Source organism: Eretmochelys imbricata, chromosome 11, assembly GCF_965152235.1.
Source record: "Eretmochelys imbricata isolate rEreImb1 chromosome 11, rEreImb1.hap1, whole genome shotgun sequence".
Classification (NCBI taxonomy): domain Eukaryota; kingdom Metazoa; phylum Chordata; order Testudines; family Cheloniidae; genus Eretmochelys; species Eretmochelys imbricata.
The window spans coordinates 631,589-773,097 of NC_135582.1; the positions used below are offsets into that span (position 1 = coordinate 631,589).

The 141,509-nt window shown below is 63.9% G+C and overlaps 1 protein-coding gene across 1 annotated transcript; it reads right to left on the reverse strand.

Moving 5' to 3' along the window:
- Window positions 1-34,785: 34,785 nt before the first annotated feature.
- On the reverse strand, window positions 34,786-108,806 carry ASIC4 (acid sensing ion channel subunit family member 4). Its single transcript, XM_077829983.1, is given in 12 exon segments — window positions 34,786-34,899; window positions 37,301-37,405; window positions 38,720-38,799; window positions 40,966-41,057; window positions 44,598-44,645; window positions 45,301-45,349; window positions 45,352-45,391; window positions 45,782-45,837; window positions 47,676-47,835; window positions 48,709-48,836; window positions 48,963-49,107; window positions 108,231-108,806. Coding segments are annotated over 12 exon segments (1,593 nt in total).
- Between the last annotated feature and the right edge of the window lie 32,703 nt (window positions 108,807-141,509).

Sequence of the window (141,509 nt, forward strand, 5' to 3'; positions counted from 1 at the left end):
AGAATCCTGACAATGGTAGTGGTGCATTACTAGATAGAACGGGCAAGTAAATAAAGGGCAAAAGTGTTCAATCAATATTTCTGTTCTGTATTTGGGGAAAAAAACAGATGATGTAGTCTCATCATACGGATCACTTGTAAGCTGGGCGCAAGCAAGCAATCTGAGTTTTAATATGGCTAAATCTAGGAACAGGGAATGCAGGCTATACTTACAGGATGGGGGACTCTCTCCTGGGAGGCAGTGACTCCGAGGAAGACTTGGGAGTTGGGTTGCATAATCATTTGAACATGAGCTCCCAGTGTGATGCTCTGGCCAAAAGAGCTAATGTCATCCTGGGATGCATAAACACAGGAACCTTCAGTAGGAGTACGGAGGCTACCTCTGTATTTGGTACTGGGGCAACTGCTGCTGGAATACAGTGTCCAGTTCTGGTGTCCACAGTTCAAGAAGGATGTTGATAAATTGGAAATGAGTTCAGAGAAGAGCCACAAGAACGATTAGAGGATTGGAAAAACCTGCCACATGGTGATAGATTCAGGGAGCTCAATCTATTTAGCTTAACAAAGAGAAGGAGGTTCAGGGGTGACTTGATCACAGTCTATAAGTACCTACATGGGGAACAAATATTTGACAATGGGCTCGTCAATCTAGCAGAGGAAGGTGGGAAATGATCCTATAGCTGGAAGTTGAAGCTAGACAGATGTTTAATGGTGAGAGTAATTAACCCTTGGAACAATTTACCCAGGGGCATGGCGGAGTTTTGGATCCAAGAGATTAGATTTTTTTTTTAAAGCTCTGCTCTAGGAATGATTCTGGGGCAGGTCTCTGGCCTGTGCTACGCTGGAGGTCAGACTAGATGATCACAGTGGGCCCTTCTGGGCTTGGAATCGCTGACTAAGCCAGACTCTTATGAAGCAGAAGTAGAAGGAGAGAGGAGACACAAAACCATTTATTTCCATCACTCTCTCTTGATTCCAGTAGAATCTCCATCATTTCTTAAATAAACCTTCTTCTGTTGTATTACAAGCACTGTGTGGTTTACAGGAGCAGGAGTTTCAGGTAAAACTGGGGCACGTGGCTCCTTTGGGGGCAGGGACTCTGGGGTTTCTGTGAGTATCCAGTGTCAGGGATTGGGGATCACAGGGGAGCAACTCAAGGGGGCTCAGGGAGTGAGGCGAACGTCCTGCTAGCCTGCAATGTGAGGAGAGGGCTGGCATAGCTCAGAGAAGAGCGTTGAGCAGCTAACGAACTGGTGGTGTTAGCGAGTTAACAGCCAGCGCCCACAGGCCAGGCTCCCTCTCGCTAGGGGCAGGGGTTCACCAGGTGATTCGGTTGTGAGTGCCCTGGGAACCGTTACAGAGGCCTTGGGATTATTGCACTGAGGCAAGTTCCCAGGGAATGTGACAGCGGAAGGCAGCGCCGTGCTGACAGTGGGTCCCTGGGGAAATCTGACCCAGATCTCGCTCTGCCCTGAGCTGACAGAAAGGTTTCGCCTGTTTTGGCTTTGAATCCTGTCCCCAGGGGACCAGGAATCCTGGCTGGGAGGAGAGAGCTTTTCCGGTGGTTGCTCACCCAGCAAGGGGCTTCAGGACCAGCCAGGGCTCCGCTTGCTTCTAGCACAGCTGGCTCCTCTGAGAGGGTTCGACTCCGACACTCACCCAGGTAGGGGAGCACAAACAACCCCTTAAAAATTAACTTAAAAAAAAGAAACCAGACATTCAGATTTGTGGGGCCCAGGCCTGATCATCTCACACCTCAACCCCTGTCCTCTCATCTCCGGCCTCACAGCCAGCCACCTTGCCCCTCAGGTTCATTCAAAACCCTCCTGCTGAGATGAGCTTCCTGGCTCCCTGCTCCAACCACATCACCCCCGTTGTGTCACTCCCCTGGCTCCCTCTCCTCTCCCATGTCAAACCCCAGCTCCTGGTCTGTGCAGGGTGGACCCTTCCCTGTTCAGCCCCCTGCCCCCCCGAGTCAGTTACAGTTTTTATCACAACGCTGACCCCAGCCTTCCCTCTACCCATTACTTCATCCCTTACTGCCTGCAAGTCTTTCATCCACAAGCACCTTCATACCTTCTCCTAAACGCCCACCTCGTCCTCTTCAATCCCTCCTTCAGATTTACCCCTGCCATGGTGCCCAGTCAAACAATGGCTGTCGACTGGCAGCGGCTGGCCTGAGGAAGGCTGAGATGTGTGAGCCATGACGTGGAGCTGTGAGCAGACCCTCGGCTAATGTAACTGGCAGAGCGCCGTTTACTGCTCTGGAGCCAGGCTGGGCTACGTCAGCTGAGGGTCTGGCGCATGGTGTTCATTTTACTGTGACGGTCTCCTCTCCCCCCTGCCCAGCTTGTCTATTTCTACCACCTCCTGGTACCTTATAATCCTGGATTGCGAGCGCCCTGGGGCAAGGGCTGTCTCTCCATGACGAGTACAGCCCTGGCACCATGGGGACGCAATCCCTGCCTGGGGCCTCTAGGCACCACTGCCATACAGTTAATAGGGAGGGAACCACACAAAACATGCACTGCCCACGGGAAAGGAGAGTTGCTTCCCTGTCCCTGAAATTGCAGGCAAGAAACTCCTCAGGCACAGCGCTCTGACAAACTGAGTTCTCGGCTTTTTCCCCACAGCAGGAGTATCGTCCATTCTCGTATCTTCCTTTGTGATTTAGGGTAATTTCAAATTCATACTTGATGTTGTTAGCATTTAATACTGCTTTTGCAAGGGGTTTCAGATCTGGGGCACTGGGGTCTGATTTGCTTTTTACCAACTTCCCTCTGCAGGCAACATAGATACTCTCGTTGGAATAGGTGGTATCATGTGTCCCCAGGAAGTGAGACGCTTCATGGATAAGAGTCCCTGGCTGAGACTTTTCTCTAAGATCTGTAGAAAGCTCCCAGAATGGCTTGCACAAATACACTGTTTTGTCTCCAGTCATTGGATAAACATATGCAACCCATTTTTCATTGGTTCGATCCTCCATAAACTTCACAACTTCCAGCTCTGAGATGAGGCCTCGAACTAACTCTTCTGTCAGTATCGCATGGCGTTCCATCCAGAATTTGGGATGTCTGCTATCACCGAAAACCAGATCCTGGGGCTCCTGCAACAGCACTCGGTCCTTCTTCTTCAGGGCATCCCTCAGAATCTCCGTTGCTTTCTGCTTTGCTGCTTCTGCAGTTTCTCTCTTTTCTCCAGTTAGGGGTGTGTGGTTACTGGAAAAGTAACTTGCTTTAACAATATAGCACGTTATTCCTGTTGGTGTCATGCTGCTCGCGAATATTTCCTGGCAACTCATCTTTGCGCCTATGGAGCACGTTCACTTCAGCCAAGAGTAATTCTCCAGGTGAGCTCTCTCTGCTAAAACACAAGATTTGGCTTTGATTACGTTGCCTTTCGAGGTAAAGTGTCCGACACATTTTGATTCACTCTAATGGGAACACAGGAAACACCCGACCAGATCAGACCAGGTGTCCATCTAGCCCCCTCTTCTCTCTCTGAAACTGGCTGGTACCAGCTGCTTCAGGGGAAGGGGAAAGAAACCCCCCCTAATAGACAAGTACAGAACAATTCACCCTTAGAGAGAATTTCTTCCTAACTCCAGATAGTTAGTGCCTGGGTGACTTGTGCCCTGAGGGGGAGGGTTTAGATCCCTTCCAAACGTTGGAGACTTGGTTTTGTGTTTTCAGTCTCTCTCGTGTCACTGTGGAGGTGCTGGCCGTCTATCTGATTCTCCAATTCTCCTCCGAGTCCCACACATGACAGCCTTTGGCCATGAGCTCTACAGCCCAGTTACGTGGGTGTCCGTGTGTCAGTTTTACCTTTTCTTCCCTCCGCTTCATCGCGTGTCCCGTTGTTCTTGCATTAGGAGAGGGGGTAAAGAGAAGCCCTGACTGACCTGCTCTCTGCCATTCGTTAGTTTGCACATTTATCGTTGTCTCTCTAAACTAAAGAGCCCCCTCGCTTTACTCTCTCCTCACACAGTGGGTTTCCCAGACCCAAGTGATTTTGTTACTCATCTGAGCCTCCTTTATGTCTGCTCTATCCTTGGTGAACGGAACTGGGGACAGAACTGAACTGAGGCCTGGTCTATACGCCAGAGGCAGGCGACATCAGCCAACTTGCATCAACCTGGTTACACATTTATCGACACTGACATTTGCCTCCTGCTGACGAGAGCTCCCGGTTACAGAGCTGCAGTCATACTGCTTCCCGAACGGCGAAACGCCACGGTCGCCTCCTTAGGTCGCCGCCGCGCGAGGGCAGACGCTGCACTACTCGTGTCCCCCAGCCACTGCCCCACAATGCCCCGGGCCCCGCGCCAATGGCCCTTCTGAACCCCACTGCCTGGGGCCAGACCCTGGAAGCCTGTCCCCACCTTTCAGAACCCCCGGGTGTGTTTGAAATGCTTTTCCTGATGGCCCACCTTGGCGAGCACACTTCCCTGCTACCTTCGTGTGCGTCCAGCCCTGCCGGCTTCACACCCACAGAGCTGCTCTGTGGGCCGCTGGCGGGAACAGGGAAGAAGCCTTGGATCTATTCTGCCTGGGGGGAAAAGGGACTCTGCAAGCTCAGTCACGGAACAGCCATACCGGACCGACTCTACTTGCAAGATGCAGAGGGAGTCACAGAGCCTGGGTTAGGTTCCCAGGCTTCCTAGACGAGGAATGGGCTTCCCAAAAGCCAGCACCTTGGGTGGGGAGCCAATGAGCTAGCCAATGGCAGATGCTGAGGAAAGGGGGGTCCTCAGCCCTGCTTCTCGCCTGGCGTTTGTCACCCAAGTCCGGGCTGCAGGGAGGCGCCTCCCTCTGGGTGGGATTCACAGCTGGGAGCCCGGGCCTGGGGTCAGGCCCCTAAGCTGCTGGTTGCAAGGACTGTGCCAGGAGTACACACCGTTAACCCAGGAGTTAGCGCACTCACCCAGCGGGGGGGAGGTCGGTTCAGTCCCCCGACCCCCGCTTGATGGGGCGATGGGATTTGACTCTGGATCTTCCCCCTCACAGGAGAGAGCTCTCACCCCTGGGCCCCAGAACAGGCTGATGTGGGGCTCTCCTGTTCCACTGCATAGAAACGTTCAAAGAGTCACTGAGCCGGTGACCATGACGCTATAGCCCTGGGGATGGGACACTATCTGGGAGGGTCAAGTTCAAGTGCCCCTGCTCCAACGAGTCATTAATTACTTACGCCCGTCGCCCAGTTGGAACAGCTTCCAAAGGAGAGAGTGAGGGAGATCCCCATCAGAATCCCCCCAGCCCAGTGATTCGGGCCCCCACATCCTGTTGTGAATCTCACCTGAAATGTTTTCTCTGATTTTGATTTTATATCATTTAATATCAAATACAAGTAAAAATGAAACGTTGTGTGTATCAAACAAACATTTCTGTCCCAGAACTGCATTTTTCAAAACTTTCAGACTTTTGTGAGCAATTCTGCTATTTCATAGAATCATAGAATCATAGAATATCAGGGTTGGAAGGGACCTCAGGAGGTCATCTAGTCCAACCCCCTGCTCAAAGCAGGACCAATCCCCAATTAAATCATCCCAGCCAGGGCTTTGTTAAGCCTGACCTTAAAAACTTCTAAGGAAGGAGATTCCACCACCTCCCTAGGTAACGCATTCCAGTGTTTCACCACCCTCCTAGTGAAAAAGTTTTTCCTAATATCCAACCTAAACCTCCCTCACTGCAACTTGAGACCATTACTCCTTGTCCTGTCCTCTTCTACCACTGAGAATAGTCTAGAACCATCCTCTCTGGAACCACCTCTCAGGTAGTTGAAAGCAGCTATCAAATCCCCCCTCATTCTTCTCTTCTGCAGGCTAAACAATCCCAGTTCCCTCAGCCTCTCCTCATAAGTCATGTGTTCCAGACCCCTAATCCTTTTTGTTGCCCTTCACTGGACTCTCTCCAATTTATCCACATCCTTCTTGTAGTGTGGGGCCCAAAACTGGACACAGTACTCCAGATGAGGCCTCACCAATGTCGAATAGAGGGGAACGATCACGTCCCTCGATCTGCTGGCAATGCCCCTACTTATACATCCCAAAATGCCATTGGCCTTCTTGGCAACAAGGGCACACTGCTGACTCATATCCAGCTTCTCGTCCACTGTCACCCCTAGGTCCTTTTCCGCAGAACTGCTGCCTAGCCATTCGGCCCCTAGTCTGTAGCTGTGCATTGGGTTCTTCCGTCCTAAGTGCAGGACCTTGCACTTATCCTTATTGAACCTCATCAGATTTCTTTTGGCCCAATCCTCCAATTTGTCTAGGTCCTTCTGTATCCTATCCCTGCCCTCCAGCGTATCTACCACTCCTCCCAGTTTAGTATCATCCGCAAATTTGCTGAGAGTGCAATCCACACCATCCTCCAGATCATTTATGAAGATATTGAACAAAACCGGCCCCAAGACCGACTCCTGGGGCACTCCACTTGACACCGGCTGCCAACGACACATGGAGCCATTGATCACTACCCGTTGAGCCCGACAATCTAGCCAACTTTCTGCCCACTTTATAGTGCATTCATCCAGTCCGTACTTCTTTAACTTGCTGACAAGAATACTGTGGGAGACCGTGTCAAAAGCTTTGCTAAAGTCAAGAAACAATACATCCACTGCTTTCCCTTCATCCACAGAACCAGTAATCTCATCATAGAAGGCGATTAGATTAGTCAGGCATGACCTTCCCTTGGTGAATCCATGCTGACTGTTCCTGATCACTTTCCTCTCATGTAAGTGCTTCAGGATTGATTCCTTGAGGACCTGCTCCATGATTTTTCCAGGGACTGAGGTGAGGCTGACTGGCCTGTAGTTCCCAGGATCCTTCTTCTTCCCTTTTTTAAAGATTGGCACTACATTAGCCTTTTTCCAGTCATCCGGGACTTCCCCGGTTCGCCACGAGTTTTCAAAGATAATGGCCAATGGCTCTGCAATCACAGCCGCCAATTCCTTTAGCACTCTCGGGCGCAACTCGTCCGGCCCCATGGATTTGTGCACGTCCAGCTTTTCTAAATAGTCCCTAACCACCTCTATTTCCACAGAGGGCTGGCCATCTACTCCCCATGTTGTGATGCCCAGCGCAGCAGTCTGGGAGCTGACCTTGTTAGTGAAGACAGAGGCAAAAAAAGCATTGAGCACATTAGCTTTTTCCACATCCTCTGTCACTAGGTTGCCTCCCTCATTCAGTAAGGGGCCCACACTTTCCTTGGCTTTCTTCTTGTTGCCAACATACCTGAAGAAACCCTTCTTGTTACGCTTGACATCTCTTGCTAGCTGCAGCTCCAGGTGCGATTTGGCCCTCCTGATTTCATTCCTACATGCCCGAGCAATATTTTTATACTCTTCCCTGGTCATATGTCCAATCTTCCACTTCTTGTGAGCTTCTTTTTTATGTTTAAGATCCGCTAGGATTTCACCATTAAGCCAAGCTGGTCGCCTGCCATATTTACTATTCTTTCGACTCATTGGGATGGTTTGTCCCTGTAACCTCAACAGGGATTCCTTGAAATACAGCCAGCTCTCCTGGACTCCTTTCCCCTTCATGTTAGTCCTCCAGGGGATCCTACCCATCCGTTCCCTGAGGGAGTCGAAGTCTGCTTTCCTGAAGTCCAGGGTCCATATCCTGCTGCTTACCTTTCTTCCCTGCGTCAGGATCCTGAACTCAACCAACTCATGGTCACTGCCTCCCAGATTCCCAAACACTTTTGCTTCCCCCACTAATTCTACCCGGTTTGTGAGCAGCAGGTCAAGAAAAGCTCCCCCCCAGTTGGCTCCTCTAGCACTTGCACCAGGAAATTGTCCCCTACGCTTTCCAAAAACTTCCTGGATTGTCTATGCACCGCTGTATTGCTCTCCCAGCAGATATCAGGAAGATTAAAGTCACCCATGAGAACCAGGGCGTGCGATCTAGTAGCTTCCGCGAGCTGCTGGAAGAAAGCCTCATCTACCTCATCCCCCTGGTCCGGTGGTCTATAGCAGACTCCCACCACGACATCACTCTTGTTGCTCACACTTCTAAACTTAATCCAGAGACTCTCAGGTTTTTCTGCAGTTTCATACTTGAGCTCTGAGCAGTCATACTGCTCCCTTACATACAATGCAACTTCCCCACCTTTTCTGCCCTGCCTGTCATAGAATCATAGAATCATAGAATCATAGAATATCAGGGTTGGAAGGGACCCCTGAAGGTCATCTAGTCCAACCCCCTGCTCGAAGCAGGACCAATTCCCAGTTAAATCATCCCAGCCAAGGCTTTGTCAAGCCTGACCTTAAAAACCTCTAAGGAAGGAGATTCTACCACCTCCCTAGGTAACGCATTCCAGTGTTTCACCACCTTCTTAGTGAAAAAGTTTTTCCTAATATCCAATCTAAACCTCCCCCACTGCAACTTGAGACCATTACTCCTCGTTCTGTCATCTGCTACCATTGAGAACAGTCTAGAGCCATCCTCTTTGGAACCCCCTTTCAGGTAGTTGAAAGCAGCTATCAAATACCCCCTCATTCTTCTCTTCTGCAGGCTAAACAATCCCAGCTCCCTCAGCCTCTCCTCATAAGTCATGTGTTCTAGACCCCTAATCATTTTTGTTGCCCTTCGCTGGACTCTCTCCAATTTATCCACATCCTTCTTGTAGTGTGGGGCCCAAAACTGGACACAGTACTCCAGATGAGGCCTCACCAATGTCAAATAGAGGGGAACAATCACGTCCCTCGATCTGCTCGCTATGCCCCTACTTATACATCCCAAAATGCCATTGGCCTTCTTGGCAACAAGGGCACACTGCTGACTCATATCCAGCTTCTCGTCCACTGTCACCCCTAGGTCCTTTTCCGCAGAACTGCTGCCTAGCTATTCGGTCCCTAGTCTGTAGCGGTGCATTGGATTCTTCCATCCTCAGTGCAGGACCCTGCACTTATCCTTTTTGAACCTCATCAGATTTCTTTTGGCCCAATCCTCCAATTTGTCTAGGTCCTTCTGTATCCTATCCCTGCCCTCCAGCGTATCTACCACTCCTCCCAGTTTAGTATCATCCGCAAATTTGCTGAGAGTGCAATCCACACCATCCTCCAGATCATTTATGAAGATATTGAACAAAACCGGCCCCAGGACCGACCCTTGGGGCACTCCACTTGATACCGTCTGCCAACTAGACATGGAGCCATTGATCACTACCCGTTGAGCCCGACAATCTAGCCAGCTTTCTACCCACCTTATAGTGCATTCATCCAGCCCATACTTCCTTAACTTGCTGACAAGAATACTGTGGGAGACCGTGTCAAAAGCTTTGCTAAAGTCAAGAAACAATACATCCACTGCTTTCCCTTCATCCACAGAACCAGTAATCTCATCATAGAAGGCGATTAGATTAGTCAGGCATGACCTTCCCTTGGTGAATCCATGCTGGCTGTTCCTGATCACTTTCCTCTCATGCAAGTGCTTCAGGATTGATTCTTTGAGGACCTGCTCCATGATTTTTCCAGGGACTGAGGTGAGGCTGACTGGCCTGTAGTTCCCAGGATCCTCCTTCTTCCCTTTTTTAAAGATTGGCACTACATTAGCCTTTTTCCAGTCATCCGGGACTTCCCCCGTTCGCCACGAGTTTTCAAAGATAATGGCCAATGGCTCTGCAATCACAGCCGCCAATTCCTTCAGCACTCTCAGATGCAACTCGTCCGGCCCCATGGACTTGTGCACGTCCAGCTTTTCTAAATAGTCCCTAACCACCTCTATCTCCACAGAGGGCTGGCCATCTCTTCCCCATTTTGTGATGCCCAGCGCAGCAGTCTGGGAGCTGACCTTGTTAGTGAAAACAGAGGCAAAAAAAGCATTGAGTACATTAGCTTTTTCCACATCCTCTGTCACTAGGTTGCCTCCCTCATTCAGTAAGGGGCCCACACTTTCCTTGGCTTTCTTCTTGTTGCCAACATACCTGAAAAAACCCTTCTTGTTACTCTTGACATCTCTCGCTAGCTGCAGCTCCAGGTGCGATTTGGCCCTCCTGATTTCATTCCTACATGCCCGAGCAATATTTTTATACTCTTCCCTGGTCATATGTCCAACCTGTCCTTCCTGAACAGTTTATATCCATCCATGACAGTACTCCAGTCATGTGAGTTATCCCACCAAGTCTCTGTTATTCCAATCACGTCATAATTCCTTGACATCACCAGGACCTCCAGTTCTCCCTGCTTGTTTCCAAGGCTTTGTGCATTCGTATATAAGCACTTGAGATAACCTGCTGATCGCCCCTCATTCTCAGTATGAGGCAGGAGCCCTCCCCTCCCAGACCTTCCTGCCTGTGCTTCCTCCCGGTATCCCGCTTTCCCACTTACCTCAGTCCCTCTATGGTCCCTACCCAGGCCTTCTCCTTCCACAGGGAGGATGGACGAGAACACCACTTGCGCCTCAAACTCCTTTATCCTTCTTCCCAGAGCCACGTAGTCTGCAGTGAGCCGCTCAAGGTCATTCTTGGCAGTATCATTGGTGCCCACGTGGAGAAGCAGGAAGGGGTAGCGATCCGAGGGCTTGATGAGTCTCAGCAGTCTCTCCGTCACATCGCGAATCTTAGCCCCCGGCAAGCAGCAGACTTCTCGGTTTTCCCGGTCAGGGCGGCAGATAGATGACTCAGTCCCCCGGAGGAGAGAGTCCCCGACCACCACCACCCGCCTCCTTCTCTTGGGAGTGGTGGTCATGGAACCCCCCATCTCAGGACAGTGCATCTCATGCCTTCCAACCAGCGGAGTCTCCTTCTGCTTTCTCCCCCCAGACATATCATCTGGTCCACTCTCTGCAAAGGTACCTGTGGAGAGAACATGAAAACGGTTAGTTACCTGTGACCGCGTTGCTGGAACCTGGACATTCCCCCTTCTTCTTCTGGAGGTCACATGTTGCCAAGCTTCTTCACTGGCCTCTTGGCTCCGCTGTGCAACCTGCTCTAAATCTTTAGAGCTTTGTGCCCGTAGAAGCATATCCTGACTTTTGTCCAGAAAATCCTCAGTTTCTCGTATGCAACGCAGGGTCGTTATCTGTTGCTCCAGACCTTCAATCTTCTCTTCCAGTATGGAGACCAGCTTGCACTTCGTACAGACAAAGTCGCTTCTGTCCTGTGGAAGAAAGACAAACATGGCACATCCAGTGCAGGTCACAACAGCTGAACCCCCCCTGCCATATCACCTTTCTACTATGAGCTTCCTCAGAGAAGTTGGCAAGATGTAAGCCTCACTGGGCTCATTCCAGGCGAACTCCTGCTGTGTGCTGCTCTGCTGTTCCCTGCTGCTCAGCTGGTTTTGGCTTCTTCTTCTGGTTCTGAATGAAAACAACTTTGGAACTCTCAGAATTTCGGGTTTCCACCAGCTCCAGGCTCGTGGGATGATGCTGGTGAGTAGATACAGGGCACCAAACTAAGGGTGACAGGAACCTTAGTTCCAGCACTTCCTAAGTTCTGAGTGCTTGGCTTTGTGACTTTACTAATGTTCTTATAATGCACTTTGTATGGCTGCAATATGGGATAAATACCCTCCTGCTTCAGACCATGAGTTGAACATTAACTGATCGGGCCGGTGGGGGGAGGGAGTTAGGAAGGACCCACGTGTCTGAGCAAGTTATTCCGTAATTATTCCTCTGAAGCAGCTGGTACTGGCCACTGCCAGAGATGGGGCACTGAGCGGGAGCATGGATCTGGTCCAGCAATGTGCGTGTTTCTCCTTAGAGTCTTTTCTCTCTCTCTCCCCTGCTTCCTCTGGTGAGGCCCCTTGGTCTCAACCCCACTCTCACAGATGACACTAAGCTGGGAGGAGAGGTAGATACGCTGGAGGGTAGGGATAGGATCCAGAGGGACCTAGACAAATTGGAGGATTGGGACAAAAGAAATCTGATGAAGTTCAACAAGGACAAGTGCAGAGTCCTGCACTTAGGACAGAAGAATCCCATGCACCGCTACAGACTAGGGACCGAATGGGTCGGCAGCAGTTCTGCAGAAAAGGACCTAGGGGTTACAGTGGATGAGAAGCTGGATATGAGTCAGCAGTGGGCCCTTGTTGCCAAGAAGGCTAACGGCACATTGGGCTGCATTAGTAGGAGCGTTGCCAGCAGATCGAGGGCAGGGATTATTCCCTTCTATTCAGCACTGGTGAGGCCACACCTGGAGTATTGCGTCCAGTTTTGGGCCCCTGACTACAGAAAGGATGTGGACAAATTGGAAACAGTCCAGCGGAGGGCAATGAAAATGATCAGGGGACTGGGGCACAGGACTTACGAGGAGAGACTGAGGGAACTCGGCTTGTTTAGTCTGCAGAAAAGAAGAATGAGTTTGGATTTGATAGCAGCCTTCAACTGCCTGAAGGGGGTTCCAAAGAGGATGGAGCTTGGCTGTTCTCAGTGGTGGCAGATGAGAGAACAAGGATCAGTGGTCTCAAGTTGCAGTGTGGGAGGTCTAGGTTGGATATTAGGAAACACTATTTCACGAGGACGGTGGTGAAGCATTGGAATGGGTTCCCTAGGGAGGTAGTGGAATCTCCATTCTTAGAGGTTTTTAAGGCCAGGCTTGTGTTACCAAGCAGCTCTGTGATCTTGGGGAACCAGGGCGCAGTACCCAGCCTGTCAGACTCATGAAAGACCCTCCCTCCAGCCTCTGCTTGAACCAAAGCCAATCAGAAGAAAGACTTACAAAAAGCAATGAAAAGGCCGTGGGAGATCAACCCCTGGAACAAGGGTGACAATTAAGGAAACTCCCCTAGCCTCATTTGCATGGAAGATGGGACAGGGAGGCATCTCCATTAGCAGACAGAATGGAGAACAAAGATTCCAAGGCACGACCCGCAGGGAACTGCACGCCACGAGGGGGGATCTCTGCTCCAGATGTCAATGAACCCAGCCCGCACCCACCCAGCTCAGCCGTTATCAGACCAATTCTAGTCATAAATCCTTGATTGGGATCCTGTCATGCAGTGTGGGGGAGTCCGGGGCCTGCACCCCTCTTCCTGGGATTCACTGTGACTCTCAGCCAGCCAGTAAAATGGAAGGTTTATTGGACAATAGGAACACAGTCTAAAACAGAGCTTGTGGGTACAACCAGGACCCCCAGTCAAGTCCTTCTGGGGGGCAGGGAACTTAGACCCCAGCCCTGGGGTTCCCTGTGTTCCACCACCCAGCCCAAAACTGAAACCAACACCCCCCCTCCAGCAGGCTCTCTCCTCCAGCCTTTGTCCAGTTTCACGGACAGAGGTGTTACCCTCCCCCTCCCCATCCTGGCTCAGGTGACAGGCTCTCAGGTATCCCATCCCCAGTGAAACTCCCCTGCCACATTCCCAGTTCAACACTCCCCGTCCCTGCTGCGTCCCATCTCCCCCCCCTTTGAGACTGAACTGAGCGGGGTCACTCTGACCAGTGACCTGGGGAAGTTCGGGGCCCCCTCTCCGGGACAGCGCATCCGCTATCAGGTTGGCACTTCCCTTCACGTGGACCACGTCCATGTCGTAATCCTGCAGGAGCAGGCTCCACCTCAGGAGTTTGGCGTTGGCTCCTTTCATCTGGTGCAGCCAGGTCAGGGGAGAGTGGTCGGTGTAGATGGTGAAGTGTCGCCCAAAGAGATAGGGCTCTAGTTTCTTGAGGGGAGCATCTTATCGACGGGTGCGACCCTGTCTGCACCCGGTGGACAGTCAGATTAGGGCGTCCAGGCTGGTTGGAAAACAGCTGTCGGTACGGATGCAGCACCCCCCTGACCTCAGCTTGCTGGGCAGGGGTTAGCTGATCCGAGAGGGGAATTGTTTCCAGGGGGGAACCAGCTCTGGTCCCAGGGAATAGATCTACTAAAGGGTCATCTCCCTGCTCCTCCCACTGTCCACACACGGCCAACACCACATTCCCCCTGGCATAATATGGCTTCATCACATTCACATGGTACACCCGGCGGTGGTGCGCCCGGTTCGACAGCTCCACCACATAGTTTACCTCATTGAGCTGCTTGACAACCTTGAAAGGGCCCTCCCGGGCGGTCTGCAGTTTGTTCTTTCTCACGGGGATGAGAACCATCACCTGATCCCCGGTGGCGTAGGCCTGGGCCCGCGCCGTGCGGTCATACCAGACCTTCTGCTTCCTCTGGGCTCTGGCCAGATTCTCCCTGGCCAGGCCCATGAGTTCAGCCAGTCTCTCTCGGAAGATCAGGACATACTCCACCACTGACTCTCCATCGGGAGTGGCCTTCCCCTCCCACTCGTCTCTCATCAGGTCCAGGGGGCCCCTCACCCTCCTTCCATATAACAGTTCGAAAGGCGAAAATCCGGTCGACTCCTGGGGCACCTCCCTGTACGTGAAAAGCAGGTGAGGTAAGTACTTGTCCCAATCCTGCGGGTGCTGGTTCATAAAGGTTTTCAGCATCACCTTTATCGTCCCATTGAACCTCTCCACCAGCCCATTGGACTGGGGGTGATAAGCTGAGGCCCAGTCATGCCGGACCCCACATTTCTCCCACAAGCACCGGAGCAGGGCCGACATGAAGTTGGACCCTTGGTCTGTCAAGACTTCTTGGGGAACCCCACTCGGCTGAAAATGGTCAGGAGCGCATCGGCCACGGTGTCTGCTTCAATGGAAGCTAAGGGCACTGCCTCGGGGTAGCGGGTGGCAAAATCTACCACCACCAGAATGTATTTCTTCCCCGACCGGGTTGTCTTGCTGAGAGGCCCCACGATGTCCATGGCCACCTTCTGGAAAAGCTCCTCTATGATGGGCAAAGGTCTCAAAGCCGCTTTCCCCTTGTCCCGGGCCTTCCCCACCCTCTGACAGGGGTCACAGGATCGGCAATACTGCCGGACCGTGGTAAAGACCCCGGGCCAGTAAAAGTTCTGTAGCAACCTCTGCCGGGTACGCCGGATTCCCTGGTGCCCTGCGAGGGGGATGTCATGGGCCAGGTACAGGAGCTTGCGGCGATATTTCTGGGGGACCACCAGCTGCCTCCTGGTCCCACAGGACTCTACTTCCCTTGTGGGAGCCCATTCTCAGTACAGGAACCCCTTCTCCCACAGGAACCTCTCCTGGCAGCCTCTCCTTCTGGTCCGTCCCATACCGAGGTCGGCCAGGTCCCTGAGCTTCCGCAAGGAGGGGTCTTTCCTCAACTCGGCCTGGAACTCAGCGGCTGGGGAAGGGATGGGGCCCGGTTCCCTCTCGCTGGCCGGGTCTGAGGCCTCAGCCTCTCTGAGCCGTGCCCCTCGGCGCTCCCTCCCCACCAGGGTAGGGTCCTGCGCCTCCGGTGCGGTACCCTCCCCGAGGTCAGGGTGCAGTGCCCCTCGCTGGCTCTGGCTACGGGTCACAACCAGGGCGGTCTGGGGCTTGCTTGGCCAGTCCTCTAGGTCTCCCCCCATCAAAACCTGAGTGGGCAAATGGTGGTGTACCCCCACATCCTTGGGGCCCTCCTTGGCCCCCCCATTTCAGGTTACCCTTGCCACGGGCACCTTAAATGGGGTCCCGCCCACCCCTGTCAGGGTCAGGTAGGTGTTGGGCACTACCCGATCTGGGGTCCCACCTCGGGCCGGGCCAGCGTCACCTCCGCGCCCGTACCCCAGTATCCATTGACCTTCCTCCCATCCACCTCCAGGGGAACAAGGCACTCTCTCCGGAGGGACAGCCCCGCGCCCACCCTGTAAACCGAGCACCCTGAGTCCAGAGCCTCCAGAGGCCTGGGGTATTCTTCCCTCCGGAGCAGGTGGTAAGCTGGCAGCCCCCCTTGCTTGGGCTGTCTGCCCCTCGTCCATCTGGGTCCCTACCCAGTTAACCCTGGGTAGGTTGGGTCTGCTCAGTCTGTCCCTGAGCCCGGGGCACTGGGTCCGTACGTGGCCTCTCTGGCCACAGTGATAGCAGCTCAGGTCACGTTGGTCCCCTCGAGCGGGTCGGAGGGGCCCGACGCCAGGCGCTCCCCTTTGGAGGGGGTTCTCCCTATTTCCCCGCTGGGAGGCCCCCTGGTGACTCTCTCTCTGCATCGGGGGGGGCCTGTTCTTTTGGGACTCCTCCCTGCTACCCCCTGACCGACTGTTCACAAACTCGTCGGCCAGCTGCCCTGCGTGCTGGGGGTTCTCGAGCTTTTTGTCCACCAACCACAGCCTCAGGTCGGAAGGGCACTGTTCATACAGTTGCTCCAGTACGATTAGGTCAAGCAGGTCCTCTTTAGCTTGGGCCCCAGCTGTCCACTTGCGGGCATATCCCTGCATCCGGTTGGCCAGTTGTAGGTAGGTGACCTCAGGCGTTTTATGCTGACTCCAGAACCTTCTCCGGTACATCTCGGGGGTCAGCCCAAACTCACAGAGCAGGGCCTGTTTGAACAGTTCATAGTCCCCTGCCTCCGGCCCTTTCATTTGGTTGTACACCTCCACGGCTTTGGGGTCCAGTAAGGGGGTGAGAAACTGGAGCCTGTCGGCAGGGTCAACCCTGTGCATCTCGCAGGCATTCTCAAAGGCCATCAGGAAGCTATCTATGTCCTCCCCCTCCTTCCGCTGGGCCAGGAAGCACTTATCAAAGCTCCTTGCAGTCTTGGGTCCCCCCACACTCACCACAGCCGGGGCCCCACTGCTCCTCAGCCTGGCCAGTTCCAGTTCATGCTGCCTCTGTTTCTCCTTCTCCTCCTGCTCATGCTGACATTGCTTTTCATGATCCTCCAGCTCCATCATTTTCATCTCCCTCTCCCATTCCAGCCGCCTCCGCTCCAGGGATGGGGAGCTCTGCCGGGAGGATCCCCTGCTGGCTGTTGGGGTCAGGGTGCCCTCGGTATTCAATGGGCTTCCCCAACCCCTCCCCCAGGCATAGGTAGGAAGGGTCTCGGGATGTCCTCGGCAGCAGTCTGACCCCTCCCAGCCCAGTCAGGCCCCTGGGCCCGCGCTGCGTCCGCTGGGCGGCTTCCCTCAGGGACAGGGATCACTTGGATGACCCGGATAGATGGACAATCAGCTTTTCCTTGGTGGACCTCCCAGTGCGCAGCCCCACTCTGCCTGCACAGCTCCACCAGGTCGCTCTTAAGGCGTTTAGCGTACATCTCCCTGCTGGCCACTCGCAGGCCGGGCAGCTTTCTATGGTTTCCAGGAAAAGCCCTTAGTGTGCCAGTCCTTCTTGAGGTCACCACCTCTTTGCCAGGGTTGAGCTGCAGACTCCTCCGCCCCGGGACCGCTCGCTGCGATCCCCCGGGGGACCCTGTTACTGCAAAAGTCCTTCTCTCTGGTCACACACTCCCAGGGGTTAACCGCCCCCTGAAACCGTCTCTCTCTGAATCTTCAGCACGCCTGGTCCCCATCAATTCCCCTTTGTTTTACTGCTCCCCAGTCACTTACTGCAGGAAGCACCGTCCACGGGGAGCAGTACATCCCACCTCTGCCACCAGTTGTCGCGGAGTGTGGGGGAGTCCGGGGTCTGCACCCCTCTTCCTGGGATTCACTGAGACTCTCAGCCAGCCAGTAAAACAGAAGGTTTATTGGACAACAGGAACACAGTCCAAAACAGAGCTTGTGGGTACCCCCAGGACCCCTGAGTCAAGTCCTTCTGGGGGAGCAGGGAGCTTAGACCCCAGCCCTGGGGTTCCCTGTGTTCCTCCACCCAGCACCAAACTGAAACTAACCCCTCACCCCCTACCCTCCCTCCCCCCCCCCCCCCCCCCCCGCAGGCGCCCTCCTGCAGCCTCTGTCCAGTTTCTCTGGCAGAGGTGTCACCTGGCCCCAACCCCCTCCTGGCTCAGGTGACAGGCTCTCAGGTCTCCCATCCCCAGTGAAACTCCCCTGCCACATTCCCAGGTCAACACTGCCCCCTCCTTGCTGCATCACAGATCCAAAATAGTGAAGTTACCTAATTGCATTGTGAGCTCCCTCCAAGGAACACCGCCCAAAGCCAGGGATGATCAGCTCCCATGTCTAGCCTGAACAAACCAACCCTGGTATCTTCCCTTGTTTACACATCAACAAATGTAGTGCTCTCCCTCAAACCATTGTTGTTTCTCTACAAAAATCCCTACCTATGCTCCAGTCAGTGCTCTGATGCCTGGATCCAAACTCTGCATCAGTCCCATGGGGACTCCATCTTCCCCTGACGGATCGTGCTGGGGGCTCTGCCTGACTCCAGCACTCCGGACCCTCAGCTACCACCACCAGCCGGGACCCCCGATTGATTCCAGCTTCACGGGGGGGTGAGAACCCAGCTCCCTCTCTCTCTAGGTGCAGCCTTTGGACCCTGACTGGTGGGATCAGATATAGTTTTGTAAACCTGACTTCTATAATCAAGTTTATGTTAGATATAATATTATCCCTGGCTGGGATGATTTAGTTGGGGATTGGTCCTGCTTTGAGCAGGGGGTTGGACTAGATGCCTCCTGAGGTCCCTTCCAACTCTGATATTCTATGATTCTATGATATAACAGGTTTGTTTGTTTGTTTGGCTCCCCTATGGATATTACCTGGCACTACATAACTTTCATGATTAAGCTGGTTGCCTCTCTCTCTCCCCCCACCTCTTGTGGGTGTTTTTTGGTTTCCGCATTCACTCTGCAGCAACGCTCCTCGTACCTAAGCTAAAAGGTCCCTGCAGCGCCCAAAAATCCTGTGGGGTTTGCTCATCAAGGGGGTTACGACCAGAACAATTGTAACGGGAACGTGGGGTAGAGATGTGCTTAACCTAGGACATATGAGGGTGGCAGCTTGGAAGTGCTGCTCGACCCGGCCTGCTGAGCCCAGGGACATATAAGGGGTCAGCTTGGGAGTGCTGATTAACCCGGTCCCCTCAGACACACTCTGTCAGTGTGTGTGTGTGTGTGTGTGTGTGTGTGTACGCGTGCATTCGTGTTCATGTTCATGTTCGTCTGATGCTGGGGCTGGAAGAACCCAGCCCTGGGGAACCTAGGTCCTGCAGGAGGGAACTTGCAGCCGGGAGAAGCAGAGCCCCGTATGAGAACTCCCCCCCCCGAAGAGTTACCCTAATAAATGAGCGTACCCCAAAGTAACGGGCAAAGCTGGTAACACTTGACCAAGCCCTGGCTGGGAGGATTTAGTTGGGGTGGGTCCTGCTTTGAGCAGGGGGTTGGACTAGATACCCTCCTGAGGTCTCTTCCAACCCTGATCTTCTATGATTCTCTGCCCTGCTGTCCCAGTTCTGTGCTCTGCATACAGCCATAGATTCATAGTGTTTGGGACTAACAGGGACGATCAGATCATCTAGTCTGACCTCCTGTACAGCCCAGGCCAGAATATTTTGCCCAGTTACTCTTGCGCTGACCGCCAGGACTTTGTGTTTGACTAAAGCCTCCCGCAGAGAGGCCCCAGGCTGGACGTGAAGCCACCAGGAGCTGGAGAATCCAACTCTTCCCTTGGGGGCTTGTTCCAAATTGGTGCCTTATTTCTGATTTCGGTTTGTTGGGCTGCAGCTTCCAGCCGTTGGCTCTGGTTCTTCCTGTCTCCGCTAGATGAGAGAGCCAGAGCTCGTACCTGCTGGTATCTGCCTGGGGAGGGGCTTCCACACTAATCAGGTCACCTCTCACTCTGCCTCCTGGTCAGCTGGAGAGACTCAGCTCGTTGAGGCTCACACTGTACAGCCATTTTTGCAGCCCTCGAATAATTTCTGTGGCTCTTTTCTGGACCCGTCCAAATTTTCCAATGTTTTTTTTTTAAATGTGGAGCCCAGAACTGGATGCAGGATTCCACTGCCATATTCCAGGTAAAATCACCTTCCTGCTCCTACTCGCTTCTCCCCTGTGTATCCAGCGCAGGCGGGCACTGGCTCTTTGTACCACTGCCTTGCACAGGGAGCTTATGGTCAGATGCTTCTTCACTCTGACCCCTACGTGTTTGTCAGCGTCTCTGCTTTCCAGGATACAGTCCCCCAGTCTGTAGGTCTGGCCTTTGACCCTTGATCCTAGATATATGACCTTGTACTTGGCTGTATTAAAACATATTTTGTTTGAATGGACTCAGCTTACCAAACAATCCGTACAGCAACCACAGGGATCTGCCAGTACCCCTGCACCATGACCTACAGCACCTCCTGCTATGCACGTCTGTGACCCACAGACCTCTCGGTGCCAGCTGGCAGAGGGTACAGGGCACATAGGGGTATAGGGATCCCCTGGGTTCACCGTCGGGGTCATGTAATGTCTGCCTGAAAGTCTGTGTCACACCGGCCATCACAGTCATTGTGAGATGTAAGTGCGGCGAATATGTGGGGACGTTTGTATATCTGCTGGAAATTGTGCTCTAGCCTTGTGGGAAAGGCAGGTCACTCAAAGGGAGCATGCGGTGAGACAAGCTGCTCCTGACAGCAGGTGGGAGACACTCATCTCCCCGGTGGGCCGTTGGGTTTTTAGTCTCACAATAGAAGTCTGTTAAAGTACCGAGCCAAATGCTAACAAAGAGCCGATGGAGGCCGTGGAAGGCAATGAACAGGAAGAGGTAAACAGCAGCGGTTGTGGGCGACGACCCTGTTTTCAAATGAAGATTGAAGGTTTGGTCTGATATATCTGGAGGGTGCAGAGAGACGCCCTGCCGGTCCTTCAGTCCGTGAGGACAAGCTGCCAGCAGGCTTGATCTTATGGGAGGGGGCCTCTGCCAACGTGCCAGAGCACTGGGCAAAGGGCTTGGGGAGCTGTCCTGGAGAAGACGGGGGAAGGTCCTGTGAGTTAGGGGTAGGCTCTAGAAAGTGGGTTATGGTTTTGTTTCATATGAAACCATTTGTGTCCAATATTCTTACTCACTGTCACGTGAATCTCTGTTCTTTGAGAACAGATTTATTCCTGTTTTCACAGTATGGAGCTATCTATAGCCATAGCCAAATGCTGTGTTACGCGGAGCAGTGATCCCGAGTTGAATCTTCTAAGCTGGTGTGTGCTGCTCCTTCGGGAACAGAGGGTCTGAGGCCAGGTCTACAACACAGACTTATATCAGTGTAACTACGTCACTCAGGGGAGCGCCCTCCTCCCCCCTCCTTCAATGAACCACCCAAATCCAAGAACAGGGTTTAATTTCCCTTTTCCAAGAGAGCAAAGGAGGGAGTTTTTAAAAAAGTAACTTGTGTGTTTTGAACTAAGGAGCTGCCAACTGGCTCTGCCAATTCCCTGCCCTCACACCCGGTCAGTCGGGAGAGGAGCGAGGCATCGCTGAGCTGGGCTCTGTACTCACCAGATGCTGCTGAGTTTCTACCACGTCTGGTCTCTCATTTCAGGGGCTGCAGCGAAGGCTGTTCCACGTCCACTGAACAATCTGATGCACCTTGGGTTAAATGCTGGGTTGCAGAATGAGAGAGGCCCAGTGGGGCACGGTGCTGTTTGCTGATCGCTTGTCCCAAAAGTGATGTGGGATCTTCCCTACGGTCTCATCCCTATATAGAGCTTAGTCCTTTCGCCCCCACAACAGCAGGAAATCCCTGTGATGTCACACCTTTCGCTTTTGGTTTCTTGCTGCTGGAAAGTCCCGTGTGCGGCCAGTTGTGGTAAGGTCACAGGAATTGCTTTATATTGTATTACAGGAATTATGTTTTGTGTGAGTGGAAAAGCCTGTCCCCTCTAGATAGGATTCATGGGCACAGGTCATTTGAAACGATTCAGCTATCAAACGGGAGCAGCCAGAACTTTCTGGGCTTTTCTTCAACACAGAGTTAACGCCAGAGTTAGGCAAAAAGCTTTTCACACACGACTTTTTTTTTTTTCGGCAAAGAATGGAGATTCAGTGACACCAAAATGTTTTGTGACTTTGTGTTCATTTTGCTGAATTGTTCACTTTTGAACAAAAAAATTAAATGTCAAAATGGCCAGTTTTGATATTTTCAAAATGAACTGTTCAATGTTTTGGTTTGAAATGAATTCTCATTTAGAAAACTCCTTTAATTTTATTTTATTTTATTTTCAAAAAGCTTGAAATCAAAATGAAACTCATCAAAAATATTTCTGGTTGAAACAAATTTTGCTTAGTTTTTGATTTGCTGAAAACTTTGAAATTTTTCAATTTCTGTCCAGTTCAGATTGAATTTTCTTTTTATATTTCAAAATTTCCAACAAATTGATAAATCTGTTTGGGTTTTTATTGCCCAGTTCTCGTGAACTCACGTTATAGCTCAAGTGGTTGCTCTTACGTCAGATCCGATCCACACACAACAATTCCCTGTTCACGCGCAGTGCTGCTATTAACTCAAGATGGCTGGTCCATCGGGGGTATAGACTAAAGCTTGAGTGAGCACAATTCATTAGCTGCTAACTTGGCCACGGTGTAATGTGGATGCAATTTTAAGAGGAACCCCTAGATACTGATCCCGGCTCTTCTTGCTGCTAGCACAACCTGGCAGCAGGGTTACAAATGCAAGACAACTGTCTCCTCTTGTTTATTTCTACTGTGTTCATGTAAACAGGGCGAAGATAAGAACGGCCAGACTAGGTCAGACCCATGGGCCATGCAGTCTAGTATCCTGTCTTCAGACAGTAGCCGGTGCCAGATGCTTCTAAGGGAATGAACAGAACAGGGCAATTGAGTGATCCATCCCCTGTAACCCCGTCCTAGCTTCTGGAGAGAAGGATGATCAAATGGTGTCTAAGACCCTTAAGCAGTACCCACACCCCCAAGGTACAAACTCCCATCCCCACATTCTCTCATCGCCACTGGGCTTTGGCACCCCTGCCTAGCGAGTGCAGTTCAGGGGAGGGTGAGTCCCTCGATCAGAACAGCTCTGCTGCCTGTTATTCACTCACTCAGGGTAACAACACGTTATTACCCCTGACCCCAATAACAAAGTGACTTGTGATCCAGCACCAGCCACAAGTGATCATTTGGGCAAAGCAGCCCCATCATGCGGTGCACCTAGGCCAAGAGGGTGTGTCTATGCAAACAAGGTCAGTTCCTGAAGTCCCCTCCCCAGCTCATGGCTAGATGTCAGAGGAGAGCTCATTCAGACCCTGCTTACACCAACCCCCTCTGTTTTTTCCTCCTCCCCCCATTATCAGTTCATTGTGGGGGACACTCTGCACAGAGTTTCCCAAACAGCACCCCCCTTACACACTGGCCCTTAGTGTCTGGACACCCTTCACTTCAGAGCCCTCCCCTTTTAAGGGTTTGCAATTCTTTTTCCTTTCTCTCAGAGGAAGGTGATTCCTGGTTACACAGAGCAGGGGCACCTCCCTCCTTTCTTAGATTTCCAAGACTGGGGTTTTCTTCTCAGTTTCAAGATCTTTCCATTAACTTCCAGGGCTCCCCAGTTGCCTCTTCCTGATGGGACAATGGATGGGAACTTGAAGGTAGTTTTGTGTAAATAACTAGCCTGAGGGGAGCCTCTCCCTGCTGGGAGGTGCACCTGGAATGGTGGCACAGGTGATAGAATCATAGAAGATTAGGGGTGGAAGAGACCTCAGGAGGGCATCTAGTCCAACCCCCTGCTCAAAGCAGGACCAATCCAATAAATTTTAGTTTAGTTAATAAGGATTGGCTGTAAGTGTGTATTTGGATAAGATCTAAAATATTCCTTAACCTGGGAGGTAATGTGTCCGATTCTTTGGGATTGGTAGAACTTTTTTATATGATGAATAAGATTTTCAGTATCCTCCTCATATTTTACTGGGTTGTCTGGGTGGAAGCCCAAAGGTTGGGTTGCTTTTAAGGGACCTGTGTTTTGGCTTCTGTGTAACCGGTAAGGTATTGTGGAAGCTGTTCTGGTGTTAGCTGGTTAGATCTCAGTATTAGAATAACCACCAGCTCTGGGGACTGTCTGCCCCATTCTTTGCAGTTTGCCTAAATTGGGTAACTTCAGTGTGGTCCTCCTGGCGCACCAGTCACAGGGTCTAAAGGAAAAGGGCGCAAAGGAAGAGAGTTCGTTCCAGTTAGTTCCATAGCTACATGGACCAACTGAATCATAGAACCGTAGGTCGTCTTGAGAGGTCGTCTAGTCCAGTGCTGTGACAAAGTGGGACTGTTCTTAATGTTTCCTCGGAATACTGTAGGGTGCCTCAGTTTCCCCTATGCATTTCTTAAGTCTGTAGGTGGTGGGATAAGGGGGTGTAATTGTTGCAGAGCAAAGGGCCAGTGTACCTATGTCATGGAGTGTGGGGGAGTCCAGGCCCTGCACCCCTCTTCCTGGGATTCACTGAGACTCTCAGCCAGCCAGTAAAACAAAAGGTTTATTGAACAACAGGGACACAGTCTCAAGCAGAGCTTGTGGGTACACCCAGGACCCCTCAGTCAAGCCCTTCTGGGGGGCAGGGAGCTTAGACCCCAGCCCTGGGGTCCCCTGCGTTCCACCACCCAGCACCAAACTGAAACTAACCCCCCTCCCCCCCCCAAGCAGGCTCCCTTCTGCAGCCTGTCTTCACATTACTGGGCAGAGGTGTCACTTCCCCCTCCCCCTCCTGGCTCAGGTTCAGGCTCTCAGGTCTCCCATCCCCAGGGCACATTCCCAGGTCAACCCTCCCCCAGCCCTGCTGCCTCACAACCTAAATGGCCGACACTCTGTCTTCTGGCCACTGATGCCCTGGGCCCTTCCCCCCTGCAAGGTGAGAGCTAAAGGGTTGGAGAACAAAGGAATCCGGTGACCTCCTGGCCCGGGAAAGAGACAAAGCCCAAAGGAGGAGGGGCTGGAGGGAGTTTCAGTTTGGGGCTGGCTGGGACATGGAGTGAAGGGCAGACAGGGTTGTCTGGCTCACGGCCCCCCAAAATGGACCCAGCTGAGGGGTTCTGTTCTCTGCATCTACAAGCTCTGGTTTAGACCATGTTCCTGTTGTCTAATTAACCTCTGTTTTACTGGCTGGCTGAGAGTCCCGTCTGACTGCGGAGTTGGGGGGCAGGACCCTCTGGCTTCCCCAGGACCCCGCCTGGGCTGTGGGAAGCGCCCGGAGGGACAGAGGAGGCTGAAGGCTCCGAGGTCAGACCCAGGAAGGTGGAAGCCGGGTGAGCTGTGTGTCCTGCAGACAGGCTGCTCCCCAAGAGGAGACTTCCCCAGAGTCCTGCCTGGCTTCATGGGGAGCAGTTCCAGAGCGTCGCCTGGGGACTCCATGACAACGGAGTAACCTGAATCTTTTGTGATCTTTGGTGCATGGCACCCGGCGATCCCGAAGTCAGCTTGCTGGTGGCCGGCTGGACGGAGAGCCCACGGGGACTGTCTGTGACGCTGGTCAGACTGTTGCAGGGCTTCGGCTGTTCACACCTGTTACTGGGCAGGTGAAATCTGTGATGGGACACCTAGTTTGGGGCGTCTGCCCTGCTTCTTGACGCTCTGCTCTGCGGCTGCCACTCACGGTCCGGCGCCACTCCAGACAGGTGACAGTGGGCTCCCCCCGCCGCCCGTCCAGTGCCTCCTGGGTGTGTGTGGGGGTGGGGTGGGGCAGAATTGTGATCAGGGGTGTCGGGGCTGCCCCTCATCAGGGCTGGGTGCGTGCAGTGTGTGTATGTGCATGACGGCAGTGTGTTCACGTGGCGGGAGGGCAGTGGGGCGCGCTCCTCCCTGCACGCACTCGGGGCCCACACTGAGCTCAGCACAAGAAGGGGCCCTGGCAGCTTCCCCCCCCCACATTCCTTTGTCCAGGCAAACCTGGCCTGGCAGCCTGGGGTCCACTGGGGCACCACCCAGGAGCCTGGCACCCACCCACATGCCCCAGGCTGGGCAAGGGTTGCTCTCCCGGTGCGGGGGGGCTCTCTCTCCCACACAGCTGGAGCCGGCTGCCCAGGGGTGGAGCGTGGGACGGGGAACAGACAGGGAGCTGCTGGCTCTGGGTGGGAGTGGCTGCAGCAGCAGGTGGCTGGCACATGGGCTAAGGCGCTGATGGGCGCTGGGGCATCGGTCTCCCCCTCGCCCCATGCTCTGTGGGCACCTGGATCACACCCCGGTGCCATCAGGGCGCGGCCCAGCTCCGCGGCAGGACACCACGCAGCACGCCTGGCTCGGGGTCTATTTGTGCCTCTTTATTACGGAGCCATTTGTACATTTATAAAACGGGGACTCACGTCTCTCACATTCAGCAGAACAATGGGGTGACTGCGCCCCTCCCCCAGGACATCGCCCTTCACAGGCTCCAGGGTTGTGTGCGTCTGTCTGTCTGTCCATCTCCCCCAGTGACAGCATGGCCGTGTGCATCTGTCTGTCCATCCCCACGGACTGCGTGACTCTATGTGTGTGTCTGTCTGTCCATCTGCCCCAGGGACTGCATGGCTGTGTATGTCTGTCTGTCCATCCCCCACGGTCCAAAAGGCCGCATACTTCTGTCTGTCCACCCGCCCCCCCAGGGATTGCATGCATCTTTCTGTCTGTTTGTCCCCCAGGGGGTGCATGCCTGTTGGCATCTGTCTGTCCATCCCCAAGGACTGCGTGGCCATGTGCGTCTGTCTGTCCATCCCCAGGGACCACGTGGCTGTGGTGTTTAGATGCCGCTTGTAATGATTAGAATTGGGAGCACTGGCCGTTGGGAGTCTGAAAGGACAGGAAACAGGAAGGAGCGGGGAGGAGTTGAGAGGCTGGGAGAGAGCTACAGAGGGTGCAGCAGCAGTTTGGTAAAGAGGTTTCCACTTTTTAAAATAAAGTCCTGTTGAAGCTTGTTCGTACCTTGCCTGGTTGATACAACATTTTGGCAATGAGGATGGATCTTCTGCCTCTGAACCCACCTGCACCCTTTCTGCAAAGCCCAGGTGAGCCTCCAATTGTTTTGACTACCTGGATCCATCTGTCTGAGAATTATCTGCTTGCAATCAGTGCTACACAGATTTCTGAAGTAAGAAAGCGTGCTCTCCTAATCCACTGCCTTGGAGCAGAAGGGCAGCGTATATTTTATACTTTTCCCCTTGCAGATGATAAATATGAGACTGCACTCACTGCATTAAAGAATTTTTTGGTGCCAAAAGTAAATGTAGTAGCTAATCGCTACAGATTTCCCCAGCGTGAGCAGCAACCAGGGGAAACCATAATGTAGTATATTGCTTCCCTGAGGAGTCTGATTGTAACTTGTGACTTTGGGAACATGGCAGATGAGATGATTGGAGACCAGCTCATTGAGAAAACAACCATGCTTCATGTAAGAGAACGCTTACTTCTAGAACCACAACTTACACTAGAAAAAGCAATAACCATTGCTCCTCAGATTGAGTCTGCTACAGCTGAAGCCAAAATAATGAGCATGGATACAGGAGGCACAGTCCAGGCTGTGACTCCTTTGCAGAAAAGTTCACTACCACTGCAGACGCACAATTGCAAGAGGAAAACTAATGAAAAACCACCGAATCAGCAAATTCAAAATACAGTAAAAGCATGTTTTCGCTGTGGATCCCCACAACACCTTGCAAGCTACTCAGGATGTCCGGCAAAAGTAGCTCAGTGTAATCATTGCAAAAAGATTAGACATTTTGCTAAAGTATGTCACAACAGCCAGTTCAATCAACAGGTGCATGCAATTACAATACCAGATGTTACTGTGCTGAGCGTGGACAGAATCACTACTGCACGTTCCAGAACAATTAAAGTGCACGGTAAACGTTTCCGCCATACCCTCAGGCAAATCACACTCTATTCAGCTAATGTTGGACACTAGCTCAGCAGTATCTATATACTACCTGATTCCCGCTATCTGCATTACTTTAAAGATGTGCCTCTTACTGAACCCAAACTTCACTTGGTGTGCTATTTGAAAAACCATATTCCAGTACATGGCTGCCTGCCAGTAATAGTTACTTTTGGTGATTGCTGTGTAACTGCAGAGTTCTACATTGTCCACAAAGGCACTGCTGTCCTTGGCAGAGATTTATTGGCTGCTTTAAATCTCAGGGTAGTTAATGGATGAATTGATCTTCCTCAGCAAAGCACTCTTGCTGAACACACACCAGTTTCAGCTGGGACCCAACACCAGGTTGAGGAGAAACTCGGCTGTGCTTATGGGTTTCTGCAAAAAGTTAAAATGCGGAGTAATGTGATGCCTGTACGACAGAAGTTGTGGCGCTTACCATTTTCAGTCAGGGAAGCTGTTTCAGAGGAACTGAGAAAACTTGTTCAAAAGGAGATTATTGAGGAGATTGACTCCTCGGAATGAGTTTCACCTGTAGTAGTGACACAGAAGAAGGGTGGAGGCATTTGCCTTTGTGTGGATTTAAGGGAATCAAATAAAGCCATTGTGATTGACAGTCATCCTCTTCCTCACCTGGAAGAAGTATTTGCAGAACTCCGTGGAGCAAAGATGTTTTCTACTCTTGATTTGCAGAGCGCATACTACCAGGTTATGTTGCATGAAGATAGCAGAGACCTCACAGCATTTATTACACGAGGGACTATTTCATTTTAAACGTGTTTCATACGGTCTCGTTCAAGTGCCTTCCAAAAAATGCTGTCATTGATTCTGAAGAATCAACATGGAGTTCAGTGATATCTGGATGATGTTATCGTGTTTGGAAATACTTCTGAGGAGCATGACAATAACCTGCCGTTTGTACTAAACTGCATCAGCACAGCAGGCCTCCAGCTCAGTCGGTCCAAATGCAAATTTAGACAAACTGAACTCTCCTTTCTGGGGCATACAATTTCACAGACTGGACGAAAACCTGATCCAGATCATATCCTGACAATTTCAAATGCTCCTCCTCCAAGAGATTTGCAAACCTTACTTTCCCTCTTGGGTTTTACCTCCTGGTGTGCAAAATTCATTCCCAATTATGCTTCTGTCATTGAACCATTACAGGAATTACTAAGGAGAAGTTCAACCTTAGCGTGGACAATGGAGGCTCAAGCTAGTTTCGAAATGGTGAAAGACTTGATTGTACATAGTCCATCCTGCATTGCCCACAATTGTCTGATGCTTCTGATTATGGACTTGGGGCTGTTCGCACACAACTGCGTGAGGACAACACAGAGAGGACGGTTGCGTTTGCTTCAAGGACACTAAGTAATGCTGGGAGGAAATATTCTACAGTTGAAAAAGAAGCACTTGCTTGTGTCTGGGCTACTGAAAAATGGAGAACTTACCCGTGGGGCCGCATGTTCAAGTTGCGCACAGACCGCAGCCCTTGGACGACGTTGCTCACCACAAAAGGACTGGGAAGAGCAGGATACCGTATTGCTCAACGGTCTGCAAGACTACTCTCTTTCAATTATGAATGGGAATATAAGCCTGGAACCAAAACGTGGTCATTGATTGCCTTTCTTGCCTGCCTTTGCCTTCACCAGAGGGTCCACCAGAGGATGAGGATGTCGTGGTTGCACTTATTACAAGCACTCTCGCTGCAGTTACAAGAGAACAATTTCAAGCTGCTTGTTCAGCTTGTCCAATTCAACAAAAACTACGGGGAATTTCTGACAAAGAGATGGCCCGGTCACCTAAAAACCTTGACCCAGTTTTGCTGCCTTATTTTAGAGTTCCAGATAAACTTTCTTTGATGGCTGTGTGCGACGAGGTACACACCGGCTCCTTGGGCCAGAAGAATTACAGTCAAAACTCATACACCTGGCACACGATACTCATCAAGGAATTGTCCGAACCAAACACCGACTATGGGATCTGTATTGGTGGCCAGGGATGGACTCTCAAACTGAAGCACTCATAAAATCCTGTGTCACTGCCAAATGCATGATAAGACAGCAGTGACATGTACCCCTCCATTACAGCCTGTTCCTCTTCCTGAAGCTGCATGGGAAAAAGTGGTGATTGACATTGTAGGACCCTTTGATACTGCTCCAAGTGACTGTTATTATGCCATCACTTTAATAGACTGTTTCAGTAAATGGCCGGAGGTAGTGTTTACATCGCAAATCTCTTCTGCTACAGTAATTAAGTTCCTCTCTTCAGTTTTTGGCAGGGAAGGTAACCCCAAAAACTGGTTTCAGATAATGGTAGTCAATTTATTTCCCTGGAGCTTGAAACTTTTCTAGCAGAGAGGAACATTTTACACAGAAGATCATCCCTATACTACCCGCAAGCCAATGGGGAAATCGAACGGTTTAACAGAAGTTTGAAAGAGAGTTTGCAAACGGCTAAACTGGAAGGGCGATTGTGGATTCCCTTCACTACTGATGTTTTGCAAGCATACCGGGCTACACAACATGCCACAACGCAAAGATCGCCCGCAGAGTTACTGCATGGGAAACAGACGAATACTAAACTGAACATTGCTGGATTGTTAAAGGCACGACCTGATGTCCCAACCGAGGATGATGTGAGAAAAACAGTTGAACAGAACCAAGCAAAGTCTAAGGCTTTCACAGACAAGCAGGGGGTGCTAAGGAACCAAAGGTTGAGTGTGGTTCCTTTGTTAGAATACGAAAACCCGGAATTTTACATAAAGGGGACTATAAATTCACAGCTCCTCTTAAAATCATAGAGAAGAAGGGACCTTACACCTATCGACTTTCTGATGGGCGGGTATGGAATGCTTCTTATCTTGCATCTGCCTTTGCACCAAGAGGAGCTTATGCCAACACCCAGTCTGCATTGGATGACTTCACCGTCGTATCCACAGAACAAGACATTGCCCTGGAACCGGGGCTTGAGAGACAGCCTGTCAGACCCAGACGACCACCTGTCTGGACTATGTGGTATCTACAGTGTTTTCAGTGTAATATTTCTGCCAACAGTATAGTGTCTTGCATCATATTTGTTCCTGTGGTTAGAACAATAATGTTTATTGTAATTGGGAGAGTTTCTTAAGAGAGGAGGGAATGTGGTGTTTAGATGCTGCTTGTAATGATTAGAATTGGGCGCACTGGCCGTTGGGAGTGTGAAAGGACAGGAAACAGGAAGGAGCGGGGAGGAGTTGAGAGGCTGGGAGAGAGCTACAGAGGGTGCAGCAGCGGCTTGGGAAAGGGGTTTCCACTTTGAAAACAAAGTGCTGTTGAAGCTTGTTAGTACCTTGCCTGGTTGATTCAACAGCGGCCGTGTGCGTCTGTCTGTCCATCCCCAGGGACCGCGTGGCTGTGTGTGTGGTGGGGGACATGTGGCTGTGCACAGACCGGGGCTGTGGCATGGGGGCGTTGGGATGCTCCCGGGTGCTCAGCCTCCTGCCCCGCTTGCAGGCCTGTTGTTCCCACGCGGGGGGTCTTTCCCCCTGTATCCAGACACCCCCTTGCCAGGCCTGTGCTGGCAGCTCAGCTCCGACACAGCCAAATGTGTGAGCCCTGGGGGCAGCCAGGCGCACAGCACGGGCAGCCTGTGGCTGCAGGGCCCTGGGGCGTGGGCCGGCCAGGTGCCCACGTGGGCGCGTGGCTGTGTCTGAGTGCGCACCCCTTTGTGGGCGCTCCTGTGAGGCTGTTCCCAGGGGTGCCCCGGGGCACATTCCCCGAGCCCCGGGACTGCGCCATGCGTGGGTTCATGGCACCGTGGGCCCACGAATCCAGGCCTCATGCAGGTCTGTCAGCATGGCCCTGCACACAGCCGGGTGCACAGAGCTCTGTGTGTGCATCCCGGGGCGCCTGTCGCCCTGTGTCTGTCTGTCCAGCCCCCCAGGGAGCACATGGCCATGTGTCTGTCTATCCAGCCCTCCAGGGAGCACATGGCCATGTGTCTGTCTATCCAGCCCTCCAGGGAGCATGTGGCTCCTTGTCCGTCTGTCCAGCCCCCCAGGGAGCACGTGGCCATGTGTCTGTCTATCCAGCCCTCCAGGGAGCACGTGGCCATGTGTCTGTCTATCCAGCCCTCCAGGGAGCATGTGGCTCCTTGTCCGTCTGTCCAGCCCCCCAGGGAGCACATGGCCATGTGTCTGTCTATCCAGCCCTCCAGGGAGCATGTGGCTCCTTGTCCGTCTGTCCAGCCCTCCAGGGAGCACATGGCCATGTGTCTGTCTATCCAGCCCTCCAGGGAGCACATGGCCATGTGTCTGTCTATCCAGCCCTCCAGGGAGCATGTGGCTCCTTGTCCGTCTGTCCAGCCCCCCAGGGAGCACATGGCCATGTGTCTGTCTATCCAGCCCTCCAGGGAGCATGTGGCTCCTTGTCCGTCTGTCCAGCCCCCCAGGGAGCACATGGCCATGTGTCTGTCTATCCAGCCCTCCAGGGAGCATGTGGCTCCTTGTCCGTCTGTCCAGCCCCCCAGGGAGCACATGGCCATGTGTCTGTCTATCCAGCCCTCCAGGGAGCATGTGGCTCCTTGTCCGTCTGTCCAGCCCCCCAGGGAGCACGTGGCCATGTGTCTGTCTATCCAGCCCTCCAGGGAGCATGTGGCTCCTTGTCCGTCTGTCCAGCCCCCCAGGGAGCGCGTGGCCGTGTGTGTCTGTCTATCCAGCCCCCCAGGGAGGACGTGGCTCCTTGTCTGTCTGTCCAGCCCTCCAGGGAGCACATGGCCATGTGTCTGTCTATCCAGCCCTCCAGGGAGCATGTGGCTCCTTGTCTGTCTGTCCAGCCCCCCAGGGAGCGTGTGGCCGTGTGTGTCTGTCTGTCCAGGCCCCCGGGACCACATGGCCCCTTGTCTGTCTGTGAGCCCCCCAGGGAGTGCCTGGCCCTGTCTGTCTGTCTGTCCAGCCCTGCAGGGAGCGCGTGGCCCTGTGTGTCTGTCTGTCCAGCCCCGCAGGGAGCGCGTGGCCGTGGATATGCCGGGACGGCGGCCTGAGGTTGTCGGGATGCTCCCAGGAGCTCAGTCTGTGCCCAGCCTGTGGGCTGCTCTGAGCCACGGGGGCGCGGGGGGGAGGAGGCGTCTACTCAAGGGGGGACCCTTCCCCCACCACACCCCTCCCCTCCCCACTCCCTGCAGCTGGGGGTGGGGAAGGGAGCACAGGGCACCAAGCCCAACGGCTGGGCCTGGGGCTGAAAGCGAAGGGGCTGGAGGGCTAAGAGCCCCTGCAGGGGTAGGAAGGGGGTGTCCCTCCCTTGCCCAATGCTCACACGGTGACACCCCCGCCCCCCTCCCCTGCAGCCACGTCCTGGTGCCGGCCTGTTACCCCGGGAGCAGAGTCTGTAACTACAGTGCAAGGTGCTGCACCCCGGGCCAGGACCCTGCTGCCGCGGTGACCCCTCGGGGCTGGGCTCTGCCCCTCACACACACCTGGTGCTCCCGAGGGGCTGTGCCCTGCCTCACCCCACCCACCCAGCAGCACCCCAGGGCCCAGTTGGCGCAGGGCAGTGGGAGCTCTGGGGTGGGGGTTTTGTCGGATGACACAGGCAGTGCGGAGACCTGAGCACTGGGAGGGGCAAGCGGGGCAGGGCTCGGGGCACAAACACCCAGGGATGGGGTGGGGGGGTGGGCTGGTGGGGCTGGGAGGGGCGCAGGGCTCGGGGCAGGGCGCAGGGCTCGGGGCACAAACACCCAGGGATGGGGGGGGGAATGGGCTGCGAGGGGCGCAGGGCTCGGGGCACAGACACCCAGGGATGGGGTGGGGGGCGGATGGGCTGGAAGGGGCGCAGGGCTCAGGGCAGGGCGCAGGGCTCAGGGAACAAACACCCAGGAATGGGGTGGGGGGGATGGGCTGGAAGGGGTGCAGGGCTCGGGGCAGGGCCCAGGTCTTGGGCCACAAACACCCAGGGATGGGGTGTGGGGGGATGGGCTGTGAGGGGTGCAGGGCTCGGGGCACAAACACACAGGGATGGGGTGGGGGGAGATGGGCTGTGAGGGGTGCAGGGCTCAGGGCACAAACACCCAGGGATGGGGTGCAGGGGGATGGGCTGCGAGGGGCGCAGGGCTCGGGGCACAAACACACAGTCGGGGGGGGACAGCGGGCGCTCAGCACCCAGGGATGGGGGGGGAGATGGGCCGGGAGGGGCTGTGGGGAGCTCTGGGGGGGCTGTGCCCACAGTCGGTGGCAGTGCCCAGGGAAGGGAAAAGGGGAAGTAGATCAGGCTGTGCCCTGCCCACCCCCCCACTATGGGCACTGGACCAGGGCCCGAGACCCAGCTTGCCCCCTCCCAGGGCTCAAGGTGTTTTGGGCCCCCTTCCCAGACAGCGTCAGAGCCTCTGACGGGGACCGGCCCGTGACTCCCCCGCACCCCGGTGGGCACGGCAGGAGCCAGGCGGCCCGTGGTGGCCACAGGCCCAGGAGACATGTGTTACGGGCAGCAGTGGTAGGGGGCAGGTGTAGAGGGGCTCGGCGGGACGCACCGATCCCCGGGGGGGGGGGAGGGCTACGTGGGGCACAGGAAGGAATAGAGATGGGGGGGCAGCAATGCTGGGGGGGGACAGAAGTGGGTCTGTGCGTGGACTGGGCTGCATTGGGGTGGGGGTGTGGGGAGCTCGGGGGGGTGCACTGGGATGGGGGTGCAGGACGGGGCATGCGTGGGGGTAGTTGGCATGGGGGGGGTCATGCAGCCAGCTGGTGCAGCCACAGGGGGCGCTTGCTGGGCGGGAGGCTCTAGGGCGGCCCAAGGCTGTTCTGAGCGAGGCCCCTTCCCCGTGGGTGGGAGCTAGTGGGCTGCAGCCCCCCACCCCGGGGTGTGTGTGGGGGAGGTGTTCATCCACACTGGGGGCGGGGTTTCACCTCCACAGCCAAATGCAGCATTTACACATGGTCCCTGCCCCCCCTGCACGTCCCCCGGTCCCCGTGCTGGGCCCGATCCTCGGGCCGGGCTGTTTTCCGGCCGGTGCCACGTCTGTCCAGGCCGGCTGCTCCCTGGGGCAGGGCTGCGCGGCTCTGTTCTGCGCTGGGTGCTTCGTGCTGGGCCAACCCCGGCGCTGGCTGGGCGTGGGGCTGCCGTGCTGGGCCGGTCCTGGGGCCGGGCGGGAGGGGAGCGGGCAGGGGTGAGGGTCCAAAGCATCTACGGCCTCTCCGGGAGGCGCCAGGTGTGGCTGACGGGCTGGGGCGGGGGGCCGGCTGGGGAGGGGATGGGCCCGGTGCCCACCGTGCCAGGCGCTGGTGCCGTTCTCCGTGCAGCCCGTGGGGCTGGGGGGCCCTTCGCGCCCGCAGTGCTGAGCCCGGCCTAGCAGGCGAAGTCCTCGAAGACGCCCTGGTGGGCGTCGCGGTGGCGGTGGTTGGGCAGGATGCTGGTGCTGTAGGTGCCCTCGGCGTGTCGGCCCAGCGTCCCGCAGGGGCTCTGCAGGGGAAGGCACTGTCAGCACCGCAGCCGGGGTCCCCCTGCCCCCCAGGGAGCTAGGCCTGGTGCCCCGCCCCGCGAGACCCCTCCCGGCCTGCGAGGCCCGTGGGCCGGCTCTGCTGGGCCGTATGTTCCCCCTCCCCCAGCCGACACCCTCCCCCAGGTGTTTCTGCACCTCCTGCTGGCGAGGCCCTGCCCGTCCCTGAGAGCCCAGGGCAGGGCGAGGAGCCCGGTGCCATCCAGCTGCGGTACAGGCCCCAGGGGCTGTCTCCGGCCCTGCCTTCGCCGCACCGGCCACGTGCGTGTGGGGACGTGGTTACAGCCCAGGGCAGGGCGAGGAGCCCGGTGCCATCCAGCCGCGGTACAGGCCCCAGGGGCTGTCTCCGGCCCTGCCTTCGCCGCACCGGCCACGTGCGTGTGGGGACGTGGTTACAGCCCAGGGCAGGGCGAGGAGCCCGGTGCCATCCAGCCGCGGTACAGGCCCCAGGGGCTGTCTCCGGCCCTGCCTTCGCCGCACCGGCCACGTGCGTGTGGGGACGTGGTTACAGCCCAGGGCAGGGCGAGGAGCCCGGTGCCATCCAGCCGCGGTACAGGCCCCAGGGGCTGTCTCCGGCCCTGCCTTCGCCGCACCGGCCACGTGCGTGTGGGGACGTGGTTACAGCCCAGGGCAGGGCGAGGAGCCCGGTGCCATCCAGCCGCGGTACAGGCCCCAGGGGCTGTCTCCGGCCCTGCCTTCGCCGCACCGGCCACGTGCGTGTGGGGACGTGGTTACAGCCCAGGGCAGGGTCCAACCAGGCCCCATCAATGAGCCAGGCCCCATCCATGCAGGGGACAAACACCCCTCGCCTTTAGCCTGGGCCTGGCTCCCCCCTCACTCCACCAGCTGGAGATTAAACGACCCCCCAGGGTCCCTGGCTGCAGCCGGGCACCGGGGCACTGGACACACCAGCCCCATACAGAGCGACTCCGCTGGGTTGTTTGTCTCAGCCATTTGCACCCAGGGCCGGGAGCCCTCCCCCCAGCCCCCAGGGCCGGGAGCCCTCCCCCCAGCCCCCTCCATCTCCGCCTGTCCCAGAGCAATCGCAGCGGGATCACGATGCGGGCATGACAAGGGCACCTGCCGGACACCGGCCCTACCTGCCCAGCAGGGGGCAGCGCGGCCTGGCCACCGTGCTCCTGCGGTGACGGGGCAGCCACGGGCATCCCCCAGGGACAGTCAGCACCGGGCCCGGCACGTGCCGCTCACTAGGGGCTGGGTTCTGGTCTCCCCCACTCTCTGGGACCTGGCGTCACACCACGGCCGCGCACAGAGCTACCCCTGACTGACCCCAGAGCGAGAGCACTGTCAGCCCCAGACCCGCCTGTCGCTCGGGCTGGGGGGCGCCGGACGAGTCGATCGCCAGCTACGGCCACCAGCCCCTGCAGCCAGCAGAGCCCCAGGCCCCCGGGCAGGCAGCCGGCCCCTGGGCTGGTTTCCCTGGGGCCTGGGAGGGGTCCCTGGTCCCTGCTGCTGGTCGCACAGACGCGAGCAATGAGCCTTTCCAAGGAGTTTTAATGACTTTGATTTTTGCACTAGGAGGAAATTAAACTAAATCCAGCCGGTGCTGACGGCCACAGCGGCCGAGTTTGTGACACTGGGCGAGCGATTACCAGCATCATTGCACAGTGGGTCACTCCGCGCCCATGGCACAGCCCCGGGGCCTGGGCTCCAGCCTAGCTCCGCTAATGCACCCCAAATACAGAGGCGGGGGCTGACGCCGTGGGCCAGTCTCAGGGCCGCAGGGCCCCCTTGTAACAAGCAGAGACCTCGGCCAGCACTAGCGGGCACCTGCCCAGACAGCCGGGGCAACGGGCCGCAGCAAAGGGCAGCCGGTGGAGCCCCCGACCCGGGAGGGTCTTAGGAACGGGTGGGCCAAGGCCCTGGCGGGGACAGACTGGGGTTACTTGGTCTCGGCCCAGCGCGGGGGCAGGACTAGCTGGGGCTTTCCAGCCTGAAATCCCCATGGTCTGAGACGGCGTAAAACCCAGCGTGTCTGGGGAGCGGGACGTGCTGAACGACCTGCCATGCCCAGCCCGACGGGGCCCCGGGGGGCTGGGGAGCGGGGGGTGCCCAGCCTGATGGTGGGTCTGGGGCTGTGCCCAGCCTGGCAGGGAGCCGCCTCCGTGCAGGGACCCAGCAGCGTTGATCTCAGCCCCGCGGCGCGGGGACAAGGGGTGAGAACCGTCAGTGCCGCACTTACAAAATCCCCCCCTTTGTGCTTAGACTCCCCCCACCCTGCCCCGGGCGCCTCACTGTCCAGGCCCCTTTCCTCCCACCCAAAAAGCCCCCCCCGCCTCACCCACCCTCCTCCCGCCCGGTGTCGCTGGCTGGGCCCGTTCACCACGCCCGGGGGCCACGTACCTGATCGTTGTGCTCCTCCAGCCCCAGCGTGGCGATGCTGCCCGCTGGCTTCCTCAGGGGCGGCTTGGAGCGGCCCAGAGCCCGGCTCACCTTGTCCCGGATCACCTGGGCGGGCGAGAGCGTGGGGGGGGGCTGCTCAGCGCACATGTGTACAGGCTGCCCAGACACACGTGTAGAGACACGCCCAGAGACACGTGTACAGAGACGCCCAGAGACACGTGTACAGACCACCCAGACACACGAGTACAGCCCAGACACACATGTACAGACCACCCGTACACATGCCCAGACACGTGTACAGCCCAGACACGCGTGTACAGACATGCCCAGACACATGTGTACACAAGACCAGACACACACATTCACACATACTCCATCAGGGTGGCGGGTTAGGCCCTCCTTTGTCCATCTCGGCGCTCCCCCGCCCTCCGGCCACCTGCTCCTTTGCCGGGCGTCATGGAGCAGGGGGGATATGAGCCATGGGGAGATCAGTCCCCCCACCCCAGCTCAAAGAACACTAGGGGCTTGCAGGGGGCTGTGACGAAGCGGGACTGTTCTTAATGTTTCCTCTGAATAGTGTGTGGGTGCCTCAGTTTCCCCTAGGTAGTTCTTAAGTATCTAGGGGGTGGGGTAAGGGTGTATGATCATTGCAGAGCCCTAGAGGGCAGGTGTGTGCAGGGGTCTGGACACAGAGAATGGCCGACACCCTGTTTCCTGGCCACTGATGGCCTGGGCCCTTCCCCCCTGCAAGGTGAGAGCTAAAGGGATGGAGAACAAAGGAATCTGGTGACCTCCTGGCCCGGGAAAGGGACAAAGCCCAGAGGAGGGGGGAGTGGAGAGAGGGGGAGTCAGTTGGGGGCTGGCTGGGGACGAGGAGTGAAGGGCAGACATGGTTGTCTGGCTCATGGCCCCCCAGAACGGACCCAGCTGAGGGGTCCTGTTCTCTGCACCTGCAAGCTCTGTGTTAGACCATGTCCCTGTCGTCTAATAAACCTTCTGTTTTACTGGCTGGCTGAGAGTCCCGTCTGACTGCGGAGTTGGGGGGCAGGACGCTCTGGCCCCCCCAGGACCCCGCCTGTGCGGACTGGCTGTGGGAAGCGCACGGAGGGGCAGAGGATGCTGAATGCTCCGAGGTCAGACCCAGGAAGGTGGAGCCGGGTGAGCTGTGTGTCCTGCAGACAGGCTGCTCCCCGAGAGGAGACTCCCCCAGAGTCCTGCCTGGCTTCGTGGGGAGCAGATCCAGAGCATGGCCCGGGGACGCCATGACGGGGCGGTGTGGAGCCGACACCCCGGGCGGAGCCGTCCGGCCCCACCAGTGCCCAGGGCGGGCACTCAGCCCCGAGCCGCAATGGGGGGCGAGAGATGGGTGCTCTGCTGTGCCTCCCGCGGCCCCGCACCCAGGCCCGCGCTGGTGCTCACCTCATAGACGTAGTCCAGGATCTCCAGGATGGTCAGGACGCTGGCGCCGATGAACAGCCCCATCTGCCCCCCGATGTCCCCTGGCAGCAGAGAGGGAGCTGGTCACGGGGGATTGGGGGGCACGGGGGGAAGGGCTGCCAGAGCCAGCCCGGCTCAGCCCTGCGGCCGGGACAGGACCCGGGGGGACGGGCACTGCCAGGGCGGGCACCTGACTGACTCCCCAGAGCCACTGGTGCCGGGGGGAGGAGGGGAGAGGCGTGGGGGGGGCTACTGAGAGTGGGAGGGGGCAGGAGGAGGGGGCAGCGGGAGGGTGTTGGGGAGGAGTGTGGGGGGATGAGGGGGGAGCTGTGGGGAGGGGTTGTGAGAGTGGGAGGGGGCAGGAGGAGGGGGCAGTGGGAGGGTGTTGGCGGGCAGTGGGGGGGAGGAGGGGGGAGCTGTGGGGGGCTAGTGAGAGTGGGAGGGGGCCGGAGGAGGGGGCAGTGGGAGGGTGTTGGCGGGCAGTGGGGGGGAGGATGGGACGGGGGGGCGTGGGAGTGGAGTGGGGTGGGGGGTTATTACAGCCAGTCGAATGCTGCCCCATGGCCCTGCCAGGCATCTGCCCCACGCAGGGCACCCCAGGGCCAAGCGCCCCCATCCCTCCGTTACCGGCCGTGGGGACCCGCTGTGGCTGGGGGCTGCGGGCGTGTGAGGGGAACGGGACCCATCAGCGCCCGCCCCGGGGGGAGGTGAGAGGTTCCCTCGGGCTGTGTCCTGGGGCGGCCGGGGGTAGGGGCGAGGGGATGGGGAGAGGGCACCACAGACTGGGCGGGATGGCGCAGGGGTGCCCGGGGATGGGGACGCATGGGGTGGGGGGATGGGGCAGGGTGGCGCAGGGGGTGCCCAGGGACAGGGGCACAGGGGGTGGGGGGATGGGCGGGGTGGTGCGGGGGTGTCCAGGGACAGGGGTGCGAGGGGTGGGAGGATGGGGTGGGGGCAACCTGGGTGGGCAGGGTGGCATGGGTGCCCAGGGATGGGGGCGCAGGGGGTGGAGGGATGGGGCGGGGTAGGGGGTGCCCAGGGATGGGGTGCTGGGGATGGGGGGAAGGGGTGGGGTGGCACAGGGGGTGCCCAGGGACGGGGGTGCGAGGGATGGGATGGGGGCACCCCGGATGGGCAGGGTGGCACAGGGGGTGCCCAGGGACAGGGGCGCGAGGGATGGGATGGGGGCACCCCGGATGGGCAGGGTGGCGTAGGGGGTGCCCGGGGATGGGGGCACAGGGGGTGGAGGGATGGGGTGGGGGCACCCCGGATGGGCAGGGTGGCGTAGGGGGTGCCCGGGGATGGGGGCACAGGGGGTGGAGGGATGGGGTGCTGGGGATGGGGGGAAGGGGCAGGGTGGCGCAGGGGGTGCCCGGGGATGGGGGCACAGGGGGTGGAGGGATGGGGCGGGGTAGGGGGTGCCCAGGGATGGGGTGCTGGGGATGGGGGGAAGGGGTGGGGTGGCACAGGGGGTGCCCAGGGACAGGGGCACGAGGGATGGGATGGGGGCACCCCGGATGGGCAGGGTGGCGCAGGGGGTGCCCGGGGATGGGGGCACAGGGGGTGGGGGGATGGGGCGGGGCAGCGCGGGGGGTGCTCGGGGACGGGGGGGCGAGGGATGGGATGGGGGCACCCCGGGTGGGCCGGGGGGCATGGGGGGTGCCCGGGACGGGGGCGCAGGGGGAGGGGGGATGGGGCGGGGCAGCGCGGGGGGTGCTCGGGGACGGGGGGGCGAGGGATGGGATGGGGGCACCCCGGGTGGGCCGGGGGGCATGGGGGGTGCCCGGGACGGGGGCGCGAGGGGTGGGGGGATGGGGCGGGGCAGCAGGGGGGTGCTCGGGGACGGGGGGGCGAGGGATGGGATGGGGGCACCCCGGGTGGGCCGGGAGGCATGGGGGGTGCCCGGGACGGGGGCGCAGGGGGAGGGGGGATGGGGCGGGGCAGCGCGGGGGGTGCTCGGGGACGGGGGGGCGAGGGATGGGATGGGGGCACCCCGGGTGGGCAGGGTGGCGCAGGGGGTGCCCGGGGATGGGGGCACGAGGGGAGGGGGGATGGGGCGGGGCAGCAGGGGGGTGCTCGGGGACGGGGGGGCGAGGGATGGGATGGGGGCACCCCGGGTGGGCCGGGGGGCATGGGGGGTGCCCGGGACGGGGGCGCGAGGGGAGGGGGGATGGGGCGGGGCAGCAGGGGGGTGCCCGGGGCCGGGCGCGGGGGCTCCAGCGACTCACCCAGCAGCCCCGCCAGCTCGTAGGCCTTCTTCTGCTCGATGGCCTCGTAGTTCAGCGCCTCGAAGAAAATGTCCAGCACCAGGAAGTTCTCTCTGCGGGCGGGACAAACGGGAACAGGGGCTCGGCGCGGGCACAGCCGGGGGGGTCGCTGCGGGCGCAGCTGGGGGGGGCTCGGCGTGGGCACAGTGGGTGCTGTGGGGACAGGAGGGGCACTGGGGGGCAGGGTCAAGTGGGCACTGGGGGCAGTGGGAACTGGGGGGCTGCGGCAGGGGGGCGGTGTGGGTCAGGGGGCGCTGTGGGGTAGGGGACAGGGGGCGCTGTGGGGCAGGGGACAGGGGGCGCTGTGGGGCAGGGGGTGCTGTGGGGCAGGGGGCAGGGGACGCTCACCGGATGTAGGTCTCGTTGCGGTGGTACTTGCGGGCGAGGTAGCGGGGGGCTGGGGCAGGGGGGTGCTGTGGGGCAGGGGGTGCTGTGGGGCAGGGGCAGGGGGCGCTGTGGGGCAGGGGGCGCTGTGGGGCAGGGGGCAGGGGGCGCTCACCGGATGTAGGTCTCGTTGCGGTGGTACTTGCGGGCGAGGTAGCGGGGGCTGGGGCAGGGGGCGCTGTGGGGCAGGGGGCGCTGTGGGGCAGGGGGCAGGGGGCGCTGTGGGGCAGGGGGTAGGGGGCGCTCACCGGATGTAGGTCTCGTTGCGGTGGTACTTGCGGGCGAGGTAGCGGGGGCTGGGGCAGGGGGCGCTGTGGGGCAGGGGGTGCTGTGGGGCAGGGGCAGGGGGCGCTGTGGGGCAGGGGGCGCTGTGGGGCAGGGGGCAGGGGACGCTCACCGGATGTAGGTCTCGTTGCGGTGGTACTTGCGGGCGAGGTAGCGGGGGGCTGGGGCAGGGGGTGCTGTGGGGCAGGGGGTGCTGTGGGGCAGGGGCCAGGGGGCAGGGGGCGCTCACCGGATGTAGGTCTCGTTGCGGTGGTACTTGCGGGCGAGGTAGCGGGGGGCTGGGGCAGGGGGTGCTGTGGGGCAGGGGGTGCTGTGGGGCAGGGGGCAGGGGGCGTTCACCGGATGTAGGTCTCGTTGCGGTGGTACTTGCGGGCGAGGTAGCGGGGGGCTGGGGCAGGGGGGTGCTGTGGGGCAGGGGGTGCTGTGGGGCAGGGGCAGGGGGCGCTGTGGGGCAGGGGGCAGGGGGCGCTCACCGGATGTAGGTCTCGTTGCGGTGGTACTTGCGGGCGAGGTAGCGGGGGGCTGGAGCAGGGGGGTGCTGTGGGGCAGGGGGTGCTGTGGGGCAGGGGCAGGGGGCGCTGTGGGGCAGGGGGCGCTGTGGGGCAGGGGGCAGGGGCGCTCACCGGATGTAGGTCTCGTTGCGGTGGTACTTGTGGGCGAGGTAGCGGGGGCTGGGGCAGGGGGCGCTGTGGGGCAGGGGGTGCTGTGGGGCAGGGGGCAGGGGGCGCAGTGGGGCAGGGGGCAGGGGGCGCTGTGGGGCAGGGGGCGCTCACCGGATGTAGGTCTCGTTGCGGTGGTACTTGCGGGCGAGGTAGCGGGGGACTGGGGCAGGGGGGTGCTGTGGGGCAGGGGGTGCTGTGGGCAGGGGCAGGGGGCGCTGTGGGGCAGGGGGCGCTGTGGGGCAGGGGGCAGGGGGCGCTCACCGGATGTAGGTCTCGTTGCGGTGGTACTTGCGGGCGAGGTAGCGGGGGGCTGGGGCAGGGGGGTGCTGTGGGGCAGGGGGTGCTGTGGGGCAGGGGCAGGGGGCGCTGTGGGGCAGGGGGCAGGGGGCAGGGGGCGCTCACCGGATGTAGGTCTCGTTGCGGTGGTACTTGCGGGCGAGGTAGCGGGGGGCTGGGGCAGGGGGGTGCTGTGGGGCAGGGGGTGCTGTGGGGCAGGGACAGGGGGCGCTGTGGGGCAGGGGGCGCTGTGGGGCAGGGGGCAGGGGGCGCTCACCGGATGTAGGTCTCGTTGCGGTGGTACTTGCGGGCGAGGTAGCGGGGGGCTGGGGCAGGGGGGTGCTGTGGGGCAGGGGGTGCTGTGGGGCAGGGGCAGGGGGCGCTGTGGGGCAGGGGGCAGGGGGCAGGGGGCGCTCACCGGATGTAGGTCTCGTTGCGGTGGTACTTGCGGGCGAGGTAGCGGGGGGCTGGGGCAGGGGGGTGCTGTGGGGCAGGGGGTGCTGTGGGGCAGGGACAGGGGGCGCTGTGGGGCAGGGGGCAGGGGCGCTCACCGGATGTAGGTCTCGTTGCGGTGGTACTTGCGGGCGAGGTAGCGGGGGGCTGGGGCAGGGGGTGCTGTGGGGCAGGGGGTGCTGTGGGGCAGGGGCAGGGGGCGCTGTGGGGCAGGGGGCGCTGTGGGGCAGGGGGCAGGGGCGCTCACCGGATGTAGGTCTCGTTGCGGTGGTACTTGCGGGCGAGGTAGCGGGGGCTGGGGCAGGGGTGCTGTGGGCAGGGGGTGCTGTGGGGCAGGGCAGGGGCGCTGTGGGGCAGGGGCGCTGTGGGGCAGGGGGCAGGGGCGCTCACCGGATGTAGGTCTCGTTGCGGTGGTACTTGCGGGCGAGGTAGCGGGGGCTGGGGCAGGGGGTGCTGTGGGGCAGGGGGTGCTGTGGGGCAGGGGCAGGGGGCGCTGTGGGGCAGGGGGCGCTGTGGGGCAGGGGGCAGGGGCGCTCACCGGATGTAGGTCTCGTTGCGGTGGTACTTGCGGGCGAGGTAGCGGGGGGCTGGGGCAGGGGGGTGCTGTGGGGCAGGGGGCGCTGTGGGGCAGGGGCGCTGTGGGGCAGGGGGCAGGGGCGCTCACCGGATGTAGGTCTCGTTGCGGTGGTACTTGCGGGCGAGGTAGCGGGGGGCTGGGGCAGGGGGTGCTGTGGGGCAGGGGGTGCTGTGGGCAGGGGCAGGGGGCGCAGTGGGGCAGGGGGCGCTGTGGGGCAGGGGGCAGGGGCGCTCACCGGATGTAGGTCTCGTTGCGGTGGTACTTGCGGGCGAGGTAGCGGGGGGCTGGGGCAGGGGGCGCTGTGGGGCAGGGGGCGCTGTGGGCAGGGGCGCTGTGGGGCAGGGGCGCTGTGGGGCAGGGGGCAGGGGGGCGCTCACCGGATGTGGTCTCGTTGCGGTGGTAACTTGCGGGCGAGGTAGCGGGGGGCTGGGGCAGGGGGGGTGCTGTGGGGCAGGGGCAGGGGGCGCTGTGGGGCAGGGGGCCGCTGTGGGGCAGGGGGCGCTGTGGGGCAGGGGCAGGGGCGCTCACCGGATGTAGGTCTCGTTGCGGTGGTACTTGCGGGCGAGGTAGCGGGGGCTGGGGCAGGGGGGGTGCTGTGGGGCAGGGACGGGGGGCGCTGTGGGCAGGGGCGCTGTGGGGCAGGGGGCAGGGGGCGCTCACCGGATGTAGGTCTCGTTGCGGTGGTACTTGCGGGCGAGGTAGCGGGGGGCTGGGCAGGGGGCGCTGTGGGGCAGGGGGTGCTGTGGGCAGGGGCAGGGGCGCTGTGGGGCAGGGGGCGCTGTGGGGCAGGGGGCAGGGGCGCTCACCGGATGTAGGTCTCGTTGCGGTGGTACTTGCGGGCGAGGTAGCGGGGGCTGGGGCAGGGGGCGCTGTGGGCAGGGGGGGTGCTGTGGGGCAGGGGGCAGGGGGCGCTGTGGGGCAGGGGGCGCTGTGGGGCAGGGGGCAGGGGCGCTCACCGGATGTAGGTCTCGTTGCGGTGGTACTTGCGGGCGAGGTAGCGGGGGCTGGGGCAGGGGGGTGCTGTGGGGCAGGGGTGCTGTGGGGGCAGGGGCAGGGGGCGCTGTGGGCAGGGGGTGCTGTGGGGCAGGGGCAGGGGGCGCTGTGGGGCAGGGGGCGCTGTGGGGCAGGGGGCAGGGGCGCTCACCGGATGTAGGTCTCGTTGCGGTGGTACTTGCGGGCGAGGTAGCGGGGGGCTGGGGCAGGGGGCGCTGTGGGGCAGGGGGTGCTGTTGGGGCAGGGGGTGCTGTGGGGCAGGGGGCGCTGTGGGGCAGGGGCGCTGTGGGCAGGGGCAGGGGGCACTCACCGGATGTAGGTCTCGTTGCGGTGGTACTTGCGGGCGAGGTAGCGGGGGGCTGGGGCAGGGGGTGCTGTGGAGCAGGGGGTGCTGTGGGGCAGGGGGTGCTGTGGGGCAGGGGGCAGGGGCGCTGTGGGGCAGGGGGTGCTGTGGGGCAGGGGGCAGGGGGGCGCTCACCGGATGTAGGTCTCGTTGCGGTGGTACTTGCGGGCGAGGTAGCGGGGGGCTGGGCAGGGGGGTGCTGTGGGGCAGGGGGGTGCTGTGGGGCAGGGGCAGGGGGCGCTGTGGGGCAGGGGGCGCTGTGGGCAGGGGCGCTCACCGGATGTAGGTCTCGTTGCGGTGGTACTTGCGGGCGAGGTAGCGGCCGAGCCCTTGTGGGGATGCGCACCATGGAGATCTCCTTGCCGTAGCGGTCAGGTTGCAGGGCGTGGGGCAGCTGCAGCGCTCCTGGGGGTCCTCCAGCGCCGCGTCTGCCCGCACACGGCAGGGCATGGGCATCGGGCCCCACGCCCCGCCCGGCCGCGCCCCCAAAGCCCCAGCACGCTGGGCAGGGTGGGCCCCACAGCCCACGCGCGGGGTGTTCTCCCCCCCGCCCCTCCTTGCCCCTCCCCGGAGCCCTGGGTGCCAGCTGCCCCTCCCCCTCTCTGCAGTGCCAGCTGCCCCTCCCCCTTCCTGCACTGCCAGCTGCCCCTCCCCACCCACGGTGCCAGCCCCTCCCTCCCCCCCGCCCACAATGCTTGCTGCCCCTCCCCCTCCCCGTGGTGCCAGCTGCCCCCCGCCGCGCGCCCGCGTTCCCTGCTGACCCTGGGGGTCCCTGGGGGAGGCGCGATGCCAGGCGGCACCTACGAGCGTCTGGTCGGCGCATTCGATGTAGACGTTGGGCGAGCAGATGGACTCGTTCCCTGGAGAAGGAACCCGGTTAGCGATGCCCGCGGATCCCTGCCAGCCCCGGCCTGTCCCAGAGCCGCTGCAACCTTGGGTGCCAGGCTGCCTCCCGACAGGGCACCCTCCTGGGCCCCCCAGGGCATCCGTTGGCCCCCCAGCATCCCCTCCCCCCAGGGTGCCTCCCTTGATCCCATGGTGCTCCCTCCCCCTGGGGTGCCCTGCTCAGCCTTGGGGGTCCCCGTCCCTCGGATGCCCCCCCTCAGCCCTGCAGCTCCTCCTCCTGACAGAGCAAAAACCCCTCTTCCCCCAGCACCCTCCACAGGCTCCCTTCCACGGGACATGGCTGTCACGGACCCGCAGGATGGGGGTCATGCCCCAGCTGGGGACAGGCTCTGGGAGGCCCGTCAGTGGGTCAGGCCCCCGCGGGGTCTCACTCCTGGGGGGAAGCCCCGTGGAGAGTGGACCCCCAGGGACCGCACGGAGCTGAGAGAGAGCGTGAGTCCCGTGAGTCCCTGACACTCATTGCGCAGCTGCAGGAGGGTGGCCAGGCCAAGAGGCAGGTTCCAGGCCCAAGCGAAGCTCCAAGTTTGTCCGAGAGTTACGGGGGCAGCAGCAGGGCTGTGACGACGTGGGAATGTTCTTCATGTCTTCTCTGAATATGGTGTGTGCCTCAGTTTTCCCCCATGTGCTACTCAAGTATCTAAGTGATGGGTGTGACGAAGTGGGACTGTTCTTAACGTTTCCTCTGAATAGTGTGGGGGTGCTCAGTTTCCCCTAGGCAGTTCTTAAGTATCTAGGGGGTGGGGTAAGGGTGTATGATCATTGCAGAGCCCTAGAGGGCAGGTGTGTGCAGGGGTCTGGACACAGAGAATGGCCGACACCCTGTCTCCTGGCCACTGATGGCCTGGCCCTTCCTCCTGCAAGGTGAGAGCTAAAGGGTTGGAGAACAAAGGAATCCGGTGACCTCCTGGCCCGGGGAAAGGGACAAAGCCCAGAGGAGGAGGGGCTGGAGGGAGTTCAGTTTGGGGCTGGCTGGAGACCATGGAGTGAAGGGCAGACGTGGTTGTCTGGCTCACGGCCCCCCCAGAACGGACCCAGCTGAGGGGTCCTGTTCTCTGTACCTACAAGCTCTGTGTTAGACCATGTTCCTGTCGTCTAATAAACCTTCTGTTTCCCCGGCTGCTGAGAGTCCCGTCTGACTGCGGAGTTGGGGGGCAGGACCCTCTGGCTTTCCCCGGGACCCCGCCTGGGCGGACTCGCTGTGGGAAGCGCACGGAGGGGCAGAGGAGGCTGAATGCTCCGAGGTCAGACCCAGGAAGGTGGAGCCGGGGGAGCTGTGTGTCCTGCAGACAGGCTGCTCCCGAGAGGAGACTTCCCCAGAGTCCTGCCTGGCTTCGTGGGGAGCAGTTCCAGAGCATCGCCCGGGGACTCCATGACAGGGTCTCACCTGGCACAGGACAGGGACGGGTGGGGGGGCCTCACCTGGCACAGGGCGGGGGGGCGGGGTGGTGGGGGTCTCACCTGGCACAGGACGGACAGGGGCAGGGGGGGGTCTCACCTGGCACAGGGCGGGGTGGGGAGGTCCCACCTGGCACAGGGCGGAGTGGGGAGGGTCTCACCTGGCACAGGGCAGGGGGCGGGGTGGTGGGGTCTCACCTGGCACAGGACAGGGGCAGGGGGGGTCTCACCTGGCACAGGGCGGGGTGGGGAGGTCCCACCTGGCACAGGGCGGAGTGGGGGGGTCTCACCTGGCACAGGACGGGGGGGCAGGGTGGGGGGGTCTCACCTGGCACAGGGCGGGGGCAGGGGGGTCTCACCTGGAACAGAGCGGGGGGGCGGGGTGGGGGGGTCTCACCTGGCATGTGCACCATGCGGCATTGGCAGCTGCTCACCACGGCCTCCTTCTCGCACTGCAGGCGGCAGGCCGCGATGCTGTAGCCCTCGTAGCCCGGCAGGATCTGCTCCCCGGGCACGCTGGCCCGGCAGCTCCCCCAGGGCTGGGGCAGGTAGGTGAGCTGCGGGCCGGAGGGGGCGGTGAGGGCGGGGGCAGCGCAGCCGGCAGCCCCCCCGGGAGAGACCCGCCCGGGGCCGGGCGCAGGGAGGCTCCTGGGGCCGCGCTGGCTGGAGGGACCAGGGCCCATCGCCGGACTCGTGCCAGGAGCACCAGAGCCGCAGGGGGAGGGTGCAGCCCGCCCCGGGGAGGGGAGCCGCCCGCCAGCTTGGCCCCCCACAGCCTCGTAGCTACCCGGGCCCCCCCTCAGCCCCACTCAGCCAGCTCTGCCCATTGCCCCCCAGCCCCCCAGCCAGCTCCCCCCTCAGAGCCCCGCCCGGCCAGCTCCGCCCCCTCAGCCCCACTCAGCCAGCTCTGCCCACTGCCCCACAGACCCCCCAGCCAGCTCCCCCCTCAGCCCCTCCCAGCCAGCTCTGCCCATTGCCCCACAGCTCCCCGGGCCAGCTCCCCCCTCAGCTCCGCCCGGCCAGCTCCGCCCACTGCCCCACAGCCCCCCCGGCCAGCTCCCCCCATAGCCCCCCCAGCCAGCTCTGCCCCCTCTCGGCCTCACCCAGCCAGCTCTGCCCAGTGCCCCACATAACCCCACCCGCCAGCTCTGTCTCCCTCAGTTCCCCCACCCCCCCAGCCAGCTTCACCCACTGTCCCACAGCCCCCACAACCCCTCTCGACCACCGGCCAGCTCTGCCCCCCTCCCTCCAGCCCATCTGACCAACTCTGTCCCCCTCAGCCCCACCTGGCCAGCTCTGCCCCCAGAGCCTCACGTAGCTCTGCCCTCCTCTGACCCCCCCAGCCAACTCTGACCCCCCACCCCAGCCTGCCCTGCCGAGCGCCCCGACACCCTCGCTAACGGTGAGCTCAGGGACCGGCCCAGCCTCACCCTCTGCTCCTGGCAGGACACGAAGGTCTGGAAGCCGGGGGAGACCCCGAAGCCCAGCTGGTGGATGTAGGGCGGCTCCTCCTGGCTGTGGATCTGCACCCGGATCCCGGCCTCGAACGACGTCTCATCTGCGGGAGGCAGGGAAAGGCCGGCGGGTCGGTGCTGCAGACGGCAGCCCCGGCTCCTCGCCCCCAGCCTGGGACAGGCCCCCCGGGCCGCTGTCCGGCCCCCCCAGCTCCCGCCCCCGGGCTCACTGGTCTCTCTCCAGATGGGCAGGTACTCTTCCTGCTGGACGTCCAGCATCAGCTCCAGCCCGTTGCCCCGGCCGCCCTGGCGGGCCGCGCGTGGGCGCCTCCCGTCGGCGTTGAAGGTGTAGCACTTGCCATAGCGGGTGTAGACCTAGGGAGGAGGGAGAGGGGGGCGGGGTTAGTGCCACCCGGGGGAGCTCAGCCAGCGGCCCTGGGGCGGGGCTCTGACCACGGCCCCACGCTCGGGACCAGGGAGACGTGGGGCTTTACAGCCACTTGGCGCTCCCCTGTCTGAGGCCGTGCCCGGCCCTGCCCGACCCAGTGTCTGCTAGAGCAGCCTCAGCACTGCACTGAGCTACGCTCTGCCCCAGGGGCCCTGACCTGTCCCCCTGTGGGCCCTGGGAGACAGAACAGCCACAGCGTGGAGCACCCGGGCCCTGCCCCTGAACTGCTCCCATCCGCCCCTCAGAACTCCTGCCCTCCAACCTGCAGCCCCCGGCCCTGGGCTCCGCCCGACACACAGCTCTGCCGGGGCCCTTCGATCCTGACCCGGATACACCCTGTGACGTTACTGACATAATCTGGGACCGTATAGATCATTGTTGCAACCAGGGTCCTGTACTGGCATCAAATCCTGTACAAAGGGGGTCAAATGAGGTGTCTCAGATAAGGTGATGGTTGGCTGGTTAGGGTGATGCTGTCTGTGTGTGCGTGTACCATTTTGTAGTTAAAGTTATGAATATTGGCTCTGTACTGTCTGTTTCAAACTTGTGCTCTGCTTCTGGGGAACACCCCAGACAAGTTGGTGTCAGCCTAGCTGTCACGGAGTCCCTGGGCGATGCTCTGGATCTGCTCCCCATGAAGCCAGGCAGGACTCTAGGGAAGTCTCCTCTCTGTGAGCAGCCTGTCTGCAGGACACACAGCTCACCCGGCTTCCACCTTCCTGGGTCTGACCTCAGAGCATTCAGCCTCCTCTGCCCCTCCGTGCACTTCCCCCCAGCGAGTCCGCCCAGGCGGGGTCCTGGGGGGGCCAGAGGGTCCTGCCCCCCAACTCCGCAGTCAGACGGGACTCTCAGCCAGCCAGTAAAACAGAGGTTTATTAGACGACAGGAACATGGTCTAAAACAGAGCTTGTGGGTGCAGAGAACAGGACCCCTCAGCTGGGTCCATTTGGGGGGCAGTGAGCCAGACAACCACGTCTGCCCTTCACTCCATGTCCCCAGCCAGCCCCAAACTGAAACTCTCTCCAGCCCCTCCTCCTCTGGGCTTTGTCCCTTTCCCAGGCCAGGAGGGCACCGGATTCCTTTGTTCTCCAACCCTTTAGCTCTCACCTTGCAGGGCGGAAGGGCCCAGGCCATCAGTGGCCAGGAAACCGGGTGTCGGCCAGTCCCTGTGTCCAGACCCCTGCACACCCCTGCCCTCTAGGGCTCTGCAATGATCATACACCCTTATCCCACCACCTAGAGATTTAAGAACTGCCTAGGGGAAACTGAGGTCCCCCCACACTATTCAGAGGAAACATTAAGAACAGTCCCACTTTGTCACATTAGCCTGCTGAGTGGCCCATCAAGGACCATCAGCGACACAACTGACCCACTGAGAGAAGGCAGATACGCCTGGGGACTCAGCCAGGTGTGCAGGGACCTGCCTAGGGACAGGACTCAGAGGTGTTCCCAGGCCATGGGATGGGCAGCTTGTCCTTGGGACACAGAAAGCAGAGACCACATGGCAAGAGACTATACAAAGCTGCTGCAGCTCCTCCATCTTGTCTTCAGTCCTGCTTCCGACCTCTGGAGGGACTTGGCTACACACTGAAGCTTTGAACCAAGGACCGAAGGACCCATCCCAGCTGGGGATGTTCTCCAGAGACTGGATTTGAACCTGCCGTTTATTCGATCCCTGCTACAAGCCTGAACCAAGAGCTTTGCCGTTACTGTATGTCACTGAGTCCATTTCACCAATGCTGGCTCTCATAGAATCCTAGAATATCAGGGTTGGAAGGGACCTCAGAAGTTCATCTCGTCCAACCCCCTGCTCAAAGCAGGACCAATCCCAACTAAATCATCTCTATCTTTTTCCTTTTATGAAGAAACCTTTAGATTTTAGATTCTAAAGGATTGGTGTGATTTGTGGGTAAGATCTGATTTGTACATTGACCTGGGTCTGGGTCCTTTGGGATCGAGAGAACCTTTGTTCTTTTACTGGGGTATTCGTTTTCGTAACCATTCGTCCCCATAACGAGTGGCCCTGGTGGGGATACTGGGAAACTTGAGTGTCTAAGGGAATTGCTTGTGTGACTTGTGGTTACCCAGTGGGGTAAAACCAAAGTCCTCCCTGTCTGGCTGGTTGGGTTTGCCGTAGAGGTGGAAAAACCCCAGCCTGGGGCTGTGACTGCCCTGCGTGAAGCAGTTGGTCCTGAATTGGCCCCTCTCCGTGGGGTCCCGCCAGAACCCGCCTCGTTACACCCCCCAAAGCACCAGGCTGCAGCCAGGATCCTGCCTCCAGCTGCTACTGCAGGGAACGGGGAGTCCGGCACCAGGTGCCCAGCCAGCCAGCGGCATGTCAGCCCCACACGCCTCCAGTGCGGAGCCGGAGCTCACGGACCCCTGGGCTGGAGCACGGGAGCCTTGGGGGGTCTGAGCCTGGTGCCCCCATGGAGTGCGCCCCCTGCTGCCAGCTGGCCAGGGGCTCGCACCCAGGTCCAGGGGGCCATGCTGGGCTGTGTCCCCAGGCACCTGCTGGACCCTCAAGGGGGTACGGGAGGGTCTCCGGGACCCATTGGGGAGCGGATCCGCCCTGATCCTGTCGCTTCTGTCTGCCCTGCACCAGGCAGGTTGGTTAAGGTCCAGCCCCCCACCTCCCTGCATCACAGCCCCCGCCTCCCGTGACCCTGCACCCAGCCACATGGCCCCTCCTCCACCTCCCAGCCTTCACCCCACGCCCCCCCAGTCCACCCTCCCACCTCCCTGCATCACAGCCCCCCACGTGAGCCTGCCCTCAGCCACAAGGCCCCCTCCCCAACCCCCCCCAGCCACACGGCCCCTCCCCGGCTCACCTCACTCCCCCACCCCACTGGCAAAGTAACACAAGGCACCTCCCTGGCATTTGGGTATGGTGGGCATCTCTGAGATGGCAGGGGGGGTGGGGAGAGACTCCAAGGCCCAAGATCCCATGGGTCCCATCTGCTGTGGGGCAGAGCGGGGCGGGGATCTGGGAGGGGGCTCCTGTCCCTCCCGTTCTCTCCAGCCCCCATCGCTGCCATGTGTCAGCCACTCAAACGCCCGCAGCGTCACCCCCGCATCCCAACACGCAGAGCCAGTGACCTGGCTAGGGCCATGGCCAGCCGCCCCCCCGAACCCCCCAGCCCCGTCTGCGCCTGCCCCGCCCCCCAACACGCAGCACCATCGACCTGCCTCAGACTGCGGCCAGCCGCCCCCCCGAGCCCCCCAGCCCCATCTGTACCCATCCCGCCCCCCAACACGCAGAGCCAGAGACCTGCCTTGGGCCATGGCCAGCCGCCCCCCCGACCCCCCCAGCCCCACCCCGCCCCACCCCAACACGCAGAGCCAGCGACCTGACTCGGACCATGGCCAGCCGCCTCCCCCCAACACGCAGCCAGCGACCTGCCTCGGGCCATGGCCAGCCGCCCCCGAACCCCCCCTGCCCCCCCCAACACGCAGAGCCAGCAACCTGCCTCGGGCCATGGCCAGCCACCCACTCCGAGCCCCCCAGCCCCACCCCGCCTCCCCCCAACACGCAGCCAGCGACCTGCCTTGGGCCATGGCCAGCCGCCCCCCCGAACCCCCCAGCCCCGTCTGCGCCTGCCCCGCCCCCCAACACGCAGCACCATCGACCTGCCTCGGACTGCGGCCAGCCGCCCCCCCGAGCCCCCCAGCCCCATCTGTACCCATCCCGCCCCCCAACACGCAGAGCCAGAGACCTGCCTTGGGCCATGGCCAGCCGCCCCCCCGAAACCCCCCAGCCCCGTCTGCGCCTGCCCCGCCCCCCCCAACGCGCAGAGCCAGCGCCCTGCCTTGAACCATGGCCAGCCGCCCCCCCGAGCCCCCCAGCCCCACCTGTACCCATCCCGCCCCCCAACACGCAGAGCCAGCAGCCTGCCTCGGACCATGGCCAGCCGCCCCCCCGAGACCCCCAGCCCCACCCCGCCCCCACCAACACGCAGAGCCAGCAGCCTGCCTCGGACCATGGCCAGCCGCCCCCCGCCGACACGCAGCCAGCGACCTGCCTCGGGCCATGGCCAGCCGCCCCCGAACCCCCCCTGCCCCCCCCAACACGCAGAGCCAGCGACCTGCCTCGGGCCATGGCCAGCCGACCCCGAACCCCCCCTGCCCCCACCAACACGCAGAGCCAGCGACCTACCTCGGGCCATGGCCAGCCGCCCCCCCGAGGCCCCAAGCCCCCCCGCCCCACCCCAACACGCAGAGCCAGCGACCTACCTCGGGCCATTGCCAGCCACCCCCCCGAGCCCCCCAGCCCCCCCCGCCTCCCCCAACACGCAGAGCCAGCAGCCTGCCTCAGGCCATTGCCAGCCACCCCCCCGAGCCCCCCCGCCCCACCCGCCCCATCCCAACACGCAGAGCCAGCAGCCTGCCTCGGACCATGGCCAGCCGCCCCCCGCCGACACGCAGCCAGCGACATGCCTCGGGCCATGGCCAGCCGCCCCCGAACCCCCCCTGGCCCCCCCCCCAACACGCAGAGCCAGCGACCTGCCTCGGGCCATGGCCAGCCGCCCCCGAACCCCCCCCCGCCCCCACCAACACGCAGAGCCAGCGACCTGCCTCGGGCCATGGCCAGCCGCCCCCGAACCCCCCCTGCCCCCACCAACACGCAGAGCCAGCGACCTGCCTCGGGCCATGGCCAGCCGCCCCCGAACCCCCCCCACCCCCCCCAACACGCAGAGCCAGCGACCTGCCTCGGGCCATGGCCAGCCGCCCCCGAACCCCCCCTGCCCCCACCAACACGCAGAGCCAGCGACCTGCCTCGGGCCATGGCCAGCCGCCCCCCCGAGGCCCCCAGCCCCCCCGCCCCACCCCAACACGCAGAGCCAGCGACCTGCCTCGGGCCATTGCCAGCCACCCCCCCGAGCCCCCCAGCCCCCCCGCCCCACCCCAACACGCAGAGCCGGCGACTTGCCTCAGGCCATCGCCAGCCGCCCCCCTGAGATCCCCAGCCCCACCCCGCCCCACCCCAACACACAGAGCCAGCGACCTGCCTCGGGCCATTGCCAGCCGCCCCCCCGAGACCCCCAGCCCCACCCCGCCCCACCCCAACACGCAGAGCCAGCGACCTGACTCGGACCATGGCCAGCCGCCTCCCCCCAACACGCAGCCAGCGACCTGCCTCGGGCCATGGCCAGCCGCCCCCAAACCCCCCCCGCCCCCCCCAACACGCAGAGCCAGCAACCTGCCTCGGGCCATGGCCAGCCGCCCACTCCGAGCCCCCCAGCCCCCCCCGCCCCCCCCCAACACGCAGAGCCAGCAACCTGCCTCGGGCCATTGCCAGCCACCCCCCTGAGCCCCCCAGCCCCCCCCGCCCCACCCCAAAACGAAGAGCCAGCAACCTGCCTCGGACCATGGCCAGCCGCCTCCCCCCAACACGCAGCCAGCGACCTGCCTCGGGCCATGGCCAGCCGCCCCCGAACCCCCCCTGCCCCCCCCCAACACGCAGAGCCAGCAACCTGCCTCGGGCTATGGCCAGCCGCCCCCCTGAGCCCCCCAGCCCCACCCCGCCCCCCCCAACACGCAGAGCCAGCAACCTGCCTCGGGCTATGGCCAGCCGCCCACCCCGAGCCCTCAGCCCCCCCCGCCCCCCTCAACACGCAGAGCCAGCGACTTGCCTCGGGCCATCGCCAGCCGCCTCCCCGAGCCCCCCAGCCCCCCCCGCCCCACCCCAACACGCAGAGCCAGCGACCTGCCTCGGGCCATGGCCAGCCGCCCCCCCGAGACCCCCAGCCCCACCCCGCCCCACCCCAACACGCAGAGCCAGCGACCTGACTCGGACCATGGCCAGCCGCCTCCCCCCAACACGCAGCCAGCGACCTGCCTCGGGCCATGGCCAGCCGCCCCCAAACCCCCCCTGCCCCCCCCAACACGCAGAGCCAGCAACCTGCCTCGGGCCATGGCCAGCCGCCCACTCCGAGCCCCCCAGCCCCCCCCAACACGCAGAGCCAGCAACCTGCCTCGGGCCATTGCCAGCCACCCCCCTGAGCCCCCCAGCCCCCCCCCGCCCCACCCCAAAACGCAGAGCCAGCGACCTGCCTCGGACCATGGCCAGCCGCCCCCCCGAGACCCCCAGCCCCACCCCGCCCCACCCCAACACGCAGAGCCAGCGACCTGCCTCGGGCCATGGCCAGCCGCCCCCTGGCCCCGCCTGCCCCCGCCCCCCCGGGGCACTCACGGGGGTGAAGTGCTGGGGGCCGCAGGGCTCCCCCCGGAAGCGGCAGGCCAGCAGCATGTCCTCGATCTGGTGGCCCAGGCGGTGGAAGAGGCTGGGCATGGTGCCCTCGGAGGGGCGCGGCGGCAGGAAGCGCGAGTAGTTGGCCAGGCGGCTTAGCCAGCGGCGCTGGGCGTGGGGCAGCCCCTCCAGCAGCCCAGGCAGCAGGGCGCGGTTCTCCCCGGCCAGGCCCAGCCACTGCCCCGCCGAGTAGAGGTCGGGCTTGGTGAGCCGCGGGAAGCGCACGGGGTTGTGGTTGCAGAGGGTGACGGCCGGGAAGCGCAGACCTGCTGCCCGCTCCATGCGCACCCGGCTCTGCACCGGGCAGGACAGCAGGTAGCCCACCCGGTTGCTGGACCAGGTGCCCAGGAGGCCGAGCGAGAGCAGGAAGGCCAGGCCCCAGAGCAGGCACCGTGGGCGCGACTGCCGGTGTGAGCCCATGTGGTGCAGGCCGTGGATCTTGGTGACGCGCAGGAACCGGGCGGTGATCTGGCTGAAGGAGCCGCCCGGGGCTGGGGCCAGGGGCGCCCCCCTGGGGCAGCAGGAATGGGGCCGGGGCATCGCCACCGGCTGGGCCTGAGGTCCTCAGGCTTCAGCCAGGGGTCGGTTTGCCCTGGGAGGCGCCCGGCCCCACAGCCTGCCCCGGATCTGCCCTGGAGACACCCGGCCCTGCAGCCTGCCCTGGATCTGCCCCGGATCTGCCCTAGAGGCACCCAGCCCTGCAGCCCAGCCTGGCTCTGCCCCTGAGGCGCCCGGCCCTGCGGCCTGCCCTGGATCTGCCCCGGATCTGCCCTAGAGGCACCCAGCCCTGCAGCCCAGCCTGGCTCTGCCCCTGAGGTGCCCGGCCCTGCGGCCTGCCCTGGATCTGCCCCGGATCTGCCCTAGAGGCGCCAGCCCTGCAGCCCAGCCTGGCTCTGCCCCGGAGGTGCCCGGCCCTGCGGCCTGCCCTAGTTTCCCTCCAGGGAGGTTCCTCGCTCCGGAGCCTGTCGTGCAGCTCCCGGTATCCAGCGCCCTGCGCGAGCTGAGCACGGCAGGCGTCTCTGGAGCTGCTCCAGTCACGGGCGAGGCGAGGGGCGGGGGCTGGTGCAGACAGACGCCCTCCCCACAAGCTCCAGGCAGGAACGGAAAATTCCTGGAGCTCCCCTGGCACCGGGCTGGGTGGGTGGCATCGTGCTGGCCCCGGCACCAGGGCGAGGGAGGCCTGGCAGGACCTGGGTGCCCAGCGGGGCAGCGACCCCAGGGGGTCCGTGTCCCAAACCTCACAAAGCCTGCAGCAGCTGGTGGCTCTGGTGCATGTCCCGGCAGGGCTGTGTGGTCACATCCGCCGGGAGCTGTGCCCCGGGAACCCTGGCTTCTGCCCGTCCTCGGCCCCGTCACCCCAGTCCCCAGACGCAGGGTCCTGCCCGCTGCTCCTCTGAGGGGCCCCGGAGCATCTGTGACCCTCAGACAGTACCTGGTCCTGCTGCCTGGGCCTTGCCTCCAGTCGGGGGGCTCCCTCGGGGGGTTCCCAGCGCGGGGAGCGACAGGAGGGGCAGAGCTGGGGCAGGGGCTGCCAGGATGCGGGAGGCTCCCCCACCCAGACTGAGCCATTCACAGGCAGCAGCAGCCCATTGCTCTCAATGCTGCGGGAACCATCATGGCATTGCCCCCCCAACTCCTGGCCCCCAACCCCAGGCCCCGACCTCACCCCTGCCCCGGCAGCCGGGGTCCCGCCCCGCCAGGGGCTGGGCCGGGAGCGCCTGAGCCTGGCATGCTGACGTGGGTGCCGGTCGGCTCTTTGAAGCCTCGGGCGAGACGGTGATCAGAGCGCGGGGCCCAGTGCCGCGGGCGGGGGAGGGGGGGGCTGCGCTCCCCCCATCGGCTGCTCAAAGGGAGACGCTGTCAGCACGGCTCCGACATGCAGACAGCTCGTCAGGGCGGCTTCAAAGCTGCGTCTCCGCGTTCTCGGTGCCGCCTGGCAGCCTCTGATCAGCCCCGGCCCCATGCGCGGTGAGACAGCTGGCAGCAGAGCGGCACCCTGGCGGGAGAAGTGCCCAGGCTGCAGACCCCGCGATGCCCACTTGAAACAGGCCCTGGCACGGCGCCCGGCTGTGCAGCTCCCGCAGGGCGGCATCGGGGGCTGGGGTCTGGCGTCTCCATGGGCCGCCCCTTCCTAAGAGCAGAGGGGCTGCGACGGCCACCATCTGAACGGTCGGTGCCCCTCCAGCCACGGCCAAGCGCCCGCTGCCACCCGGGGGCAGGGCATGTGCAGCCCTGGGCACACCCCAGCCCTCAGAAGAAGCTGCCAGCAGCCAAATTCCCAGGAGCCTGGGAACCCAAGATGGGGTGACGAGGGGGTGTCCACAGTGCTGGGGGCCCCGCTGGCACCCAGCACCCACCTCTGTACCTGCCTCCGACGGGGCAGCGCAAAGCCTGACTGTCTCCTCTCCCTCCACCCCGCAGCATCCTCGCACCCTGTACACCCCCCCGTCCCTGTACCTGCCCCATGCACCGCAGCCCTGGCCCCCCGTGCACCACAACCCCCACCCGGGCACCCCCACCCCTGTGCACCCCCATGCACCGCATCCCCTGCCCCCTATGCACCCCCAATCCCCTGTGCCCTCCCGCACCGTCTGTACTTCCCCAAGGAGTCCTGTGCTCTGTTCTGCCCCACTCCCCCTAGCACAGCACCGGGCTCCCCCCAGCTCCCCCTGCGGAGATTGGGCAGCAGGGAGGGTGCCTGCTCCTTCCTTGTCCCTGTGTGGGGCAGCAGGGAGAGGGGATGTTGACCTGGGACTGTGGCAGGGGAGTTTCACGGGGAGGGGAGACCTGAGAGCCTGTCCCCTGAGCCAGGAGGGGGTTGGGGCCAGGTGACACCTCTGCCCGGGAATGTGAACAGAGGCTGCAGGAGGAAGCCTGCTGGGGGGTGGGGGTGGGGGTTTAGTTTCAGTTTGGTGCTGGGGGGTGGAACGCAGGGAACCCCAGGGCTGGGGTCTAAGCTCCCTGCTCCCCCAGAAGGACTTGACTGAGGGGTCCTGGGGGTACCCACAAGCTCTGTTTCAGACTGTGTTCCTCTTGCCCAATAAAGCCTCCCGTTTTACCAGCTGGCTGAGACTCACGGTGAATCCCAGGAAAAGGGGTGTAGGGCCCAGACTCCCCCACACTCCGTGACACCCTGAGCCAGCGGGACAGACCAGGCTGCCTGGGGGCAGGCCAGCCAGCTCCGAGCGCTTGGTGTCACGGAGTGTGGGGGAGTCCAGGCCCTGCACCCCTCTTCCTGGGATTCACCGAGACTCTCAGCCAGCCAGTAAAACAGAAGGTTTATTGGACAACAGGAACACAGTCTAAAACAGAGCTTGTGGGTACAACCAGGACCCCTCAGTCAAGTCCTTCTGGGGGAGCAGGGAGCTCAGACCCCAGCCCTGGGGTTCCCTGTGTTCCTCCCCCCAGCCCCAAACTGAAACTAAACCCCCCCAGCAGGTTCCCTCCTGCAGCCTCGTTCACATTCCCAGGCAGAGGTGTCACCTCCCCCTCCCCCTCCCGGCTCAGGTGACAGGCTCTCAGGTCTCCCCTCCCCAGGGCACATTCCCAGGTCAACACTCCCCCCTCCCTGCTGCGTCACATCCTCACACCTGGCACGGGGTGGGGAGAGGTGCCTTGCACAGCTGTGGCCCCCCAGACCCAGTGCAGCCCTTCCCCACCCCCACGCCACCACCTGCCAGGGTGGGATGGCCCCAGGGTGCACACAGGTCCATCGGGGTCCCACACCTGTCTGCATGGTGCGTGTTCACGCACTGTGTGTGTGTGTGTGTGTGTGTGTGTGTGTGTGTGTGTGTGTGTACCCCGTGCCAGTGTCTGCATGACGTGTGCATGCACTGGGTGTGTGTCTGTTTGTGTATCTGAGCACTGTGTATTGTGTGGCCGAGCCTGTGTGTGTACAGGGTGTCATGGCGTCCCCGGGCCATGCTCTGGGACTGCTCCCCATGAAGCCGGGCAGGACTCTGGGGCAGTCTCCTCTCTGTCAGCAGCCTGTCTGCAGGACACACAGCTCCCCCGGCTCCACCTTCCTGGGTCCGACCTCGGAGCATTCAGCCTCCTCTGCCCCTCCCTGCGCTTCCCACAGCCAGTCCGCCCAGGCGGGGTCCTGGGGGGGCCAGAGGGTCCTGCCCCCCAACTCCGCAGTCAGACGTGACTCTCAGCCAGCCAGTAAAACAGAGGTTTATTAGACGACAGGAACATGGTCTAAAACAGAGCTTGTAGGTACAGAGAACAGGACCTCTCAGCTGGGTCCATTTTAGGGGGCAGTGAGCCAGACAACCCCGTCTGCCCTTCACTCCTCATCCCCAGCCAGCCCCAAACTGAAACTCCCTCCAGCCCCTCCTCCTCTGGGCTTTGTCCCTGTCCCCGGGCCAGGAGGGCACCGGCTTCCTTTGTTCTCCAACCCTTTAGCTCTCACCTTGCGGGGGGAAGGGCCCAGGCCATCAGGTGCCAGGAGACAGAGTGTCGGCCATTTATGTACCCTGGCCCTTTGCTCTGCAACAATGACACCCCCTTATCCCACCACCTAGAGACTTAAGAAATGCATAGGGGAAACTGAGGCACCCCTACAGTATTCAGAGGAAACATTAAGAACAGTCCCACTTCATCACATGGTGAGGTGCATTAGTGCCTAAAGAATGGTCAAGTCTCCCTCAGGGTCTGTCGTCGTGGGTCTCGCTGCCCAGAGCTCACAAGGTCCAGACTAAGGGAGCCTGGCCCACTGAAGGGGCCTCCCCAGAGACCATTCCAAAGGTGGGGTCATGGCCCCGATCCTGTAGCTCTGTGTCACCCCCATTTCATCCAGTTCCTTAACAACACTATTCATCCTACCCAGACAGGGCAGCGAGCCACTCACCTTTCTCCTGAGCAAACGTACCCTTCCCCCACAGTGGGCAGCCGTGCAACGTACCGGGGCCCTGGGGTGCACGCAGGGTTCCTAAGCATCCTATAGAAAGTTCCCACATCATCCCAATCGGCGCCTGCCTTTCCCGTCCGCACGAGAGAGCTGGCACAACCCCTGTTCTTACAGCTGCAGCTTCACAGCCCGCTGATCTCATGCTGTGCCCACAGAACCGCTGGAGTGCCCCCAACATGGGGGCAGCTACTGCTTCCCTCCCCCCCTCCCCCACCTTCCCAGCGTTGTCGGGCACGGCCATGTCACCAGCCACCCGTGTGACAGCTGCCCCGCTGGCTCTCTCCTCCGGACGAGGGCAATCGAGCAGCCTGGGACTTTGTTTTATCCCAGTTAACAACCAGACCAATATGCCCGCTTCCCACCAACCTGCCTGAAACGTGCCCGCTTCCCGCCGACCCGCCCGTGACGTGCTCGCTTCCCACCAACCTGCCCGAAACATGCCCGCTTCCTGCCGACCCGCCCGCGACGTGCTCGCTTCCCACCAACCTGCCTGAAACGTGCCCGCTTCCCGCCGACCCGCCCGTGACGTGCTCGCTTCCCACCAACCTGCCCGAAACATGCCCGCTTCCTGCCGACCCGCCCGCGACGTGCCCGCTTCCTGCCGACCTGCCAGCGACGTGCCTGCTTCCCGCCGACCCGCCCGCGACGTGCCCGCTTCCCGCCGACCCGCCCGTCACGTGCCCGCTTCCCGCCGACCCGCCCGTGACGTGCTCGCTTCCCACCAACCTGCCCGAAACATGCCCGCTTCCCACCAACCTGCCTGAAACGTGCCTGCTTCCTGCCGACCCGCCCGTGACGTGCTCGCTTCCCACCAACCTGCCCGAAACATGCCCGCTTCCCGCCGACCCGCCCGTGACGTGCCCGCTTCCCGCCGACCCGCCCGCGACGTGCCCGCTTCCCGCCGACCCGCCCGCGACGTGCCCGCTTCCCGCCGACCCGCCTGTGACGTGCTCGCTTCCCACCAACCTGCCCGAAACATGCCCGCTTCCCACCAACCCGCCCGCGACGTGCCCGCTTCCTGCCGACCCGCCCGTGACGTGCTCGCTTCCCACCAACCTGCCCGAAACATGCCCGCTTCCCCCCAACCTGCCAGCGACGTGCCCGCTTCCCGCCGACCCGCCCGCGACGTGCCCGCTTCCCGCCGACCCGCCCGTGACGTGCTCGCTTCCCACCAACCTGCCCGAAACATGCCCGCTTCCCGCCAACCTGCCCGAAACATGCCCGCTTCCTGCCGACCCGCCCGCGACGTGCCCGCTTCCCGCCGACCCGCCCGCGACGTGCCCGCTTCCCGCCGACCTGCCCGAAACATGCCCGCTTCCCGCCGACCCGCCCGTGACGTGCTCGCTTCCCACCAACCTGCCTGAAACGTGCCTGCTTCCTGCCGACCCGCCCGTGACGTGCTCGCTTCCCACCAACCTGCCGGAAACATGCCCGCTTCCCACCAACCTGCCAGCGACGTGCCCGCTTCCCGCCGACCCGCCCGCGACGTGCCCGCTTCCCGCCGACCCGCCCGTGACATGCTCGCTTCCCACCAACCTGCCCGAAACATGCCCGCTTCCCGCCGACCTGCCAGCGACGTGCCCGCTTCCCGCCGACCCGCCCGCGACGTGCCCGCTTCCTGCCGACCTGCCCAAAACATGCCCGCTTCCTGCCGACCTGACAGCGACGTGCCCGCTTCCCGCCGACCTGCCCGTGACATGCTCGCTTCCCACCAACCTGCCCGAAACATGCCCGCTTCCCGCCGACCCACCCGAAACATGCCTGCTTCCTGCCGACCTGCCAGCGACGTGCCTGCTTCCCGCCGACCCGCCCGAAACATGCCCGCTTCCCACCAACCTGCCCGAAACGTGCCCGCTTCCTGCCGACCTGCCAGCGACGTGCCCGCTTCCCGCCGACCTGCCCGTGACATGCTCGCTTCCCACCAACCTGCCCGAAACATGCCCGCTTCCCGCCGACCCACCCGAAACATGCCTGCTTCCTGCCGACCTGCCAGCGACGTGCCTGCTTCCCGCCGACCCGCCCGAAACATGCCCGCTTCCCGCCGACCTGCCAGCGACGTGCCTGCTTCCCGCCGACCCGCCCGAAACGTGCCCGCTTCCTGCCGACCTGCCACCGACGTGCCTGCTTCCCGCTGACCCGCCCGTGACGTGCCCGCTTCCCACCAACCTGCCTGAAACGTGCCCGCTTCCTGCCGACCTGCCCGCGACGTGCTCGCTTCCCACCAACCTGCCCGAAACATGCCCGCTTCCTGCCGACCCGCCCGCGACATGCCCGCTTCCCGCCGACCTGCCAGAAACATGCCCGCTTCCCGCCGACCCGCCCACGACGTGCCCGCTTCCTGCCGACCTGCCAGCGACATGCCCGCTTCCCGCCGACCCGCCCGTGACATGCCCGCATCCCGCCGACCTGCCTGAAACATGCCCGCTTCCCGCTAACCTGTCCGCGACGTGCCCGCTTCCCGCCGACCCGCCCGTGACCTGCCCGCTTCCCGCCGACCCGCCTGAAACATGCCCGCTTCCCGCCGACCCGCCCGTGACCTGCCCGCTTCCTGCCGACCTGCCCGAAACATGCCCGCTTCCTGCCGACCCGCCCGAAACATGCCCGCTTCCCGCCGACTTGCCTGTGATGTGCCCGCTTCCTGCCGACCCACCCACGACGTGCCCGCTTCCCGCCGACCTGCCAGCGACGTGCCCGCTTCCCGCCGACCCACCCACGACGTGCCCGCTTCCTGCCAACCCGCCCGAAACATGCCCGCTTCCCGCCGACCCACCCACGACGTGCCCGCTTCACGACTACCCGCCAGCGACGTGCCCGCTTCCCACCGACCCACCCACGACGTGCCCGCTTCCTGCCAACCCGCCCGAAACATGCCTGCTTCCCGCCGACCCGCCCGCGACGTGCCCGCTTCCCGCCGACCCGCCTGCGATGTGCTCGCTTCCCGCCAACCCGCCCGCGACGTGCCCGCTTCCCGCCGACCCGCCCGCGACGTGCCCTGCATCCTGCAGACCTGCCAGCGACGTGCCCGCTTCCCGCCGACCTGCCCGCAAAATGCTCGCTTCACGCCGACCCGCCCACGACGTGCCCGCTTCCCGCCGACCCGCCTGCAATGTGCCCGCTTCCTGCCAACCCGCCCGCGAAGTGCCCGCTTCCCACCAACCTGCCCGAAACATGCCCACTTCCCGCCGACCCGCCTGCAATGTGCCCGCTTCCTGCCAACCCGCCCGCGACGTGCCTGCTTCCTGCCAACTTGCCCGAAACATGCCTGCTTCCTGCTGACCTGCCAGCGACGTGCCCGCTTCCCGCCGACCTGCCCGAAACATGCCCGCTTCCTGCCGACCCGCCCGAAACATGCCTGCTTCCTGCTGACCCACCCACGACGTGCCCGCTTCCTGCCAACTTGCCCGAAACATGCCTGCTTCCCGCCGACCTGCCCGAAACATGCCCGCTTCCTGCCGACCTGCCCGAAACATGCCTGCTTCCTGCTGACCTGCCAGCGACGTGCCTGCTTCCCGCCGACCTGCCCGAAACATGCCCGCTTCCCGCCGACCTGCCCGAAACATGCCTGCTTCCTGCTGACCCACCCACGACGTGCCCGCTTCACGACTACCCGCCAGCGACGTGCCCGCTTCCCACCGACCCACCCACGACGTGCCCGCTTCACACCAACCTGCCCGAAACATGCCCGCTTCCCACCAACCCACCCACGACGTGCCCGCTTCCTGCCAACCCGCCTGAAACATGCCTGCTTCCCGCCGACCCACCCGCGACGTGCCCGCTTCCCGCCGACCCGCCCGCGACGTGCCCTGCATCCTGCAGACCTGCCAGCGACGTGCCCGCTTCCCGCCGACCTGCCCGCGAAATGCTCGCTTCACGCCGACCCGCCCACGACGTGCCCGCTTCCTGCCAACCCACCCGCGAAGTGCCCGCTTCCCACCAACCTGCCCGAAACATGCCCACTTCCTGCCGACCTGCCCGAAACATGCCCGCTTCCTGCTGACCTGCCCGAAACATGCCCACTTCCCGCCGACCCGTCCGCGAAATGCTCGCTTCACGCCGATCCGCCCACGACGTGCCCGCTTCCTGCCAACTTGCCCGAAACATGCCTGCTTCCCGCCGAACCGCCCGTGACGTGCCCGCTTCCCGCTGACCTGCCCGAAACATGCCCGCTTCCCACCAACCTGCCTGAAACGTGCCCGCTTCCCGCCGACCTGCCCGCGACGTGCCCGCTTCCAGCCGACCTGCCCGCGACGTGCCCGCTTCCTGCCGACCTGCCCGCGACGTGCCCGCTTCCCGCCGACCTGCCCGCGACGTGCTTGCTTCCCACCAACCTGCCCGAAACATGCCCGCTTCCCGCCGACCTGCCCGCGACGTGCCCGCTTCCCGCCGACCCGCCCGCGAAGTGCTCGCTTCCCACCAACCTGCCCGAAACATGCCCGCTTCCTGCCGACCTGCCAGCGACATGCCCGCTTCCCGCCGACCTGCCCGCGACGTGCCCGCTTCCCGCCGACCTGCCCGCGACGTGCTCGCTTCCCACCAACCTGCCCGAAACATGCCCGCTTCCTGCCCACCCGCCCGTGACGTGCCCGCTTCCTGCCGACCTGCCAGAAACATGCCCGCTTCCCGCCGACCCACCCACGACGTGCCCGCTTCCTGCCAACCCGCCTGAAACATGCCTGCTTCCCGCCGACCCGCCCACGACGTGCCTGCTTCCCGCCGACCCGCCCGCGACGTGCCCGCTTCCCGCCGACCCGCCCGTGACGTGCTCGCTTCCCACCAACCTGCCCGAAACATGCCCGCTTCCTGCCGACCCGCCCGTGATGTGCCCGCTTCCTGCCGACCTGCCAGAAACATGCCCGCTTCCCGCCGACCCGCCCGTGACGTGCTCGCTTCCCACCAACCTGCCCGAAACATGCCCGCTTCCTGCCAACCTGCCAGCGACATGCCCGCTTCCCGCCAACCCGCCCGTGACATGCCCGCATCCCGCCGACCTGCCTGAAACATGCCCGCTTCCCGCTAACCCGTCCGCGACGTGCCCGCTTCCCGCTGACCCGCCCGTGACCTGCCCGCTTCCCGCTAACCCGTCCGCGACGTGCCTGCTTCCTGCCGACCTGCCCGAAACATGCCTGCTTCCTGCTGACCCGCCCGAAACATGCCCGCTTCCCGCCGACTTGCCTGTGATGTGCCCGCTTCCCGCCGACCCACCCACGACGTGCCTGCTTCCTGCCAACCTGCCCAAAACATGCCCGCTTCCCGCCGACCCACCCACGACGTGCCCGCTTCCTGCCAACCCGCCCGAAACATGCCCGCTTCCCGCCGACCCACCCACGACGTGCCCGCTTCACGACTACCCGCCAGCGACGTGCCCGCTTCCCACCGACCCACCCACGACGTGCCCGCTTCACACCAACCTGCCCGAAACATGCCTGCTTCCGCCGACCTGCCCGCGACGTGCCCGCTTCCCACCAACCCACCCACGACGTGCCCGCTTCCTGCCAACCCGCCCGAAACATGCCTGCTTCCCACCAACCCACCCACGACGTGCCCGCTTCCTGCCAACCCGCCCGAAACATGCCTGCTTCCCGCCGACCCGCCCGCGACGTGCCCGCTTCCCGCCGACCTGCCCGCAAAATGCTCGCTTCCCGCCGACCCGCCCACGACGTGCCTGCTTCCCGCCGACCCGCCTGCAATGTGCCCGCTTCCTGCCAACCCGCCCGCGAAGTGCCCGCTTCCCACCAACCTGCCCAAAACATGCCTGCTTCCTGCTGACCTGCCCGAAACATGCCCACTTCCCGCCGACCCGTCCGCGAAATGCTCGCTTCCTGCCAACCCGCCCGCGACGTGCCCGCTTCCTGCCAACCCACCCACGATGTGCCCGCTTCCCGCTAACCCGCCCACGACGTGCCCGCTTCCCGCTAACCCGCCCACGACATACCCGCTTCCCGCCGACCCGCTCGCGACGTGCCCGCTTCCCGTCGTCCTGCCAACGACGTGCCCGCTTCCTGCCGACACCAACATATGTGACTCTGCTGTTGGTCCCAAGGAAAGGCTTCACGTCTGCGTTAAAGCAGGACACTCAGGGCAGCTTCGAGCGGGTCAGTCCACTGTCGCCCGGGGCTTTAGCTTGAGACGCTTTAGGAGACGATGGCTGAACGCAATGAGCCGTGCGCGGCACTTTCCCTACATGGCCTCAGGCCTGTGAGTCGCAGCACGCGAGTTTGGGGCTCTGATGAGGTGTCTCGGCGTCCCTCGATGACGGCGTCAGGCACGGACGAGCTCAGTAATGGCCCAGACGCTCTTACGATGCACAGCCCCATTTCCATCAGCGCGGGAATGAGGGGCACAGCACCCCCAGGCTTCACTGTGAGAAGTTGGCTGGTGCTGTTAGAATGAAGCAGCATATTTCACGATTCCGGTGAAGCCCGGAGCTGTGCAGGGCCACGTGGTGTGAGCGGGAATCGCCCCTTTTCACAGGGCGTTGTGTTAGCTGGCTTTCAGCCCCCTGTAGCGAGTCCCAGCCCCACTGCCGGTCTCCGACCCGCACAGGAGGGTGGCAGAGCTGGGCCCGGGCCCTGTGGCCCTCACTGGCTGCTGCTAAGTGGCTGTGGGCAGCATAGCGGGAACGTCCTGCTTCCAGCTGACGCTGGCTTCTTGGCTGAGGCTGGCACCTCACGGGCGAGTCAGGGGGGAAGTGGGCACTGTGACAAAGCGAGACTGTCCTTAATGTTTCCTCTGAATAGTGTGCGGGGGCCTCAGTTTCCCCTAGGCAGTTCTTAAGTCTCTAGGGGGTGGGGTAAGGGTGTATAATCACTGCAGAGCCCTAGAGAGCATGTGTGTGCAGGGGTCTGGACACAGAGAATGGCCGACACCCTGTTTCCTGGACACTGATGCCCTGGGCCCGTCCCCCCTGCAAGGTGAGAGCTAAAGGGTTGGAGAACAAAGGAATCAGGTGACCTCCTGGCCTGGGAAAGGGACAAAGCCCAGGGGAGGGCGGGCTGGAGAGAGTTTCAGTTTGGGGCTGGCTGGGGACAAGGAGTGAAGGGCAGATGTGGTTGTCTGGCTCATGGCCCCCCAAAATGGACCCGGCTGAGGGGTCCTGTTCTCTGCACCTACAAGCTCTGGTTTAGATCATGTTCCGGTTGTCTAATAAACCTTTGGTTTTACTGGCTGGCTGAGAATCCCGTCTGACTGTGGAGTTGGGGGGCAGGACCCTCTGGCCCTCCCAGGACCCCGCCTGGGCGGACTGGTTGTGGGAAGCGCACGGAGGGGCAGAGGATGCTGAATGCTCCGAGGTCAGACCCAGGAAGGTGGAAGCTGTGTGAGCTGTGTGTCCTGCAGATAGGCTGCTCCCCGAGAGGAGACTTCCCCAGAGTCCTGACTGGCTTCGTAGGGAGCAGTCCCAGAGCATCGCCCGGGGACCCCTGGACAACGGGTCTCTGCTGGGGCTCCCAGCCGATCCCCCTGCGCAGGGGGTCCAGCCCAGGCTAGCCAGACCCCCAGTGCCAGGAGCATCTCACCCAGCAATGCTCTGTCTCCCCGGCAGGTGGCAGCCAACACACACAGATTGGCTTCGGCGGGCGCTGAGCCTGGACCCCAACCGCATCCGATCCATTGCCCAGCTCGGTGCAGCCTGGGGTCGCCCCACAGCCGTCCTAGGATCACCGGACACAGGCCCTGGGGTCATCCCCCCCCCGCGCACCTGCTGTTACCAGACACACGCACCTCCTAGGGTTATGCCCCCCACATCTGTCCTAGGGTTACCCCCCAACACACACGCACACACCGACCCTCAGGTTACCAGACACATGCCCTGGGGAGACCGGACGGACACGCAGGCATTTGACCAGCCTGGCTGGGTTTCATGGATTTGCCAGTTACCAGAAAAATAACGCAACCGGCCGGGTTGTTTTATGGGGCTCGAACGATTTGCATCAAACGTTTCTGTGCCCAGCTCCAGATGCTGCCGTGTCCCCGCCGCAGGCTCGGGCCGGCGCCCAGGTTCTCAGGCTTAGGGCTCCGTGCTCGGACGCGGTGCGTGGTTGCGGGGGAGGAGGCTGTGGAGTTGCCTTGGGGTGAGGGCGGGGAGGGGTCAGTTTTTTGCATTTCAGAGGTGGTGACCCTAGTGCGGCCAGACCCAGAGCCCCACACATCAGCTGCAGCCGCCCCATGCAGGGCCCAGCCACTCAAAGTCGTAGCCCCCTGCACAGCCCCATTGCATGGCCTGGTCGCAGCATCCCCACCCCCACCCCCAGGGCAGTAACTGGAGTGGGGGCAGGGCCCATCCAGCAGGCAGGGCCCCAGGGCAGCTTTCAGGGCTGTACGCTCAGGGCCCAGCAGTCCCTGGGTGCTCAGTGGCCTGGTTTCCACAGGTGCAGGCCCCCCAGGGGAGGTGGATGGGGGGAGGGATGCACGGTGCCCCCCAGGGGAGGTGGATGGGGGGAGGGATGCACGGTGCCCCCCAGGGGAGGTGGATGGGGGGAGGGATGCACGGTGCCCCGCGGGGGAGGTGGATGCAGGGAGGGATGCACGGTGCCCCCCAGGGGAGGTGGATGGGGGGAGGGATGCATGGTGCCCTCCGGGGGAGGTGGATGGGGGGGATGCCCCATGCCCCATGGGACCGGCCTGGAGCTGCCCGCGCTCTCAGTCCATGGCTCTGCTGGGAGCCCATTGGTCACTGGTGCCGATTCGCCCGGCCCCTGGGCCCGTTTCCAGCTGCAGGGGAGTTTGGTGTCCCACTTCGCAGCCTGTGATGGGTCACCTAAGTCACATAGGCTTGCTCCTGCACCCTGATTGGACGGCAGAAGGGTATTTAAAAGGACAGCGTCTAGGGCGCCCCCAGCTGGGGCTGGCTGGGGACGTGGCACAGGGCAGAGAGCCTCGGCGGCGTGGGCGAGCCCTGGGGAGACCCCTTCCTGCCAGGGCCCCCAGCTCTGGGGCTGCCCCCATGGCCTTGGCAGTCCCCCCCCCCCGCCCCCTGGGCCGAGCAGAGCCCCAGGTGACCCCGTGGGGCTGGCTCCCTTTCCCGCTGGCACAGGGCAGAGGGCTCGTGCGCTGGTGACGCGGCTGGGCAAGGCCTGCAGCCCTGCAGAGGCAGGTGCTAGGGAGGCCAAATTTCTGATTGCGGAAAACCAAACACCCCTGCCCCACCTCTTCCACAAGGCCCCGCCCCTGGCCCGCCCCTTCTCCGAGGCCCCCCACTCACTCCATCCCCCTTCCCTTGCTCTCCCCCACCCTCGCTCACTTGCTCATTTTCACTGGGCTGGGGCAGGGGGTGGGGTGTGGGGGTGTGGTGAGGGCTCCAGCTGGGGCTGCAGGCTCTGGGGTGGGGCTGGAGATGAGGGGTTTGGGGTGCAGAAGGGGGCTCAGGGCTGGGGCAGGGGATTGGGCTGTGGGAGGGGTTGCAGGAGGGGATGCAGGCTCAGGGCGGGAGTTTGGGTGTGGGAGGGGGCTCAGGGCTGGGGCAGGGGCTTGGGGAGCAGGAGGAGGTTTGGGATGTGGGCTTCAGGAGGGAGTTTGGGTGTGGGAGGGGGCTCAGGGCTGGGGCAGGGGCTTGGGGAGCAGGAGGAGGTTTGGGATGTGGGCTCCAGGAGGGAGTTTGGGTGCGGGACGGGGCTCAGGGCTGGGGTGCGGGATGCAGGCTCCAGGCAGCACTTACCTCAGCATCCGGCCCCTAGGCTCAGGGACGGCCAGGGGGCTCTGTGCACTGCCCCTGCCTGCGGGCACCACCCCCACAGCTCCCACTGGCTGCGGTTCCCAGCCAATGGGAGCTGCAGAGCCGGCGCTCAGGGTGGGGCAGCGTGTGGCATCCCCTGGCTGCCGAGGGACGTGCTGGCTGCTTCCTGCCTTAGTCTGGCTGTGCCACCAACCAGACTTTTAACAGCCTGGTTCGCGGTGCTGACCGGAGCCGCCAGGGTCCCTTTTCGACTGGGCGTTTTGGTCGAAAACCGGACGCCTGGCATCCCGAGCAGCTGCTGGCTTGTACAGTTCCTGCAATGGGCTAGCGGCACAGGGCTGCCTGTTGCCCCTACACACCCCACGCCCTCCACCCCGTACCTGTGCCGGTGTGAACCAGACATAGGTGGGATAGCAGGGGCTGGGCCAGGAGGGATGGGGGTGACCCGCCAGGTTTGGCCCAGCAGCAGCCAGAAGCCCCCCCTGAATGGCACAGCCCCCACACGGCCCTGGTGCCCCCGCATGGCCCTGGTGCCCCCCTTGACCACGTGTGCCCTGCAGTAGCAATGGTTGCCAGCCCAGCGGTGTGCACCCTGCTAGCATTGGCCTGTCCCTCTCAGGCCGGGTCACCCTGCGAGCGCCAGGCCCGCGTGACAGCCACGGGCTGGACCCTTGGCAGTCGTGGGCGCTGCAGCCCCTCACTGGAGCGGGGGGGCTCCGAGCCGCTGCTTGCGAGGTCCGCTGCAGTGCTGAGCGCCGGCAGCCTGATAGCATCAGCCCCTTTCACACAAGGGCAGCTTTCGATTAGTTTCCTTTCCGCAGCGGCTGAGTTTCCCGGGCTGCCGGGCGAACGGAGATGGCATTTCAGAAATCGCAGGGCAGTGCTGACAGCAATCGGCTGGGGAGGGGGGCCAGGCCAGGGCCCCCCAGGGCCAGCCACAATGGGGGCTGTGGGGGGGAGACCACACAGACCTGGGTCACATGTAACCCCTCCCCCCCAGCTAGGCACCCGCACCCTGGGAACCCAGGGCCCAGGCTGGCAGAGCGGGGGCTGGCGAGGGCAACCCCCAATGAGAACGGCTGGGCTGCGCGGCCACCAGGAGATGGGGCCGGGCTGAGGCCTGCTCCAGGGGCTGCCAGGCATGGGGCGGGGGGACGCTGCCCTGTCCTGGAATCGGGGCAGGGTGAGCGCTGAGACCGGGGGGCTGCATGTCACACGCACCGGCAGCGACCAGGCTCCGGCGTGGACTGACCCCGCTGGGACGAGTCTCCCACCCAGGGCTTGGCGCCGGGGGGCTGGAGGGTGGGTGGGGGCTGCCCGGGGGCTGCGCAGGGTTTCTAACGAGCCCAGGACAGGGGCTGTAGCCCACGGCAGGGCTCTGGCACTGCAGGCCGCAGCTCCAAGACGGCCTGGGCAGCGCGGGTCCCGGAGCCCTGCCCTGGCGCCGGGAGGGGAGCCAATGGGGGCTCCGCTGTCCCGGGACAGGGCCCAGCTCCACGGGACGCGGGGAGACGATCGCTTGCTGTGACCTCGGTTACGGTGTCAGGATCCCCAAGGGGCCGGGCAGCATGGGTCAGTGTGGGAGGGGGCTGCCACAGACATCCCAAGGGGGAGCGCGGGCTGGGCGGGGGAGCCGAATGGGGAGTGTGAAATGTGGGGAGACGACCCATGGGGAGGGGACTGTGGGCGGAGGGCTGCGCCCAGGCCTGGCTCCTGGGCCATGCAGGGACTTTGCCAGTGCCATGTCCAGTTGGCAGCCGGCATCAAGTGGATTCTCTGGGGGGGGGCAGTGTTGGGGGGCAGCGCTGACCGGGAGGCAGTGACGGGCTGATGGGGCCCAGGGGGCAGTGACGGGTGGGGGGCAGTGGGTTGCCTGCGTGCTCCTGTCCCATCCCACGACACCCCTCCCTCAGCGCATGGGGTCCCTGAGCCCTTCCCCTTGGAGCTGACAGGACGGAGCCAAGAGACCTGGCGCAGAGGGGAGCTGGCCAAGGGCTTGGGAGAGGCGCAGAGGGGAGGAGGCCGAAGGGTCCGGCGGGCGGCGCGGAGGGGAGCCGGCTGAGGGACCCCAGGGTGGGGGGCGGAGGGAAGCCGGCTGAGGGCCTGGGAGGGGGGAGTGGAGGGGAGCCGGCCGGACCCGGCGCGGAGGGGAGCCGGTTGAGGGACCCGGGGGGCGGTGCGGAGGGGAGCTGGCCAAGGGCCCGGGGGGGGGCGGAGAGGAGCCAGCCGGACCCGGCGCAGAGGGGAGCCGGCCGAGGGTCCGGGGACTGCACAGAGGGGAGCCGGCCGAGGGCCCCCGGGGGGGGCGGAGAGGAGCCAGCCGGACCCGGCGCAGAGGGGAGCCGGCCGAGGGTCCGGACCCGGCGCAGAGGGGAGCCGGCCGAGGGCCCCCGGCGGGGGTGGAGAGGAGCCGGCCGGACCCGGCGCAGAGGGGAGCCGGCCGAGGGTCCGGGGACGGCACAGAGGGGAGCCGGCCGAGGGCCCCCGGCGGGGGTGGAGAGGAACCGGCCGGACCCGGCGCAGCCCTGATGGACCGGGAAGCCCGGCTGGCTAGCGGAGCACAGACCCGTCCGGAAGGGCTCTGCCTTTCCAGCCCGCCAAACCCGATTCGCGACGGGCGGCACCGTGGGGGGCAGCGGCGGGAGAGGCTGCCTGTGCCGGGAACGCGACTTTCTCCCAGCCGTTGACCCAGAAATGCGCCTGGCAGGGCCGGGCCCAGCTCCTGGCCCCAGCTCCTGGCCCCAGCTCCCGTCTGTCCCGTCAGACGCGATCGTGCAGGGGGGAGAGAGCAGGGCCTGGGGGGGCAGGCGCCATGTGGGCGCAGCCCGGCCCCCTGTTCTGCCCTCGCTTCCCCTCACCCGCCCACAGGACCCTGGAGCTTTGGGGAACCAGGAGCCCCCTTGCAGGAGCCGAGATCCCCGTCGCGCCGCCTGCCCGCGCCTGGCGCTCGGTGCCCAGCGCTCTGGCTCCGGCGCTGCCCGCGGCTGGGAGCTCGGCGCTGCAGGGTAATTCCCCGCCGCGGAGCCGCTCCGACCTCGGCAGGGGCCGCTGCTCGCGCGTCTCGCCGCTCGTCTCGCTTTGCCTCGGCAGCATCGGGGCCTCGCTCCTGCCGCGCCGGGGGAGGGCACCAGGCCCCAGCGCTGCGGCCCCGGGGCTCGGGCGACAGACTGGGGATGCTGGGCCCCCCGCTCCGGGCCCTGTGGGTTGGCGCTCGTCCGGCCCCAGGTGAGCGGGCTGGGGGGATGCCCGGGGAGGAGGCCGGCTGCCCTTTGTTCCTCAGCCCGGCTCCATCGCCTCCTGGGGCGGGGGGCACCCGGCCCAACCCCCACGCTCCCAGAAAGGCCCTGGAGGGCCACAGAGCCCAGCCCGTGAGGCCTCTGCGCCCCCCCCGCCCCCGCCGGTGCCAGGAACACCGGGTCCCCACAGCCTCACGCCAGCGCCCAGCCCCTCCCCGCCAGCATCAGCCCTGGACAGGTGGGGAGGAGTCTGGGGCCCTTCCCCAGCTCTCCATCTCGGGGTCACCCCTTTCCGACCCTGCCTGAACTCCCCGCCCCCGGCCCTGAGCTGCGGAGGGGGGGGGTATTTCTCTGACCCCCCCCCAGGAATGCTTGTCCTCCTCCCAGCCTGGGAGACGGGGCTCGGGATCCTGCGGGACCAGCCCAGGTTGAATTGTCAGTGCTGAGCCGGGCTCCCCTTGGCTCCCCGCACCTCCGGGGCAGTAGCTCTCAACCAGGGATGCACGTACCCCGGGGGTGCAACTATTCAGCGGAAACATTAAGACATCCCGTTTCATCACGTCACACGTACCCCAGGGGTTCACAGGGGTCTTCCAGGGGGACATCAACTCCGCTGGAGATCCGCCGAGTTTCACAGCAGGCTCCTACGAAGCCAGGAAGGACTCTGGGGCAGTCTCCTCTCGGGGAGCAGCCTGTCTGCAGGACACACAGCTCCCCCGGCTCCACCTTCCTGGGTCTGACCTCGGAGCCTTCAGCCTCCTCTACCCCTCCGTGCGCTTCCCACAGCCAGTCCGCCCAGGTGAGGTCCTGGGGGGGCCAGAGGGTCCTGCCCCCAACTCCGCAGTCAGACGGGACTCTCAGCCAGCCAGGAAAACAGAAGGTTTATTAGACGACAGGAACATGGTCCAACACAGCGCTTGCAGGTGCAGAGAACAGGACCCCTCAGCTGGGTCCATTTTGGGGGGCCATGAGCCAGACAACCACGTCTGCCCTTCACTCCATGTCCCCAGCCAGCCCCAAACTGAAACTCCCCCCAGCCCCTCCTCCTCTGGGCATTGTCCTTTCCCGGGCCAGGAGGGCACCAGATTCCTTTGTTCTCCAACCCTTTAGCTCTCACCTTGCAGGGGGGAAGGGCCCAGGCCATCAGTGGCCAGGAAACAGGGTGTTGCCCATTCTCTGTGTCCAGACCCCTGCACACACCTGCCCTCTAGGGCTCTGCAATGATCATACACCCTTATCCCACCCCCTAGATACTTAAGAACTGCCTAGGGGAAACTGAGGCACCCCCACACTATTCAGAGGAAACATTAAGAACAGTCCCACTTCGTCACAGCCTGGCACCCAGGAGAACAGACTATCTGCTGGAGGTGAGGGGGGAAGCTAGGCAGGGCACATCAGCCAATCAGAGGGGTTTTCCCCCCCAGACTGCACCCCACAGGGACCCTTCTCTAGCCTGGAGACCCCAGCTGAGAGCCAGGGCTGCTGATGTGGGAAGGACCCTCCAGCCCACCTGAGCCACCTCCACTCCCCACCAGCTCTGCTGGTGCCCCTCACTCCCGACCCGCAGCCCCCATTATCCCAAAGCGCAGTCACTGACATTCACCGCCCGGGATATTAGATCCGTTTGGATTCAGCAGTTTCGACTCATTTCAAGCCTGATTCCGCAGTAATTTTCTGACCCAGTGGCACGTTTTTGCTTCTGACACTACGCCCCGCCCCTTCCCCTCCAGCTCTGGAGTCACCCCCCAGGCAGGAGCCGTGGCCACTCCGGCACCTCAGCTTGGCCTGGGGGCTTAGCTCCTGCTTGGACACCAGCTGCCACCTGCACCTGCAAACCAGCGTGCAGCCCCCACCCACACCGGCCCTCGCACGACAGCCCCACCGTCCGCATGAGCCCCGGCAGAGGAGAGCGAGCAGCTGCCGCCCGCAGGGGCGAGCCGGGGGCCGCGAGGCCGTTCCCCGTGGCGGGTGCTGCAGAAGAGAAGGTTCGCGCCAAGCAGGGCTGCCCCTCAGTACGGACGGAGCCGCTGCAGGGCACGTCTGCGTTTCTGGGAAGAGCCGAACTCTGCCGTGAGGCCAGTGACCAAACCTGACGTGGAGGTGAAGTGAGAGCCGGCCCCGCAGCCGGCCCTGCCAGCCCCCTGCGCTGGGCGCTGGCGCCAGGGACGGTCAGGGTAGCTGGGCCCCGCACGGCTTGAGTGCTGCACCCAGGCCAGCTCACGCCGCTCTGCAGTCCCGGCCGGAGGCCCTGGGAGACGGGTCCCGCTGTCCATCCCACCTGCACCACCTGCTCACTCAGGTCCCAGACGGGAGCTGGGGGCAGGATTTCCTGGGGCGGGAGTCAATAGGGATCCCGCTCCTCGGGTCAGTGCAACTCTCTGCCACAAAAGCAGCTCATCTGGGTGGGAGACGCAGCCTCCTTGGAAGGACAAACTCCCCCAGGGCCTAGGGACCATCCCAGCCCCCCTCCCCATGCCAGGCACCCGGCTCCACCCAGCTCCTCGGACACAACCAAAGCCTTGCACATGCGTCTCCCCTGGGGAGAGGCCGACCCACGGGGGCAGGGATTAGCCGTGGCGCTTAGTGGCTGACTGGGCAGTGCCCGGGGCTCCAGTGAGGAGCGTGGGAAAGGAACCTCGACAGAACAGAGGAGAATGGAGGGGCCCCGCAGGATGCCCCCGGAGGGGACAGAGCCATGGGGACACTGCAGGAAGTGACGCTGGTACCTAGGAAAGACTCCTGTCCTCCCCGGTCCCAGCTGGGCCATGGGGACAGAGGGGGTGGAGGGCTCCCCCGTCCCGGCTGTGTCAGGCTCCCCCATCCTGCCGGCCCCAGCGGCTGCTCTTGGTGGGACCAGCCTGCTGTGTTTCCAGTGCGTCCAGTGGGTCTGCCCATCACAACAGGGAGGGGAGGGGCTGGGTGTGGGGGGAGCATGAGCCAAGGACGCCCCAGACGTGGTCACGTCCCAGAGGCACGTCACCCAGCAGGCGCTGGGCACATCCGTGGGCTTGGCAGCGTTGAGGCTGCGGCACGGCTCTCCTGCCGGATACACTAACGGCAAATCACAGCTTGCCGCCCACCGGGCTCACCCTTAGGAGACACGGAGCCAGCGCCGGCCGCCCAGGGACAATCGCGGGGACGTGCTGACATGGAAAGCCGCTGGAGTTCCCATCAGGGCTGTGATGAAGCAGGACTCTTCTTAATGTTTCCTCTGAATATTGTGGGGGTGCCTCAGTTTCCCCTGTGCAGTTCTTAAGTATCTAGGGGGTGGGATAAGGGTGTATGATCATTGCAGAGCCCTAGAGGGCAGGTGTGTGCAGGGGTCTGGACACAGAGAATGGCCAACACCCTGTTTCCTGGCCACTGATGGCCTGGCCCTTCCCCCCTGCAAGGTGAGAGCAAAAGGGTTGGAGAACAAAGGAATCGGGTGATGTCCTGGCCCGGGAAAGGGACAAAGCCCAGAGGAGGAGGGGCTGGGGGGAGTTTCAGTTTGGGGCTGGCTGGGGACATGGAGTGAAGGGCAGACGGGGTTGTCTGGCTCACTGCCCCCGAAAATGGACCCAGCTGAGGGGTCCGGTTCTCTGCATCTACAAGCTCTGTGTTAGACCATGTTCCTGTCATCTAATAAACCTTCTGTTTTACTGGCTGGCTGAGAGTCCCGTCTGACTGCGAAGTTGGGGGGCAGGACCCTCTGGCCCCCCCAGGACCCCACCTGGGCGGACTCGCTGTGGGAAGTGCATGGAGGGGCAGAGGAGGCTGAATGCTCCGAGGTCAGACCCAGGAAGGTGGAGCCGGGGGAGCTGTGTGTCCTGCAGACAGGCTGCTCCCCGAGAGGAGACTCCCCCAGAGTCCTGCCTGGCTTCATGGGGAGCAGATCCAGAGCATCGCCCGGGGACTCCGTGACAATCGTCACCCAGCATCCCCTGCGAACGGCTGGAGAGGCGGCCGCGACGCTTGGGAGGTAGCAGAAACCCGCCCCGCCCCGCCCCGGCGATGCAGGACACGCACCCTGGTGAGCCAAGGCAGAGACAGTGCCCCCTGCAGTCCGGACGTGCCCAGCGAGGGCTGAGCCCCGTGGGGCTGAGCGGGGGTGACCGGCGGAGACTCATGGCCCAGATCTTTCGGGGGTTGCTAGGGCTGGCATCGAACACAGAGCAAAAACCTGCTACCAGAACCCAGCGACCCCGACGGCCGCCCCGGTCCAGCCCAGCGGGCACCAAGACGCCTTCTCCCAGCAGGGATGGGAACGCAGACCGGCCTGGGGTGACAAGAATGTGGGGAAATTCACTTCCGCTCCTCTGTGAGCAGCACACCCCTCCGGGGAGCGGCTCGGAACGGCGCTGCGGGGCCCGGGGGAGAAACCGACAGGCCACCGAGCCGCGAAGCCACCGCACGCCTCATGAAACCTTCCAGCCAAGCGGAGCCGGCTGCCGCAGGCGCATCGTGGGCGGGCTGCGCCCCAGGCAGGACACGCAGGCTGCAGCCACCGCATGGAGGGTCCCAAACAGGGCGGAAATGCACTGCCCAGCCTGGAAAGCAGCCACTGGCCACAGAACCCAGCCACCTTCTGTCCCACCAGGGCTCCGCCGGCAACCCCACCGCTACATCCAAGGAAAACCACCTTGGCTGCACAGTCAAACAGTCGAGAGTTGGGAAATGCCAGGTGGGGAAACTGAGTCACAGATTTGCCTGAGGTTACACAGAGACTCAGAGGTCAAGGCAGAGTGAAAACTCTGGACTCCTGACTCCCAGCCCCCTGCTCGTCCATGCGCGCGGGAGGGGCTGGGGCCGGTGCCCTGGGAAGGGCTCGGCAGAGCCCAGCTCCCAGCAGGCCCATTAACACATGGCTGCTGCTCGCTGGGGGCACACTGGGAGCTGAGCAACTGACTCTGGGGTTTGGGGGCCTGGGGCAAAATCTGAACCCAAGTCCCCCCCTTCCAAACAATGACCCTGGAGATGAAAGAGTTTGGGGGGCCCTTACCTGTGGGGTGCCTCTTCGTGGGGGGCTTTGCCTCCCGCCCTTCTGGTGGCCACTTCAGCTGCAACGGCCAGTCCCAGCCAGCCCCTTCTCCAGTCGGCCCCCCCTCCGCACAGCCAGGCCTCTTCTGGGGCCAGCGCCCAGCAAAACAGGCCTTCACCCCTCCTGGGCTTCTTCCCAGCCAGGCCCCCAGACCCTGGCTCGGGGCTCCCCCACTCTCGGGGCCCCACCAGCGTCAAGCCTGCTCCTGCAGCTCTGCACCCTGGCCACACACAGCCCCCAAGCCCTGCCCAGCCAGACGGGCCTGGACCCAGCCCTGCCCCCTGGCCAGAGCCCCCCAGGTCCCCAGGCCTCCCCGCAGCCCTGCCCAGCCAGACGGGCCTGGACCCAGCCCTGCCCCCTGGCCAGAGCCCCCCAGGTCCCCAGGCCTCCCCGCAGCCCTGCCCAGCTGGACCCAGTTCTGCCTTCCTGGCCCAAGGCAATAAATCAATCGCCTCCCAGGTGCGGATCTAATTAGCTGCTTTCCCTCAGCTCCCAGGGGCCGTGGGCCTGTGGGCTCCCTGCCCTCCCAGTGCGGGGCTGTGCCGTGTGTGCGGCTGCGGGGGCTGTTCTGGGTCCCCCTCTCCCTGCGCTGTGGCCCCATGGCCAGTGGGAGCGGCACCCCGACCCCGCTGAGCCGGCGGGTCGCCTCGGGCCCGGTGAGCGGCTTCCCGCACTGACAATGCTGACGTCAGGCCTGAGCAGAAATGCAACCCTACGTGCCTGGGCACAACCCTCCTCCCCAAAACCGGCCTGGCTGCCCCTCCATCATCCGGGGGACCCTGGACAAACTGCCCCACCACGGCCCTGTCCAGAGCCCCTGCAGCCATCGACCTCTGCAGCCGGGGGTGCACCCAACAGTCCCGCCTGGGCCCCCGTGTGGGGCTCGCAGACAGTGGCAGCTTTGCCATGCCCAGCGTCACACGGGAGCTGAGCTCTCCTGGGCGGCAATCGTCTGCCTCCCCCCAGGACCAGCCTCCCCCCACATCCCCGCAGCCCCTGCCTCATTCACCGCAGCCTGCCAATATCTAGCGCACGGGGGGCAGGGGTCCTACAGAGCCTCCGCCCCAGAGCTTGAGGTGCCCCCGAGCCCTGTGCCCCCCGAGGCAGCCTGTCCTGTAGTAGCGCAGGTACCCGTGGGGCAGAGGCAGGGCTGCATGTCCAGGGCTTGGCTTTGCTCCCGGAACGTTCTTCGGGCGTTGTCTGGCCTCTCCCCCCAGCACCCCATTCCTGACCCCAGAGCCGTCCCCTGCCGAGCAGCGGGGGAGGCCAGCGCTTGGCCCGTCGGCTCCCCCGGGAGCAGAGATAAGGGAGGTGGAGCGTGGGGCCGTTCGGGGCCTGACACACGCACCCAGTCCCGGAACAGAGGTGATCGCAAACGGCGCAGCCGCCCCAGCCCCACCCCGCGGGGAAAGGAGGGTGACGGAGTTGGTGGCTCCTGGCCCACTGACCTGAGCCCTGTTTGCCAGCTGCCACAGACCTGTGCCCCACACGCTCCTGCCCAGGTCTCCGGCCTGCCCTCAGGGTACCACAGGGACGTGCTGGGAGACAGCTGGCTGTGCCAAGGGCTCGAGATCCCACTACACAGATTCCCCTCGTCTCTCGTTCCTCTGGCCCTAGGAGCCGCCTGCCAGGCCCCCGCGTCCGTCGTGCGTGTTACGTGATCGCGACATGCCTGAGCCAGCCGCATGCCCCCGCCCGGCGCTGCTCTGCCCCATCGATTCAGCATCTCAGCACGCGAGCCGGGAACAGGCCGTCGCAGCCAGCGTGGGCCTGGGCTCTCCAAGCCGCCCGCCCGCCGAGGGTCAGAAGTCCCTGGGGCCAAGTTCTCCCTGGATCCAGCACCGGCGTGGGCAGAGGGCAGGGCCAACGGGGCAGGTTTCCTCCCAGCCCGGGGTGCTGCGGGGCCCCCGGGCTCTGGGCAGGGCAGGCGGGTGTCAATATATATTAACGGAGGGGGGTGGAGGGCCCAAGCAGGCGGGGAGGACGGGGACTCCAGCCAGGCATGTGAGGTCTGGGGCCTTTTCCTTTAGTAGCAGCTCTAAGAAACCGAGAGTTGCACCCTCACGTTCCCTCCAAATGACTCCGAGCAGTGTAAAGCCGGCTGTTATGGAGGCTCCTGTCCTGACAGCCCCCCGGCCCCACTGCCACCCCCACCGCCAGAGAGGGAAACGGAGCTGAAGAGGGTTACAGAAATCGCTGATGATTGCGTCTGGCAAGGAACCACTTAGCACCAGTGTGATGTGAAATCTCCACTGGGATTGTTCTGCCTTTACCGTCCCCACTTCTCTGTGGGTCTCGGGGGCCCCGGCTGGTTCGTTGATTGTTTCTGTCTGTTGCATAATTAATTTTACAAGATTTAAATCAATGACGGTGCTGGGCTGTGATTGGGTGAAGACTTGTTTCACCCGCGATTCCGACGGGTCGAAGAATTGTTCGGTAAGACTCTGGGGAAATGCCTGGCTCCGGTGCAGCGAAGCAGGACCCTCGTTTCACTGGATAAACTGGGGTCCACGAGGAAGTTCTTGGGAACCAGCTCCAGGACACAGCCCGAGATCAGCGCTGCCGGACCTCAAGCCCTGCCAGCGACACCGGGCAGAAACTGGAGCCCCGGACGACCTGATCCTGACGGGCCAGCAGGGAAAGTCCGTCTGCCGTATTGGGAGCGGTGGGCACTGTATGCTCAGCGTGTGTTAATAACTAGAGGTTAAGGATTTACTGTGTAAGGCCCTTCACTGGCAAAAGACCCACAAACCTGCCGAAGGTTACGCCTGGAGCCGTAGGAACTGGGTAAGGGGGAGGTTCCCAGATTAACCAGGTTACACCTTGAGCCCATGGAAGGGTGAAGGTGGGTGCCCCGGCTGCGCTCGCCTAGAGGAGGCGAACGAGGGGCTCTGCTCTTGGCTAGCTCCCCCGCAGCACACAGCCTCTGGAACTCACTGCCACAAGATTTCATTATCCCAAGGGCTCGATGGGACTCACAGGGGGCTGAGGTGTTCCCATGGCCAACGAGGCTGTCCCCGATTGTGTCAAAGGCTGTTTCGGCTCGGGGGTGGGTACAGAGCCAGTCACCTCAAGGGCAGTGTCTGGCAGTGACGGGACGTTATTCCCATCGGACGCTGCTGGTGAAAGGGGCCGGTGTCCCTCGTGCCAGCCCCGCCCTCCTGGGCCCCGCCGTGGGGAATGGGGGCCACTGCCGGCAGCTTTGCAGGGGCGGGGGGCGGCACGGCCAGGGCACTGCTGCGAGGCAGTTTGCAGCGTCGCGATCCCTGGGACGGCCCTGGCTGGCCGGCGCGGGGGCGGCTGTCGGGGCAGAGCTGCCCCCGCACCCAGAGGGCCTGAGTCACCGTTCCTGGCAGGCCGCGGCCCGGGGAGGGCTCTGGCGCCCGGCCCGGAGGAGCCTGCACTCGCCCCCAAAGGGTTAACAAGCAATTTCCTCTGCTGACAGCCCTGAGCGGGTCCTGCCGGGGATGGAGGGGGAAGCGGGGAGATAAAAAGGCAGCAGAGTTGGCACCGGCTGCCTAATCCCAGCCTTTAATCTGCCGGGCGCGGGCGCCTTATCTCCCCGGCCTTCTGCCGCATGCAGCTCATCCCCGCTCCCGGCAGCCCTGGGCCGGCTCCCCCTCGCCGCCTGCACGCGCGTGCACACACGCACACACACACATGCACACACACACTCACACACCCGCGCACACGCAAACACACGCACGCACACGCACACACACCCGCGCACACACACACACAAACACACTCTCTCACACACACCCGCGCACACACACACTCACATACGCGCACGCACACACACACATGCACACACACACTCACACACCCGCGCACACGCAAACACACGCAAACACACGCACGCACACGCACACACACCCGCGCACACACACACATGCACACGCACACACACACGCACACGCATGCACACATGCACACGCACACACACCCATGCACACACACACTCACACACCCGCGCACGCACACACACACATGCACACGCACACACACCCACGCACACATGCACACACACGCACGCACACGCATGCACACACGCACACGCACACACACCCATGCACACATGCACACACACACACACACCCGTGCACACACACACATGCACATGCACACACACGCGCACACGCAAACACACACGCACACACACTCACGTGCACGCACGCACACACGCACACACGCACACACGCACGCACGCACGCGCACGCACACGCACTCACCCCCCCGCGCACACGCACACACTCACGTGCACGCACGCACACGCACACACACCCCCGCGTGCACGCACGCACACGCACACACACCCCCGCGCACACGCACACACACTCACACACACGCACACGCACACACGCACACACACACGCACACATGCACACACACGCAGGGCTCGGCCCCTCCGGCAGGGGGCAATGCACACCCATGCACACACGCGTGCACACACACACACACACACACACAGAGCAGGTGGCAGCAGGCGGGGCGGGGGCGGGGGGGCAGCGTGGGGGGTGTGGGGCAGCGGGCAGGAAGTGCTCCCTGGCACCGGGAGCAGCCGCGCCCGTGGCCCTGGCAGCCCCTCTGGGCCGTGGGCGCAGCGGCTGGTGGCGGCTCCCATCTGCGCGGGGAGAGATTCGCTGACAGCGCCTTGGCAGCTCGGCTCCCGTCACAGCCTGGCGGGTTTATGGGGCGCCCTGCGGGGAGGGGGCCTGCGCGGAGAGCGGCTCCATGCCAGGACTGGGGGGAGGGCATCCCAGTGCCCCGGGGGGCCGTGGCGGGTAGCTCAGTCTAGGGCCCCCTGCCCTGCCCCTTTCCTGCTGGGACACAGGGGCAGGGGGTGACCCCACAGCCCCAGAGACGTCAGCGTGGGGCAGCCGGGAGTAGAGCCAGGCCCCCGTCTGAGGGCGGGATGGGGGCAGGGCTCCCCTGGGGGGCAGGAGCCGGGGAGGGGCAACGTGCTACCAGCACCGGGGATCGACCGAGGGGCCCCCCAGACTAATCGCCCCCACGGAGGAGCCACCACCCCAGCAGACCCGGGCAATGCGACGGAGGAGACTCCCGTGGCAGGGCCCCGTGAGACCCACTCGAGCCAGGCACCCCAATGCCACGGGGACGGGTGTGGCCCAGGAACCTGCGACTGACCCCGGGGTGGGGGGGGCTCCCCACTGCACTGGGACTCCTGGGGGCAGGGGGAGGTGGAGACACCAGAGGAGGCAGGTGTGAACCCCAAACAGTGGCCTGTGGCCCTGCCTGGGAGCCTGGGCCGGGGGGTCACCAACACGTCGCCTGGCTGCTACAGAAGGGTTCATCGCGGGTCAGGCCAGACCCCAGCACCCTGCAGCCTGCCCCGGGCGCCCCTTGAAAGTCCCCCAGCACCCCCCTGACACCAGGTCAGCTCCAGCGGGGGCTGCCGGTCAGGAGTGAGGGGCACTGGGCAGATCGGGGGGGCTGGGCGAGCAGGGGGCTGCGGGTTGGGAGTGAGGGGCACCGGGCAGATCGGGGGGGGCTGGGCGAGCAGGGGGCTGCGGGTCGGGAGTGAGGGGCACCGGGCAGATCGGGGGGGGGCTAGGCGAGCAGGGGGCTGCGGGTCGGGAGTGAGGGGCACCGGGCAGATCGGGGGGGGGCTAGGCGAGCAGGGGGCTGCGGGTCGGGAGTGAGGGGCACCATGCAGATCGGGGGGGGGCTGGGCCTCTGGCTCCTGCACACTGAGCATTCAGGGTTTGCCGTTTCCACTGAGAATTTGATCCCAACGGGTGAGAGCCGAGGGAACAAACAGCCCCCACCCGCCCCCCCCGCACACACAGAGCAGGTGCTCGGTGCCAGGGGGCAGCATGGGCCCGCGGGGGATGGCAGTGAAGTGGCTCTCCCACTTGGCCGAGAGGCAGAACCGGGAAGGGGCTCGTTAATAACTGGGCTGTTAGCGAGCCGCGCCGTGGATCTCTGATTGCCCCTGTGCATGCCGAAGGGCTGGGCCGGGGGCTCTCTGACGGCGAACGGGTTTGTGCCCAGTGCCGGGCGTACGGCGCCGGAACCAGGGAAAGACACGAGGGGCTGGAGTCCCCAGGCCTCTGCCCCCACGGGCGGCTCGGGGCACCGGCCCCAGGGGTGGGCGAGGGGCAGAGGCAGCTCGAGGGAGGGAGCCACTTGCTGCACAGCCATGGGCGGGGGCTGGGAATCCAGGACTCCTGGGTTCTCTGCACCAGCTGCCCCGTGTGACCTGGCTGGTGTCACCTTCTGAGGAGGGTCCTGACTTGCTCCCGGGGCATGGGGCTGACCCCAAGGAGTCTGCTGGCTACAGCCGGGGGGGAGGGGGGAAAGCTGCCTGGAACCCGCAGTGACCTCCCCCCCCCGACCCCAGGAGTCTGGGGTTGGCGTGTGGTGGGACCCCGAGTCCCCCACACCGTGACACACGGACCGGCCAGCACGCTGTCTGCGTCACCTGGAGTGCCCTGCGGGAGGGGCCTGGTGTGCACACGCGCGGCTCGCACACACAGGCGTGCACACACCACGCACACTGTGCGCACACACGCACGGCACGCACACATATACACACTCACACTTCGCACACACACCCCCCATGCCTGTGCGCCGGGTCCCTGCTCCTCCTCAGACCAGACCTGTCTCCAACCCGACTGTAGCGTGTGGCGGGAGGGGGCTTCCCTGCCCGGGGGCGCTGGCTGAGGGGCCCTGGCATTTCCCAGCCCCCCCGATATTCTCAGGGGCTGCCAGTGGGGCTCTGCCAGACCAGACCAGCAGCACCTTGGGGCCCAGCCCCACCGCGGCTCTGTGTGGGGAGGGGGCCAGGCAGCCACAGCCAGCCCCACTGGCCCGTGGATCTTCTCCCCACAGCCAATATCTCCCAGGCACAGGAGCTGGGGAGGCTGCGAGGGGGAGGCTGTGCGGGGAGGGGCAGCTGGCTTTTCCCCTGCCCCGGCTGGGGGACTTGGGGGGCGGGGGGCTCCCTGCATGGGCAGAGGCGGGTCCCAAGCTTGACCGAGAGGCGGAACCGGGCCAGGGGAGCCCGTCTCACTCAGCCCAGCCCCCCGCATCCAGGGTGTCTCTGACCAGACCCTGCCCCATGGCCACGGCGCTGCCCGCGCTGGAGACTTGCCTGGGTCCCTGCTCGTGAACATGCCCCGCAGCAGGACGCCCCCCCCCGAGGGGAAAACAAATCCCCCAGGCTTCCCGCCAGGGCTGCGAGATCTCCCCTCCACGGGCAGAGAGCCCCCGAGCAGGGGGCATGGCCAGGGCCGTGTGGTGAGCGCTCAGGCCAGCGGAAACCGGCGCTGCCAGGGGGCAGCCGGACGCAGGCCCTGTGAGACGGGATCCCCCATGAACTGACCAGCACATGCGTGTCCGCTCACACCCACACGGACACGCCCAGCCAGCACACGTGTGGCTGCCTGTCACCTGCACACAAGCAGACACAATCGCACACCAATACCCCCGCCTCCCCCAGCGACAACACCCCCCCACCACATGGCCAGCAACGTCCCTCCCCCCGCATCCAGCCCCATCTGCCCTGTGCACGTCCCCCCACGGCTGGGCTGGGGCAGGTGAAGCCCTTCCCTCACTGCGCTCTTCCATCTAGCCCCACACGTCTGGGGCAGAACAGCCCCCCACGCTGGCCCCTGTTGTGGGTACTGCCCCTGGAGAAACACCCCCGGCTGTCGGTACCGCCCCAATCTCCCCAGCTGTACGTACTGCCCCAAACCACCCCCCCGGCTGTCGGTACCACCCCGAACCCTGCCCCGGCTGTCGGTACTGTCCTGATCCCCCCCCACCCCGGCTGTGTGAAGTGCCCCAAATCACCACCCCCCAGCTGTGGGTACCACCCCGAACCTCCCCAGCTGTTGGTACCACCCCAAACCACCCATCCCCCCCGGCTGTCGGTGCCGCCCCAGTCTTCCCCTGGCTGTTGATACCACGCTGAACCCCCCCGGCTGTCGGTACTGCCCCCAATCCCCGGCTGTCGGTACCGCCCCGATCCCCCCGTATCTCCCAGCTCTGGGCTGCCCGGCCAGTCTCCGTGGCAGGTTTCTCCCCGAGCCAGGGCTCTGGCAGGAGCCGGCGCCTTATCAGGCTGGGGAGTTAATTAAGGCCGTGTCAGGCGATAAGGAACCGATGTCGGGGGAGCGGCGCTGCGGGCGGAGGGGGGAGGCGCGGGGGCCTGAAAACACCCTGTGAAGAGCATCGCACCGCGGTTCACCCAGCTGTGTGCGCGGGGCTGGAGCGGCTGCCGGGCTGTGGCTGGGCCAGGGCATTTCTGCGCAGCCCCCCAGGGCTGGGCCCAGCCGCCCCTTCCACACGGGCATGGGGGGCCGAGCTGGGGCTCCCCACCCTGCGTCCAGGCCCCGACAGGAGGGTCACAGCCGAGCCCTGCTCCGACCTGCCACGTGGCCAAGGAGCGCTGCCCCGGGAGCACGGAGCGAGCATCGGCCCTCGCCCGACGGCCCTGCTCCGCCCAGCCCAGCCCGGGGTGCAGGGGGCCGCGGGCGAAGGGCCGAAGGGGCGAAGCAGAGGACACCCCGCGCCCCAGAGCCTGTTGGGCCCCCGGCCCGGGCCCGGCCACGTCTCCGAGGCGCCTTCCCTGCGGCTCCTCCCCGCACTGCCGCCCAGCCCCGGCTCCGACAGGCGGCAATGGGCCCAGACCGGCCTGGCAGGACGGCCGATAACTCCCCCCGCCCCCCGCGGCACGGCATGGTGGGGGGGGTCGCTCTGAGAACAATCAGGCTAGCGAGACAAAGGCTCTTGCTCGTAATTAGCGCACGTCGTTGTGGCCGATCTCTGATTAATGGAGAGGGGCCCGAGTGCCATTGCAAACAGCCGCTCACTGGTCTAGCCAGAGATCCGGCACCTCCTTCCCCGCCAGCTCCTGAGCACCTGGCCACTCGCCGGCTCCGCACCGGGGCCCAGCAGGAACGGGCAGCGTGGCCGGGGGCAGGGGGTCGGGGGGCAGCGTGTCTGGGGGGGCAGCGTGGCCGGGGGCAGGGGGTCGGGGGGCAGCGTGTCTGGGGGGGCAGCGTGGCCGGCGGCAGGGGGTCGGGGGGCAGCGTGTCTGGGGGGGCAGCGTGGCCGGGGGCAGGGGGTCGGGGGGCAGCGTGTCTGGGGGGGCAGCGTGGCCGGGGGCAGGGGGTCGGGGGGCAGCGTGTCTGGGGGGGCAGCGTGGCCGGGGGCAGGGGGTCGGGGGGCAGCGTGTCTGGGGGGGCAGCGTGGCCGGGGGCAGGGGGTCGGGGGGCAGCGTGTCTGGGGGGGCAGCGTGGCCGGGGGCAGGGGGTCGGGGGGCAGCGTGTCTGGGGGGGCAGCGTGGCCGGGGGCAGGGGGTCGGGGGGCAGCGTGTCTGGGGGGGCAGCGTGGCCGGGGGCAGGGGGTCGGGGGTGTGACGCAGCAGGGAGGGGGGAGGGTTGACCTGGGAATGTGGCAGGGGAGTTTCACTGGGGGTGGGAGACCTGAGAGCCTGTCCCCTGAGCAGGGAGGGGGCGGGGGAGGTGACACGTCTGCCCAGGAATGTGAAGGAGGCTGCAGGAGGGGGCCTGCTGGGGAGGGGGGGGTTAGTTTCAGTTTGGGGCTGGGTGGAGGAACGCAGGGAACCCCATGGCTGGGGTCTAAGCTCCCTGCTCCCCCAGAAGGATGTGACTGAGGGGTCCTGGGGGTACCCACAAGCTCTGTTTCGGACTGTGTTCCTGTTGTCCAATAAACCTTCTGTTTTACTGGCTGGCTGAGAGTCTCAGTGGATCCCAGGAAGAGGGGTGCAGGGCCTAGACTCCCCCACACTCTGTGACAACTGGTGGCAGAGGTGGGATGTACTGCACCCCGTGAATGGCGCTTCCTGCGGTAAGTGACTGGGGAACAGTAAAACGAAGGGGGATTGACGGGGACCAGGCGTGCTGAAGATTCAGAGAGAGACGGTTTCAGGGGGCAGTTAACCCCTGGGAGTGTGTGACCAGAGAGAAGGACTTTTGCAGTAACAGGGTCCCCCGGGGGATCGCAGCGAGCAGTCCCAGGGGCTGAGGAGTCTGCAGCTCAACCCTGGCAAAGAGGTGGTGACCTCAAGAAGGACTGGCACACGAGGAGTTTTTCCTGGAAACCGTGGACAGCTGCCCGGCCTGCGAGTGGCCAGCAGGGAGATGTACGCTAAGCGCCTTAAGAGCGACCTGGTGGAGCTGTGCAGGCAGAGGGGGCTGTGCATCGGGAGGTCCACCAAGGAACAGCTGATTGCCCAGTTGGAGGAGAGGGATCGCTTGGATGACCCGATCCCTGTCCCTGAGGGAAGCCGCCCGGCGGATGCAGCGTGGGTCCTGGGGCCTGACCGGGCTGGGAGGGGTCAGACTGCTGCCGAGGACATCCCGAGACCCTTCCTACCTATGTCTGGGGGAGGGGTTGGGGGAAGTACGGCAAAAACCAAGGGCACCCTGACCCCGGCAGCCAGCAGGGGATCCTCCCGACGGAGCTCCCCATCCCTGGAGTGGAGGCAGCTGGAATGGGAGAGGGAGATGAAAATGAGGGAGCTGGAGGATCATGAAAAACAATGTCAACATGAGGAGAAACAACGTCAACATGAGCAGGAGGAGAAGGAGAAACAGAGGCAGCATGAACTGGAGCTGGCCAGGCTGAGGAGCAGTGGGGCCCTTGCTGCGGTGAGTGCGGGGGGACCCAAGACTGCAAGGAGCTTTGATAAGTGCTTCCTGGCCCAGCGGAAGGAGGGGGAGGACACAGATAGCTTCCTGATGGCCTTTGAGAATGCCTGCGAGATGCACGGGGTTGACCCTGCAGACAGGCTCCAGTTTCTCACCCCCAGTCCAATGGGCTGGTGGAGAGGTTCAATGGGACGCTAAAGATGATGCTGAAAACCTTTCTGCACCAGCACCCGCAGGATTGAATCATAGACTCATAGAATCATAGAATATCAGGGTTGGAAGGGACCTCAGGAGGTCATCTAGTCCAACCCCCTGCTCAAAAGCAGGACCCATCCCTAATTAAATCATCCCAGCCAGGGCTTTTATCAAGCCTGACCTTAAAAACTTCTAAGGAAGGAGATTCCACCACCTCCCTAGGTAACGCATTCCAGTGTTTCACCACCCTCCTAGTGAAAAAATTTTTCCTAATATCCAACCTAAACCTCCCCCACTGCAACTTGAGACCATTACTCCTTGTCCTGTCCTCTTCCACCACTGAGAATAGTCTAGAACCATCCTCTCTGGAACCACCTCTCAGGTAGTTGAAAGCAGCTATTGGGACAAGTACTTACCTCACCTGCTGTTCGCGTACAGGGAGGTGCCCCAGGAGTCTACCGGATTTTCGCCTTTCGAACTGTCATATGGAAGGAGGGTGAGGGGCCCCCTGGACCTGATGAGAGACGAGTGGGAGGGGAAGGCCACTCCCGATGGAGAGTCAGTGGTGGAGTATGTTCTGATCTTCCGAGAGAGACTGGCTGAACTCATGGGCCTGGCCAGGGAGAATCTGGCCAGAGCCCAGAGGAAGCAGAAGGTCTGGTATGACCGCACGGCGCGGGCCCGGGCCTACGCCACCGGGGATCCGGTGATGGTTCTCATCCCCGTGAGAAAGAACAAACTGCAGGCCACCTGGGAGGGCCCTTTCAAGGTCATCAAGCAGCTCAATGTGGTAAACTATGTGGTGGAGCTGTCGAACCGGGCGCACCATTGCCGGGTGTACCATGTGAATATGATGAAGCCATATTATGCCAGGGGGAATGTGGTGTTGGCCATGTGTGGACAGTGGGAGGAGCAGGGAGATGACCCTTTAGTGGATCTATTCCCTGGGACCAGAGCTGGTTCCCCCCTGGAAACAATTCCCCTCTCGGATCAGCTAACCCCTGCTCAGCAAGCTGAGGTCAGGGGGGTGCTGCATCCGTCCCGACAGCTGTTTTCCAACCAGCCTGGACGCACTAATCTGACTGTCCACCGGGTGCAGACCGGGTCGCACCCGCCGATAAGATGCTCCCCCTTCCGAGTCACAGGGAAAACTGCTCAGGACCTGGAAAGAGAGGTCCGGGACATGCTGGCTTTGAGGGTGATCCAGCCATCGGCCAGCCCTTGGGCCTCGCCGGTGGTGCTGGTCCCCAAAAAGGACGGGTCGGTCCGGTTCTGTGTGGACTATCGGAAGCTCAATGCCATCACTGTATCTGATGCCTACCCCATGCCCAGGCCGGATGAGCTCCTAGACAAGCTGGGAGGAGCTCGGTACCTTACCACCATGGACCTTACAAAGGGCTACTGGCAAGTGCCGCTGGATGCAGATGCCCGGCTGAAATCGGCCTTTATCACCCCTCTGGGGCTCTATGAGTTCCTGACCCTGCCTTTCGGCCTCAAGGGAGCGCCGGCCACCTTCCAGCGCCTGGTGGACCAGCTCCTGAGGGGGATGGAGAGTTTTGCCGTGGCGTATATTGATGACATCTGTGTCTTTAGCCAGACCTGGGAGGACCACGTGTCCAGGTTAGACAAGTGCTGGACCGACTCCAGGGGGCTGGGCTGACTGTAAAAGCGGAGAAGTGCAAGGTGGGAATGGCGACCCCGACCCGCCCCATGGTCTGACCCAGCCCGTTCACACCAGACTCGCTAGACACTGGCCACGGAGAGGGAGGGAGGCGTATGGCAGTGGGCCAGGAGCTTGCCCCACACAGACACAGATGCTGAAGGGACTGGCCCTGGACTAAGCTGGATCCAGGCCCCCCAGCTCCCTGAGACGAGCCCGCCCCAGCTCTGAGCACCCTGCCCACGGGGACGTTCCAGCCCCAAGTTGGGGGGCTCGGTGGTTCCAGACCGTCTCCGGGCAGGGCCTGGTGGAGCCGGCAGGCAGAGGTGCAGCCCTGGGAGAGGCCCGCTCTGTGCCCTGGAGCCGGTCAGACTGGCCACCTGCCCGTCGCCGCACCCATGGGGAAGGCCACGCGGCCCCAGGCCGCCCTGGCCCCTGGAGAGGGTGCACACAGGACAGGGCGCAGGCCCCTGGCAGCCTGGCACGGCCCTGGCAGCTGGCCTGTGCCTAGAACAGCCCTGCTCACGCAGAGCCGGCCGCCAGGCACGCCAGCGAGCAGGACGGTGCGTACACGGCCCCCTAGCCACGGCCCTGCCGTCCGGTGAGACAGCCCCTGCGGCCTCTGGCTGGAGCTGCTGCGGTTTGGGCACAGGGCCCCCGTCCCACCCTGCGAGCTAGCCCCAAACTTACTGACATTTCACCCACAAGCCCTGTCAGGGCCAGATGCCCCCTGCCCCCCCCCCCAGCGCCATCCCCAGGGCGGACCCCCCATGCTCCATGCCCCCCCCCCCCCCGAGTTGTCCCTGGCTGCGGCTGGTGGCTGAGGGCGTAGGGGCTGCAGTGCTGATTACTGCTCCCCAGATGAGACGCACCGAGCTCAATCAGCTGCCCTCAGCAAGCGGCGCTGGGAATTAAAGTGCTAATGAGCCGCGGGCTGGAGGGCCGGGGAGGCTGGTGATTAATCAGGGGCCTGGCTCTGACAGGCCTCGCGCCTGGTGCGTCCCTCCCCCAGGAGCCGGGGGAGCCCCGCAGCGCCCTGGCCTGCAGCCTGCAGGAGCAGGGACCACGCTGGGCCCAAGTCACAACCCCGCCCGGCTGCCCCGTGTCTCACCGGCCTGGCCCACCCCTCCTGGCGGTGCCACAGGCTGGCTGGAGGGGCAGCTCCTCCTGCCCCAGACCCAGCTCAGGAGCTGAACCGAGACGTCCCCCCGTCCCCTCCGAGTAACGAGGGAGCTGAGCCTGAATGAGGCCCCCGGGGATGGCCTCGGGCAGCCGGGGGGTGGAGGGAGACAGGCAGCCTGGGGGGTACAGGCAGCTGTGGGGGTACAGACAGCTGGGAGGGGGGTACAGGCAGCTGGGGGGGTACAGACAGCTGGGGGGGTGCAGGCAGCTGGGAGGGGGGTACAGGCAGCCGGGGGGGGTACAGACAGCCGGGAGGGGTACAGACAGCCTGGGGGGGGTACAGGCAGCTGGGAAGGTTACAGGCAGCCGGGGGGGGGGGTACTGGCAGCTGGGAGGGTACAGACAGCTGTGGGGGGGGGGTACAGGCAGCCAGGGGAGGTACAGACAGATGGGAAGGGGGTACAGAGAGCCGGGGGGGGGGTACAGGCAGCTGGGAGGGAAGTACAGACAGCCGGGAGGGGGGTACAGGCAGCCGGGGGGGGTACAGGCAGCTGCGGGGGGTTGGGGCAGGCCCGTACCCACGGCGCGTTGTTAGTAGGGAGTAACAAGCGCAGGTTCGGTCGAACAGGGGGAACTTTGAACCCCGTGTGCGTCCCTGCCCAGCGCAGCCCAGCCAGCTCCCCAGGTCCCTGGGCCCTGCCGGTACCGGACCCTGCCGGGAACACGGGCCCTCGGGCTCCAGGCCGGCTGACTGCGCTGCAAGCCGCTGGAGATGGAAATCTCCGTCCCCCCAGGCCCGCTCCGGCTCGGCTTCTCCTGTCGGGGGGCAGGGGCTGGGCTGCGTGGGGTGGAGCCGGGTGATGTCCGAGGCAAAGCCGGGACCCAGAACCATCTGGGAACCCGAGGGCGGAGCGGGGCGAAGGGTCGTGGGGGACAGCGACGGGGCATTAAACCGCGCACCCCCGAGGGGGCTGAACGTGACCCGTGGCCGCCCCAGGAACGGACCTGGGCATTGCTGCCAAAGATCAGGGAACCCCACCCCCCAGCCGGCATCAGAAGAGCAAATGGGCCAATGCCTCCCCCTACATCCTGGGGCGGGCGCGTCCGCACACCGGGCGCTGCCCAGCCACACGGGCTCAGGGACGGGTGAGGGGCCTGGCTAAACTCGCCCCTGCAGAGAGCTGGGAAAGCCGGAGCCGGTTCCCTTAGCGAGCATCTCCCCCAGGACTAACCAGCCTTGGCCCAATTAATTATACAGATTGTGGCAGGGCCTATCCCCCGCCCCCCACCTGCAGCTAGTGGGGGCAGGGTGAGGCCTAATGGGGGCAGATGAGCCCGGGCTGCAGCTGCGGGCGTTACCGCTGCCCAGGGGGACCAGGCTCCATGGGCCAGGGCGTCGGGCGGGGTGGGTCAGGGGTCTCGTTGTGCAGGGTGAGGGAAGGGACCTACTGCTGCTCCAGCCAGTTCTCAGCGCCTGGCTGGGGGCTCCTGCCCTGGGAGGGCTCCCGGGGGGAGCAGGGGTCAAAGCCAGGTGAGTGGCTCAGTCTGGGGGGAGCCCTCAGGTCTGGGCCGCGCAGAGTCTTACGAGCTGGTCTGAGGGTCCCTGCTGACCTCCAATGCTGAGAGTCCGGGAACCCCCGACGGGCTGAACTTTGCCACCGGCCTTGCCCAGACACCTGTGTTGCAGCCGGGGCTGTTCCCGTTCCCACGAGCAAAGCCTGAGGTCTCCCCCATGCACGAGAGTGCAGCGCCCCCCCACACCCCCCCCCCCGGCTCACACCGAACCCATCAGCTGCCAATAACACTCCCTAGCTCTGACAGAAAGCGTGGGGGGGGGGGGTCCCGGCTTTCTCAGCCCCACCCCGGCTAGCGCGGCCGTTGTCACGGCGTCCCCGGGCGATGCTCTGGAACTGCTCCCCATGAAGCGAGGCAGGACTCTGGGGCAGTCTCCTCTCAGGGAGCAGCCTGTCTGCAGGACATATAGCTCCCCCGGCTTCCCCTTTCCTGGGTCTGACCTTGGAGCATTCAGCCTCCTCTGCCCCTCCGTGTGCTTCCCACAGCGAGTCCGCCCAGGCGGGGTCCTGCGGAAGCCAGAGGGTCCTGCCCCGCAACTCCGCAGTCAGACGGGACTCTCAGCCAGCCAGTAAAACAGAAGGTTTATTAGACGACAGGAACATGGTCTAACACAGAGCTTGTAGGTGCAGAGAACAGGACCCCTCAGCTGGGTCCATTTTGGGGGGCAGGGAGCCAGACAACCCCATCCGCCCTTCCCTCCATGTCTCCAGCCAGCCCCAAACTGACTCCCCCTCCAGCCCCTCCTCCTCTGGGCTTTGTCCCTTTCCCAGGCCAGGAGGTCACCGGATTCCTTTGTTCTCCAACCCCTTAGCTCTCACCTTGCAGGGGGGAAGGGCCCAGGCCATCAGTGGCCAGGAAACAGGGTGTCGGCCAGTCTCTGTGTCCAGACCCCTGCACACACCTGCCCTCTAGGGCTCTGCAATGATCATACACCCTTACCCCACCCCCTAGATACTTAAGAACTGCCTAGGGGAAACTGAGGCACCCCCACACTATTCAGAGGAAACATTAAGAACAGTCCCGCTTTGTCACAGCCGTGTGGCTGGTGCTGTGGCCCAAAGTGGGCACTGGGCCATCGGGCTCCCTCTGTCTCCAGCCACTTCTCAGCCCGGGCAAGCGCCTGCTCTGTGCACTCCAGGCCCCCTGCACTAGGGCTGCCACACCATCCCGTGGCTGGAAGCACCTTGCCCAGCTCTCCCCCCGTCACCCCACGGCCGGCTCAGCACGGCAGCCCCACGCTGCAGCCAGCTCCTGAAGCCAGCTGCAGCAGGCCCCGGGCAGCCCTTGGCAGGATGCCGCTGAACAAGCAAAGCCTTTCCCAGCCACTTGCCCATAATTCACAGGCTTTAAACTTCTCCCAGGTTTCCTGGGCCCTGCAGCCCAGTGATGCTGCCCAAGGAGAGCCCTGTGTGCTGAGCAGTGAGCGAGTGCAGGGCGCTGCCCCTCAGAGCTGGGCACAGCTGCACTGGGAGTCTGCACACACCACCTGGCGTGAGGCGCTGGCACAAGGGAAGCAGCCCAGGGCAGCCATTGGCACAGCCCGGCCAGTGGCTGAGCACCATGGAGCCAAGAGAGGGAGCCACACTCAGGACCCTGAGCGAGCCTGGCCAGAGGGGAGGGGGACCATGCGCCATGGGGCTCCAGCGGAGTGGGGAGGCACCATGGGGGCCCCAACATTCACTTTCTGCCAGTCCCCAGAATGTTCTCCAGGGGTCCAAGGCCTATTGACAACCCATATTAATGGTCCAGCCAGCTCCTCGGCCAGCTCCTTTGGAACTGACTTATGAGGAGAGGCTGAGGGAGCTGCGATTGTTTAGCCTGCAGAAGAGAAGAATGAGGGGGGATTTGATAGCTGTTTTCAACTACCTGAAAGGGGGTTCCAAAGAGGATGGCTCTAGACTGTTCTCAATGGTAGCAGATGACAGAACGAGGAGTAATGGCTTCAAGTTGCAGTGGGGGAGGTTTAGATTGGATATTAGGAAAAACTTTTTCACTAAGAGGGTGGTGAAACACTGGAATGCGTTGCCTAGGGAGGTGGTGGAATCTCCTTCCTTGGAAGTTTTTAAGGTCAGGCTTGACAAAGCCCTGGCTGGGATGATTTAACTGGGAATTGGTCCTGCTTCGAGCAGGGGGTTGGACTAGATGACCTTCAGGGGTCCCTTCCAACCCTGATATTCTATGATTCTATGATTCTATGAACTCTTGGGTGCCTATTCTCCGGCCCTGCTTGTCAAGCTGTCTGGAGGGGCTCATAAAGGGAAACCCCAACCTCAGGGCTGACTGCGAAGAAAAAGGACATACCCCAAACTGGCTGTGAGTTCAGGATTCGGATTCCACCCACTGAGTACCCAGTGTGAACTCTCCAGCACTACAGCAGCCTTACCACGGAGTCCCAGGCAGTCCCCATGGTGCACTGGTCTGCCTCACCGCCGAGGGGAGCAGCCTCTGGGACAGATGGGCCCAGACACCAACAATCCAACGTTCAGGTTTCTCCCCATCAGCTCCATCTCAGCTCTGCTCAGACAGCCCTGGGAGCCGCGCCCGGGGGTTACGGACTGAGACAGGAACCGAGCGAGCTATTTACCAGGTGGAAGCAGGTAAACAGCCCTAGCTGAGCTCCAGGCCAGGTTCCAGAGGTGACAGACGCTGCTGGGATACGCCAGCTAACCCAGGCCATGCTGCTGGGGGTCCCTGCCCCATGCTGCAGAAAGCTGCAGTCCCTTCTCGGGGACCCACCGGAGCCCTGGCGTGACAGACAGGACCCAGCCTTGGCCGAGCAGTAACGCGCCAGCTCTTAGCTAGGCCCCGGTCAGCACGTGCCTGGCTGGTGCGGGTGCACAGAGCCCCCCAGTCTGTCGGGCGCCCTGCGGGCCGGCACAGCCGACCCCGGGAGATACGGAGGGGTGACAGGATAACGGATGAGGATGCTTTGTTCGAACTAGCAGGTACGAGACACGAGGCTGGTAACTAACGCCGGGAACGTGACACACGACTTGTTTGTGTCAGTGTCCAAATGGAGAAGCCGTGGGCGGGAGTCTTGGCCGGGGCTGAGCCGGCCCCTTGTCACAGGCACTCGCGTCCAGACCAGCCAGGCACCACGTCCTGCCGGGGACTCGTGTTCCCTCCCGCGAGTTGACGCTCCTGGGCCCAGCCCTCTGCACGGCACCTGCTCCCGCCACCGTTACTGAGGATGGAGAGAAACGTGTCAGAGACCCTCCGAGCCCGGGGCGCAGCCGTCCTCAGCGAGATCGATGCCCGGTGCTTCCGTCCCCGGTTTCAAGGGGCTAACCCTAGCAGCATCTGCTTGCCCCCCGCCGCGGTGGCAGCGTGGCACCCTCGCCGGAACACGTGAGGCAGCCGTGCGTGGCAGGGCACGGGGCCAGAGAGCGGCGCTCGCCCGCTGCCCTACGCTCTGCGGCTGGGGCCATGTGTGGGGCAGAGGGGCTCCCGGACCTGCCAGTATCTCAGAATGGCTCCATGCTAGGAACGTCCCTTCCCTCCTCCCAGCCGGGCCGGGCACCGCTGCCCCAGGGGAGGGGCTGTGTGGGCAAGTCCCGGGCCTGCAGCGGGGCGGCCCCTCCCGCAAGGGAGTGATGGGTGACGCGGCTGGGTCACGGGCTCACCGGGAGACGTGCCCGGCACCTGTCCTGTCGCCCCCTAGTGGCCTCTGCTCTTAACATCCCGGTGCCCAACGGCTGGGCGGGCGGCCCTCGGGCATGGCTGCTGCCAGCACCAACCGACCCCCAGGATGCGGCAAACGAGCAATTGCCACATGACGTGCAGAGGGCACAACCATGCAGCCAGGGAGATGGGCGCAGCCCTGCCAATGCCCCTCAATCCCGACCCGCAGCCTCTGGCTGTCCCAGCCCTGAACACCCCCCTCTGCGCGGCTCATGCCCCTGACCCGCAACCCATCCCCCAGCCCCATTCAGGCTCCTCCAGCCTGGCCCACGCTAGCTTGACCCCAGACCGTTCCTATGCTGCCCGCGCCCGGCGGCTCTCGGCATCACCGAGGCCGATTCCTCAGTGGGAAAGGGGGAAATCCGGCTTCAAACAATTATTGCTTTTTCCACCTGACTGGCTGCAAACTTGTTAATTTTTTTTTAATGGGTGAGAAGTGTAGATGGCAGCTGCCTGGGAAATGAGTCGCCGAGCGAACCGCGGGTCCCTGGCTGGCTTTCAGCTCTCCCGCGGCTCCCTTGCGCACGCTGCCGTCTATAAATAACGCCCCGTCTCCGCTATGGCAGAACGGCAGTGCTGGCTACAGGCGTCGGACATAAAACCATCCCTCTTTATGGCTCCAAACCATTCGCGTCATTTAGTGCAGCTCCGTAAACCTTCTGTTCTCCGCACGCCGCCTTGGTGCTAACAACTCCCGACGGCATGTGCCAAGCTCCCAGCACTGTGCCCAGGGACCCCGGCACCGAGCAATGGCTTCCCTGCCCCCCGCCGAGCAACGGACGCCCCCCTCGCTCCCTCCGAGCACCATCGCCTGGCACGCAGCTCCCCTGCTCCCACCCCTCCCCAATGCAGCACCTGGGATCCTGGCACGAGCCCTGCCGTATCCCCCCCTGCGGTACCACGGCAGCCAAGACCATCAGGCACCGATGTCACCCCCCGTGTCACCCCAGGGCTGCCTGGTCCCCCTCGACACGATGGAGCCCCCAGGATCCCCTGCACCAACCCCGCTACCGGCCAGCACAGCCGCAGGTGCTGCCCGGCACGGCCCTGGCGCCGGGGGCCCGGTGCAGCACCCGGGGGGGTTTCTGGCCCCAGGCTCTCCGGGACCCAACCAGGAGAGGCTGAAGGGAACCAGGCAGGAGACTGTGGGCAAGCAACTGCTGCTCTTGTCCCGGCCTCTCCCAGCAGGGGGCGCTGTGGGGAGCGGGGCAGGAGCGCTGGCTGTGGGGGGAACTCGCGGCTACTCCAGTCCCAGCCTCTCCCAGCAGGGGGCGCTGTGGGGCACAGGAGGTGGCATGGTGGGGGGGCCAGTGGGGGTGCTGGGGGGTTCTGGAATAGGGAGACCCTGGCTGGAAGGTGGCTGCCCCGTGGTCCTGGCTGGATGGGCACTCGGTGCCCCGGGGATTGGAGGATGCTGGGTGTGGCACTGTCCCCGTGGCCTCAGGCTGCCGGACCCCAGCCCGGTGCCGGACACGCCTGCCCTGCTGAGCCTGGATGGTGCCGGCACCAGGGTCCGAACCTGACGGGCTGCCCAGCACTGCTGCAATGCACGGGCCAAGGGGAGCTGCAGGGGGGCAGGGGGACTGTGGGTCAGGCTGGGGGCCGCGGCCAGGGGCGCACAGCTCCTGACCATGGCCCCAGGCTCTGTTTCATGAATAGCAAAGTCCCTCATTTGCTTTCGAAAGCCTGTCCCAGCTCGCCAGGCCCGGTGCTCGGGGACAGGCCCGGGGAGGACCCCTCAGCATGCCAGCCGCACTCGGTCTCACTCTGGCACCGGGGAAGCCACGTGGCTTCACCGCCCCTTTGGCCTGAACCTCGGAGCCTTCAGCCCCCCGCTCCATGCCACGAGCTCCCGGCAGCGAGTCTGGCTGAGCGGGGCACGCGAGGGAGCCGTGCAGCCCCCAGGGCAGGGCACAGCTGGCAGGCGGGTTTGTCCTTGGTTAGCAGAGAACAGTCACAGTCTGGTTCCCCAGAGCCCCAGCCCGGCGGGGCGACCCCCTGGTTCCCACTCTGTCCCTCTGGCCTCTGTTCAACCCCCAGCCACCGGCCAGCCCCACCTGCCCCTCCTCAGCCCTCTGTTCCAGGCTGGTCAGGCCTGGCTGGCTCCCTGCGGGGTGGGATGCCCAGGGGTGTTAGTTGCTAGGTACCAAACGTCCCTGTGATTGGCTCTGCCATTGTCTGCACAGGCCCTCCGTTGACCAGGCCCCAAGCCCCAGACAGCTGGGCACCATTCGCATCTATGTCCCAGAGCACCCAGTCTCCTCCGCTGCCTCCTGAACCAGCAGCATGTGGGGAAACTGAGGCCCACACAGTATTCACACAAAATATTTACAGAAAATTCCCACCCCAACACAAAGCCACTGCTGCTCCAGGCCAGGGTGGGGGGTGAGGCGGGGGCAGGGCGGATGGCGAGGCAGGGCAGGGAGTGGGGCCGAGGTGCGGGGAGGGCCAGGGGTGAGGCCAGGGCGGGGCAAGGTGCGAGGCTGGGGTGAGGGCGGGTCCAGCCCCTTGGCTAAGGCTGCTCCTGGCTCAGGGCCTCCGGCTTTTCCACCTGCCCATTCACACCAAGCTTCCCGCTGACCCCCCCTCCGCCCCACGGTGACCCCGCTGACCCCCCCACAGGAGGGCGAAGGCAAAGCCCCACCCCCACCCCACGGTGCAGCCAATCACATTGACCCATGTGAGCCCCACCCATGCTGCAGCCAATCACATTGTCCCATGGCAAACCCTCTGCACCTCCTGCCCCCCCACGCACACTGCAACCAATCACGTTATCCCGCAGCGCGACTCCCCTGCACTGTGGCCAATCAGAGAGCTCTGCAGGGGGCCACCCACATGGCACGCCGCCAATCACAGCGTCCTGCAGCTAGCCCCCTCCCTGTCTGCGAGCCCCACAGTGTCCATCCTGTAGGGCGCGAGGGGGTCCGGCTCGGGGGGCGGCACCATGGGGCAGAATGAGGAGGCCGGGCCCCGGGGGCGCCGTTCGCCCCAGCGTGGCAGGGGGCGGAGCTAACCAAACAGGCCCCACCCCCACGGCGAATGGGGCGAGCCAGATGCACCTGCCGCCCCCCAGCGCCAGCCCTGGCCCAGGCCCCACGGCAGCTCCCGCCCCTGCAGCTCCGCGACCCAGCGGCCTCCCGGGCCAGCTCAGTAAGAGCCTGACACGAAATTACCCAGATCCGCCGAAGAGCTTTAAAGTCAATTCATTCCACGTAATTAGGACGGGGGCGTTCAGCTCCCGCGATCGGATCCTGTCACTGCCAGCCCCGCTGCTCCACTGCCCCCCGGCAGGGCCCTGGGCTCCCCCAAACACAGCCCTGCTGGCGCCCCCCATTCCCGACCCCCAGCCCCAGCCCCGGGCTCCCCCAAACACAGCCCTGCCGGCGCCCCCCACTCCCGACCCACAGCCCCCTGCCCCGGGCTCCCCCAAACACAGCCCTGCCGGCGCCCCCCACTCCCGACCCGCAGCCCCCAGCCCCGGGCTCCCCCAAACACAGCCCTGCCGGCACCCCCCACTCCCGACCCCCAGCCCCAGCCCCGGGTTCCCCCAAACACAGCCCTGCCGGCACCCCCCCACTCCCGACCCACAGCCCCCTGCCCCGGGCTCCCCCAAACACAGCCCTGCCGGCGCCCCCCACTCCCGACCCCCAGCCCCAGCCCCGGGCTCCCCCAAACACAGCCCTGCCGGCGCCCCCCACTCCCGACCCCCAGCCCCAGCCTCCCCCAAACACAGCCCTGCCGGCGCCCCCCATTCCCAACCCCCAGCCGCAGCCCCGGGCTCCCCCAAACACAGCCCTGCCGGCGCCCCCCACTCCCGACCCGCAGCCCCCAGCCCCGGGCTCCCCCAAACACAGCCCTGCCGGCACCCCCCACTCCCGACCCCCAGCCCCAGCCCCGGGTTCCCCCAAACACAGCCCTGCCGGCGCCCCCCACTCCCGACCCCCAGCCCCAGGCTCCCCCAAACACAGCCCTGCCGGCGCCCCCCATTCCCGACCCCCAGCCCCAGCCCCGGGCTCCCCCAAACACAGCCCTGCCGGCACCCCCCACTCCCGACCCCCAGCCCCAGCCCCGGGCTCCCCCAAACACAGCCCTGCCGGCGCCCCCCACTCCCGACCCCCAGCCCCAGCCTCCCCCAAACACAGCCCTGCCGGCGCCCCCCATTCCCGACCCCCAGCCCCAGCCCCGGGCTCCCCCAAACACAGCCCTGCCGGCGCCCCCCACTCCCGACCCACAGCCCCCTGCCCCGGGCTCCCCCAAACACAGCCCTGCCGGCGCCCCCCACTCCCGACCCGCAGCCCCCAGCCCCGGGCTCCCCCAAACACAGCCCTGCCGGCACCCCCCACTCCCGACCCCCAGCCCCAGCCCCGGGCTCCCCCAAACACAGCCCTGCCGGCACCCCCCATTCCCGACCCCCAGCCCCAGCCCCGGGCTCCCCCAAACACAGCCCTGCCGGCGCCCCCCACTCCCGACCCGCAGCCCCCAGCCCCGGGCTCCCCCAAACACAGCCCTGCCGGCACCCCCCATTCCCGACCCCCAGCCCCAGCCCCGGGCTCCCCCAAACACAGCCCTGCCGGCGCCCCCCACTCCCGACCCCCAGCCCCAGCCTCCCCCAAACACAGCCCTGCCGGCGCCCCCCATTCCCAACCCCCAGCCCCAGCCCCGGGCTCCCCCAAACACAGCCCTGCCGGCACCCCCCACTCCCGACCCCCAGCCCCAGCCCCGGGCTCCCCCAAACACAGCCCTGCCGGCGCCCCCCACTCCCGACCCGCAGCCCCAGCCCCGGGCTCCCCCAAACACAGCCCTGCCGGCACCCCCCACTCCCGACCCGCAGCCCCAGCCTCCCCCAAACACAGCCCTGCCGGCGCCCCCCACTCCCGACCCGCAGCCCCAGCCCCGGGCTCCCCCAAACACAGCCCTGCCGGCGCCCCCCACTCCCGACCCCCAGCCCCCAGCCCCGGGCTCCCCCAAACACAGCCCTGCCGGCGCCCCCCACTCCCGACCCGCAGCCCCAGCCCCGGGCTCCCCCAAACACAGCCCTGCCGGCGCCCCCCACTCCCGACCCGCAGCCCCAGCCCCGGGCTCCCCCAAACACAGCCCTGCCGGCACCCCCCCACTCCCGACCCCCAGCCCCAGCCCCGGGCTCCCCCAAACACAGCCCTGCCGGCGCCCCCCACTCCCGACCCGCAGCCCCCAGCCCCGGGCTCCCCCAAACACAGCCCTGCCGGCACCCCCCAATCCCGACCCCCAGCCCCAGCCCCGGGCTCCCCCAAACACAGCCCTGCCGGCGCCCCCCACTCCCGACCCGCAGCCCCAGCCTCCCCCAAACACAGCCCTGCCGGCGCCCCCCACTCCCGACCCGCAGCCCCCTGCCGTCCAGCTTTAGGCTGTTCTAGAGATTTTTCAGGCTGCAGCCAGTTGCTGCTCCTGTCCCAGCCCGGGTGCTGTGGGGCTGATGTTGCCAGCACTGTGGCAGGACCACGATGCCCCCCGGCCTGACCCTTGTGCCCGGCGCTCACTGCCTGGGCCGCCCTGCGGTGAGGGGGGATGTCGGGGACCCAGGGGCTCAGCCACCCCCGCCCCGTGGCAGCTCAGTCCCTAGACAGCTGCATGCCAGCCCAGGCCCGAGGGGAGACAGAGACCTGGCCGTCCCCCCCAGAATGGGCGCTTGGCCTGGGCCCCTCGGAGCTGCTGCTGCTGGAGCCCCGGCCCCGGAGCCCCCGGCTATTAGCGACCGGCAGGGGGCAGGCGGCGAGGGGCGAGAACCCGGCTCCCTGCTTGTCCCTGCGCTGGCCAGCGCCCCGTTGGCCCCTGCGCGGGGAGGGGCAGCCAGGGGTCTGCAGCCCAGCCACGTCCCCAGAGTAAAAATAGCCGGGAAATGTGACCGTTGTGGCACGTGGCTCTGGCGGAAAGGTCAGCGAGAGGCCCCGCGGTGGGGGCGCCGTGGATTAGCCGGGTGAGTTAAACGGTGACTTTGTCAGAGCCAGGAACGAACACGCAGGAAATATGGGGAGGGGGGAGGCTCCAGCCCACGGCTGAACCGGGCCCCTGGCACCGCAGAACGGACCCCCCTCCCTGCCCCCGCCCCCAACAGCCCAGCCCCGGTGGGCACCGGTGCGCGCAGCATGGCAAAGCTGCCCATCGCCGTGGGCTCCAGCAAGCAGCCGGGGGTCTCCGGGGTGGGGGGCTGCTCAGAGCGTCGGCCCCGGGGATGGCAGCCGCTGAGCAGGGGTTTCCCGCGTGACCCATGGAGGACGAGCTCGGGGCTCTGCCAGCTGGCTCGGGGCTCCGGGGTGGCACCTTGGCTCACAGCTGCGGCCGTCCCGCCATGCCAGGGCGCTGCCCCCGCCTGCCCCTCGGCAGCACCCACAGGGCTGGCGCAGGGTCGCGCTGAGTCACAGAGCGGGGACCCTACATCCCCGCAGCCCGTTCCGGTCGTGCCCAGGGACCCTGAGTCCTGCCAGCTCCCCATGGCCTCCTCACTGCACAGAGGGGGAGGGATTCATAGAATCACAGAATATCAGGGTTGGAAGGGACCTCAGCAGGTATCTAGTCCAATCCCCTGCTCAAAGCAGGACCAACCCCAACTAAATCATCCCAGCCAGGGCTTTGTCAAGCCTGACCTTAAAAACCTCTAAGGATGGAGATTCCATCACCTCCCTAGGGAACCCATTCCAGTGTTTCACCACCCTCCTAGTGAAAGTTTTTCCTAATATCCAACCCAAACCTTCCCCACTGCAACTTGAGACCATTACTCCTCGTTCTGTCATCTGCTACCACTGAGAACAAGCCTAGATCCATCCTCTTTGGAACCCCCTTTCAGGGAGTTGAAAGCAGCTATCAAATCCCCCCTCATTCTTCTCTTCCGCAGACTAAACATCCCCAGTTCCCTCAGCCTCTCCTCATAACTCATGTGTTCCAGTCCCCTCATCATTTTTGTTGCCCTCCGCTGGACGCTTTCCAATTTTTCCACATCCTTCTTGTAGTGGGGGGCCCAAAACTGGACACAGTACTCCAGATGAGTCCTCACCAATGTCGAATAGAGGGGAACGATCACGTCCCTCGATCTGCTGGCAATGCCCCTACGTATACATCCCAAAATGACATTGGCCTTCTTGGCAACAAGGGCACACTGCTGACTCATATCCAGCTTCTCGTCCACTGTCACCCCTAGGTCCTTTTCCGCAGAACTGCTGCCTAGCCATTCGGTCCCTAGTCCGTAGCGGTGCATGGGATTCTTCCATCCTAAGTGCAGGACCCTGCACTTGTCCTTGTTGAACCTCATCAGATTTCTTTTGGCCCAATCCTCCAATTTGTCTAGGTCTGTCTGTATCCTATCCCTACCCTCCAGCGTATCCACCTCTTCTCCCAATTTAGTGTCATCCGCAAACTTGCTGAGGGTGCAATCCACACCATCCTCCAGATCATTAATGAAGATATTGAACAAAACCGGCCCCAGGACCGACCCTTGGGGCACTCCACTTGATACCGGCTGCCAACTAGACATGGAGCCATTCATCACTACCCGTTGAGCCCGACAGTCTAGCCAACTTTCTACCCACTTTATAATCCATTCATCCAGCCCATATTTCTTTAACTTGCTGGCAAGAATACTGTGGGAGACCGTGTCAAAAGCTTTGCTAAAGTCAAGAAACAATACATCCACTGCTTTCCCTTCATCCACAGAACCAGTTATCGCGTCATAGAAGGCAATTAGATTAGTCAGGCATGACTTGCCCTTGGTGAATCCATGCTGACTGTTCCTGATCACTTTCCTCTCCTCTAAGTGCTTCAGCATTGATTCCTTGAGGACCTGCTCCATGATTTTTCCAGGGACTGTGGTGAGGCTGACTGGCCTGTAGTTCCCCGAATCCTCCTTTTTCCCTTTTTTAAAGATGGGCACTACATTAGCCCAGCGTCACACAGGGACGACCCTCGATCTCCCAGATGGGTGCCCCATGCCTCTGTCCACCAGCATCCTCGTACAGCGCTGCTGGTGCCCCTCACTCCCCACCCGCAGCCCCCCTGCTAGCCCCCAGCTCTGCCGGTGCCCCTCACTCCTGACCCACAGCCCCCGCTGTCCCCTGCATTTCCATAGGCCTGGACCCAGTGCCTGGCTCTGTCTGCTCAGTTTCTTCTCTTGCTGCCTGATCCTGGAGGCTTCGCCCCCCACCCCGGCCGGCTAGAGCAGCGCAGACTTGCTGGGCCCTGGGGACTCCCCCGGCACTGACCTGGCGGCTCAGGGCCGAGCCCAGCGCCTCAAAGGACCCTGCCCGATGCGGCCGGTCTGTGCCAGGCTCCGGGGATCCTGCCAGCTGCGGTGGAAGCACTGCCAGCTCTCGGCAGCCTCCCCGGGGCCGGGTTCGCGGGGCCGGAGCCGAGACAAAAGGCTTTTGACAGGGATTTCGCTTTTCAGAACAGCCGCCACCCTGAGCGGGCGAGGGAGTGAGCGATCGCGCCCGGCAGGTGCACGGGGTGACAGCAGCCGGGCTGGGGGCTCCTCCATCCTCCCCCACCTGCCCCTGCCCAGGCTGGTCCTGCAGGCTCCAGGCGCTGCTGGGGCCGTGAGCGGTGCCAGCCCCTGGGGAGGGGCCCGGTGCGGTGGGCAGGGAGCAGAGATCGATAGACCGGACCCTCCCCTGCCTGCCCAGTGCCCGCTCACAGCCTGGCGACCAGCCAGGGGCTAAACCGGCCCCTGCCAGCCTCAGGGAGCGACCCCTCCCCAGCGTGTCCCCACCCTCGCTGCATGCCGCAGGGCCTGGCCCCGCTGTGCCCTGACCTGGACACGCTCGGGCCCCTGCGCTGGGCTGGGGCAGGACTGGGCCCCGGGCCCCGGATCAGGCTGGCCGGGGCAGCCCAGCGCCCCACCAGCTGCTGCCAAGGACTAGCCCAGGAAACCTCCCACTGGAGCGTGACGACGATTTCCAGCCCCACGGGCCCCCTGCTCCCGCCACCACAGGCCCCACCGGAGACACGGGCGCCCCAGCTGCCCACACCAAGGCCGAGAAGAGCTGCCAGGCAGGGCGGGGGGCAGCGCAGGCAAGGGTGGGGGCCCGGGGCCTGGCCTGCTGCCCGGGTCCCTGCGTCTCTCCCACTCTGGAGCGCAGGGGGACCCGCAGTCCAGCCGCAGGGAACCTGGCTGCGGCTCCGCGCCCCCCCGCAGGAGATTTACAGCCCGCCCGGCTTTACGACTTGGAAGCTGCTTACGCCGGGGATTTTCCCCCGTGCCGGCCCATAAAGAACCCGGCCGGTGACGGGCTGGAGGCTGATTTCCAGCTCACTGCCTGCAGCACGGGGTCCTGCCGGGTATTTCGCACGCCCAGCGCCCGTGCATAGAGAGGGGCAGCCCTGCCCCCCCAGGAGAGCACACAGGGCCAGAGCCTGGCCAGCCCGCCAGCCCCACGGCTGCCCCACAGCTCCTGGCCAGAGCGCTGCTCCAATCCACCTCCCCCAGGCGTCCTCCCGCTGGGATGTGCTCACACCAGGTCCCGCGACTGAGAACCCAGGAGTCCTGTGCCTATCCCAGCACATGCCGGGGGAGGGGAGCAGCGCCTGGCTCTTCCCCCCAGCATGTCCCTCCCCCCGGCACCAGCCCCACACCTCCAGTGGACCCCCAACTCCCACCCCTCGGCACTGCCCGTCCCACCCCACGGCACCCTGCTTAGAAACGGCCCCACACAGCAACCCCGCCACCCCACACTGCCATCAGCAGGGCCCAGGGCTTTGTCCCCAGGGAGTCTGGGGTCTGCCTCGAAGGGCTCAGTGCCCCAGAAGGACCCAAGTGACCGAGTGCTTAGCCAAGCCCTCCAGCGACGGGCATCGCCACCTCACACTGGCAGCCCCACAGCCAGTCCCCAGGCCCACCCCTCCTCCCTCTGGCCCCCTAGTCCCCCAGCTATTCTACTCCAGACCCTCGGCCTTCAATCCCACCTCAGCAGGCTCAGCCCAGGGACCCTCCCACCCACACACCTTGGAGGGGGCAGTGAGGAGCCAGGCGTCCGCGCCCCCCAGCCCCTCCCGCGGCCAGGGCACAGAGAGGGGATCAGAGTGCAGGGCTCCTGGCTCCCAGCCCTGTGCTCATGCCTGTGCCCAACATCGAGACCGGCCATGCCCCCCTGTGCCCACCGCGGGCACCCAGCAGGGAAAGGGGCAGCATCCTGCACTCCCCCTGCCCTCCACAGGCCCCCTCCCTGGAGCCCCCCTCTCCTCTCCCTCTCTCCCCCACCTTCCTCGGGGAGCCCCCCCACTCCACAGAGGTGGGATCTCCACTGGGCCAGCTCTGGCCTCGTGCTGCTGGCTGAGACCCGCCGCCCTGCCCCCGGTGCCCGCAGCTCCCCTCCCCGAGCCGGGCGCGGGCTGCGGCTGGCAGCGCTGCTCCGGGAGCGCGGAATCAGGCCGCGTGGCAGCCGCAGGAGGGAAGCGGCTCATTTCCAGAGTCATTACGGGCGGCAAAGGTCCCACCAGGCTTTCCGCCCGCTCAGCACATTGATTTCCCCAAAGCACAGCGGGGATTTGGGGCTTCAGGCTCCAGAGCGGAGCCGGCACCCCGCTAGCCGTGCCCGGCTGGGAGCCTCGCTGCCTGGACCAGCACCTGGAGGGCGGCCCGGGCCCCGGGCCCTGGGCCCCGGCGTGGAAGGGGCCAGCCCAGGGCCGTGCAGGCTGCCAGGGGGGACGGAGGCACACTGGGAGCAGCCCCTGCTTGGGCGCTCCGGGCACACATGACCCTGGCACCCCAGGGGTGTCTTTCCTTGCGAACCCCCTGCCAGCCCCGGTGCGGGGGGCTCTCTCCCAGCACAGCAAGAAACGGCAACTTCCCAAGGCGTCCAGTGATCCCTCGGCTCTCCCCCGGCCCCGGCTCTGCAAGTCCCTCCATCGGGGGGCCCCAGAGCCCGGCCCCCAGCGTGGCTCAGCCCCCTGGACAGAGCTCTGGCGCTCGGGGAACTTGGAGGGAAACTCCACCAGACACGGCTGGAGCAGCAGGAGGCCGGGCGCCAGGGGGCCGGGCGGGCGCCAGGGGGCCGGGCGGGCGCCAGGGGGCCGGGCGGGCGCCAGGGGGCCGGGCGGGTGTCCGCGGCCGGCAGGGACTCACCACGGTGAAGTTCCGGGAGGAGCACTTCTCGCCGCTGAAGTTGCAGCTCTGGAGCATGTCGTCGAGCTGGTGGCCGGTGCGGTTCAGGATGTCGGCCATGTCCGGGTCGGGGTAGAGCAGGTCGGCCGCCCTGTGCCCCTCGCGGTCCTTGGGGGGCAGCCCGGTCATGTTGGCCAGGTGGAAGATGTCGGCGTCGGAGAGCGCGGAGTGGCGGAAGCGGTTGATGTTGCAGATGGTCACGGCCGGGAAGAGCATCTCGCGGGCGGCCTCCTCGTCCAGCGCCGCGAGGTGCGGGCGCTCCAGGTACAGCAGCGCCGAGCGGGCGGCCTGGGACAGGAGGAAGGCCAGCGAGAGCAGGAAGGCGAAGGCCCACAGTGTCTGCCGCACGCCCAGGCGCCCCGACCCGCAGATGTGGCCAAGGCCGTGCAGGGTGCTGGTACCAGCGAAGGCGGCCAGGTCGCGGGTGCGCCGGCGGCTGGGCTCCTCGATCAGGCTCTCCTTGTCCCCTTCCTCTTCCTCCTCCTGCTTCTCATCCTCCTCGGCAAATTTAATTTTACACACGATCTCAATTGGCATCTGCCCAGAGCGGCCGGCGCGCCCACCGTGCCCAGCCAGCAAGCTAGCCCCCGGCGTGGGGACCCGGCCAGAGCCAGGGACGGGCACGGGGGAGCCTCCTCTGTGGCAGGACACCTCACCCGCCGAGCGAGAGCGGGGCGATGCCAAGGGAAGCGCAGCCCTTCTCCGGCGCTCCCAGCCGCTGCTTCCCTCTTGTCTCACGAGTCGATCGTCTCCTTGTGCCTTCGCTTATCAGCACAAATACAGCTGTCAAATAACCCGGCCTCTGCCTCCCTGCGCTGGCGAAGACCCGGCAGAGACAGGCAGCGGGTAGGCAGCATGTGCTAATACAATCCAGGGAACACTTAATCATTCAAGACATGTCACCGGCATTTCCCCGTGCAGCCCGGCGCGTGAGCAGAGGCGGCGGGCAGGGACCGGAGCCCCCCGGGCAGGGGGCCGCACCGAACCGAGCCCCGCCAGCCCCGGCCAGCTCCAAAGTGCTGCTCCAGCCACTTGTTAGAACAGCTCGGCCGCGGCAAAGTGATGCCAAGGGGAGCAGAGAGCGCGGCCGCTCGCTGGCAGCTCCGCTCGCCCGCCGGGGCCTGGCACCCCTGCCACGACTTCCTGCCCCAGGAGAGGAGCAGTCACCGCGGCTGGAGCGGGGACTGGGAGCCGGAGGCAGCCTGCAGCCAGCCAGCCGAGCAGCCCCTCCTAATCCCCCGGCCGTGGATCCTCCTGGACGTTAACCGCCTCCCTGCCGCGCAGCGCCTGCTCCCAAAGTTGGGAGCTGCAAACCCTCCGGCTCCTGGGGCCCGCGAGGCCGTGCCGGCCGTGCCCTCGCCGCGGGCCACCCGCCTCCTCCCTCGCCGGCTGCGCGATCAGGGCGAGGAGGGGAGAGGAAGCCGGCAGGAGGAGCTGCCCCGATCGATGGCGCTCCCCGCAGAACAAGCCGCGGGAAAAGTGAAAAGGGTTATTGATCCGTGCGAAGCAGCAGCTGTCAGGGATTAGGGCTCCCTCCCCTTCCCGGGAATTAATGCCGCGCGGAGCGGAGCCTGAGCCGGCTGCAGCTCTGCATGGGCCAGCGGTTCCCTCGGCTCCGGGCTGGCCAGGCTCCTGCAATCGCGGCTCGCCAAGTTCCTGCCCCCCCGCCCGCAAGGGGGCCAGGGAACCCCAGGAAACGCCGCCGGGCCTGGCGACGGGCCCCGGAGCAACGCACCACCGGGCTCGGGCCGGCTCAGCCAGCGTGGCCGGGGGTCTCACCGGGCCCAGAGCCATGGGGCGCTGGGCAGCTCCAGCCTTCGGCCCAGGGGCAGGGGGCGCGGCAGGGCCCCGCACCCACCGACGGCCCCCGCCCGTCTCAGGGCCGGGGCTGCCCAAGAGGAGGCAGGAAGCCACCGTCTGGGCCAGAGCGGAGCAGGGCCCCAAATCTGGGCATGGGGGCAGGGCTGCGCTCGCCACACCCAGGCTGCCCCCAGACACCCACAGGCCGGGCCAAAGCCAGCCCGGCAAACGCCACAGAAACCTGCACCCATCCTGAGGGCCTGCACAGGCCCCACGAGCCAGCCCCACACCGCTCGCTGTCCTCCTCTGCACAGACCCCCCGCTCCCTCTGGCCAGCCCCACACTGCTCACCATCCTCCTCTGCAGAGACCCCCCCACCCTCCCAGCCAGCCCCACACCACTCGCCGTCCTCCTCTGCACAGACCCCCCCGCCCCCCGCTCCCCCAGCCAGCCCCACATCGCTCGCCATCCTCCTCTGCACAGACCCCCCTGTCCCCCATCCTCCTCTGCACAGACCCCCACGGCCAGCCCCACACCGCTGACTATCCTCCTCTGCACAGACCCCCCTGCCCCCCACTCCCCCCGGCCAGCCCCACACCTCTCGCAGTTGTCCTCTGCACACACACCCCCCGGCCAGCCCCACACCGCTCATTCTCCTGCTCTGTACAGACCCCCCCCAGCTCTGGTGGTAACCCCCCGCCACTGCCCGCTGCACAGAGACCTCCCAGGTCAGCCCCCCCAGCCCACACGCTGCATAGACCTCCCTGCCAGAGGTTGCTCCCCCTGCACATAGCTCTGCTTTCACCCCCACAGCTGGTCTTTGCAGAGTCCCTCAGGACACCCCCATGGCCCAGGTCTGCAGCCCACATTTCCAAGCTGGACCCCTCAGGAGCTGGCCAGGGGCCTAGTCTGGCACGAGCGAGGACTGGCCCTGCCCCCTGCAATGAAGCGGGACTGTTCTTAATGTTTTCTCTGAATAGTGTGGGGGTGCCTCAGTTTCCCCATGGCAGTTCTTAAGCCTCTAGGTGGTGGGATAAGGGTGTATGATCATTGCAGAGCCCTAGAGGGCAGGTGTGTGCAGGGGTCTGGACACAGAGAATGGCCGACACCCTGTTTCCCGGCAACCGATGGCCTGGGCCCTTCCCCCCTGCAAGGTGAGAGCTAAAGGGCTGGAGAACAAAGGAATCAGGTGCCCTCCTGGCCCGGGGACAGGGACAAAGACCAGAGGAGGGGGGGCTGGAGGGAGTTTCAGTTTGGGGCTGGCTGGGGACGAGGAGTGAAGGGCAGACGGGGTTGTCTGGCTCACTGCCCCCCAAAATGGACCCAGCTGAGGGGTCCTGTTCTCTGCACCTGCAAGCTCTGTGTGAGACCATGTTCCTGTCGTCTAATAAACCTTCTGTTTTACTGGCTGGCTGAGAGTCCTGTCTGACTGCGGAGTTGGGGGGCAGGACCCTCTGGCCCCCCCAGGACCCCGCCTGGGCAGACTCGCTGTGGGAAGCGCACGGAGGGGCAGAGGAGGCTGAAGGCTCCGAGGTCGGACCCAGGAAGGTGGAGCCGGGGGAGCTGTGTGTCCTGCAGACAGGCTGCTCCCCGAAAGGAGACTCCCCAGAGTCCTGCCTGGCTTCGTGAGGAGCAGATCCAGAGCATCGCCCGGGGACCCCGGGACACCCCCCAGAACCTCCACCATGGCCCACCCCCAAGGGACGCAGTGTGGGGCAGCCCCAGGCAGGCGGGGCCAGGCCAACAGTAGTGCCCAGATTCCCTACGCTGGGCCCAGGCGGTGCCCCGAGCTATGCCGTGCCCTCGCCCCCGTCCCTCACCCGCAGCCCGGGGTGGGGAGCCAGGGTCTGTTTCTGCCCCGGGCTGCAGCCTCCCCCCGTCCCAGGGCATGATGCTCCCGCCCCAGAGCTGGGCGATTGGCAGGGTGCCGACCAAGTGCTGAGTGTTCGGGGTGAGCAGGGGCAGCCCCCTCATCCTGCACCCCCGGGAACATCCCCCTCGCTAGGGCACCCCCTTGGCAGCCGCCCCCCCTCCCCGGGCCACGGCCGATGCCACCAGCAAAGCTCCAAACCCGGCTGGGGTGGGCGCCTGGCCCCTGCCTCCGTGCAGGCCAATGGAGCCGGGCCGGTAGCCTCCTGCAGGGTGCATGCACTGAGCCCAGCACCCCGCTCCGGGGCACCCCACTCTCGCGTTGGCCGGGCCCAGCATCAGTCTCTCTTCAGCCTCCCACCAACAGCCCCACAAACAAATGGCCCTTTAACGCCCCACTCCCAGCTGCTGGCCTGGCTCAGCAACCCCAAGTCCAGAGGGGCATTCGTGGGATCTCACTGCCCATCCCAGGCATGCCTCCAGCTGGTGCCCTCCCATCACTGTAGCCTCCCCTGCCCCTCCAGCTGCACTCACCCCCCAGGTAGCCTGGCTATACCAGGCCACCAGCAACCCCCAACGACAGCACCAAACCCACAGCAAGAAGAATAGGAGTACTTAGGATATGGTACATCACAGCTGCCCCCTCCCCCTCACCTGCTCAGCGAGTGCTCTTCAGATGAGGGTGACCCCCAGGGTCAGGCCGGGCCAAACCCAGCTCTGTGCCCATTACTCCCCCAGCCAGGCTACCAGCCTCCACCACCCTGCCCCAGGGCAAAGTGACTTGTGATCCAACCCCAGGCACATTGACCATTTGGGCCAAGTGGCCCATCATGCTGTGTGCCTCAGCGGAGGGGGCGGGTCTATGCAAATAAGGTCAGTTTATTCAGCCCTTGTGACAGCTGGGGCTTTGCTAATTGGGGTCCTGCAGCTGTTTGGGGTCCAAGCAATGGCTAGGTGCTTGTGCCTAGAGCGGTGGAGAGGGGCTGGAATGGCAGCTGCCCCTATTGGCTTCTGGGGTCAGGCACCGCACCCCCGAGACCTTCACGCTCCCACGGGGCAGGGGCTGGCCCTGCCTTACTCCCCGGACCACAACTGGCCTCCTGGAGCCCAGGCCGTGGTCGAGGGAGGGGCAAGTTTGCTGCACAGACATGACTCTCAGCCAGCCAGTAAAACAGGTTTATTAGGCGACAGGGAACATGGTCTAAACCATAGCTTGTAGGTGCAGAGAACCTCAGCTGGGTCCATTTTGGGGCCAGTGAGCCAGACAACCCCGTCTGCCCTTCACTCCATGTCCCAGCGAGCCCCAAAACTGCCTCCCCCTCCAGCCTCTCCTTCTCTGGGCTTTGTCGCTTTCCCGGGCCAGGAGGTCACCGGATTCCTTTGTTCTCCAACCCTTTAGCTCTCACCTTGCAGGGGGTAAGGGCCCAGGCCACCAGTCGTCAGGAGACAGAGTGTCGGCCATTTATGGACCCTGGCCCTTTGCTCTGCAACAATTACACCCCCTTATCCCACCTCCCCTAGAGACTTAAGAAATGCCTAGGGGAAACTGAGGCACCCCTACAGTATTCACAGGAAACATTAAGAACAGCCCCGCTTCGTCACAACTAGAGACTGGCCTGGCACAGTGCAGCGCGGACCCAGGGCGGACGACGGGCTGGCCTGGCCGTTGTACCCGGCTGTCTCTGACTGGTCAGGATAGCTGCTGCCACCTCAGATGGGCAGAGTTTGTTGCCCTGCAATCCCAGAGCCCAGCAGCCTGCCCAGCGCCCCTCCCTGTTCACTTCCCTGCCCCGGGCGTCAGCCCGTGCCCACTCCAGGCTCCCTTCTGAGCACCCCCGGGGCCACGGCTTCCCCCAGCCAGCTTCGCCCACCCCCGAGCCACAGAGACTGAGCGGCTCTGGGAGCCCTTCGGCCAAGGGCTGCCCGGGACAGAGCCAGCTAGTGGGTGAGTGCGTCGGATCGACTCAGCCCCCTGCAGGGGTGCGTGCTGCCCAATGCAAGGCCCTGCGCTTCCCCCCTGCCCGTCAGGACCTCTCCCGTCCCTCGCAGGGCCTTCCCCTCCTGCTGCCCAGGCTGTGCGGAGCCCTGGCCCCAAGCGGGCTGCGCCCCGGGAGCAGGGACAGGCCGGGCTAGAGCCGGCCAGGCTGGCAGGCTGCCCGGCTGGGAGGACGCGGGGCTCGGGGCAGGAAGCAGGGAGCCTGGCTGAGCCAGCAGGTGCCCCTGGGCAGACTTGGTCCCGGGCCCTGCCACGTGCGCGCGTGGCCCCCGAGGGGGCAGCCGCCGGCCCCAGCGTCGAGTAGCAGCTCCGCGCACTCCACGGAGGGGCCGGCCGCGCCGCGAGCCCACGGGCCGGGAGCCGGGCGCTCGTTAATTCTGATCGATTTGAAGGGACGCGGCTGCAGCGCTCACTCCGCATCGTGCCCAGCAGACGCCCAGCCCGGGCACAAGCCTGTGTGGCCGGCCCGGCCCCGGCCCCGGCCCCGGCCCCGGGCGCTGGCTGGCATCTGGCATCTCCTCGTTAGCGCAGGCAGCTCAGGGACGGCCCGGCCCTGGGGAGTGGGGCTGCCAAGCCGGGGCTGGTGCAGGCGGCAGGCTCAGACCTCGGCAGGGAGCTCAGCTTGCTGGCCAGGCGGGCCCTGGGGTGGGGGGCTCTGGACGGGGCTGCCTGGCTAAACGTCAGGCGATTGCTCCCCCGCCCCCTCCGGTGCTGCACAGCGAAAACACGGGCGCGACCGCTGGGGGCAGGCCCGGAGCCAGCCTGGCAGCGGTGCTGAGACACCCAGGACAGCGTGGCGGGGCCGGGACGCTGCAGGGGAAAGCGCTCCGAGGGGGGACCCCAGAACTGGTTGGGGGGCAGGGAGCCGGACACAGGCAGACAGGATTGGAACCAGCTGCCCCACGCACGACCAGGCGGTGCAGCACGGGCAGGGGCAGCCCCAGCCTGGCTCGCCAGCCTCGGACCGTCTCAGGGCCTCCCGCCGTGGCGACGCGGCACAGGACCCTGCCAAGGCGGCCCGCGGTGCGGAGCTGCAGGGAGGAATTCCCCTGCGCCCCTGGCTCCCCGGCGCAGGAGCGGAGCAGTGGGGCCAGGCCGTGCAGCGCCGGTGCCGGCCTTTCAGGCGAGGGGCCCAGCGCGGTGGCGGCTCGTCCCCCCTCAGCCCGCGCAGCTCTGGGCGGGCTCAGCTGCAGAGCCCTCGCGGCGCACGGCGCTGGGCACTCGCTGGCAAGGCTGCCCGAGGGTCTGCCACGCTGGCAGGGGCAGGGCCGGTCCCTCAGCCTGGTGCCGTCCCTGCAGAGCACCTCCGGCCGGCAGCGCAACCCCCCCGGCTCCTCCGCGTGCCACCTGCCTGCTGGCTAATAAAACTTTAAAGCTAAGGGGGCCGTTCACTCCAGGAGGCTCCGGCAGCTGGACGGCTCCGGCGCGGGCGCCGCAGTGAGCACCGGGCCAGGGCCACGGCTCGGAGCGGGTCTGGCGGAGCAGGGCTCTGCTCGCTGGGCCCTGACCTGCGCCTCCGGGTCTCTGTGCGTCGGAGGGGGACGCGAGTGTGATTCATGCTCCTGCTAGCTCGCTCCCGGGCCCTGCTACCACAGCCCCGCAAAGGTCACCCGCCCGCAGCCGGCCCAGCCCGGGCTGCCATCCTGTCAGCTCTCATAAGCCAAGCCGGCCAGGCCAGTGCGGGGCAGGGAGCCCTCCGAGGGGCAGGGAGGCGGGGAGCCGGAGTCTATGCAGCCAAGCTGCAGCAGCTGATTTGCTGGGGGAGGCTGATCCTGCCGGTACAGCCTGGTCCTGAGCCACCGCGTGTGGCCTGCTGTCACGGAGTGGGGGGGAGTCCAGGCCCTGCACCCCTGTTCCTGGGATTCACCGAGACTCTCAGCCAGCCAGTAAAACAGAAGGTTTATTGGACAACAGGAACACAGTCCAAAACAGAGCTTGTGGGTACACCCAGGACCCCTCAGTCACGTCCTTCTGGGGGAGCAGGGAGCTTAGACCCCAGCCCTGGGGTTCCCTGTGTTCCTCCCCCCAGCCCCAAACTGAAACTAAACCCCCCCAGCAGGCCCCCTCCTGCAGCCTCGTCCACATTCCTGGGCAGAGGTGTCACCTCCCCCTCCCCCTCCCGGCTCAGGTGACAGGCTCTCAGGTCTCCCCTCCCCAGGGCACATTCCCAGGTCAACACTCCCCCCTCCCTGCTGGGTCACATCCTCACACCTGCTCCCACCTCCCCCAGGGGCCAGGGCTCCCCGTGCAGCCCCCGCCCCAGAGAGCAGCCTGGGGAGTGGGGAGCTGAGCCGGGGGGAGGGGGGGGAGCAGCCGGGCTGCTGAGAACAACGCCCACCGTGTGCACACAGACAGACAGACAGACACAGAGACAGGCAGACACACCCATACGTGCACTGACAGGCCCAGACGTGTACACACACACGTACACACACAGACAGGCACACACACACACACACACACACACATATGCACTGACAGGCTGTGACGAAGTGGGACTGTTCTTAATGTTTCCTCTGAATAGTGTGGGGGTGCCTCAGTTTCCCCTAGGCAGTTCTTAAGTATCTAGGGGGTGGGGTAAGGGTGTATGATCGTTGCAGAGCCCTGGAGGGCAGGTGTGTGCAGGGGTCTGGACACAGAGAATGGGCAACACCCTGTTTCCTGGCCACTGATGGGCTGGGCCCTTCCCCCCCTGCAAGGTGAGAGCTAAAGGGTTGGAGAACAAAGGAATCTGGTGACCTCCTGGCCCAGGAAAGGGACAAAGCCCAGGGGAGGAGGGGCTGGAAGGAGAGGCAGTTTGGAGCTGGCTGGGGACATGGAGGGAAGGGCAGACGTGGTTGTCTGGCTCACGGCCCTCCAAAATGGACCCAGCTGAGGGGTCCTGTTCTCTGCACCTACAAGCTCTGTGTTAGACCATGTTCCTGTCGTCTAATAAACCTCTGTGTTACTGGCTGGCTGAGAGTCCCATCTGACTGTGGAGTTGGGGGGCAGGACCCTCTGGCCCCCCCCAGCACCCCGCCTGGGCGGACTCGCTGTGGGAAGCGCAGGGAGGGGCAGAGGAGGCTGAATGCTCCAAAGTCAGATCCAGGAAGGTGGAGCCGGGGGAGCTGTGTGTCCTGCAGACAGGCTGCTCCCAGAGAGGAGACTCCCCCAGAGTCCTGCCTGGCTTCGTGGGGAGCAGTTCCAGAGCATTGCCCGGGGACTCCATGACACCCCCCTCAGCCCAGCACATCCCAGTCTCCCCTGCACCTGCTCCCTCCCTCCGGCCCAGAGCCCCCCTGTTTACCAGCTGGGCAGCTGAGATCCCCGGCCCCAAGCACCCCCCCACCCCATCCATTGTCTTCTCTCCAGGGAAACAGGGTCGTAAACAGGGTCGCCTGGGCCCCCTCTCCCCGCTTCTGTCCTCTGGCCCCTCTGGCTGGACCCGGCTGGTCAGGTCACCGGGGTCCCCTCTTCTCAGCCCATTGTCCTCCCGCTGGCCAGACCCGGCTGGGCCTCCCGGTCCCCAGTTGCTGGGGTCTCCGTTCTCCAAGCCATTGGCCGGGGTCCCAAGTTCCCTTGCCGGTCCTGTGTCCCGACAAACTCCCTCTCCCATCCCCTCGTTAAACCCGTAACACCCAGGGAAACTGAGGCCCACCCCCTCTGCATGCAAACCATTGAAAAACAAGGAAAAAACAAGAAAATCCCCCTCTTTGTCACAGGTCCCCCACTGCACAGTCCAATATTCTGGGTGGGTGCACCCCCCCACCCTCTGCCAGGCTGCTGGGGGCTCCCACGGACCAGAACAGGCAATGGGTGTGCAGAAGGTGGGAATTTGTGCAATATTTGTAGGAAAACCGTCTGTGACTCAGTTTCCCCACTCGGTATGGCTCCCCATTGCAGGGAAGAGGGTAATGTTGGCCTGTCTGGCCAGGGCCCAGTTACCATACCAAGAGGGGACTGGAACGAACACACAACTGGAGGGCAGCCCCAGCGACTGGCAGCCAAGGGGTGGGCACCGCGGGGCTGGGCGCTTCATTCTGCTGCTTCCCCGGGCAGGAAGACGCAGTGCAGAGGGAGTGGGCGGCCGCGGTCCAGTGGGGCGGTTGCTCTGCCGTAAGTCTGGCGTTGCCAGGCTGAGCCAGGCTCTCCGCTGCAGGAGGGACCTGCTAGCGCATTGGCAGGGTCCGCCCCGCGGCGCCCAGACACCAGCCGGCTGCCTGAGGCTGCCTGAAATCCTCTGGCCTGGCTGGCTGGAGCTCGTGGGGGCTGCAGCCCCGAGGGCCGTTCTGAGGGTGGGGGGCTGCAGGGCTTCCCCATGTGAAAAGCTAGGCCCAGGGGCTGAAGACGAACAGGGGCTCCCACGGGGACAGCGCCAAGGCTGGGGCAGCAAACCCTGGAGATCCAGGCCTGCAGCATGGGCCTGGCAACACCACCCTCCCCTGCCCCTAGCACCTGGGAGAAGGGAGAAGCCAGGCCCGGGCCAGGGTCTCCCTGAGATGGGGGGAGCCGGGAATGGAATCCAGGACTTCTAGCTCCCAGGCCGGTGCTCCAGCCTCAGGAGCCCCCTCTGCCCGGCATCCCCCCCCCACTGAGTGTGGGGACCCCCGGCCAGACCCCCGGCTTCCCCAGAGCAGCCCTCCCACTCCCCCGGGGCCCCGCACTGACCACCCTGGTGCACGGGCACCCGTCAGCTCAGAGCCTGCCCTGCCGTGGGCACCAGGCGCTGAACCCGCCGCGGGCGCTGGGCCTGGCACGGGCAGGCGCCCAGCCTGCCACAGACGCCCCTGGACACAAAGGAACCAGGCAGCTGCTAAACCTCCTGCACTGGGGGAGCCGGGGGCCCCCGCGCCCCTCACTTCTCTCTGGGCAGGGTGGAGCGCGGGCAGCAGGGCCGAGGAGCCAGGGCAGAGCCCGGTGCGGCCCCGCGGCGCCCCGAAGCAGCCGTCCTGGCAGCGTGCTGGCTGGCACGCGGGGCCCCTTCGTTCATTCGCACTTGTCCCAGCCCATTAGCGCGGCTGCCTGCCACGGGAGAAGGGAAAATTGATGCTAAACGGGACATCAATTTATCACGGAGCACGTCACGCACCGTGCGGCTCTGCCAGGGAGCAGCCGGACGCGCGGCACCAGCCAAGCGACACCTGTAATTAACAGTCCTGAGCCAACGCCCCCGGGCCACAGGTACAGGCCCCTCTGAGCCCGACCCGTCGCCCCGGTCCTGCCCCAGCCCCTGCCAGCCGCCCCATCGACCCCCAGCCCCCTGTTCTGCTCTTAGCCCCCCTCAGCCTCCCAGATTCTCCTCCCAGGTGGGGAGGGGGGAGCGTTGACCTGGGAATGTGGCAGGGGGGTTTCACTGGGGAGGGGAGACCTGAGAGCCTGTCCCCTGAGCCGGGAGGGGGAGGGGGAGGTGACACCTCTGCCCAGGAATGTGGATGGAGGCTGCAGGAGGGGGCCTGCTGGGGGGTTTAGTTTCAGTTTGGGGCTGGGGGGAGGAACACAGGGAACCCCAGGGCTGGGGTCTAAGCTCCCTGCTCCCCCAGAAGGACTTGACTGAGGGGTCCTGGGTGTACCCACAAGCTCTGTTTTGGACCGTGTTCCTGTTGTCCAATAAACCTTCTGTTTTACTGGCTGGCCGAGAGTCCCGGTGAATCCCAGGAAGAGGGGTGCAGGCCCCGGACTCCCCCACGCTCCGTGACACCAGATTCTGATCCCAGCCCCTCCCAGCCCCCCAGGGTTCTGCCCCCAGCTCCTCCCAGCCTCCCCATCTACCCCCAGCCCCCTGTTCTGCCCAGCAGGGCTTGTCACGGGATCTGCCCCCTCTGCTGCCCCTCACCCCCGGCCTGGGCCCGTGCTCCAGCCATGCCAGGCTGCACCAGTTTCCAGCGCCACTTCCCAGGGCTCCTGCCTCCTTCCCAGCCAGCCCGGAGCCCCTCAGGCCACAGGCTGTGCCCAGAGCTGGGCACTGGGCTCCATGCCGCAGCCCCCTCCTCGGCCCACAGCCGGGCAGTGCAGAGAGCCGGTCCCAGCCCCGCGGGGCCGATCGCCCCAGGCCTCACCCAGCTCCCGCGCCCCGGAGCAGCAGGCGGCTCTCGCAGCACACTGCACAGACGGGAGCTGAGGCCAGAGGCCGAGGGCATCGCCCAGCGTCGCCAGAGCCACGACTCGCGCCCGGGGCGCTGAGGCAGCTGACGCAGCTCCTGGGCATGGCCTGCTGGGAGTAGCCCTACGCAGCATCGCCCTTGCCCCCGGCAGGCTGGACCGGGGCACAGCTGGGCGTCCACGCAGGCAGGACCACGCTGGCAGCCTGGGGTCGGCGCCAGCTCCCGGAGAGGCCCACGTGCTTTGGCACCTGACGCCTGCGGCCACGGGGTGCTGGGAGGCCAACCCCTGCCTAGTGCCCACGGGAGGCACCCGCTCCCCAGCGTGTTCCAGGGTCAGTGCAGAGCGACAGGGGCCTTGGGGGTCCGATGGCCAGGCCTCACGCAGGCCGTACAGTGGTGGGATTGGCCCTTGCACCCCAGTGGGCCATGGGGCAAGTCCCAGCCAGTCCCCTGGCGGGCAGGCGCTGCCCAGGCTGGGCCAGCTGGGAGCAGGGGCCTGGCCCAGCTGGCTGCCTGCCAGGGCTGTTTGGCGCTGGGAAGTGAAATCCAGCGAGCTGGAAGCGCGGCCGGCCGGGGAGCGAGGGGCGCCGGTAATTGGATGCATGTTTCTCCCAATGAGTTTGTATCATTTTATGTAAATCTGACATTTCCCGGCGCTCTGCAGTGAGCACCAAGCACGGCTCCTGCCCGCGGCACCGGCCAGCCCTGCCCAGCCGCGGTGCGGCTGCTTTAAGAGCTTTGCTGCTGCCCCCACCCCCACGTCTTTGTCAGGGGCTTGTCCAGCCCCGGCTGCTCTCCTGAAGTAGAAAGTTCTCCCCAGACACGAACCTGCACCTCCCTGGCTGCCAATCCAGCTCCTGGCTCCTGTCCTGCCCTCAGGGTGTGTCTGGGCTCCCGGGCTGGTGGACGGGCTCGCTGGAGCCTGGCTCTGGGACCCTGCAAGCGGGGAGGGGGCAGCCTGAGCCTCACCATCAGCCACACGGCAGGTTTTAGCCCCGGGAGCCTGAGTCCGCTGCTCCAGGCCAGTGGCCCTAGCCGCGGTGGGCATGGAGAGCAATCACCGCCCCCCTTGTACCTGTCAAGGCTGATTCCCCCCTCTGGCACTTCGAATGCACACGGTGGGGGCCCGCAAGCATTTTAAAACTTAATACTGGCCACTCCAGGCTGGTATTAAACTCCCAAGGTTACAGCTTCTGTCTGACCTTGGATGGGTAGATGCTGCAACCGCCAAACGCAGAACCCCTCTGAGAGCCCAGGAAGCCGCCCCTGGGAACTGTGACGGAGTGGGGAGTATTAACCTGGTAACGGTGCGTAGGAGTTTTACGAGTTTACTGTCTTCTGCTAACACGGGGCGTGCCTCAGTTTCCCTGGAGTGCTGCACCAATACGAGATGGGGTGGGAAAGAAGGGGGTGACTTCACTGAGGGACAACACTGGACCACCACAGGTAAAGGCTGGCAGCTGCCCTTCGTAACCTGAGCCCAGGAGGGGGGTTGGGGCCAGGTGACACCTTCTGCCCGGGAAACTGGCAAATCTGGAGGAGGGGCCGGGGAAGGGGTGGCTGGGGAGATGGGGGGAGGCCCAGAACCTGGGTCTGAGATCCCCACCCCCCAAGAGGGACCCGGCTGAGGGGTCCTGTTCTCTGTACGTACAAGCTCTGGTTTAGACCCCGTTCCTGTCGTCCAATAAACCTTCTGTGTTTCTGGCTGGCTGAGAGTCACGGAGAATCCCAGGAAGTGGGGGGTGCAGGGCCCTGACTGCCCCACGCTGTGTGACAGGAATTGCTTCCTGTGGGGGACCCTCAAGCCCTTTCACCCCCCCTCTGGGGAACAGCTGAGAAAGAAAACCAGAGGAAATCAGCTGTTGCCACCAGCTAATTAAACTGCACGTGCACAGACCTCTTAAGACACAAAAACCAACCCTGGTGTCACGGAGTGTGGGGGAGTCCAGGCCCTGCACCCCTCTTCCTGGGATTCACCGGGACTCTCAGCCAGCCAGTAAAACAGAAGGTTTATTGGACGACAGGAACACAGTCTCAAATAGAGCTTGTGGGTACAACCAGGACCCCTCAGTCAAGTCCTTCTGGGGGGCAGGGAGCTTAGACCCCAGCCCTGGGGTTCCCTGCGTTCCACCCCCCAGCACCAAACTGAAACTAAACCCCCCCTCCCTCCCCCTGCAGGCTCCCTGCTGCAGCCTCTGTTCACATTCCTGGGCCAAGGTGTCACCTGGCCCCAACCCCCTCCTGGCTCAGGGGACAGGCTCTCAGGTCTCCCATCCCCAGTGAAACCCCCCTGCCACATTCCCAGGTCAACTCTCCCCCCTCCCTGCTGCCTCACACCTGGTCTTAAAACCGGTAAATTTTCATTAAAAAAAGAAAGAAAATACATCTGGAAATTCAGACTGTTGCTAGATTAAAAAAACAACAACAACTCCAAGGATTAAGCCCCAAGAATCGCTCTCTTGAGGTCCCACTTAAACGTTACAAGCAAAACAAAAGCACCTGGGGTCAGCACAGAGGAGTCCACGAGCCACGAAGCAATGAGAGACAAACCTCCTCGCGTCTCCCTGGACATTTCCTGATCCACTTACATCTCGGGGTTCAAATGGGGAGTTTCTAGGGATGACACCGAGGACTTTTCATACCCGGCCCAAGCTTCTCACAGCACGGCTCGGCCCTGCCCCTCTCCACCGCCAGACGGAAGGGGTCTTTTCTCCACTTTAAAAGGTTCTCGCCTTCCCGTTGGCTCTTTGGGCCAGGGGCCGCTCCCTTCCCTTTACCTGTGCATGGCAGAGAGACGTTTAACACTTTCCAGGTAGAGAACAGCGACTGGCTGGCTGGGTGTCCAGAAAAGGGAGCCCCCCCCCATTTATCACAGCACCGAACAGCCCCTCGCAGCTGGGAGCCAGTTCTCGGTCGGGCTCCAGAGTGAACGCGCGGCTGCCCTCACAGCTCAGGGTTTAAACCTTGGAGCAGGTTTGTTGCTCTGACTCCTCTGGACTCTCCAGTTTGTTCCCATCTTTCCAGAAGTGCCGCACCCAGACCCGGGCCAGGCCCTGCCATGGGGGCCGCCCCGGTGCCCAGCCAGGGACCTGCCGTGAACACCCCCCAGCATGAGCTCAGCTTGTCACCCCTGTCGGCGCCTCGTCAGTCTGCGACTCAGACCCCAGGCCCTGCCCCGCGGCGCCGCCCGCAGCCAGCGACTCCCCAATTCCTAGGTGTGCACCGGGGGACGCGCTTGGCTTGGCTCGGTTCCATTTTGGCCAGGCCCCCCAGCCGTGCAGGCTGGGTTGGGTTCTGATCCAGTCGGGCTCTCGGCGTGAACACAAGGCCTAGTATGGCCCAAAGAGCCGGGCTGCAGTTTGGCCCAAACCTGCTCCCAGTCCGTGTGCGAGGGGCATCTCTGCCCGGCCCTTCCCAGGGCTCAGCGCTCACTGCCCCCAGCCCGGACCAGGAGCAGGGCCAGGTGTGGGCACATGGGTACATCACCCTGCTTCTCCCCCACAGCAACCGCCCCTGCCAGCCGCCTGCCCAGCTCTCCCCAGACCCTGCCAGGGGGCAGTGCCCTAGGACACGGCCCTGCCACAGGCTGTGCAGGGTGGGTGTGTCACGGAGTCCCCGGGCAATGCTCTGGAACTGCTCCCCATGAAGCCAGGCAGGACTCTGGGGGAGTCTCCTCTCTGGGAGTAGCCTGTCCCCAGGGCAAGCAGCTCACCCGGCTCCACCTTCCTGGGTCTGACCTCGGAGCATTCAGCCTCCTCTGCCCCTCTGTGAGCTTCCCACAGCGAGTCCGCCCAGGCGGGGTCCTGGGGGGGCCAGAGGGTCCTGCCCCCCAATTTCGCAGTCAGACGGGAGTCTCAGCCGGCCAGTAAAACAGAGGTTTATTCGATGACAGAAACATGGTCTAAAACAGAGCTTGTAGGTGCAGAGAACATGACCCCTCAGCTGGGTCCATTTTGGGGGGCAGTGAGCCAGACAACCCCGTCTGCCCTTCACTTCTCGTCCCCAGCCAGCCCCAAACTGAAACTCCCTCCAGCCCCCCCTCCTCTGGGCTTTGTCCCTTTCCCAGGCCAGGAGGTCACCTCATTCCTTTGTTCTCCAACCCTTTAGCTCTCACCTTGCAGGGGGGGAAGGGCCCAGGCCATCAGTGGCCAGGAAACAGGGTATCGGCCATTGTCTGTGTCCAGACCCCTCCACACACCTGCCCTCTAGGGCTCTGCAATGATCCTACACCCTTACCCCACCCCCTAGATACTTAAACTGAGGCCCCCCCACACTATTCAGAGGAAACATTAAGAACAGTCCCTCTTCGTCACAGGGTGGCAATATCCGACCCCGCCAGGGGGCAGTGCCCTAGGACATGGCCATGCCACGGGCTGCGCAGGGTGGGTGGCGATGCCCAACCCCACCAGGGGGGCAGTGCCAGAGGACACGGCCATGCCAGGGGCTGTGTGGGTGCCTGGTTCTGCCCATTCCCCAGCCATGTTGCCATCTGGCTGCCGTCCCATCCCAGCTCTGGTGCTGTTCCTTCCTCCCTGGCGCTCGCCAGGCTCCAGCTCCTGGCGCTGGCAGGCGGCTCTCGGGAGCTGGATGCTGCTATTTAAAGCCCCATTGTCAGCGCCCGGCCCCCGGCTGGCACATCCCGCTCTCTCTCGCTGCACGCGCGGCCTGGCAGGGAGGCGGCTAATGCCGAGCGAGCACAAAGCTGCCTCCTCTTTGTCCTGCTCACAAAGCGACTGTCCCCCCGCCCCCGCGTGCCCAGCTGGCTATTCATAGCTCTGCTGCCCCCATGGCACGCTGGGAACCACCTCCAAACCCCGGGGGATCCCAGCCCCCAGACACAGAGCCCGGGGCCGCCAGGCGGGGGCACCGGGACGCTTAGCAAGGGCCACGCCACCCACCTTCCCCTGAGGGGCTCTGCAACCTGGGGCAGGGGCTGGGGCAGCCCAGCTCCACCCCAGAGGAGGCCGCACTGCAGGGCGGAGAGAAACATGAGCGATTCCACCCCACCCCCGCCTGCCCCCCACGCAGTGTCTGGGCCCATGGGATGCCCAGCTCTGGGCAGTGCACCTCGCCCCATTTCCCTGCCCGGGGCAGCTCCGCTGGTGGGTGCAAACCCAGCCCAGCCCAGCCCCCTCAGCCCCAGGGTGGCATGGTGTGGCAGGCAGTCCGGAGCCCGGCTGGAAGGACAGCCCAGCCCCACCGGGCTCCTGCCCCCACCCGCCAGCAGGAGCTCGGTGAGTCCAGGGGCAGACGGGTGCACCCTGATTGTCGTCTGACCCCCCGTCATGCCGGCCCAGGGACCCCCGCCAAACCAGGCAGGTCCCAGAGACCCCAGGCTGGCTTGAGAGGCTGGCAGGGCCAGAGAGTCCGCCTGGCCCGGGGCAGCTGCTCGGGGGGTAAAACGGCCCGGGGGTAACCGTGTGGCGGCACACGGGGGATTCCGGCCCCTCTAAGCCGACGCCTGGCGGTGCTGGGCAAATCCCTCGCCAGGGAGCAAGGAGCCCAAGGCGGGAATATTTCATGGCTGGGCAGGGCGGGAATCCGGCTCCATTTGTCTCTGACTCGCCGCACGAGCTGCCTCCACATCCGCGGCCTCCAGCCGCAGCTGCCACATCGCACACCCCAGCCTGGGGGTCCCCTGCCGGGGAGGGGCCCCGCGGCCCGGCCCAGCGCTCGGAGCCGGCAGGGGCAGCCCCGGCCCATCGCACGGGGCAGGCGAGTGCCGTTAACCCCGACACCGCCCCGGGCAGAGCTTGCAGCCCCTGAGCGGCCGCAGGATGGAGCGGGGCGCGGGGAGGAGTTTCCAGCCTTCCCCGTCTTCATTTCCCCAGCCCCAGCCCTGCCTTGGAGCCCGATGGCATCGAAACCAGGGCTCGCCTGGGCGCCGGGTGCCAACCGCGCTGCTGGGACGGAGGTGACTGGGCCAGGACGGCAACACGGGCTCGCACAGACCCCCTGAGAGCACCCACGGCTCTGTTCACACACACACACCCCCGCACAACCCCCCTCAGCGTACACACGCCTCTGTGCACACACCCACACACCCCCGCACAACCCCCCTCAGCGTACACACGCCTCTGTGCACACACCCACACACCCCCGCACAACCCCCCTCAGCGTACACACGCCTCTGCGCACACACCCACACACCCCCGCACAACCCCCCTCAGCGTACACACGCCTCTGTGCACACACACCCTCACACACACCCCCGCACAACCCCCCTGAGCGTACACACGCCTCTGTGCACACACACCCACACACACCCCCGCACAACCCCCCTGAGCGTACACACGCCTCTGTGCACACACACCCACACACACCCCCGCAACAACCCCCCTGAGCGTACACACGCCTCTGTGCACGCACACACACAACCGCACAACCCCCCTGAGCGTACACACGCCTCTGTGTACACACACCCACACACCCCCGCACAACCCCCCTGAGCGTACACACGCCTCTGTGCACACACACCCTCACACACACCCCCGCACAACCCCCCTGAGCGCACCCACGCCTCTGCACACACAAACACACACACACCCCCGCACAACCCCCCTGAGCGCACCCACGCCTCTGTGCACACACACCCACACACCCCCGCACAACCCCCCTCAGCGTACACACGCCTCTGTGCACACACACCCTCACACACACCCCCGCACAACCCCCCTGAGCGTACACACGCCTCTGCACACACAAACACACACACACCCCCGCACAACCCCCCTGAGCGTACACACGCCTCTGCACACACACCCACACACCCCCGCACAACCCCCCTGAGCGTACACACGCCTCTGTGCACACACACCCTCACACACACCCTCACACACACCCCCGCACAACCCCCCTGAGCGCACCCACGCCTCTGCACACACAAACACACACACCCCCGCACAAACCCCCCTCAGCGTACACACGCCTCTGCACACACCCCCACACACCCCCGCACAACCCCCCTCAGCGTACACACGCCTCTGTGCACGCACACCCACACACACACCCCCGCACAACCCCCCTGAGCCCACCCACGCCTCTGTGCACACACCCACACACCCCCGCACAACCCCCCTGAGCGCACCCACGCCTCTGTGCACACACAAACACACACCCGCACAACCCCCCTGAGCGCACCCACGCCTCTGTGCACACACAAACACACACCCGCACAAACCCCCTGAGCGTACACACGCCTCTGTGCACACACACACACACACAACCGCACAAACCCCCTGAGCGCACCCACGCCTCTGTGCACACACCCACACACACAACCGCACAACCCCCCTGAGCGTACACACGCCTCTGTGCACACACACCCACACACAACCACACAACCCCCCTGAGCGTACACACGCCTCTGTGTTCACACACCCACACAACCGCACAACCCCCCTGAGTGCACCCACGCCTCTGTGCACACACACACCCACACACACCCCCGCACAACCCCCCTGAGCGTACACACGCCTCTGTGCACACACAAACACACACCCGCACAACCCCCCTGAACCTACCCACGCCTCTGTGCACACACAAACACACACCCCCGCACAACCCCCCTGAGCGTACACACGCCTCTGTGCACACACACCCACACACACCCCCGCACAACCCCCCTGAGCGTACACACGCCTCTGTGCACGCACACACACAACCGCACAACCCCCCTGAGCGCACCCACGCCTCTGTGCACACACATCCTCACACAACCGCACAACCCCCCTGAACGTACACACGCCTCTGTGTACACACACCCACACACCCCCGCACAACCCCCCTGAGCGTACACACGCCTCTGTGTACACACACACACACACAACCGCACAAACCCCCTGAACCCACCCACGCCTCTGTGCACACACACACACACACACCCGCACAACCCCCCTGAGCGTACACACGCCTCTGTGCACACACACTCCCACACACAACTGCACAACCCCCCTGAGCGTACACACGCCTCTGTGCACACACAAACACACACAACCGCACAAACCCCCTGAGCCCACCCACGCCTCTGTGCACACACACCCACACCCCCGCACAACCCCCCTGAGCGTACACACGCCTCTGTGCACACACAAACACACACAACCGCACAAACCCCCTGAGCCCACCCACGCCTCTGTGCACACACACCCACACAACCGCACAACCCCCCTGAGTGCACCCACGCCTCTGTGCACACACACCGACACACAACCGCACAACCCCCCTGAGCCCACCCACGCCTCTGTGCACACACACCCACACACAACCGCACAACCCCCCTGAGCCCACCCACGCCTCTGTGCACACACACACACAACCGCACAACCCCCCTGAGCGTACACACGCCTCTGTGCACACACACCCACACACACCCCCGCACAACCCCCCTGAGCCCACCCATGCCTCTGTGCACACACACCCACACACAACCGCACAACCCCCCTGAGTGCACACATGCCTCTGCACACACCTACACACACCTGCACAAACCCCCTGAGCCCACCCACGCCTCTGTGTACACACACCCACACAACCGCACAACCCCCCTGAGCGTACACACGCCTCTGTGTACACACACCCACACAACCGCACAACCCCCCTGAGTGCACCCACGCCTCTGTGCACACACACCCACACACACCCCCGCACAACCCCCCTGAGCGTACACACGCCTATGTGCACACGCACACACACACCCCCGCACAACCCCCCTGAGCGTACACACGCCTCTGTGCACACACACCCTCACACACACCCCCGCACAACCCCCCTGAGCGTACACACGCCTCTGTGCACACACACACACCCGCACAACCACCCTGAACCTACCCACGCCTCTGTGCACACCCACACACACCCGCACAACCCCCCTGAGCGTACACACGCCTCTGTGCACACACACACACACACCCGCACAACCCCCCTGAGCGTACACACGCCTCTGTGCACACACACCCACACACAACCGCACAACCCCCCTGAACCCACCCATGCCTCTGTGCACACACACCCACACACAACTGCACAACCCCCCTGAGCGTACACACGCCTCTGTGCACACACAAACACACACAACCGCACAAACCCCCTGAGCCCACCCACGCCTCTGTGCACACACAAACACACACACCCGCACAACCCCCCTGAGCGTACACACGCCTCTGTGCACACACACACACACACCCGCACAACCCCCCTGAGCGTACACACGCCTCTGTGTACACACACCCTCACACACACACCCGCACAACCCCCCTGAGCGTACACACGCCTCTGTGTACACACACACACACACACCCGCACAACCCCCCTGAGCGTACACACGCCTCTGTGCACACACACCCACACACAACCGCACAACCCCCCTGAACCCACCCACGCCTCTGTGCACACACACCCACACACAACTGCACAACCCCCCTGAGCGTACACACGCCTCTGTGCACACACAAACACACACAACCGCACAAACCCCCTGAGCCCACCCACGCCTCTGTGCACACACACCCACACACCCGCACAACCCCCCTGAGCGTACACACGCCTCTGTGCACACACACCCCCGCACAACCCCCCTCAGCGTACACACGCCTCTGTGCACACACACCCACACACAACCGCACAACCCCCCTGAGTGCACCCACGCCTCTGTGCACACACACACACACCCCCCGCACAACCCCCCTGAGCGTACACACGCCTCTGTGCACACACACCCTCACACCCCCCCCCGCACAACCCCCCTCAGCGTACACACGCCTCTGTGCACACACACCCTCACACACACCCCCGCACAACCCCCCTGAGCGCACACACGCCTCTGTGCACACACACCCACACACCCCCGCACAACCTCCCTGAGCCCACCCACGCCTCTGTGCACACACACCCACACACAACCGCACAACCCCCCTGAGTGCACACACGCCTCTGTGCACACACCCACACCCCCCCGCACAACCCCCCTGAGCGTACACACGCCTCTGCACACACCTACACACACCTGCACAAACCCCCTGAGCCCACCCACGCCTCTGTGTACACACACCCACACACCCCCGCACAACCCCCCTCAGCGTACAGACGCCTCTGTGCACACACAAACACCCCCCCGCACAACCCCCCTCAGCGTACACACGCCTCTGTGCACACACACCCTCACACACACCCTCACACACACCCCCGCACAACCCCCCTGAGCGTACACACGCCTCTGCACACACACCCACACACCCCCGCACAAACCCCCTCAGCGTACACACGCCTCTGTGCACACACAAACACACCCCCGCACAACCCCCCTCAGCGTACACACGCCTCTGTGCACACACACCCTCACACACACCCTCACACACACCCCCGCACAACCCCCCTGAGCGCACCCACGCCTCTGTGCACGCACAAACACACACAACCGCACAAACCCCCTGAGCGTACACACGCCTCTGTGCACACACAAACACACACAACCGCACAACCCCCCTGAGCGTACACACGCCTCTGTGCACACACCCACACACCCCCGCACAACCTCCCTCAGCGTACACACGCCTCTGTGCACACACAAACACACACAACCGCACAACCCCCCTGAGAGCACCCACGCCTCTGCACACACCCACACACCCCCGCACAACCCCCCTGAGCGTACACACGCCTCTGCACACACCCACACACCCCCGCACAACCCCCCTGAGCGTACACACGCCTCTGTGCACACACCCACACACCCCCGCACAAACCCCCTGAGCGTACACACGCCTCTGTGCACACACAAACACACACAACCGCACAACCCCCCTGAGCGTACACAACCCTCTGTGCACACACACCCTCACACACACCCGTACAACCCCCCTGAGCGTACACACGCCTCTGTGCACACACAAACACACACAACCGCACAACCCCCCTGAGCGTACACACGCCTCTGTGCACACACAAACACACACCCGCACAACCCCCCTGAGCGCACACACGCCTCTGTGCACACACACCCGCACACCCGCACAATCCCCCTGAGCGTACACACGCCTCTGTGTACACACACCCACACACACCCCCGCACAACCCCCCTGAGCGTACACACGCCTCTGTGCGCACACAACCACACACAACCGCACAACCCCCCTGAGCGTACACACGCCTCTGTGTACACACACCCACACAACCGCACAACCCCCCTGAGTGCACCCACGCCTCTGTGCACACACACCCACACACACCCCCGCACAACCCCCCTGAGCGTACACACGCCTCTGTGCACACACACCCTCACACACACCCCCGCACAACCACCCTGAACCTACCCACGCCTCTGTGCACACCCACACACACCCGCACAACCCCCCTGAGCGTACACACGCCTCTGTGCACACACACCCACACACAACCGCACAACCCCCCTGAACCCACCCACGCCTCTGTGCACACACACCCACACACAACTGCACAACCCCCCTGAGCGTACACACGCCTCTGTGCACACACAAACACACACAACCGCACAAACCCCCTGAGCCCACCCACGCCTCTGTGCACACACAAACACACACACCCGCACAACCCCCCTGAGCGTACACACGCCTCTGTGCACACACACACACACACCCGCACAACCCCCCTGAGCGTACACACGCCTCTGTGTACACACACCCTCACACACACACCCGCACAACCCCCCTGAGCGTACACACGCCTCTGTGTACACACACACACACACACCCGCACAACCCCCCTGAGCGTACACACGCCTCTGTGCACACACACCCACACACAACCGCACAACCCCCCTGAACCCACCCACGCCTCTGTGCACACACACCCACACACAACTGCACAACCCCCCTGAGCGTACACACGCCTCTGTGCACACACAAACACACACAACCGCACAAACCCCCTGAGCCCACCCACGCCTCTGTGCACACACACCCACACACCCGCACAACCCCCCTGAGCGTACACACGCCTCTGTGCACACACACCCTCACACACACCCCCGCACAACCCCCCTCAGCGTACACACGCCTCTGTGCACACACACCCACACACAACCGCACAACCCCCCTGAGTGCACCCACGCCTCTGTGCACACACACACACACCCCCCCGCACAACCCCCCTGAGCGTACACACGCCTCTGTGCACACACACCCTCACACACACCCCCGCACAACCCCCCTCAGCGTACACACGCCTCTGTGCACACACACCCTCACACACACCCCCGCACAACCCCCCTGAGCGCACACACGCCTCTGTGCACACACACCCACACACCCCCGCACAACCTCCCTGAGCCCACCCACGCCTCTGTGCACACACACCCACACACAACCGCACAACCCCCCTGAGTGCACACACGCCTCTGTGCACACACCCACACCCCCCCGCACAACCCCCCTGAGCGTACACACGCCTCTGCACACACCTACACACACCTGCACAAACCCCCTGAGCCCACCCACGCCTCTGTGTACACACACCCACACACAACCGCACAACCCCCCTGAGAGCACCCACGCCTCTGTGCACACACAAACACACACAACCGCAGAACCCCCTTGAACCCACCCACGCCTCTGTGCACACACACCCACACACCCCCGCACAACCCCCCTGAGCGCACCCACGCCTCTGTGCACACACACCCACACACCCCCGCACAACCCCCCTGAGTGTACACACGCCTCTGTGCACACACACCCACACACCCCCGCACAACCCCCCTGAGCGTACACACGCCTCTGTGCACACACACCCACACACACCCCCGCACAACCCCCCTGAGCGTACACACGCCTCTGTGCACACACACACACACACCCGCACAACCCCCCTGAGCGTACACACGCCTCTGTGCACACACACACACCACACAACCGCACAACCCCCCTGAGTGCACCCACGCCTCTGTGCACACACACACCCACACACCCGCACAACCCCCCTGAGCGTACACACGCCTCTGTGCACACACACCCACACACAACCGCACAACCCCCCTGAGTGCACACACGCCTCTGTGCACACACCCACACCCCCCCGCACAACCCCCCTGAGCGTACACACGCCTCTGCACACACCTACACACACCTGCACAAACCCCCTGAGCCCACCCACGCCTCTGTGTACACACACCCACACACCCCCGCACAACCCCCCTCAGCGTACAGACGCCTCTGTGCACACACAAACACCCCCCCGCACAACCCCCCTCAGCGTACACACGCCTCTGTGCACACACACCCTCACACACACCCTCACACACACCCCCGCACAACCCCCCTGAGCGTACACACGCCTCTGCACACACACCCACACACCCCCCGCACAACCCCCCTGAGCGTACACACGCCTCTGTGCACACACACCCTCACACCCCCCCCCGCACAACCCCCCTCAGCGTACACACGCCTCTGTGCACACACACCCTCACACACACCCCCGCACAACCCCCCTGAGCGCACACACGCCTCTGTGCACACACACCCACACACCCCCGCACAACCTCCCTGAGCCCACCCACGCCTCTGTGCACACACACCCACACACAACCGCACAACCCCCCTGAGTGCACACACGCCTCTGTGCACACACCCACACCCCCCCGCACAACCCCCCTGAGCGTACACACGCCTCTGCACACACCTACACACACCTGCACAAACCCCCTGAGCCCACCCACGCCTCTGTGTACACACACCCACACACCCCCGCACAACCCCCCTCAGCGTACAGACGCCTCTGTGCACACACAAACACCCCCCCGCACAACCCCCCTCAGCGTACACACGCCTCTGTGCACACACACCCTCACACACACCCTCACACACACCCCCGCACAACCCCCCTGAGCGTACACACGCCTCTGCACACACACCCACACACCCCCGCACAAACCCCCTCAGCGTACACACGCCTCTGTGCACACACAAACACACCCCCGCACAACCCCCCTCAGCGTACACACGCCTCTGTGCACACACACCCTCACACACACCCTCACACACACCCCCGCACAACCCCCCTGAGCGCACCCACGCCTCTGTGCACGCACAAACACACACAACCGCACAAACCCCCTGAGCGTACACACGCCTCTGTGCACACACAAACACACACAACCGCACAACCCCCCTGAGCGTACACACGCCTCTGTGCACACACCCACACACCCCCGCACAACCTCCCTCAGCGTACACACGCCTCTGTGCACACACAAACACACACAACCGCACAACCCCCCTGAGAGCACCCACGCCTCTGCACACACCCACACACCCCCGCACAACCCCCCTGAGCGTACACACGCCTCTGCACACACCCACACACCCCCGCACAACCCCCCTGAGCGTACACACGCCTCTGTGCACACACCCACACACCCCCGCACAAACCCCCTGAGCGTACACACGCCTCTGTGCACACACAAACACACACAACCGCACAACCCCCCTGAGCGTACACAACCCTCTGTGCACACACACCCTCACACACACCCGTACAACCCCCCTGAGCGTACACACGCCTCTGTGCACACACAAACACACACAACCGCACAACCCCCCTGAGCGTACACACGCCTCTGTGCACACACAAACACACACCCGCACAACCCCCCTGAGCGCACACACGCCTCTGTGCACACACACCCGCACACCCGCACAATCCCCCTGAGCGTACACACGCCTCTGTGTACACACACCCACACACACCCCCGCACAACCCCCCTGAGCGTACACACGCCTCTGTGCGCACACAACCACACACAACCGCACAACCCCCCTGAGCGTACACACGCCTCTGTGTACACACACCCACACAACCGCACAACCCCCCTGAGTGCACCCACGCCTCTGTGCACACACACCCACACACACCCCCGCACAACCCCCCTGAGCGTACACACGCCTCTGTGCACACACACCCTCACACACACCCCCGCACAACCACCCTGAACCTACCCACGCCTCTGTGCACACCCACACACACCCGCACAACCCCCCTGAGCGTACACACGCCTCTGTGCACACACACCCACACACAACCGCACAACCCCCCTGAACCCACCCACGCCTCTGTGCACACACACCCACACACAACTGCACAACCCCCCTGAGCGTACACACGCCTCTGTGCACACACAAACACACACAACCGCACAAACCCCCTGAGCCCACCCACGCCTCTGTGCACACACAAACACACACACCCGCACAACCCCCCTGAGCGTACACACGCCTCTGTGCACACACACACACACACCCGCACAACCCCCCTGAGCGTACACACGCCTCTGTGTACACACACCCTCACACACACACCCGCACAACCCCCCTGAGCGTACACACGCCTCTGTGTACACACACACACACACACCCGCACAACCCCCCTGAGCGTACACACGCCTCTGTGCACACACACCCACACACAACCGCACAACCCCCCTGAACCCACCCACGCCTCTGTGCACACACACCCACACACAACTGCACAACCCCCCTGAGCGTACACACGCCTCTGTGCACACACAAACACACACAACCGCACAAACCCCCTGAGCCCACCCACGCCTCTGTGCACACACACCCACACACCCGCACAACCCCCCTGAGCGTACACACGCCTCTGTGCACACACACCCTCACACACACCCCCGCACAACCCCCCTCAGCGTACACACGCCTCTGTGCACACACACCCACACACAACCGCACAACCCCCCTGAGTGCACCCACGCCTCTGTGCACACACACACACACCCCCCCGCACAACCCCCCTGAGCGTACACACGCCTCTGTGCACACACACCCTCACACACACCCCCGCACAACCCCCCTCAGCGTACACACGCCTCTGTGCACACACACCCTCACACACACCCCCGCACAACCCCCCTGAGCGCACACACGCCTCTGTGCACACACACCCACACACCCCCGCACAACCTCCCTGAGCCCACCCACGCCTCTGTGCACACACACCCACACACAACCGCACAACCCCCCTGAGTGCACACACGCCTCTGTGCACACACCCACACCCCCCCGCACAACCCCCCTGAGCGTACACACGCCTCTGCACACACCTACACACACCTGCACAAACCCCCTGAGCCCACCCACGCCTCTGTGTACACACACCCACACACAACCGCACAACCCCCCTGAGAGCACCCACGCCTCTGTGCACACACAAACACACACAACCGCAGAACCCCCTTGAACCCACCCACGCCTCTGTGCACACACACCCACACACCCCCGCACAACCCCCCTGAGCGCACCCACGCCTCTGTGCACACACACCCACACACCCCCGCACAACCCCCCTGAGTGTACACACGCCTCTGTGCACACACACCCACACACCCCCGCACAACCCCCCTGAGCGTACACACGCCTCTGTGCACACACACCCACACACACCCCCGCACAACCCCCCTGAGCGTACACACGCCTCTGTGCACACACACACACACACCCGCACAACCCCCCTGAGCGTACACACGCCTCTGTGCACACACACACACCACACAACCGCACAACCCCCCTGAGTGCACCCACGCCTCTGTGCACACACACACCCACACACCCGCACAACCCCCCTGAGCGTACACACGCCTCTGTGCACACACACACACACCCACACAACCCCCCTGAGCGTACACACGCCTCTGTGCACACACCCACACACACCCCCGCACAACCCCCCTGAGCCCACCCACGCCTCTGTGCACACACACACACACACCCGCACAACCCCCCTGAGAGCACCCACGCCTCTGTGCACACACAAACACACACAACCGCAGAACCCCCTTGAACCCACCCACGCCTCTGTGCACACACACCCACACACCCCCGCACAACCCCCCTGAGCGCACCCACGCCTCTGTGCACACACACCCACACACCCCCGCACAACCCCCCTGAGCGTACACACGCCTCTGTGCACACACACCCACACACCCCCGCACAACCCCCCTGAGCGTACACACGCCTCTGTGCACACACCCACACACACCCGCACAACCCCCCTGAGCGTACACACGCCTCTGTGCACACACACCCACACACACCCCCGCACAACCCCCCTGAGCGTACACACGCCTCTGTGCACACACACACACACCCCCGCACAACCCCCCTCAGCGTACACACGCCTCTGTGTACACACACCCACACACAACCGCACAACCCCCCTGAGCGTACACACGCCTCTGTGCACACACACACACACACCCGCACAAACCCCCTGAGCGTACACACGCCTCTGTGCACACACACACACACCCACACAACCCCCCTGAGCGTACACACGCCTCTGTGCACACACACCCACACAACCGCACAACCCCCCTGAGTGCACCCACGCCTCTGTGCACACACACACCCACACACCCGCACAACCCCCCTGAGCGTACACACGCCTCTGTGCACACACACACACACCCACACAACCCCCCTGAGCGTACACACGCCTCTGTGCACACACACACACACACACACAACCCCCCTGAACGTACACACGCCTCTGTGCACACACCCACACACAACCGCACAACCCCCCTGAGCGTACACACGCCTCTGTGCACACACGCACACACACACCCCCGCACAACCCCCCTGAGCGTACACACGCCTCTGTGCACACACACACACACACACACACCCGCACAACCCCCCTGAGCGTACACACGCCTCTGTGCACACACACACCCACACACCCGCACAACCCCCCTGAGCGTACACACGCCTCTGTGTACACACACTCCCACACACCCGCACAACCCCCCTGAGCGTACACACGCCTCTGTGCACACACACACGCCCGCACAACCCCCTGAGCGTACACACGCCTCTGTGTACACACACTCCCACACACCCGCACAACCCCCCTGAGCGTACACACGCCTCTGTGTACACACACTCCCACACACCCGCACAACCCCCCTGAGCGTACACACGCCTCTGTGCACACACACACCCACACAAACCCCCTGAGCGCACCCACGCCTCTGTGCACACACCCACACCCCCGCACAACCCCCCTGAGCGTACACACACCTCTGTGTACACACACCCACACACAACTGCACAACCCCCCTGAGCGTACACACGCCTCTGTGTACACACACCCACACACAACCGCACAACCCCCCTGAGCGTACACACGCCTCTGTGCACACACCCACACACACCCGCACAACCCCCCTGAGCGTACACACACCTCTGTGTACACACACCCACACACAACCGCACAACCCCCCTGAGCGTACACACGCCTCTGTGTACACACACCCACACACAACCGCACAACCCCCCTGAGCGTACACACGCTTCTGTGTACACACACCCACACACAACCGCACAACCCCCCTGAGCGTACACACGCCTCTGTGTACACACACCCACACACAACCGCACAAACCCCCTGAGCGTACACACGCCTCTGTGCACACACCCCACACACACACCCCCGCACAACCCCCCTGAGCGTACACACACCTCTGTGTACACACACCCACACACAACCGCACAACCCCCCTGAGCGTACACACGCCTCTGTGTACACACACCCACACACAACCGCACAACCCCCCTGAGCGTACACACGCTTCTGTGTACACACACCCACACACAACCGCACAACCCCCCTGAGCGTACACACGCCTCTGTGTACACACACCCACACACAACCGCACAAACCCCCTGAGCGTACACACGCCTCTGTGCACACAGCCCACACACACACCCCCGCACAACCCCCCTGAGCGTACACACGCCTCTGTCCACGCACACACACCCACACACCCGCACAACCCCCCTGAGCGTACACACGCCTCTGTGTACACACACACCCACACACCCGCACAAACCCCCTGAGCGTGTTGTGTTTGTGGACCTGTGTGTGCGTCCAGGCAGGGAGGGGCAGATCTATGCAGTGACTGGTCAGTATTTCAGCGACCATTGCGGGGGCACCCAAGGGCGGCCAGGCAGGGGCAAGTGCATATTTGGGAAAAGGTGTGTTTAGTTGTGTGTCTGTGTGTTTCTGTGTGTGTGTGTGTCTCTCTCTGTCTGTGTGTGTGTGTCTCTGTGTGTGTCTGTCTCTATCTCTCTGTGTGTGTCTGTGTGAGAGTGTCTGTGTGTGTGTCTCTGTGTGTGTGTGTCTGTCTCTATCTCTGTGTGTGTGTGTCTCTGTGTGTCTGTGTGAGAGTGTCTGTGTGTGTGTCTCTGTGTCTGTTTGTGTGTGTGTCTCTGTGTGTGTGTCTCTGTGTCTGTTTGTGTGTGTGTCTCTGTGTGTGTGTCTCTGTGTCTGTTTGTGTGTGTGTCTCTGTGTGTGTGTCTCTGTGTTGGTGTCTGTGTCTCTGTCTCTGTCTCTGTCTGTGTGTCTCTGTGTCTGTTTGTGTCTGTTTGTGTGTGTGTCTCTGTGTGTCTCTGTGTGTCTCTGTGTCGGTGTCTCTATCTCTCTGTGTGTCTCTGTGTCTGTGTGTGTCTGTGTGTTTCTGTGTGTGTGTGTGTGTCTCTCTCTGTCTGTGTGTGTGTTTCTCTGTGTGTGTGTGTGTCTGTCTCTGTGTGTGTGTGTGTCTCTGTGTCGGTGTCTGTGTGTGTCTCTGTCTCTGTGTGTGCGTGTGTCTCTGTGTGTGCGTGTGTCTCTCTGTGTCTCTGTGTCGGTGTCTGTGTCTCTGTGTGTGTTTCTGTGTGTGTGTCTCTCTCTCTGTCTCTGTGTGTCTCTGTGTCTGTTTGTGTCGGTGTCTCTGTGTGTGTCTCTGTCTGTGTGTGCGTGTGTCTCTCTGTGTCTCTGTGTCGGTGTCTGTGTCTCTGTGTGTGTGTCTCTGTGTGTCTGTTTGTGTCTGTGTGTCTGTGTGTTTCTGTGTGTGTGTGTCTCTGTGTCTGTGTGTGTCTGTGTTAGTGTCTGTGTGTGCGTGTGTCTCTCTGTGTCTCTGTGTCGGTGTCTGTGTCTCTGTGTGTGTTTCTGTGTGTGTGTCTCTCTCTCTGTCTCTGTGTGTCTCTGTGTGTCGGTGTCTGTGTCTCTGTGTGTGTTTCTGTGTGTGTCTCTCTCTCTCTGTCTCTGTGTGTCTCTGTGTCGGTTTCTGTGTGTGTCTCTGTGTCTGTTTGTGTCGGTGTCTCTGTGTGTCGGTGTCTGTGTGTGTCTCTGTCTCTGTCTCTGTGTGTGTCTCTGTGTCTGTTTGTGTCGGTGTCTCTGTGTGTCTGTGTGTCGGTGTCTGTGTGTGTCTCTGTCTCTGTGTGTGTCTCTGTGTCTGTTTGTGTCGGTGTCTCTGTGTGTCTGTGTGTGTGTTTCTGTGTGTGTCTCTCTCTCTCTGTCTCTGTGTGTCTGTGTGTCGGTGTCTCTGTGTGTCTCTGTCTCTGTCTGTGTGTCTCTGTCTCTGTCTCTGTGTGTGTCTCTGTGTCTGTTTGTGTCGGTGTCTCTGTGTGTCTGTGTGTGGGGTGGGGGGGGCGGGGGGGTTGCTGGAGCCGGGTTGGTCCCAGGCTGCCAGGCACCTGGTGGGGGAGGGAACAGTGTTACTGGACCCTGTCGCGAAGGGACGACTCACCCACGCGGCGCCTCCTGCTGGTCGTCTGGGAATGAGCTCCCGGACCCCGGTGCCCCTTTACCTCGGGGCTCTGCCCCTGCAGCACCCCCACACGCCGGGTCTCCCCTCCCTCTAACCCACCTGGCCTCAGTGGCTCCTGCCAGTCGCCAGGCAGCCCCCGCTCACCGGGGCAGGCTGCCGTGAGTCATGGCCGCACATCACCGGCCAGGGGTTGGACCAGCTGCCTCTGCCTGGCCCCGCTGCCCCTCCGCAGGCCCAGGACCTCCGTAGGCCTTCGGCAAGGCCTGCAGCCTGGGGGTTCACCAGGCTGGAGCCCCCCAGCTCCCTTGCCCCATTCCCCAGCCCTGCTCCACTTTGGCCTGCCCCCAGCTCCTGGCCCCCAGCCCTCCTCTCAGGGCCAGCTGGGCCCGGATCGAGCTGGCCACACCTGCGTCAGCTTAGCCCAGCCGCAGCCCTCGCCAGGGCTGCCTTGAACCCCGTTCTGCGGGAGTGTGTGCCCGTGTGTGCCCGTGTGTGCCTGTGTGTGTCTGTGTGTGTCTGTGTGTGCCCGTGTGTGCCAATGTGTGCCCGTGTGTGCCTGTGTGTGTCTGTGTGTGCCCGTGTGTGTCTGTGTGTGCCCATGTGTGTCTGTGTGTGCCCGTGTGTGCCCATGCGTGCCCCTGTGTGCCTGTGTGTGTCTGTGTGTGCCCCTGTGTGCCTGTGTGTGTCCGTGTGTGCCTGTGTGTTCCCGTGTGCCTGTGTGTGCCCGTGTGTGTCTGTGTGCCCGTGTGTGCCCGTGTGTGCCCGTGTGTGCCCATGTGTGCCTGTGTGTGTCCGTGTGCCCATGTGTGCCTGTGTGTGCCCATGTGTGTCTGTGTGTGCCCGTGTGTGCCCGTGTGTGCCTGTGTGTGTCCGTGTGTGCCTGTGTGTGCCTGTGTGTGCCTGTGTGTGTC